Source organism: Mesocricetus auratus, unplaced genomic scaffold, assembly GCF_017639785.1.
Source record: "Mesocricetus auratus isolate SY011 unplaced genomic scaffold, BCM_Maur_2.0 Super-Scaffold_4256, whole genome shotgun sequence".
Taxonomy (NCBI): domain Eukaryota; kingdom Metazoa; phylum Chordata; class Mammalia; order Rodentia; family Cricetidae; genus Mesocricetus; species Mesocricetus auratus.
In genome coordinates, this window is record NW_024429182.1 from 93,165,960 (window position 1) to 93,310,138 (window position 144,179).

At 39.8% G+C, this 144,179-nt stretch overlaps 7 protein-coding genes and 2 pseudogenes across 7 annotated transcripts in view; 2 read left to right on the top strand and 7 right to left on the bottom strand.

Annotated features, from left to right (window-relative positions):
• Nucleotides 1-827, bottom strand: part of LOC121135102 (olfactory receptor 56A3-like) — a 948-nt gene extending 121 nt beyond the window's left edge. Inside the window, exon 1 of the mRNA XM_040733407.1 lies at nt 1-827. This exon is cut by the window's left edge and continues 121 nt beyond it. Within this exon, the coding sequence (XP_040589341.1) occupies nt 1-827 (827 nt within the window).
• Nucleotides 828-13,846: 13,019 nt separating this feature from the next.
• LOC101832866 (olfactory receptor 52E5) lies at nt 13,847-15,888 on the top strand. The gene is given in 8 exon segments (XM_013126238.2): nt 13,847-13,900; nt 14,998-15,116; nt 15,118-15,201; nt 15,203-15,351; nt 15,354-15,656; nt 15,659-15,712; nt 15,715-15,760; nt 15,762-15,888. Coding segments are annotated over 8 exon segments (936 nt in total).
• A 22,910-nt stretch (nt 15,889-38,798) lies between these two features.
• On the bottom strand, nt 38,799-39,746 carry LOC101830220 (olfactory receptor 56A3). The gene has a single exon (XM_005087462.1). The coding sequence runs from the start codon at nt 39,744-39,746 to the stop codon at nt 38,799-38,801; it is 948 nt and encodes a 315-aa protein (XP_005087519.1).
• A 9,427-nt stretch (nt 39,747-49,173) lies between these two features.
• On the bottom strand, nt 49,174-50,012 carry LOC110339579 (annotated as a pseudogene).
• A 3,674-nt stretch (nt 50,013-53,686) lies between these two features.
• On the bottom strand, nt 53,687-54,634 carry LOC101830496 (olfactory receptor 52E5). Its single transcript, XM_005087463.2, has one exon. The coding sequence runs from the start codon at nt 54,626-54,628 to the stop codon at nt 53,687-53,689; it is 942 nt and encodes a 313-aa protein (XP_005087520.1). The 5' UTR covers nt 54,629-54,634.
• A 13,636-nt stretch (nt 54,635-68,270) lies between these two features.
• On the bottom strand, nt 68,271-69,220 carry LOC101833132 (olfactory receptor 52E4-like). The gene is given in 2 exon segments (XM_013126240.2): nt 68,271-68,353; nt 68,356-69,220. Coding segments are annotated over 2 exon segments (948 nt in total).
• A 7,235-nt stretch (nt 69,221-76,455) lies between these two features.
• Nucleotides 76,456-77,431, bottom strand: LOC101833391 (olfactory receptor 52E8-like). Its single transcript, XM_005087468.3, is given in 2 exon segments — nt 76,456-77,400; nt 77,402-77,431. Coding segments are annotated over 2 exon segments (975 nt in total).
• Nucleotides 77,432-86,592: 9,161 nt separating this feature from the next.
• Nucleotides 86,593-87,546, top strand: LOC101830757 (olfactory receptor 52E8). Its single transcript, XM_005087464.1, has one exon. It carries the CDS (start codon nt 86,593-86,595, stop codon nt 87,544-87,546), a length of 954 nt encoding a protein of 317 aa, XP_005087521.1.
• A 41,105-nt stretch (nt 87,547-128,651) lies between these two features.
• Nucleotides 128,652-129,845, bottom strand: LOC121133992 (annotated as a pseudogene).
• Nucleotides 129,846-144,179: the final 14,334 nt, after the last annotated feature.

Here is a 144,179-nt window from a genome sequence, read left to right on the forward strand (position 1 = left end):
ACATCGGGAGAGACTTTCCTCTTAGCTACATGTGTGAGGATAAAGACCAAAAGAATGGTGCTGAAGAATAGGATAAGGATGAAGTGGGAACCACAGGTGCTCAGGGCTTTGGCTACAGCTCCCTCTGCCTTGAGTCTTAGCACAGCTCTCAGTATGAAGGTATAGGAGAGGAAGATGAGGATGAGGTCAGAGCCGAGCAGTGTCCAGCCTCCAGCAAACTGATAAAGGCGATTGACAGTGACATCATCACAAGAGAGTCTAGAGACAGACATGTTGGCACAGATGCAGTTCTCAATGACATTTTTCCAACAGTAATGGAGTCGTGCTGAGAGAATGGGGATGGGCAAAGGAATCAGGGCATTCCTGACCAAAATAAATGTGGCAGCCTTGACCACAAATTGGTCAGTGATGATAGATGGATATCTCAGTAGGTGACAGGTGGCTATATAGCGATCAAAGGCCATGATCATAAATGTGCAGGATTCCATAGCAAGAAAGCTGTTCATGATATACATCTGGAGGAAACAGGCAGGAAAGCTAATGGGCCTGAGGTCAAACCAGAAGATAGCTAGTACCTTGGGGATGACCGTGAGGCAGAGTAAGATGTCCAGCATGGACAGTAGGCTGAGCAAGTAGTACACAGGCTCATGCAGACTGGCCTCCATCCGGATGGTAACCAGAAGAATAGCATTAGCCCCCATGGCTAGGAGGAAGAGAAGGCTGAGTGGCAGGGAGAGCCAGAGTTGCCAGCTGGGAGACCTGATGAAACAATTTAGGAGGAACTCTGAAACTCCAGTAGAGATGGTGTCATTCTTGTATGCTGTCATACTCTGTCATACAGTCATATAGCTTTGTTTAGGTGAGCTGCAAAGTTAGGAATTAAATAATCAGGTTCTAACTACAGATGTATGAAGGTAGAGCAAGTTGCTTTAGTCAGATAAAATTGCAGCCGGTTACCCAGGTCAACTGAATTTATCAGTTTGTGTCTGCTGCCTCATCACTTGGATACTACTGCCACTTTACCTATGCAGAGGACTAAAGGAAGAGCATTTATCTATACATTTGATTTTATTTTCAAAAGAGTTGGTAAATCTTTACAGAAACTAAAAATGACAAAAATACTTAGGATATTATGTACACATGCAGGTGAAACTGAGTGTTTTTTATATATTTTCTTCTCACCTTCTTTTTAATGCTCTTATTAAATATCATTCAATTTAATACTATAATGCTACCAAAGTGTGGCATAAAAAGGACTCAGATAAATGTCTCCAGTTTCCATAGCATTCTAGCCTTTTTTTTTTTTTTCGAGACAGGGTTCCTCTCTATTGTTTTGGAGTCATTCTAGCTTTTCAATTGTATTTATTTTGCTTTAATTAGGTATTTTTATCTACTCTACATTGAAAATAGTCTATTCTTTTGTCTCAAAAATAATTTTTATTTGTTGAGAATTTACCTTATAAAATAGTTAGTTCCTGCTCTGTTACGTAGATCATCATGGTTTTAGGAGTCCTACTTTCTACACTAAAGAACAGTTGATTGCAGTGGTGTGATAATGGGTGAGTTCACTTGTTAACCCTTTAATCCCTGTTCACACGTATTTCCACCTTGAATGATCCAGAGACATATTTTCACTCTCCATACATTTTGCTGTGAGTTTGTTCTAACTTAGGTTTTTCCTTTAGAATTCTTTTAGGCTCTAAGGTCACAAAATGGAAAACAAGAGTTTACTTGTAAAGTTTTTTTATCTTTACTTGTAAGGTAGGAAAACTATTTACCCTGTGGGATGATGGTGACAACAAAAGAGTAAGCCATGGTAAGAATGTGCATATAGAGTGAGGTAGGGGCACCATGGTGCCTCCCAAGAATTACGTGGCACAAATAATAAAAGCGCAGAGACAGAGATTGGGGCTCAAGCTGAAGATCAGAGAAGCGAAGCAGCTGAACACTAGAGAGTCTCACTGAAACTCAGACTGCTCCCAACTGCATTCCTCCTCTCATTGCCTAAAGGTGGGTGCCACCACTGTGGTTAGCGAGTGTGGCTAGCTTTCAACTATGATGCTCAGGAAGCTTTGTTTGTTATATCATAAAAATATCATCATAGAATGAGCAGAAATTATTTGGAGAGGGCTAAATCTCATATTGGGGAAAAGCAGGAGAAAGAAATGTAAATAACGTGAAACAGCACTGTCATAGACATCAAAAATTCTAATGTGTACCCCCACGCCCTTTCCCAGACTGTGAGTGACCTCAAAGAGCTCTGTGGCTTGGCAAGTTGGGGTATTTCAGGATCTTTCAAATCAGCCAGTTGCACCTAAGTCAGTGTAGGAAGCAGTAGTCCCTGATGAGTTGTGGGTGTTCCTATGACAATGCAGTTGGTTCATTGATCTTAGAAAGTCATTCAGTGCCATGTGCAGTGGCACACACCTGCAATCCCAGCTCTCAGGAGGCTGAGGTAGGAAGGATCCCCAGTTCAAGGCCAGCCTGGGCTACAGATACAGACACCCTTATATGCACACCAGCAGGTTTCAATTAGTATATAACTAACAGTTTTAAAAATGGAATATGTTAGAAAACAAGTAGTTCTGGGGTTGGTGTACAGTAGTAATGCAGACCACGCAAGGCCAGCTTCCAAAATCTGTTCCAGGGTTATAAAAAGAAGGCCTCAGCATAGTTGGTTTAGGAAAAAATTCTATTCACCTAAAAAGGCCTTCAGGATAAAACAGGCTCACACGATCTGAAAGTGCCTTTCTTTTTACTGCTTCTTCAGAACTTCTCTCTGAAAGATGCCTCTTTGCTCTCTGCAGAGCTGTTGCTGCCCTGACCTCTCTACCCTTAACTCTCTGCTTTCCTAGATTGTTGCCCTCTCCTCTCTCACTCTGCCTCTGTCTTTCCACCCTCTGCCTCACTGTTCCCTGCCTCTTGCTTGTCTCCCTGCTTTCTTCCCTGTCTGCCTTCTCTGTGTTTCTCTTATTTCTCATAGCCAAACTCTGGACAATTACAGGTTGTTTTACAGGATGTTACCCAAACTCAGAAAATAAGCTAAGTCACATAGCTTTTCTCAGGCTAGGAACATCACAATGACCTATGCATGCTAAAGGTGTTAAGGGTTTCCAGACAAAAAATGACACTGTAAATCAAGACTGAACAATAACAGTTAGTTAGCTGGACACTGAGCCTGAGCCTGAGACTATGTGCAGGTTAATGTTGTTTGAAGCTTTCCATTGTTCAATTTCCACGAGTTTGTAGGGTTTCTGCAATTTGTGTTGTTGTTGAATTCTAATTTTAACGCATGGTGGTCTGATAAGATGAATGGAGTTATTCCAATTTTTTTGCACCTGTTGAGGTTTGATATGTTGCTGTTCTTTGATAAGGTTCCATGTGTCGCTGAGAAGAAGGTGTATTCTTTTTCATTTGGATGGAATGTTCTATAGATATCTGTTAAACCCAATTGGGTCATAACTTTTATTAGTTCCTTTGCTTCTTTGTTAAGTTTCTGTCTGGTATTCCTGTCTAGTGGTGAGAGTGGGGTGTTGAAGTCTCCCACTGTAAGTGTGTGGTGCTTTATGTTATTTGAGTCTTAGTAATGTTTCTTTTATGAACGTGGATGCCTTTGTATTTGGGGCATAGGTGTTAAGAATTGAAACTTCATCTTGTTGGAGTTCTCCTGTGATGAATATGAAATGACCCCCTTTATCTCTTTTGATTGATTTTATTTTAAGGTCTAATTTATTAGATATTCGGATTGCTACACCCACTTGTTTCTTGGGTCCATTTGATTGGAAAATCTTTTACAACCTTTAACTCTCAGGTAATGTCTGTTTTTGAGGCGGAGGTGTGTTTCTTGTATGCAGCAGAAAGACGGATTCTGTCTTCGAATCCATTCTGCCAGCCTGTGTCTTTTTATGGGTGAGTTAAGACCATTAATATTGAGGGATACTAATGACCATTGATTGCTCTTGCTTCTTTGATTTGGAATGGTTTTGTTGGTGGAATTATATATGGAATTCCACCCTTTTTTCTTATGGCTGTTGGTAAGGTGGGATTATTTAATGCCTGGGTTTTCTGGTTGTAACTAACTTCCTTGGGTTGGAGTTTTCCTTCCAGAACTTTCTGTAGGGCTGGGTTAGTGGATATGTATTTTTTTTGAATTTAGTTTTGTCATGGAATATCTTGTTTTCTCCATCTATAGTGATTAAAAGCTTTGCTGAGTATAGTAGTCTGGGCTTACATCCGTGGTTTCTTAATGTTGGACCTTCCGGCTTTCAGAGTTTCCTTGGTGAAGTCAGGTGTAATTCTGATAGGTTTGCCTTTATATGTTACTTGACCTTTTTCCTTAGGTTCTCTTTTTTTTTTGCTGTTTAGGTTTTCTTTTTTTGTTTTGTTTTTTAATTTTATTTTCCAGTTTAAATTGAGATAAGAAACAAGGTTGCTTCACAAGTCAGTTCCAGGTCCCTCTCCCATTCCTTCCCTTCCTCCCAAGCCCTCCCCCAACTCCCCCCCCCCCCCCGTTATCCCCTCATTTCCCCAGGGAGGGTGAGGCCCTCCATGGGGGTGTGCATAGTCTGTCATTTCATATAGGGCAGGGCCTAGACCCTTCCCCAAGAGTTCAGGGTGAGAGTGCACCTCACATTGATCTATGGGAGTCCAGAGTCCGTGTGTATACTTGGGATGGGTACTGATCTGCTGCCCAAGGCTCAATAGATTCCCTAGGCCTCCTCACTGACACCCAGATTCAGGGGGTCTTGATCAGTCCCATGCTGGATTCCCAGGCTGATGCCTGGGATTCAAGAGTTAACCTTTGTCTGGTCAGCTGTTTCTGGGGGTTAAACCAGCCCAGTCTTAATCCCTTTGATCATCAGTCCTCCCTCTCTGTTACTGGCTTTCTTGAGTTCAGCTCAGTACTTAACCAAGAGAGTCTGCCTCTTCTTCGATCAGCCACTAAATAAAGTTTCTGTTTCCCAGACTCTCTGGCCATAGGATTGTAGGCTGGCACTCCCCAGATCTATGTCTAAAATCCATATATGAGAGAGTACATGCCATGTTTCTCTTTTTGTGACTGGGTTACCTCACTCAGGATGGTTTCTTCTAGTGTCATCCATTTGCCTGCGAATCTCATGATTCCATTATTTTTTTTTGTGCTGAGTAGTACTCCATTGTGTAGATGTACCACATTTTCTCTATCCACTCTTCAGGTGAGGGACATCTAGGTTGCTTCCAAGTTCTGGCTATTACAAATAAAGCTGCTATGAACATAGTGGAACAGACATTTTTGTTGTATGAATGGGCATCTTTTGGATATATGCCTAAGAGTGGAGTTGCTGGGTCTTGTGGTAGGTTTATTCCCATTTTTCTGAGGAATCTCCATACTGCTTTCCAAAGTGGCTGAACCAGTTGGCACTCCCACCGGCAATGGAGGAGTGTCCCCCTTTCACCACATCCTCTCCAGCATAAATTGTCATTGGTGTTTTTGATTTTAGCCATTCTGACAGGAGTGAGATGGTATCTCAGAGTTGTTTTGATTTGCATTTCCCGGATGGCTAAGGATGTTGAGCACTTTCTCAAGTGCCTCTCAGCCATTTTAGACTCCTCTATTGAAAACTCTCTATTTAGTTCTGCAGCTTACTTTTTAATTGGGTCCTTTGGTGTTTTGGAGACTTGCTTCTTGAGTTCTTTGTAAATTTTGGAGATCAACCCTCTGTCAGATGTGGGATTAGTGAATATTTTTTCCCATTCTGTGGGCTGCCCTTTTGTCTTGCTGACTGTGTCCTTTGCCTTACAGAAGCTTCTCAGTTTCAGTAGGTCCCATTTATTAATTGTTGATCTCACTGTCTGTGCTACTGGTGTTATGTTCAGGAAGCTGTCTCCTGTACCAATTCGTTCAAGGGTACCACCCACTTTCTCTTGTAAGAGGTTCAGTGTGGCTGGATTTATGTTGAGGTCTGTGATCCATTTGGACTTAAGTTTTGTGCATGGCGATAAACATGGATCGATCTGCATTCTTCTACATGCCAGTCTCCAATTATGCCAGCACCATTTGTTGAAGATGCTTTATTTATTCCATTGTATATTTTTAGCTTCTTTGTCAAAGATCAGATGTTCGTACGTGTGTGGGTTAATACCCGGATTTTCAATTCGATTCCATTGGCCTACCTGTCTATTTTTGTGCCAATACCAAGCTGTTTTCAGGACTATAGCTCTATAATAGAGCTTGAGTTCAGGGATGGTGATGCCTCCGGACGTTGCCTTGTTGAACAGGGTTGTTTTGGCTATCCTGGGTCTTTTGTTTTTCCATACAAAATTGATTATTGTTCTTTCAAGGTCTGTGAAGAATTGTGCTGGGATTTTAATGGGGATTGCATTGAATCTGTAGATTGCTTTTGGCAGGATTGCCATTTTTACTACATTGATCCTACCTATCCAAGAGCATGGGAGATCTTTCCATTTTCTGAGGGCTTCTTTAATTTCTTTCTTTAAAGATTCAAAGTTCTTACGATACAGGTCTTTCACTTGTTTGGTTAGCATTACCCCAAGGTATTTTATGTTGTTTGTGACAATTTTAAAGGGTGATGTTTCTCTGATATCTCTTTCAGCCCTTTTATCATCTGTATATAGTAGGGCTACTGATTTTCTTGAGTTGATCTTGTAGCCTGCCACTTTGCTGAAGGTGTTAATCTGCTGTAAGAGTTCCCTGGTAGAGTTCTTTGGGTCATTGATGTAAACTATCATATCATCTGCAAACAGTGAAAGTTTGACCTCTTCCTTCCCAATTTGTATCCCCTTGATCCCCCTTTGTTGTCGTATGGCAATAGCTAGAACTTCAAGTACCATGTTGAAAAGGTATGGAAAGAGTGGACAGCCTTGTTTTGTTCCTGATTTTAGAGGAATTGCATTGAAGTTTCTGTCCATTTAGTTTGATGTTGGCTGTTGGTTTACTGTATATAGCTTTCATTATGTTTAAGTATGTCCCTGTTATCCCAGATGTCTCCAAGACCTTTATCATGAAGGGGTGTTGGATTTTGTCTAAGGCTTTTTCAGCATCTAGTGAGATGATTATGTGATTTTTGTTTTTCAGCTTGTTTATATGGTGGATTACGTTGATGGATTTTCGTATGTTGAACCATCCCTGCATCCCTGGGATGAAACCTACTTGATCGTGGTGAATGATTGCTTTGATGTGTTCTTGGATCCGATTTGCCAGTATTTTATTGAGTATTTTTGCATCAATGTTCATGAGGGATATTGGTCTGAAGTTCTCTTTCTTAGTTGTATCTTTGTGTGGCTTGGAGATCAAGGTTAATGAAGCCTCATAGAATGAGTTTGGCAAAGACCCTTCTGCTTCTATTTTGTGGAACACTTTGAGAAGAATTGGTATAAGCTGTTCTTTGAATTTCTGATAGAATTCTGCACTGAGGCCATCTGGACCTGGACTATTTTTGGTTGGGAGACTTTTGATGACAGCTTCTATTTCCATAGGGGTTATAGGTCTATTTAAGTTGCTTATCTGTTCTTGATTTAGTTTTGGCAAATGATAGCTGTCCAGGAAGTCATCCATTTCCTTTAAATTTTCGAATTTTGTGGAGTACAGGTTTTCAAAGTATGACCTAATGATTCTCTGGATTTCCTCAGAGTCTGTTGTTATGTCCCCCTTTTCATTTCTGATTGTTAATTTGCGTGTTCACTCTCCGCTGTTTGGTAAGTTTGGACAAAGGTTTGTCTATCTTGTTGATTTTCTCAAAGAACCAACTCTTCGTTGCATTGATTCTTTGTATTGTTTTCCTGGTTTCTACTTTATTGATTTCAGCCCTCAATATGATTATTTCCTGGCGTCTACTCCTCCTGGGGTAGCTTCTTTGTGTTCTAGAGCTTTTAGCTGTGATGTTAATTCTCTGGTATAACTGTTCTCCTGTTTCTTCCTGTGAGCACTTAGTTCTATGAACTTCCCCCCGTAGCACTGCTTTCAAAGTGTCCCATAGGTTTGGTTATGTTGTGTCTTCATTCTCATTGAATTCGAGGAAGTTTTTAATTTCTTTTTTTATTTCCCCTTTGACCCAGGGATGGTGCAGTTGAGCATTATTCAATTTCCATGAGTTTGTAGGTTTTCTGCAATTTGTGTTGTTGTTGAATTCTAATTTTAAGGCATGGTGGTCTGATAAGATGCATGGAGTTATTCCAATTTTTTTGTAGCTGCTGAGGTTTGATATGTTGCCAAGTATGTGGTCGATTTTTGAGAAGGTTCCATGTGGTGCTGAGAAGAAGATATATTCTTTTTTATGTGGATGAAATGTTCTATAGATGTCTGTTAATCCCATTTGGGTCATTACTTCTATTAGCCCTTTTGCTTCTTTGTTGAGTTTCTGTTTGGTATTCCTGTCTAGTGGTGAGAGTGGTGTGTTGAAATCTCCCAATATAACTGTGTGGGGCTTTAGATGAGATTTAAGTTCTAATAATGTTTCTTTAATGAATGTGGATGCCTTTGTATTTGGGGCATAGATGTTCAGGATAGACACTTCATCTTGGTGGGTTTCACCTGTGATGAGTATGTAATGTCCTCCTTCATGTCTTTTGATTGATTTTATTTTAAAGTGTAGTTTGTTAGATATTAGGATTGCTATCCCTGCTTGTTTCTTGGATCCATTTGATTGAAAAATTTTTCCCAACCTTTAACTCTCAGGTAATGTCTGTCTTTGAGGGTGAGGTGTGTTTCTTGTATGCAGCAGAAGGAAGGGTTCTGTCTTCGAATCCATTCTGCTAGTCTGTGTCTTTTTATGGGTGAGTTAAGGCCATTAATATTGAGGGATATTAATGACCATTGATTGCTCATCCTTCTTCGATTTGCGATGGTTGGTGGTGGTGGAATTATGTGTGGAATTTCACCCCTTTGTTCTTTTGGCTGTTGGTAGAGAGGGATTCTCTAATGCTTATGTTTTTCTGGTTGTAGTTAGCTTCCTTGGGTTGGAGTTTTCCTTCTAAAATTTTCTGTAGGGCTGGGTTAGTGGACACATATTGCTTGAATCTAGTTTTGTCATGGAATATCTTGTTTTTTCCCGTCTATAGTGATTGAGAGCTTTGCTGGGTATAGTAGTCTGGGCTGGCATCCATGGTCTCTTAGTGTAGGTAGAATATCTTTCCAGGACCTTCTGGCTTTCAGCGTTTCCATGGAGAAATCATGTGTAATTCTGATAGGTCTGCCTTTATATGTTACTTGACCTTTTTCCTTAGCTGCTCTTAATATTCTTTCTTTATTCTGTATGTTTGGGGTCTTGATTATTATGTTGTGAAGGGATTTTTTTTGTGGTCCACTCTATTTGGTGTTCTGTAGGCTTCTTGTACCTCCATTGGCATGTCTTTCTTAAGGTTGGGAAAGTTTTCTTCTATGATTTTGTTGAATATGCCTTCTGCCCCTTTGAGGTGGATTTCTTCTCCTTCTTCTATACCTATTATTCTTAGGTTTGGTCTTTTCATGGTGTCCCATATTTCCTGGATGTTTTGTGTTTAGGATTTGTTGGATTTAAGGTTTTCTTTGGTTGATAAATCCATTTCTCCTAGCGTATCTTCAACACTTGAGATTCTCTCTTCCATCTCTTCTATTCTGTTGGTAATGCTTGTATTGGTAGTGCCTGAGTGTTTGTCCAGCTTTTCTATTTTCTGCCTTTCTTCAGATTGTGTTTTTTTTAATGACTCTATTTCAGTTTTCAACCCTTGCAGTGTTTGCATTGCTTCTTGCAATTTTATGTTTATCTGTTCGTCCGTTTGTTGCCTTTTATGAATTTTTTGGTTTGTTCTTTCTTCCATTACTTGCATTTTTTGGTTTGCTTTTTGTTCCATTTCTCACATTTTGTGCTTTGTTTCTTCTTCCGTTTCCTGCCTTTTTTGGTTTGTTTCTTCTTCCATTTTTTTCATTTTTTGCTTTGTTTTTTCTACCATTTCTTGCATTTTTTTGCTTCATTTCTTCTTCCATTTCCTGCCTTTTTTGTTATGATTCTTCTTCCAATTCTTGCATTTTTTGCTTTGTTTTTTCTTCCATTTCTTGCATTTTTTGCTTTGTTTTTTCTTCCATTTCTTGCATTTTTTGCTTCATTTCTTCTTCCATTTCCTGCCTTTTCTGGTTTGTTTTTTCTTCCATTTCTTGCATTTTTTGGTTTGTTTTTTCTTCCATTTCTTGCCATTTTTTGGTTTTTTTTCTTCCAATTCTTGCATTTTTTGGTTTGCTTTTTTTCCATTTCTTGCAGTTTTTGGTTTGTTTTTTCTTCCATTTCTTTGAGGGATTTTCCTATATCCTCTTTTAGGGCCTCTATCATTTTCATGAAAGTGCTTTTAAGGTCGTTCTCTTCTGCTTCCTTTGCATTGGAATGTTGGGGTCTTGCTGGTGTGGAGTCTCTAGAATCTGGAGGTGTCATATTTGTTTTTCTGTTGCTGACTGTGTTTTTGTATTGTCTCTTTCCCATCTCTTCTTCTAGTGGGTGCAGAAAGAGCCCCTTACTGGTCTGGGGACCAGAGTTCCCTTTTGGTGGGTGCTAGCAAGTACAATAATCTGGTGGTTCTTCTATTCCTTGTCCAAATGCTGGTCCCGTGGGTGGAGAAGAAGAACAGGAATCTGGGGCGCTTATCCTCTTACCTGGTCCCCTGGACCCTATGCTGGGTCCTGTTGTACTTGATCAAGAACAGCTACTCCCCTGGTCTCCCTGGGTCCTCTGGTTTCCTGGTCTCATTGGTGGGAGAGAAGACCTGGAGTCTGGGGTGCTTGGCTCCCGCCGGGATTGGGAGCTCTGTTCAGTTCCCAGGCGATCTGGAGGCACTGGAACACAGGGCGGGAAGCCGGCCTGTTTACCTGATGCTGCCCGAGGAACAGCTGCTTCCCTGGACTCCCAGCCTCCTCTCCTTTCCTGGTCTCGTTGGTGGGAGCGATGATCTGGAGTCTGGGGTGCTTGGCTCCCGCCGGGATTGGGAGCTCTGTGCAGGTCCCAGGCGATCTGCAGGCACTGGAGCACAGGGCGGGAAGCCGGCCTGTTTACCTGATGCTGCCCAAGGAACAGCTGCTTCCCTGGACTCCCAGCCTCCTCTCCTTTCCTGGTCTCGTTGGTGGGAGCAAAGATCTGGAGTCTGGGGTGCTTGGCTCCCGCCGGGATTGGGAGCTCTGTGCAGTTCCCAGGCGATCTGCAGGCACTGGAGCACAGGCTGGGAAGCTGGCCTTTTTACCTGATGCTGCTGGCGGAACAGCTCCTTAGGTGCTCTTAATATTCTTTCTTTATTCTGTACGTTTGGGGTCTTGATTATTATGTGGCGATGGGACGTTTTTGTGGTCCACTTTATTTGGTGTTCTGTAAGTTTCTTGTACTTTTATTTGCATGTCTTTCTTTAGGTTGGGAAAGTTTTCTTCTGTGATTTTGTTGAATATATTTTCTGCCCCTTCCACATAGGGGATATCTAGAGTCTGTCATTTCACTCTGGGTAGGGTCCAGGCACTCCCCTAAGAGTCCAGGCTGAGAGAGCATCCCTCTTTGTGCTATAGGCACACGATGACTGTTTGTATTCCAGGGATAGACACTGATCCACAGCTCAGGGCCCCATGGGTTGCCCAGGCCTTCTTGCTGACACTCACATTTAGGGGGTCCAGATCCGTCCCATGCTAGCCTCCCCACTGTAAGTCTGGGATCCAAGAGCTCTCCCCTGTTCAGATCAGCTGTCTCTGCTGGTTTTTCCAGCCCAATCTTTGCCAATTTGCTCATCACTCCTCTCTCTCTGTCACTGGGTTCCTTGGGTTCAGTTCAGTGATTGTGTGTTTGCCTCTGCTTCCATCAGTCACAGGATGACTGTGTCTTTTTTTTAATTGTCTCTATTTCAGTTTTCAACTCTTGCACTGTTTGAATTGTTTCTTGCAATTTTTACTTTGTCTTTTTGTCCATTTGTTGCATTTTTCGTTTGTTTTTTCTTCCATTTCTTGCAATTTTTGGTTTGCTTTTTCTTCCATTTCTTTGATGGATTTTCCCATATCCTCTTTGAGGGCCTCTATTATTTTCATGAAGTTGTCTTTAAGGTCATTCTCTTCTGCTTCATTCACATTGGAATGTTGGAGTCTAGCTGGTGTGGAGTCTCTAGAATCTGGCAGTATCATATTTGTTTTTCTGTTACTGAGTGTTCTTTTGTATTGTGTCCTTCTCATCCCTTCTTCTAGTGGGTACAGAAAGAGCCTCTTTCTGGCCTGGTGGTTAGGGGACCAGAGTTCCCTTTCAGTGGGTGCAAGCAAATCCAATATTCTAGTAGTTCTCCTCTTCCTGGTCCTAGGCCTGGTCCCATGGTTGGAAAAGAAGACCTGGAATCTGGGTTGCATAGGCTCCCTCCTGGAGGGGAGGCTCAGTGGCAGTCCCCAGGCACTGGAAGGCAGGCCCGGATATACAGCCAGGTTTACCTGGTCCTGTTGGTGGAAAAGAAGACCAGGAATCTGGGGTGCACAGGCTCCTGCCGTGAGGGAGGACTCAGTGGCAGTCCCCAGGCACTGGAAGCCCCCATATCTTCTAGAGGACTGATTTTCAAAATATACAAAGGACTCATGAAGCTAGTCACCAAATCACCAAACAATCCAGTTAAAAAGTGGGGTACAGAACTAAATAGAGAATTTTCAATAGAGGAATCTGAAATGACTGAAATAAACTAAAGAAATTGTGAAACATCCTTAGCCATCAGGAAATGCAAATCAAAACAACTCTGAGATACCATCTTACTCCTGTCAGAATGGGTAAAATCAAAAACACCAACAACAGTTAATGCTAGAGAGGATGTGGAGAAAGGAGAACACTCCTGCACTGCTGGAGGGATTGCAAACTTGTACAGCCACTTTGGAAATCAGTATGGAGATTCCTCAGGAAAATGGGAATCAGTCTACCTTAAGATCCAGCATTTCCACTTTAGGCATATATCCAAAGGATGTGCATTCATACAACAAGGACGTCTATTCAATTATTTTCATAGCAACATTATTTGTAATAGCCAGAATCTGGAAGCAACCTAGATGACCCTCAATTGAAGAATGGATACAACAAATGTGGTACATTCACAAAATGGTATACTACTCAGCTGAAAAAAAAGTGGCATCTTGAAATTCGCAGGTAAACGGATGGAACTATAAGAAACCATTCTGAGTGAGGTAACTGAGGCACAGAAAGAAAAACATGGTATGTACTCACTCATAAGTGGATATTAGACATAGAGCAAAGGATAACCAGCCTATAATCCACAACCACACAGAAGCTAGGAAACAAGGAAGACCCAAATAGACATATTCATGGTCCCCTGGAGAAGGGGAAAGGGACAAGATCTCCTGAGCGAATTAGGAGCACAGGGGGAGTGGGGATGGAGGTAGAAAAAAGAGGAGGGGAGAAAGGAATGAAGGAGGACAACATGAGGGATCAGGAAGATTGAATTGGAGGAAGAATATAGAAGGAGAGCAAGACAAGAGATACCTTAACAGAGGGAGCCATTATAGGTTTAAAGACAAATCTGGCACTAAGGAAATGTCCAGGGATCCACAAGGAGGGCCCCAACTAAGAATCTAAGCAATAGCAGAGAGTATACATTAAATGCCTTTCCACTATGAGATTGATGACTACCTTATATGCCATCCTAGAGCCTTTATCCAGTAGCTGATGGAAGCAGAAACAGAGATTCACAACAAAGCACTGAGTCAAACTCCTGGAATCCAGTTGTAGAGAGGGAGGAATGATGAGCAAAGGGGTCAAGGCCATCCTGGGGAAACCCAAAGAAACAGTTGACCTGAGCAAGTGGGAGCTCACAGACTCCTGATTGACAGCTTGGGAACCATCATAGGACAGAACCAGGCCCCCTGAACATGGTGTCAGTTTTGAGGCCTGGGAACTCTACAGGGCCTGTGGCAGTGGAACCAGTATTTATTCTTAGTGCACAAATGGGCTTTGGGAGCCCATTCCCTATGGAAGGATACTCTCTCAGCCTAGATACAAGAGGGAAGGCCTAGGTCCTGCACCAAATAATGTGACAGACTTTGATGATTCACCCATTGGAGAAATCACTCTCCCTGGGAGTCAGTGGGGGATAGGATAGGGGGTTGGTGGGTGGCATGGGAGGATGGCAAGAAGAAGGAACTGAGATTGGTATGTAAAATAAGATTGTTTTAATTTAAATTAAAATGTATTTTAAAATCCAAGTAGGACAATTCTGTAACAGTCCAAATTAACAATGTTGGTTAGTAAATTTCATTAACAATATAATGTAAAACAGCAAAATATAAAAATACGGAGAAACATACATTGAGATACAGATAAAAATATAAATATATAGAGCATTTAAAAATCAGATTCAAAATGCCATGGTAGTTAAACAAGACGATATTTTAAATGAAGGAAAATTTGTTCAATATCTACACATCTTAGAACCTGAAAATGTACTGCATATTAATAGAGAACAAACTGCATTACATAAAAAATGTATCATTACACTCCACAACCTGTTGAATCATCATCTCCTAAATCAAGACTAATGATATACTGCACACTTCACAAACACATATACACACCGACATTAGGGAAAGAGAGAGAAAGGGAGGGACGGAGAGAGAGATGGAAAAGAAAGAAACTCTATGTGGGTTATATACTTTATGTTCTAATTAGCTAGTGTGATTATCAACAAATAGTTGCTAAATTAAAATATATAAGCTCTTCCTTAAAGACTGGAGGAATAATGAATGAAGTGTGTGCTTGTTCTAAGTGTGAAAGTCTTCTGCGTGTTTTTTCTATAAATACTAAGCAAATTTTTCAAAGTTAATGTATCTGCTATTACCCCTTCAGGTCTCATGCGCTATGTTATGGAACTGAAGAATAGGTTTTCCACTTCTGCAAGAATTACACAACATACTATGAAAGAAGTTAGGGTCTCTCAGTGGAAGCCAGAAAACTACAAGAAATGCATCTGCAATTAGTTCACACTAATATACTTCATTCTACCCTTCCTTCTTCCTCCTTATAGGCATCCCAGACAGGAAGATGTACACCTGTAATCAGCTTGCCCTTCTTTGCAGTGTATCTAATAGCTGTCCCGGAGAACACCATCATCTTATTTGTGATCCAAACTGAATGCAGCCTCTACCATGGTCTACTTCCTTGCCATGTTGACTTGCACTGATTTGGGCTTATCCATAGCCACCATTCCCAAGATGCTGGGCATTTTCTGGTGAGGCCTGCATCACACAGATGTATACCATACACATATGCACTGGCCTGGAATATGTGGTGCTGACAGTTATGATCATATATTGATATGTTGCTATATGCAACCCACTGAAGTATAACATGATCCTCACCAACAAGGTACTAGCTGCTATTGTGTAGTCATCATAGTTAGGACTTTGGTGTTTGTGACTCCATTTATATTTCTCATCTTGAGGTTGCCATTCTGTGGTGTCCAGATTGTCCCCCATACCTACTGTGAACACATGGGTTTGGCAAAGCTAGCATGTACCAGTATCAGGGTCAATGTCATTTATGGATTAGTTGCTTTCTCAGAGGGATACATCAACCTATCTGTGATTGGATTTTCCTACATCCGTATTCTCCAAACAGTCTTTCACCTTCCATCCTGGGATGCTCGGCTCAAGGCCCTTAGCACATGTGGCTCCCATGTGTGTGTCATTTGGCCATTAACCTACCAGCCCTCTTCTCCTTCATGACACATTGATTTAGCCACATATCCCTCATTACATACACATACTTCTAGCCAACCTGTATGTGGTTTCCCCCTGCCCTGAACCCTGTTATCTATGGAGTCAGAACAAAGCAGATAAGGGAAAGAGTACTAAGAATGCTTAGCCCTAAATCCAGTGAAATTTATCTCCACAATCTTCATAACAGTTCAATATAAAAAACTATAATATCCAGTCAGAAGTAAACATTCAAATAGTTTTTGTTAAGTTTCCATAAGAAGTTAAGTGATCTCAATAACAATAAATTCTGGGGGGGGGAATGCTCACCTCCTTTCACTGTACCTCAAGGGTCAATCCCATTACATGACCCTCCATATCTCATAAGTTAGTACGCATCATTAAAATACATTACACAAAGATTTCAAAATTTTATCTCTGCTCTAACGTATGGAAGGTACAACAGAACCCTTTTATTTAAGCATGTGACAGCATAAAATTCCTAGAGGGAGGAAAGGTCTTGAAAACAGTTGGTATCCAATAACTACTTTGAATGACATATTCTCACATAGAGATTCTATCCAGTCACATGCCAGTACTAAAATTATACTGATAAAAAGACATTGAGTACTATGAAAATCAAGAATAGTAGTTGGAGGTGAACTAAATGTCATAAAATGTGCACTTAATCTCAGGTTCACGTCTTTTTTGGAAATTTGACCTGAAAACTACAATAAACTCTTTGAAGGTAGGTATGGCTAATTGACATCCCAGATCCAATGAAGCTGAGACAAGAGGATTGGGACACATGTGAGTCATTTTGAGCTACACAAGATGAGTAACTTTTCCAGGCCAGTCTGGGCTACATAATGAAATCCTGGCTCATAGAATCTAAGAAAGGGAAAGAAAAAATAGAATTCAGGGTATATTAAATACTACATAATGAAAAGCATGGCCTTTTACTTCATGAAAATGGAATCTTTCCATTTAGTAATCAGCAGATTCCACTTAAATCTTCTCAGTGGGCTCGGTTTTTGTTTATTTGTTTTTACTATTTCCACTTACATTTTTATAACAGTTTCATAACAAGGGTTATGATAGGTTAAGTTTTGTTCATTAAATTTTAGGGAATGTATCTATCTGATAGGTGTGTCCAGGATGCTGATATAAACTTATTTTGTGAACTCCATGGAAGGCACTGAGTGAGCATGTGCAGCTAAGCCTGAGCACATACAGATGTGTGTGAACAAACACTGTGCCCAGGAGAGTACTTAGTCCTTCCAGGACAGACAGCCAATATAGGGCTAGATTACCAAGCAAGATTCCTTTCAGAAAGAAAGAAAACAATTTTATTCTGTCTGTCTGCCTGTTTCTCCCAGAGAGATCTTTTGAAATAGAGAGAAGACAAATTGAGATCACTGGGGTTAAGATCCCAGAGGTTCCAGATGTATAACTACCCTGTCCAATTCTGGAACTAGCCAGAACTCTAGCATCCATGGATCAAGAAACCTTGCTTCTACAAGAAACACACCTCAGCCTCAAAGACAGACATTACCTGAGAGTTAAAGGTTGGGAAAATTTTTTTCAATCAAATGGATCCAAGAAACAAGCAGGGGTAGCAATCCTAATATCTAACAAACTAGACTTTAAAATAAAATCAATCAAAAGAGATGAAGGAGGTCATTACATATTCATCACAGGTGAAACCCACCAAGATGAAGTGTCTATCCTGAACATCTATGCCCCAAATACAAAGGCATCCACATTCGTAAAAGAAACATTATTAGAACTTAAATCACATCTAAAGCCCCACACAATTTAGTGGGTGATTTCAACACACCACTCTCACCACTAGACAGGAATACCAGACAGAAACTCAACAAAGAAGCAAAGGGTCTAATAGAAGTAATGACCCAACTGGGATTAACAGACATCTATAGAACATTTCATCCACATAAAAAAGAATATACCTTCTTCTCAGCACCACATGGAACCTTCTCAAAAATCGACCACATACTTGGCAATATATCAAACCTCAGCAGCTACAAAAAATTGGAATAACTCCATGCATCTTATCAGACCACCATGCTTTAAAATTCGAATTCAACAACAACACAAATTGCAGAAAACCTACAAACTCATGGAAATTGAATAATGCTCAACTGCACCATCCCTGGGTCAAAGAAGTAATAAAAGAAGAAATTAAAGACTTCCTAGAATTCACTGAGAATGAAGACACAACATACCCAAACCTATGGGACACTTTGAAAGCAGTGCTATGAGGATAATTCAACATAAATTCAGCCACACTGAGCCTCTTAGAAGAGAAAGTGGGTGGTACCTTTGAACAAATTGGTAAAGGAGACCACTTCCTGAACATAACACCAGTAGCAGTGACACTGAGGTCAACAATTAATACATGGGACCTCCTGAAACTGAGAAGCTTCTGTAAGGCAAAGGACACAGTCAACAGGACAAAAAAGGCAGCATACAGAATGGGTAAAGATATTCACTAACCCCAAATATGACAGAGGGCTGATCTCTAAAATTTACAAAGAACTCAAGAAGCAAGTCTCCAAAATGCCAAAGGATCCTACTGGGCAGTAGATCAGTTTTATCCCTGGCATACAAATGGACTTCGTGTGTCCATAACACAAAGAGGGATGCTCTCTCAGCCTGGGCTCTTAGGGGAGTGCCTGGACCTTGCCCTGAGTAAAATGATGGACTATAAATATCCCCTATGTGGAAGGAAGTGGGGATAGGGTGGGAGACTGGGGGGATGTGGGAGGAGGGGAGGGAAAGGGAACTGGGATTGACATGTGAAGCAAGCTATTTAAAATTAAAGTAATAAAAAAAGAAAAAAGTGAGCTACAGAACTAAATACAGAATTCTCAATAGAGGAGTCTAAAATGGCTGAGAGACACTTGAGAAAGGGCTCAACATCCCTAGCCATCAGGAAAATGCAATCAAAACAACTCTGAGATGTCATGCTACTCTTGTCAGAATGGCTAAAATCAAAAACTCCAATGACAGTTTATGCTGGAGAGGTTGTGGGGAAAGGGGACACTCCTCCACTGCTGGTGGGAGTGCCAACTTGTACAGCCACTTTGGAAATCAGTATGGAGATTCCTCAGAAAAATGGGAATCAGCCTACCACAAGATGCAGCAATTCTACTCTTAGGCATATATCCAAAAGATTCATACAACAAGGACACCTGTTACACTATGTTCATAGCAGCATTATTTGTAATACCCAGAACCTGGAAGCAACCTAGATGCCCCACAACTGAAGAGTGGATAGAGAAAATGTGGTACATTTACACAATTAAGTTCTATTCAGCAGAAAATAACAATGAAATCTTGAAATCTGCAGGCAAATGTATGGCACTAGAAAAAAAAAACATCCCAAGTAAGGTAACCTAGTCACAAAAAGAGAAACATGGCATGTACTCTCTCATATATGGTTTTTAGACATAGATCTGGGGAGTACCAGCCTACAATCCCATGGCCAGAGAGTCTGGGAAATAATACCTTCAACCAATGTTTGATGGAAGCAGAGGCAGATAGCCACAGATAAACACTGATCTGAACTCAAGAAACCCAGTGACAGAGAGGGAGGACTGATGAGCAAAGGGGTTAAGACTGGGCTGGTTTAACCCCCCAGAAACAGCTAACCTGAACAAGGGTTAGCTCATGAATCACAGACTGATGACTAGGAATCTAGCATGGGACTGATCAAGACCCCCGATTGTGGGTATCTGTGAGGACGCCTAGGCATTCTATGGGGCCTTGGGTAGTAGATCAGTATTTATTCCTGGCATACAAATGGACTTTGGGTGCCCATCCCACAGTGAGAGATGCACTCTCACCTGGACTCTTGGGCAAGGGTCTAAGCCCTGCCCTGGATGAAATGACAGACTGTGGATACCCCCATGTAGGACCTCACCTCTCTGGGGAAAGGAGGGCATATTCGGGGGGGTTGTTGGTGGGAGGGCATGGTAGGAGGGGAGGGAAAGAGAGAGGGACCTGGGAGTGACATGTGAAGCAACCTTGTTTCTAATATAAATTTAAAAATAAATTAATTTAAAAAAGATATGGGGTTAGTGAAGATCTTTTCCCATTCTGTACCCTGCTTTTTATTGCTGACTGTGTCCTTTGCCTTACAGAAGCTTCTTAGTTTCAGGAGGTCCCAATTATTAATTGTGGATCTCAATGTCTGTGCTACTGGTGTTATGTTCAGGAAGCGGTCTCCTGTACCAATTTATTCTAGGGTACCACCCATTTTCTCTTCTAAGAGGCTCAGTGTGGGTGGATTTATGTTGAGGTCTTTGATCCATTTGAACTTAAGCTTTCTGTATGGGGATAGATATAGATCTATCTGCAATCTTCTACATGTCAGCATCCAGTTATGCCAGCCCCATTTGTTGAAAATGCTTTCTTTTTTCCATTGTATAGTTTTAGCTTCTTTGTCAAAAATCAGGTGTTTGGATCTGTGTGAATTAACATCCGGTTCTTCAGTTTTATTCCATTGTTCTACATGTCTGTTTTTGTGCCAATACCAACCTGTTTTGATTGCTATAGCTCTATAGTATGGCTTGAAGTCAGGGATGGTGATGTTTCTGTAAGTTGCTTGATGTGTAGGGTTGTTTTGACTATCCTAGGTTTTTGTTTTTCCATATAAAGTTGATTATTGTTCTTTCAAGGTCTGTGAAGATTTGTTCTGGGATTTTGATGGAGATTGCAATGAATCTGTAGATTGCCATTTTTACTATGTTGATCCTACCTATCCAAGAACATGGGAAAGCTTTCCATTTTTTGATATCTCCTTTAATTTATTTCTTTAAAGATTGAAAGTTCTTGTCATATAGGTCTTTAACTTGTTTGGTTATGTTGTTTGTGGCTATTGTGAAAGGTGATGTTTCTCTGATTTCTTTCTCAGCCCATTTATCATTTATATATAGGAGGACTACTGATTTTCTTGAATTAATCTTGTATCCATCCCACTGGAGCTGTTTGTCAGCTAAAGGAGTTCTCTGGTAGAATTTTTCGGGTCACTTATATAAACTGTCATGTATTTGCAAATAGTGAAAGTTTGACTTCTTCCTTTCAAATTTGTATCCCCTTGATCTTCTTTTGTTGTCTTATTGCTCCAGCTAGAACTTCTAGTACAATATTGAAGAGATATGGAGAGAGTTGCTGTTGGCTTGCTGTATACTGCTTTTATCACCTTTAGGTATTTCCTGTAATCCTTGATCGTTCCAAAATCTTCATAATAAGGGGGTGCTGGATTTTGTCAAAGGCTTTATGGCATCTAGTGAAATGATCATGTGGTTTTTCTTTTTCTGTTTGTTTATATGGTGGATTACATTGACAAAGTTTTGTATGTTGAACCATCCTTGCATCTCTGGAATGAAGCCTGCTTGATCACGGTGGATGATTTTTTAAATGTGTTCTTGGATTTGATTTACCAGTGTTTTATGGAGGATTTTTGCATCAATGTTCATAAGGGATATTGGACTATAGTTCTCTTTCTTTGTTTTGTCTTTCTGTGGTTTGGGTACCACGGTAACTGCAGCCTTGTAAAAATAGTTTGTTAATTACCATTCTGCTTCTATTGAGTAGTATTGGCATTAACTCTTCTTTTAATTTCTGCTAGAATTCTGCACTGAAACCATCTGGACCAGGTTTTTTTATAGTTAGGAGACCTTTGATGACTGCTTCTGTTTCATTATGGGCTATAGGTCTATTTAAATTGTTCATCTGTCCTTGATTTAATTTTGGTAAGTGGTATATATCCAGAAAATTGTCCATTTCCTTTACATTTTCAAATTTTGCAGAGTACAAGTTTTCAAAGTATGACCTGATGATTCTAGATTTTCTCAGTGCCCATTGTTATGTCTCCCTTTTCAATTCTGATTTTGTTCATTTGCATGCGCTCTCTCTGCCTTTTGGTAAGTTTGGATAAAGGTTTGTCTATCTTGTTGATTTTCTCAAAGAACAAACTCTTTGATACATTGATTCTTTGTTACCTTTTAATTTGTTTGTTTGTTTGTTTTTGGTCTTTTTTGTTATTTCATCTTTTTTTTTCTTGTGACATGAGGACCAAAATTAGGGCCTTGTGCTTGCTAGGCAGGTACTCTACCACTGAGCTAAATCCCCAACCACATTGTTTCTTTGTATTGTTTTCCTAGTTTCTACTTTATTGATTTCAGCCCTCAATTTGATTATTTCATGGCATCTACTCCTTCAGGATGAGTTTGCCTCTTTTTGTTCTAGAGCTTTCAGTTGTAATTTTAATTCTATAGTGTGACTGTTCTCTTAGTTTGTTCATGTGGGAACTTAGTGCTACGAATTACCCTCGGAGCACTGCTTTCAAGTTTGTGTATGTTGTGTCTTCATCCTCATTCAATTCTATGAAACCTTTAATTTCTTTTTTTTTATTTCTTCCTTGACCCAGGAATGGTGCAATTGTGCATTGTTCAATTTCCACAAATTTGTAGGGTTTCTGCAGTTTGTGTTGTTGCTGAATTCTAACTTTAAAGCATGGTTGTCTGATAGGATACAGGGGGTTATTTCAATTTTTTGTACTTATTGCCGAGTATGTTCGGTTTAGAGAAAGCTCCATATCGCACTGAGAAGAAAGTATATTCTTTTGTGTTTAGATGGAATGTTCTGTAGATGTCTGTTAAACCCAATTGGGTCATAACTTCTATTAGTTCCTTTGCTTCTTTGTTAAGTTTCTGTCTTGCAGTGAAAATGGAGTGTTGAAGTCTCCCACTATATGTGTGTGGAATTTTATATGTGATTTGAGTTTTAGTAATATTTCTTTGGATGCCTTTGTATTTGGGACATAGATATTCATAACTGAGACTATATCCTAATTGATTTTTCCTGTGGCAAATATGAACTGACCTTCTTCATCTTTTTTGATTAATTTTAGTTTGAAGTCTAATTTGTTAGATATTAGGATAGCTATACCCAATTGTTTCTTGGGTCCATTTGATTGGAAAATCTTTTCCCAACCATTACTTCTGATGTATTATCTGTCTTTGATGTTGAGGTGTGTTTCTTGTATGTAACAGAAGGATGGATTCTGTCTTCGAATCCATTCTGTTAGCCTGTGTCTTTTTATAGATGAGTTAAAACCATTAATATTGAGGGATACTAATGACCATTGATTGTTCATTCTTGTTTGCTTTGGATTTGTTGTTGTTGTTGGTATTGTGTGTAGATTTCCATTCCTTTTTTTCTTTTGGCTGTTGGTAAAGTGGGATCATCTAATGCCTATGTTTTTCTGGTTGTAGTTAACTTCCTTGTGTTGGAGTTTTCCTTCCAGAACTTTTTGTAAGGCTGAATTAGTCTATACATATTGCTTGAATTTAGTTTTGTCATGGAATACCTTGTTTTCTCCATCTATAGTTATTTAAAGCTTTGCTGGCTATACTAGTCTGGGCTGGCATCCGTGGTCTCTTAGTATTGGTATAATATCTATCCAGGACCTTTTGGCTTTCAAAGTTTCCACGAAGAAGACAGGTGTAATTCGGATAGATTTGCTTTTATATGTTACTTGGCCTTTTTCCTTTGCTGCTCTTAATATTCTTTCTTTATTCTTTATGTTTGATGTTTTGATGAGTATGTGAGGAGAGGTCCACTCTATTTAGTGTTCTGTCAGTTTCTTGTACTTTTATTAACAAGTCTTTCTTTAGGCTGGGAAAGTTTTCTTCTATGATTTTGTTGAATACGTTTTCTGCAGCTTTGAGGCGGGTTTCTTCACCTTCTTTTATATTTATTATTCTTAGTTTTATTTAGTTTGTTTTCATGGTGTCCCATGTTTTCTGGATATTTTGTGTTAGGGATTTGTTGAACTTAAGATTTTCTTTCTTTGATGAATCTATTTCTCCTAGTGTATCTTCAATGCCTGAGAGTCTCTCTTCCATTTCTTGTAGTCTGTTGGTTATGCTTACATCTGTAGTTCCTGATAGTTTACCCAGCTTTTCTATTTCCAGCATTCCCTCAATTTGTGTTTTCTTTATTGTCTCTGTTTCAGGTTTCTGATCTTGAACTGTTTGCACTGCTTCCTTCATCTGTTTGATTGTTTTTTCTTAGCTTTCTTTAAGAGATTTTGTTGATTTCTTGTAATTTTTTGGTTTGCTTTTTTCTTGCATTTCTTTAAGGGATTTTCTCATAGCCTCTTTGAAGGCCTCTATCATTTTCATGAAGTTGTTTTTTAGGTCGTTCTCTTCTGCTTCATCTGCATTGGAATGTTCAGGTCTTGCTGGTGTAGAGTCCCTAGACTTTGGTGGTCTCATATTGGTTTTTCTGTTGTTGAATATGCTTTTGTGTTGTCTTCTTCCTCTCCCTACCATTTGATACAGGTGGAGTCTCTTCCTCTCCTGGTGGGTGCAAATAGGTCCAATACTCTGATGGCTCTCTTCTTCTCCAATGGGATGGGGTGAAACTAGGATGTTGTCCATCTCTTGATGGGCTATTCCACCAGGGTGGGTTCCCAGTGAGCATTTCCCAGGCATTAGGAGGCTCTGAACAGGGCACCGGAAGGCAGGCTGGAAACAGGCCCATGCTTATCTTCTCCTATGGGTGGAGGCAGGACTAGGATGCTGGAAGATTCTGGATGGGCTGGTCTGCCAGGATGGGTCCCCCAGTGTGCAGTCCCAAGGCCTCAGGAGGATCCTGCAGGGCACCAAAACCAAAGTATTCATTACTATACCATAATCTCCTTTTTACCTTTAAAAAGAGATTGTTTGTGATCATTAGCCGTTTATAACCAACCCCATTTAAGTGAAAACAAAAATTTGTAAATAATATTTGTGAATTTGGATATCATTCATTCCAAACTGCTTTCTGCTGGTTGGGGACACTGTCCATAATGTGGGAATCATGGCAAAACACTGAAACCTGTGTTTTTGTATTCTGGAAGGCTGCATCGTCTCAGATGTTTCAGATGTTGGATCACCTGGAACACTGTTTCAGTGGGCCTTGCTTCATCAAATCATATTAGACTGGAAGGAATCCATAGCTTTGCATTTTCTATGGAAACACAAGCAAAAATTCTTTTTCCAAGTAACCTGCCCTTATTCTTAAATTTAGAAGTCAAAGCATTTCTAAAATATATGTTTCATTAATTAATTTAATTAATTATTTTATAATTTATAATTTAATTATAAAATATATTTTAGCAGCTTTCCTCAGTCATCAAACAACTTATTTTTTTCACTTCTTTTTTTTTAATTTAAGTTAGAAACAAGCTTGTTTCACATGTCAATCTCAACTCTCTCTCCCTCCCCTTCTTTCCCACCTTCCCCATCAGGCCCCCTATTCCCCCACCCAATCTCCACTACGATCCCCAGGGTTGGTGAGCCCTCCATGGTGGATCTCCAGAGTCTGTCATTTCATCCAGGGCGGGGCCTAGGCATCAAATAATTTAATGATCATATTATAGCATATAGTATCCAGACTCTGTGTATTTTCCATCTTTATGTGGCTTTTTTATTACTCTTTTTTTCCTTTTATTTTTTTCATTTCTCTGTAAACTTTTGTCTGTCCTGGAATTCAGTCTGTACACCAGGATCACCTTGATTGCCTCTGCCTCCTGAATTTTGGGATTAAAGGTATGTGCTACCACATCCAGATACTTTATTTTTTCTTTACGTTCCAAAGCCTATGTATATTTTTCTTTACTGTGAATCTTTATCTTTTTCTAACCACATGAATCTTATCTGCTTGCTAGCTGCCATGGTTTTGGTCACTTATTCAAATCAAGGAGCTGCTCTTAAAAAAGTCACAAGCATCTGCTTGCCTTGGAAAATGCCTGGCAAACATATGAGCTCATCTGAGAAAAATACTGCTAAAAAGAAGCTGTGATTGACTTTTCTGTTCTTTTGTTTCTAAAATGCATTTTTAAGTTTTTGTCAAGTTTTTCTGTGGAAGTTTGTAGAAACCACCTTGCATAGCTAATTTGTTGTGGTGTTCAAGCCCGGTTCTATAACTGCCATAGAGCCTCCAAATAACACTCGAGACACTATGTTAATTATAAGCTGTTGGCTGGTGACTAGGATTTCTTATAGGCTAGCTCTGTCTTAAGTATTAACCCATGACTACTAATACATGTATTTATACATGTTCTTATCTTACCAAGAACTCCACACTCATGAGTCCTCTTCCAGGATCATATAGCTGATTCTCTCTTACTACACTTCCCAGAATCCTCCTTCTAGTCCTGCATATCTTGCATATATTGGCTAACAATGTTTTATTCATTAACCAATAAGAGAAACTTATGTACAGAATACTTCCCCCATCAAGAAACAGTACAAAGAGAGAGGGGAAGATATGGGTCTGAGGAAGAATAGCTTATACAAAATTCCTTCAAATGAAAAATTCACATGATTTAGACTGCTATATTTTGAAGCTTTTATAAAGCTATGATAATTGTAACAGTGTTTAGTGGCTCAAAAGTGAAAAATTAGAAATAAGAGTCTACAAACTGACACACATATCTCATAGGATCAGGGTGTTTAATAGAAAGCTAGTCACATGTAAGAATTTAAGACAGGTTAAGAAAAGGAAATGGTGAACCATCAAGCATCTTCCTCATGTGAAATTGTCTTATGAGAACCTGCTGACTTCTAGTTGAATATATGTAGCATGAAATTTAATCATCAGCCTTGACCTTAAGTGCAGTTTTAGAGCACAAATCTCATGTCTACCTTCACTTCTGACATCTTCAGTTCCAGATCTTCCAAACTAACCTCTTCTCAAGAACTTACTAGAAGGACTCATAAGAATCATTCACAGCTATTATCTTCCTCCATACAGTTCCTTACTGGAAAATTGTTGGGGACTGCTAGAACCTTGAACAAAATGGAGTCTGTCAACCATTCCTTGGCCTTCTGACTACGTGACTGCGAGCACACATGCCCTTGAGACAAAGGAAAAGGCTAACCATAAAAGTTAAATTTACACAGGGCAGCCCACCTGCCTAGCCAGGGGGGAAGTACCCTTACAGAGTAATTGTCTTTGTTAACAAAAGATTAAAGTGTTCCGTTGAATACTTCCTACCCCTCCCTAATTCCTGCACCTGACTTACACTGACAAGCATTTGTGGAATGCAACTGATGACTGATGGAAAATTACAGCTTTGTCTTTACCGTATTTGGTGTATATTTGAATTGAGACTTGATTGATATGCTTGTACCACCCCCTGAGGTCCTTCCTCTATAAGTTCCAGCGCGCCCCCAAAAATAAAGGCTCTTGATCAGCGAATGTTGTCTTGAGCCTGCTTCCATTAACCTCTTGAAGTTCACTTTCCAGATCGGATCTGCTCGTGAAGGCCCACCAAATTAGTAGTGACCCTCATCACCTCACCCCCGCGGGTCGGGGGGTCCCTTCCCGGGGGTCGCAGAAAATGATGCTGATTACAATTAGATCCAGAAAGATAGTCTTAGGAAAGCCTGTGAGCTTTACAAACATGAGGTACACACTGTCCTCTCATGGAGGTGGGGTGTACTATCCTCTTGACATTGTGTGATGGCATGCATGGAGTATATTACTATCTAGGGAAAGTCACCAAGGCATTTTTATTGGGGTTTCATTACATAAACATGACTGCTTGATTACTTCATGGCTGACATAGCATTGTATTTGCTACTTTTCATATTGACTGATATCAGTTGATCAAAATAATCTCCAAACAAGTTCATGCTTTTGGTCAGTTTCCTTATTGATTCTTTGAAAGGTTCATTCAATGTATTTTGATTTTATGGCCTGGCTGCATCCTACAGTTACACATGTCATTCCCAGTCTTCACTTTGAACAAATTCATGGGGGTTAGCTGCTGGGAGCCCAGACAAATAAAGAGCTTGTACTCTCTGTACAAGAAGAAATTCTTTATTATACATTTGCAATCTTCCCAAAGTACTTGTTGCTGTTGCTGTATCTGAGCTTTTTGACCTCATGCCTCATCTTTCCATCTTGTACTGAACTGTAAATTCTATTAACCAGTTTTGAATTCAACTTAATCCCCTGAAATATGAAAATGAAGAGGAGTCAAACTTCTAATCTTTATATTCTGTCCATTCCTTTTCAAATTGTCATGAACTCAATGTAAAGAGTTAAAGTGTATTGCTCTGTGCTTTACTTATTATGTTTTTTCTTTGTATATTACTTATTATGTCACTATAAAGATAGCAAATATAGGAAAACTGATACAATTGCAAAATATTTAGTGCTATTAGACTGTGACACAGGATTAGATACTGACTCTGCAATTTTTGTTTCATGTAAAAAGCAAAGTAGTGTTGGTTATTGAGTTGAATAAGTGAAATTATGTATGTTTGAAATATGCCAAATAATTCTTTCCAATGTTTCCATTGTATTTCCCATTAACCTTGCCCTTTTATGTTATAGCATTGATTTGTGATATTGTGTTCACTGCTCACACATTACGCATTTTATGTATTTTCAGCCATTAATAGACACTTTTTGCTTGTGTAGTCTTTTTAATTATACTTTTATTCTTCAAAAGTTCCATAATTTTTTAAGATCTTAACTCAATTTCTGAGAATTTAAATTGTAAGCATATTGCAAAGACTTACCAACATTCCTTCCTTTCTCTGAGGATCATGTAACAACTGTGTACTCAGTTTTAAAATACAGACACATTACTTAAATAAGCCTAAACTATACATTGAGTAATATCAATGAAGTGTAAGTGTGTGTGTGTGTGTGTGTGTGTGTGTGTGTGTGTGTATACTCAAACTCTGGTTAGACCTTTCATCTTTTATCTACTGTCTCACATATCCCTCCTCACTTGTCCATTTCCCAGATTTATGACCTTTGGATTTATTGTGTGACACATTTAATCACGGTCATCTGAGTGACTGTTGGGTTAGAGCTGTCCATTGGAAGCCAGTCAACAGTGGAGTCATAACTGCAGGCAGTGCATCTCCTTGATATCTATTCCTCTTGTTTTGAGTCTACCCTGAGTAAATAGTCCAGCAATTAGGAATAACATCCCCTAGGCATCTCTTCCATCCACTCCTAGGTGTTGATGGTCCCCTTCTTATGCAGATCCAGTGTGTCATCTGTGCTTGCAATGACTGTTTATTATCCAGAAGACATCTTTTAGCAACCCTTTTCTTTATATTCTGGCTTATACCTTTGGTTTCCTGCAACTTCTTCTACAATGTTCCCCGAGCCTTGTAAGAGATTGTATTAAAGTCTTGTTTAAGGTTGAACACTAACCCACTACCATTTATTCTCTGCACCATATGCAGCTGCAGGTTTGTTCCTCATCAGAGGTCATTAGAAAGAAGGCTTCTCTGATTAAGGTTGACAGTGGTAAGTGTCTACAGATATAAGCATGCATTTTAAAAGGTAATTCTGGGGGAGTCCAGGGAAGCAGCTGTTCCTGCAGCAGCATCAGGTAAACAGGCCAGCTTCCAGGCCTGTGTTCCAGTGCCTGCGGATCGCCTGGGAACTGCACAGAGTTTCCAATCCGACAGGAGCCAAGCACCCCAGACTCCAGGTCCTCTCTCCCACCAACAAGACCAGGAAACCAGAGGAGCCAGGGAGACCAGGGGAGTAGCTGTTCCGGATCAGGTACAACAGGACCCATCATAGGGTCCAGGGGACCAGGTAAGAGGCTAAGTGCCCCAGATTCCTGTTCTTCTTCTCCACCCATGGGACCAGAACGAGGACAAGGAATAGAAGAACCACCAGATTATTGGACTTGCTAGCACCCACTAAAAGGGAACTCTGGTACCCAGACCAGTAAGGGGCTCTTTCTGCACCCACTAGAAGAAGAGATGGGAAAGAGACAATACAAAAACACACTCAGCAACAGAAAAACTAATATGACACCGCCAGATTCTAGAGACTCCACACCAGCAAGACCCCAACATTCCAATGCGAACGAAGCAGAAGAGAACGACCTTAAAACCACTTTCATGAAAATGATAGAGGCCCTAAAAGAGGATATAGGAAAGTCCCTCAAAGAAATTGAAGAAAAAACAAACCAAAAAATGCAAGAAATGGAAGAAAAAACAAACCAAAAAATGCAAGAAATGGAAGAAAAAACAAACCAAAAAAGGCAGGAAATGGGAGAAGAAACAGCAAAAAATGCAAGAAATGGTAGAAAAAAAAACAAAGCAAAAAATGAAAGAAATGGAAGAAGAAACAAACCAAAAAAGGCAGGAAATGGAAGAAGAAACAAAGGAAAAAATGCAAGAAATGGAACAAAAAGCAAACCAAAAAATGCAAGAAATGGAAGAAAGAACAAACCAAAAATTTCATAAAAGGCAACAAATGGATGAAAAGATAAACTGAAAATTGCAAGAAGCAATGCAAACACTGCAAGGGTTGAAATCTGAAATAGAGACAATAAAAAAAACACAATCTGAAGAAAGGCAGAAAATAGAAAAGCTGGGCAAACAGTCAGGTACTACCGATACAAGCATTACCAACAGAATAGAAGAGATGGAAGAGAGAATCTCAAGTGTTGAAGATACACTAGGAGAAATGGATTCATCAACCAAAGAAAACCTTAAGTCCAGCAAATCCTTAACACAAAACATCCAGGAAATATGGGACACCATGAAAAGACCAAACCTAAGAATAATAGGTATAGAAGAAGGAGAAGAAATCCACCTCAAAGGGGCAGAAGACGTATTCAACAAAATCATAGAAGAAAACTTTCCCAACCTAAAGAAAGACATGCCAATGAAGGTACAAGAAGCCTACAGAACACCAAATAGAGTGGACCACACAAAAAATCCCCTTGCCACATAATAATCAAGACCCCAAATATACAGAATAAAGAAAGACTATTAAGAGCAGCTAAGGAAAAAGGTCAAGTAACATATAAAGGCAGACCTATCAGAATTACACCTGATTTCTCATGGAAACTCTGAAAGCCAGAAGGTCCTGGATAGATACTCTACCAACACTAAGAGACCATGATTGCCAGCCCAGACTACTATACCCGGCAAACCTCTCAATCACTATAGATGGAAAAAACAAGATATTCCATGACAAAACTAGATTCAAGCAATATGTATCCACTAACCCATCCCTACAGAAAATTTTGGAAGGAAAACTCCAACCCAAGGAAGCTAACTACAACAAGAAAAACATAGGCATTAGAGAATCCCTCTCTACCAACAGCCAAAAGAACAAAGGGGTGAAAATCCACACATAATTCCACCACCAACAACCATTGCATATCGAAGAAGGATGAGCAATCAATGGTCATTAATATCCCTCAATATTAATGGCCTTAACTCACCTATAAAAAGACACAGACTAGCAGAATGGATTCGAAGACAGAACCCTTCCTTCTGCTGCATACAAGAAACACACCTCACCCTCAAAGACAGACATTACCTGAGAGTTAAAGGTTGGGAAAATTTTTTCATTCAAATGGACCCAAGAAACAAGCAGGGGTAGCAATCCTAATATCTAACAAACTAGACTTTAAAATAAAATCAATCAAAAGAGATGAAGGAGGACATTACATACTCATCACAGGTGAAACCCACCAAGATGAAGTGTCTATCCTGAACATCTATGCCCCAAATACAAAGGCATCCTCATTCGTTAAAGAAACATTATTAGAACTTAAATCTCATCTAAAGCCCCACACAGTTGTAGTGGGAGATTTCAACACCACTCTCATCACTAGACAGGAATACCAGACAGAAACTCAACAAAGAAGCAATGGGTCTAATAGAAGTAATGACCCAACTGGGATTAACAGACATCTATAGAACATTTCATCCACATAAAAAAGAATATACCTTCTTCTCAGCACCACATGGAACCTTCTCAAAAATCGACCACATACTTGGCAACATATCAAACCTCAGCAGCTACAAAAAAATTGGAATAACTCCATGCATCTTATCAGACCACCATGCTTTAAAATTAGAATTCAACAACAACACAAATTGCAGAAAACCTACAAACTCATGGAAATTGAATAATGCTCAACTGCACCATCCCTGGGTCAAAGGGGAAATAGAAAAAGAAATTAAAGACTTCCTTGAATTCAATTAGAATGAAGACACAACATACCCAAACCTATGGGACACTTTGAAAGCAGTGCTACGGGGGAAGTTCATAGCACTAAGTGCTCACATGAAGAAACTGGAGAACAGTTATATTAGAGAATTAACAGCACAGCTGAAAGCTCTAGAACACAAAGAAGCAGACTCACCCAGGAAGAGTAGACGCCAGGAAATAATCAAATTGAGGGCTGAAATCAATAAAGTAGAAACTAGGAAAACAATACAAAGAATCAATGCAACGAAGAGTTGGTTCTTTGAGAAAATCAACAAGATAGACACACCTTTGTCCAAACTTACCAAACAGCAGAGAGTGAACATGCAAATTAACAAAATCAGAAATGAAAAGGGGGACATAACAACAGACTCTGAGGAAATCCAGAGAATCATTAGGTCATACTTTGAAAACCTGTACTCCACAAAATTAGAAAATTTAAAGGAAATGGATAACTTCCTGGATAGCTATCACTTGCCAAAACTAAATCAAGAACAGATAAGCAATTTAAATAGACCTATAACCCCTATGGAAATAGAACCAGTCATCAAAAGTCTCCCAGCCAAAAAAAGTCCAGGTTCAGATGGCCTTAGTGCAGAATTCTACCAGAAATTCAAAGAAGAGCTTATACCAATTCTTCTCAAAGTATTCCACACAATAGAAGCAGAAGGGTCTTTGCCAAACTCTTTCTATGAGGCTTCAATAACATTGATCCCCAAGCCACACAAAGACCCAACTAAGAAAGAGAACTTCAGACCAATATCCCTCATGAACATTGATGCAAAAATACTCAATAAAATAATGGCAAATAGGATCCAAGAACACATCAAAACAATCATTCACTACGATCAAGTAGGTTTCATCCCAGGGATGCAGGGATGGTTCAACATATGAAAATCCATCAATGTAATCCACCATGTAAACAAGCTGAAAAACAAAAATCACATGATCATCTCACTGGATGCTGAAAAAGCCTTTGACAAAATCCAACACCCCTTCATGACAAAGGCCTTGGAGAGATCTGGGATAACAGGGACATACTTAAACATAATAAAAGCTATATACAGTAAACCAACAGCCAACATCAAACTAAATGGACAGAAACTCAATGCAATTCCTCTAAAAACAAGGCTGTCCACTCTCTCCAAACCTTTTCAACATGGTACTTGAAGTTTTAGCTAGAGCCATAGGACAACAAAGGAGTTCAATGGGATACAAATTGGAAAGGAAGAGGTCAAACTTTCACTACATGCAGATGATATGATAGTTTAAATAAATGACCGAAAGAACCCTACTAGGGAACTCTTACAGCTGATTAACACCTTCAGCAATGTGGCAGGCTATAAGATCAAGTAGCCCTATTATATACAGATGATAAAAGGGCTGAAAAAGAAATCAGGGAAACATCACCCTTTCAATTGCCACAAACAACATAAAATACCTTGGGGTAATGCTAACCAAACAAGTGAAAGACCTATATAGCAAGAACTTTGAATCTTTAAAGAAAGAAATTAAAGAAGCCCTCAGAAAGTGGAACGATCTCCCATGCTCTTGGATAGGTAGGATCAATGTAGTAAAAGTGGCAATCCTGCCAAAAGCAATCTACAGATTCAATGCAATCCCCATTAAAATCCCAGCACAATTCTTCACAGACCTTGAAATAACAGTAATCAATTTTATGTGGAAAAACAAAAGACCCAGAATAGCCAAAACAACCCTGTTCAACAAGGCAACATCCAGAGACATCACCATCCCTGAACTCAAGCTCTATTATAGAGCTTTAGTCCTGAAAACAGCTTGGTATTGGCACAAAAATAGACAGGTAGACCAATGGAATCGAATTGAAAACCCGGATATTAACCCACACATGTATGAACACCTGATCTTTGACAAAGAAGATAAAAATATACAATGGAATAAATAAAGCATCTTCAACAAATGGTGCTGGCATAACTCGAGGCTGGCATGTAGAAGAATGCAGATCGATCCATGTTTATCGCCATGCACAAAACCTAAGTCCAAATGGATCAAAGATCTCAACATAAATCCAGCCACACTAAACCTCTTAGAAGAGAAAGTGGGTGGTACCCTTGAACGAATTGGTACAGGAGACAGCTTCCTGAACATAACACCACTAGCACAGACAGTGAGATCAACAATTAATAAATGGGACCTCCTGAAACTGAGAAGCTTCTGTAAGGCAAAGGACACAGTCAGCAAGACAAAAAGGCAGCCCACAGAATGGGAAAAAATATTCACTAATCCCACATCTGACATAAGGTTAATCTCCAAAATTTACAAAGAACTCAAAAAGCACGTCTCCAAAACATCAAAGGACCCAATTAAAAAGTGGGCTGCAGAACTAAATAGAGAGCTTTCAATAGAGGAGTCTAAAATGGCTGAGAGTCACTTGAGAAAGTGCTCAACATCCTTAGCCATCCGGGAAATGCAAATCAAAACAACTCTGAGATACCACCTCACTCCTGTCAGAATGGCTAAAATCAAAAACACCAATGACAATTTATGCTGGAGAGGATGTGGTAAAAGGGGGACACTCCTCCATTGCTGGTGGGAGTGCCAACTGGTTCAGCCACTTTGGAAATCAGTATGGAGATTCTTCAGAAAAATGGGAATAAACCTACCACAAGACCCAGCAACTCCACTCTTAGGCATATATCCAAAAGATGCCCATTCATACAACAAAGATGTCTGTTCCACTATGTTCATAGCAGCATTATTTGTAATAGCCAGAACTGGGAAGCAACCTAGATGTCCCTCAACCAAAGAGTGGATAGAGAAAATGTGGTACATTTACACAATGGAGTACCATTCAGCAGAAAAAAACAATGGAATCCTGAGATTCGCAGGCAAATGGATGACACTAGAAGAAACCATCCTGAGTGAGGTAACCCAGTCACAAAAAGAGAAACATGGCATGTACTCTCTCATATATGGTTTTTAGGCATAGATTTGGGGAGTGCCAGCCTACAATCCCATGGCCAGAGAGTCTGGGAAACTTCATTTAGTGGCTGATCAAAGAAGAGGCAGACTCCCTCGATTAAATACTGAGCTGAGCTCAAGAAAGCCAGTAACAGAGAGGGAGGACTGATGACCAAAGGGATTAAGAGTGGGCTGGTGTAACCCCCAGAAACAGCTGACCTGACAAAGGTTAACTCTTGAATCCCAGGCTTCAGCCTGGGAATCCAGCATGGGACTGATCAAGACCCCCTGAATGTGAGTATCAGTGAGGGGGTCTAGGTAATCTATTGAGCCTTGGGCAGCAGATCAGTACCCATTCCAAGTATACACATGGACTATGGGCTCCCATAGAACAATGTGAGGTGCACTCTCACCCTGAACACTTGGGGGAGGGTCTAGGCCCTGCCCTATATGAAATGACAGACTATGGACACCCCCATGGAGGGCCTCACCCTCCCTGGGGAAATGAGGGGATAATGGGGGGGGGATGGAGGTTGGGCACGGGAGGAGGAGAGGGAAAGGGAGAGGGACCTGGAACTGACTTGTGAAGCAACCTTGCTTCTTATCTAAATTTAAACTGAAAATAAATAAATAAAAAAAATGAAAAAAGGTAATTCAGTGCTATGTCAGTTTATTCAAACAACCAGATTAAGTCTCCTCCTCATCCTATGGCCTCCCACATCATGGGCTTTTCAGTGGTTTTATAATGCCAGACACAGGTCTCTCCTGTGGAGTGGGACTCAAATGCAGAGAATGGTGAGTTATCCCAATAGCAGTAATGCCACTATTGTACAGGTTGTTACATCTTGTTTGTCAGGTTGGTAAAATCATTTGTAGAGTTCACAATGACACTCTTTCTCCCCAGCAGTCTGCATTGCATGTTCTGGTACTATCAATGGTAGCATGTTGGGAAGAAATTTCCATCCCAGTCACTGATTATGTTTTTGTATCATGGAGCTAAGGATGTTTCACCATTAAATGATGTTTTACTCTCTGCTTCATCCACATTTTGTTAATGAGTGTTATAATTGCAGCAGTTACAGTAGTCTTTAGTAGAGCAACATATGAAGATAGTAAATAAGACAGTGTATTTGTCACAGACGTGGTGCTTTCAATAATGTATCAGGCCTATACATCTGCAGGGGGATTATTGTGTGCTTATTTTCCACCAGTTGGCTAATGTTTCTCTGTGTTATAATAAAATGATAAGATTCCACCCATAACATTTTGCAAAACAAATTGAAAATGTAAGGGTGACTGGGGAATTTTGATTAATATTTTATTAGTAATATGCCTGACCATTTTAAGACCACAAGGTTGCAAAGAAAAGACATTAGTTTAAACAAGAAATCTCTTTTACAAGAAGTGCAACTTTTGGTACAAACAAGAATGGAGCCAGATGGGGTTCAGTATATAGGGACAAAAGGATTGATTCTAAGGGAAATAAATGATACATGTGAAGCTCAGTGTGTTCTACAAAAAGCAAAACATATCCTATAAGTGTGGCTACATCAAGGTAAAACTATGAAGTCTACCTTGACTTTGGTTTATATTTGCAACTCAATACCAAAGAAGATTCACAAAATAGAAGTCACATCATTTCACGTAAGAGAAAATGAGATTTTTTTCAGATTCCTTCTTATTCCAGTCAGGGTGACCATCATAAAGAAGGATAGCACCAAAGCTTTTAGCAAACAGAAACTGAAATATTCCCTAATATCTGCTCAATTTTTCCATCAACCAGGAATACATGATTGCCTTCAGTAGTAGGATACAAGTGGGTCCATAAATGATGTAGATATATAAATACTCCTTAAGTACACTTGAATTTGATCTTTGAGTATTTGGAAATATTCACATTTCCTCTTTCAGGTGTCATTGAGGAAATAGTACAGGAACTACCCACACCTGTGCTTAAAGGGAAATGCAGAGGAGACTCTTCTGTGTGAACGATGCCTGTTACACAAAGGTCAATCATTTTGTAGATTCATAAAACTACAAACCTATCTATCTATCTATCTATCTATCTATCTATCTATCTATCTATCTATCTATCTATCTATCTGTCTATCTATCTGTCTATCTATTTGTTCATTTATGTATTTTTTATTTGGTTTTGTGAGACAGGGTTATTCTATGTAGCCCTGGTTGTCCTGGAACTAGCTCTGCAGACCATGCTAGCCTTGAACTCATGGAGATTCACCTGCCTCTGCCTCCCAAGTGCTGGGATTAAAGGCATTCATCACCACCACTACCACCTGACTTACAAATGTATTTTGAAACAACTAATTTACTTCAGTTTTAATCAAACAAAGATCCTGAAACTGACTCTCATTATTTCTTCCAAGGTGCACATGTCATTCATAGTCTGGCAAAGCCTAGAATGAAGAGCTTGAAGCTCAATCATCTTAGATTTTTTTCCTTTTTCAAGTTATTCCTTGCACGAATGAATAACTTACTTCTTCTAGTTGCTTGTATGTAGGAGGAAAGAAAAGAAACCTCTCAAGATCCCTTGAATCTAGGTAAATAATCCTCCAATATAACTGAGATCATGATTTGTTTTTTTAGTTTGCCTAACTATCATCTATGTTTCTCATAAATTGTGAATGTCCATACATCTTTATACTCCTAATCTCTAATAAGACTTCAGAATTAAAAAAAAAAAGCTCATTGGAAAATTTCCACCTAACTAGTAATGGGCCGTTGTATATTTAAAAGTCATTATGGAGTGTCTTCTGATATAGTTATACACATAAACGGAACCCTGTCCACAGAACTCGGGTACCTGTTAATTCCAGACATTAAGTTTCAAGTACAGCAATAGTGTGGAGAAACGAAGAAGAAGCGGGATGTGATGGTTCCTTTCCTAAACCAAGTAAGACAAAGTGCTTTACATGTAGGTTCTTCAAGGAGCTCTAGCTTTTGAGAATACTGGCTAACAATAATGAATTTTGACATGCAAATATGGAGGAAATGGCAGAAAGATGGCAGCTGTGTGGACACAAACTTGTTACTGGGCTCCAGTTGCATTCCATCATTAAGAGCTGACTCTTAAAACACTGTGCTCTGTTCTTAACTCATTATACAACTGGGTTAATATCTGTGATAATGAGGTTTAGTTGATGCCACTAATGCCTACAGTCACAATAAAATACATGTGCAGAGAAACCAGTGAAGAAGTAACTGGAGTTTTTGTTTTTTGTTTTTGTTTTTGTATAGTATTCACCCTTTTGGACTCTCCTATTTTAGACAAAATATAATAATGAATATTGGAAAAAATAAGAAGTCACAGAGATATGGTATTTTGTCTGTGTTTGACTTTAAGTTTTTTTTGAAAAAGGGTTCACTGTGTAGCTTTGCCTGTCCTGGAACTCACTATGTAGATTAGGCTGACCTGAAGTGCTTGGGTGAAAGGCAGGCACCACTTTACCTGGCTGAGATATGGACTTTTTGTGGAGGGAGCATTGAGTTTTTTAAAGGAAGAGTATAGACAGATAGCTGTTTTAGACTTAAATTCTATAACAGATTAAAGACCCAGGGAATGGTATTGGGGTTCAAACTTCAAGCTGAAGGTCAGAAGAGCAAAGCAGTAGGCCACTAGCTCTTACTCTACCTCAGGCTGAAAGGGCTGACCCATGTGTTCTCCTCAGAGTGGCTGGAAACTGAATACTCCTGTCTTCAGTGTGGCTGGGGAATGAATGTTCCTATTGAATACTGAAGACCCTGCTTCTATCTTTTATACCCCTCTATGGATGGGATTAAGGATGTGTGATCTGTTACTCTTTTAGACTGATTAAATCTCGTGTATTTCTTGGTGGCTTTGAACTTAGAGTGATCCATCTACTTCCTAATCCTGAGTCCTAGGGTTAAAGGTGTGTACCACCACCTCCTAGTTTATGGCTGCTGGGATTAAAGGTGTGTGTTCCTGACTTGCTGAATCCTCAGGCAGCTTTAATAAATCATAAATAAGTCACCACAAATTTCTTCATTGTAATTTCCTGAGTAAACATTTCAGCCAACTTTTCTGTCAACATAGAAAGTCATCCTGCATTATGAACACAGAGATGCATTGGCCTGTTTACCACCCCTTCTTCAGTAGTCTCTTGATTCCTTGCTTGATCTCCTGGGTTCTCACCCCATACACTATGGGATTAAGGGCTGCAGGGATGACATGGTGGAGGACATTCAGCAAGACTGGCACATCGGGAGAGACTTTCCTCTTAGCTACATGTGTGAGGATAAAGACCAAAAGAATGGTGCTGAAGAATAGGATAAGGATGAAGTGGGAACCACAGGTGCTCAGGGCTTTGGCTACAGCTCCCTCTGCCTTGAGTCTTAGCACAGCTCTCAGTATGAAGGTATAGGAGAGGAAGATGAGGATGAGGTCAGAGCCGAGCAGTGTCCAGCCTCCAGCAAACTGATAAAGGCGATTGACAGTGACATCATCACAAGAGAGTCTAGAGACAGACATGTTGGCACAGATGCAGTTCTCAATGACATTTTTCCAACAGTAATGGAGTTGTGCTGAGAGAATGGGGATGGGCAAAGGAATCAGGGCATTCCTGACCAAAATAAATGTGGCAGCCTTGACCACAAATTGGTCAGTGATGATAGATGGATATCTCAGTGGGTGACAGATGGCTATATAGCGATCAAAGGCCATGATCATAAATGTGCAGGATTCCATAGCAAGAAAGCTGTTCATGATATACATCTGGAGGAAACAGGCAGGAAAGCTAATGGGCCTGAGGTCAAACCAGAAGATAGCTAGTACCTTGGGGATGACTGTGAGGCAGAGTAAGATGTCCAGCATGGACAGTAGGCTGAGCAAGTAGTACACAGGCTCATGCAGACTGGCCTCCATCCGGATGGTAACCAGAAGAATAGCATTAGCCCCCATGGCTAGGAGGAAGAGAAGGCTGAGTGGCAGGGAGAGCCAGAGTTGCCAGCTGGGAGACCTGATGAAACAATTTAGGAGGAACTCTGAAACTCCAGTAGAGATGGTGTCATTCTTGTATGCTGTCATACTCTGTCATACAGTCATATAGCTTTGTTTTAGTGAGCTGCAAAATTAGGAATTAAATAATCAGGTTCTAACTACAGATATATGAAGGTAGAGCAAGTTGCTTTATACTCAACTGTAGCAGGCTACCCAGGTCAGTTGAATTTATCTGTTTATGTCTGCTGCCTTGTCATTTGGATACTATGGTCACTTTATGTACACAGAGGACTAATGTAAGAGGATTTATCTATACATTTGATTTTTATCCTCAAAAGAGTTGGTATATCTTTACTAAAAATGAGAAAATTACTTAGGATATTATTTACACATGCAGGTAAAATTGTGTGTTTTAAAATATATTTTCTCCTCAATTTCTTTTTAATACTCACATAAACTATAATTCCATTTAATAGTGCATTGCAACCAAAGCTTGGCACAATAAAAGGACTTAGATAAATGTCTCTTGTTTCCATAGGATTCTAGCCTTTCAATTGTATTTATTTTGCTTTAATTCTATATTTTTATCTACTCTATAGTGAAAATAGTCTATTCTTTTTTCTCAAAATGATTTTTTTATTTGCTGAGAATGTACCTTATAAAATAGTTGGTTCCTGATGATCTCCATAGATCATCATGGTTTTACAAGTCCTACTTTCTACACTAAAGAACAGTTGATTGCAGTGGTGTGATAATGGGTGAGTTCACTTGTTAACCCTTTAATCCCTGTTCACACGTATTTCCACATTGAATAATCCAGAGACATATTTTCACTCTCCATACATTTTGCTGTGAGTTTGTTCTAACTTAGGTTTTTCCTTTAGAATTCTTTTAGGCTCTAAGGTCACAAAATGGAAAACAAGAGTTTACTTGTAAAGTTTTTTATCTTTACTTGTAAGGTAGGAAAACTATTTACCCTGTGGGATGATGGTGACAACAAAAGAGTAAGCCATGGTAAGAATGTGCATATAGAGTGAGGTAGGGGCACCATGGTGCCTCCCAAGAATTACGTGGCACAAATAATAAAAGCGCAGAGACAGAGATTGGGGCTCAAGCTGAAGATCAGAGAAGCGAAGCAGCTGAACACTAGAGAGTCTCACTGAAACTCAGACTGCTCCCAACTGCATTCCTCCTCACATTGCCTTGAGTTCCTGTGTCCTCCCACCTTGTATTCCTCTCTAGTGCTGGGATTAAAGACATGGGATCCCAAGTGCTCCAATCACCTTTGTGTGGCTAGCTTCAAATCTGATGCTTGAGAAGTTTTATTTGCTGTATCATAAACAAAATATCTTCATAGAACGAGCAGAGATTATTTGGAGAGGCTTAATCTCATATTGGGGAAAAGTGGGAGAAAGAAATGTAAATAACGTGAAATAGCACTGTCATAGACATCAAAAATTCTAATGTGTACCCCCACTCCCTTTCCCAAACTGTGAGTGACCTCAAAGAGCTCTGTGGCTAGGCAATTTGGGGATCTTTCAAATCAGCCAGTTGCACCTAAGTCAGTGTAGGAAGCAGTAGTCCCTGATGAGTTGTGGGTGTTCCTATGACAATGCACTTGGTTCATTGATCTTAGAAAGTCATTCAGTGCCATGTGCAGTGGCACACACCTGCAGTCCCAGCTCTCAGGAGGCTGAGGTAGGTAGGATCCCCAGTTCAAGGCCAGCCTGGGCTACAGATAGAGACACCCTTATATGCAAACCAGGATGTTTCAATTAGTATATAACTAACAGTTTTAAAAATGGAATATGTTAGAAAACAAGTAGTTCTGGGGTTGGTGTACAGTAGTAATGCAGACCACGCAAGGCCAGCTTCCAAAATCTGTTCCAGGGTTATAAAAAGAAGGCCTCAGCATAGTTGGTTTAGGAAAAAATTCTATTTACCTAAAAAGGCCTTCAGGATAAAACAGGCTCACACGATCTGAAAGTGCCTTTCTTTTTACTGCTTCTTCAGAACTTCTCTCTGAAGGATGCCTCTTTGCTCTCTGCAGAGCTGTTGCTGCCCTGACCTCTCTACCCTTAACTCTCTGCCTTCCTAGATTGTTGCCCTCTCCTCTCTCACTCTGCCTCTGTCTTTCCACCCTCTGCCTCACTGTTCTTTGCCTCTTGCTTGTCTCCCTGCTTTCTTCCCTGTCTGCCTTCTCTCTGTTTCTCTTATTTCTCACAGCCAAACTCTGGACAATTACAGGTTGTTTTATAAGGCACTGCCAAGACTCAACTCATAAGCTAAGTCACATAGTTTTTCTTAGGTTAGGAATGTCATAATGAGCCATGTATGTAACTCTAAGTTGGTAAGGGTTCCAAGGAAGATAAATGACATTGTATATCAAGACTTAACAATAACAATTACTTAGCTGGACATTAAGCCTGAGACTGGAATTATGCACAGATTAAAGTTGTTTGAAGCTCTGGCTTTGAATCAACATAACAACACCCGGAATAATGACCCTGTGTATTTGTCTCTAGGGGCATTCAAGGGCAACCAACTTGCTTTGAATTTACTCTGAAATCTAAAGTTAGCTTGTCAGTGTGAAAGGCTGTCTTTGTGGTGAGAATTATTATTTCTGTTCATCAATATTACACAACTGAAGCAGAAAATCATCTTACGGCCATTCACAGCTATATGTGTGCCCAGAAGTATAAAACACACCACCAAAGGGCTGTGGAAAGAACCACACAGCTTCTCTTATTAGAGAGGCACAGCAATGGTAACCAAGAAAGTTATAGACAGAAAACAATCAGTTATTTATAGTTAATAAATCCAAGGCTTTACCAAGTATGGTTCCCAATAATACCTGGTGAGTTGGCTTTGCCAAGTAGGACTCTCCAACAAAGTCTAGTTGGTTGGCTTGCTAAATATTAGCTGTCTCTGTTATTCAGTCCCATTGTACTCTGCACAGTAGAAAGGAATTTAAGTTGAGGTGAAACTGGAGACCCAAAACTCTGATACACACATACATGCATATATACATACAAATATGTATCTACTATCTATCTATCTCTCTGTCTGTCTGTCTATCTACTTCTCAAATTATCTGAGTTTTTCTATGATGTTCTGCCCCATTTATAAGGATTGTTTACTAGCATCTGCATTGTTCCTGTTCTCATTGTTCATAAGTCTCAATTTCTTCCTTCATCCACATTTTTGTATTGGTTTTCATTGTTTTTCCTTGGTTCCAGGTGCTAAATCCAAACGTTTGATTAAAATCAACAAAGCTATTTCTATAGCTATTTCCCTCTACTTGTCTTTTCATTTCATAACTCCATACCCTCAAGTTCATTCTTAGGCCCTCATTTTTATTAGTTTTAAACTGTGTATAAGGAGTAGATGCTGGAAAACAATGGAGGGTGGCTGTAAGATAGCCTATAGTGTATACCTTCTAGTTTGTACCTAAGGAGCTTTCCCTTGTGACACAGAGATTAAAAACTCCACTCTCCTTTTCTATTTCAATGCATCTGCTTGTGAATTTGAGGTATAGATCAAGTACCTGCTAAGCCCATAATGTGCAGCAATTGACATAATTCTTGTTTGCTTTTCCTGTATGCACAGTACATACAACCTCAATCTAATTACAAATTTCAGAATTATCACTATAGTCATTTTTAACTTTTTATTATTAATTGCTTCCTTGTCTTCTGAGTAATTCCTTGTAAAAGTTAAATTTATGCCTTACAAAGCACAGCCTTATATCTCGCTGTGACCAAGAAACTTTCCTTGTGGATCACAGAGAATTCTTGAAAAGAAGGAAGAATGAAGGACTTTCATATTGGAAACAGGAATGATTTTGAGTGTACCTCTGGAGGCTACCGTCAAGTAGAATATCTGCTGATTGAAGCATGAAGGAAGAAGTATGTTTTGTGTCTTATAGAGCTAATTGTAGCTATTTTTATCATTAGAATTTTGGAGGATGACATGTGATCATTTTATCTCTTTCCCTCTCATTAGGGCTTCCATTTTCCCTCTCCCTTCCCTGCACTGTCTTCAGGTGTAATTCCCATTCAACAAGTATGCAACTGCTTACTCAGCCAAGAAGTTATGCACCAAGGAACACATCTCTCTCTCTCTCTCTCTCTCTCTCTCTCTCTCTCTCTCTCTCTCTCTCTCTCTCTCTCTCTCATTTTGGTTTGTGACTACAGCTTGCAAATGATAACAATAGGGTTGATTCGGAGAACTAATGCCTCTGGTTCTGGCCAGGGACATGATAAGGAATCCTAGGAGCTTAAGTCAAAATCTCAAAACAAAGACCTTGTAGCCAGAGCATTTCTCTAGGCTGATAAGGCCAGAGATTTGCACTGGAGAAGTGCAGTTCTAAGCAGTGACAGTATTGCTATATTTCCCCTGGCTTCCTGAAGTTCAGACAGGAATGCAAGAAATCTGCTCTCATGTTAGTTTAGGTGTTGCTGAGTGCACAGAATAGAAGGTAGTTTTTGCTTCTTCATGCATAATTTTCTATTTCTGTAGCCCTTGATTTTTAGCAATCCATTAACTTTTGTTAAAAAATGCTGAGTTATCTTTCTGCTACCTACTGTAGCTTTTGCCCCTTCCTCTGATGTTACCCCTACCAGAATTACTCAAAATTACTCAATAATCCACTTAAAATATATTATTGTCTGAGACCTCTGAATTTCTTTACTCATAGCTGTAAATTACCATCATTTTACCTATGTTCTACTTGATGAATGTACTGTATAGGCTTTCCATTTTTGAGTCCACTAAATATTTTGATGAAGAGAAGGAGCAGTTGGTGAGGAAGGGAGAGAAAGAGAGGGATATATCAGAAGCCAGTTCCTCATATTTGCCTCCTAACTCCACAAAGATGGTCTCTGCTCTTCTGGTATACTGACTCAGGAAAAAAGAACACAAGTTCAGGTCTAAGAGTTAGGTCTCTGATCTTCTGTTAAGGCCTCTCTACTCAGAATCACTTACCAAGAACTCGAAGCATGGTTTCTTGATTCATGAATGTTAGAGTTCTGGTTAATTCCAGGAGTAGCCAGGGTAGTTATACATCTGGAGCCTCTGGAATCTTAACCCCAGTGATCTCAATTTATCTTCTCTCAATTGCAAAAGATCCCTCTGGGAGAAACAGGCAGACAGGCAGAATAAATTTGTTTTCTTTCTTTCTGAAAGGAATCTTCCTTGGTAATCTAGCCCTATATTGGCTGTCTGTCCTGGAAGGACTAAGTACTCTCCTGGGCACAGTGTTTGTTCACACAACATCTGTATGTGCTCAGGCTTAGCTGCACATGCTCACTCAGTGCCTTCCATGGAGTCCACAAACTTAGTTTGTGTCAGCTTCCTATACACACCTGTCAGACAGATACATTCCCTAAAACTTAATGAAGAAAGTTACTCTATCACAACTCTTGTCATGGAATTAAAATCATAAAAATGCAAGTGGAAAAAAAGAAAATCTCACGGAGTTTTTAGAGTAGTCTGCTTATTACTCAACAGAATGATTTCAATTTAATGAAGTAAAAGGCATGCTTTTCTTTATGTAGTGTTCAATATACCCTGAATTACATTTTGTCATTTCAGACCACACTTTTCAGCTATGGCAGGTAAGCTTAAATCCTCAAAATATTGTCCATATCTTAATTCTTTGGAGTATATGAATGAAATTCTAGTAATTATCTTAAACTGCTTATCATCTAATTCTAACATCATTGATAATTTCAACTAACCAGGTACTTTACTCATTCTGTTTTGGGTTCTATTTCGTAATTATTTCTTTATTTACGATTCTTATTAGCTATCATATCAGACAGTTTTGAGACACTGTTTTTTTGGTACTAGATCTTATAAAAGTTAACTTTGAGAAGTTTTCTTAAGACTCATTATGAAATATGAGTAAGTTATTTGAGGTTAATTTTCTTTGTAGGACATGATTTTGTTGCTAAGATTAGTTAGGAAGCAACTAGACCTATTCCTTATGACTAATTTTGATTTATTACTGAGGAATGACTTTTTTGAACATCTCCCAAGTGCACTGGGAATTGTCTTCCTTTTAGTATGCAGTCAACAGCTATTAGAACCGAGTACTCCTATCCATAACCCTCTGGCACCATCCTCTCTTCTCTTAGCTCATGCAGTTTCCTGACATACATACATCCACTAGAGGTAGGTTCTCTGCAGATCTTCACAGTTCCTTCAACTTGCCATCCTTTTTCTTCCAAAGTTCCGGTCTGGCAAATGCCACAAATTTCATCTCTCTAAACTTTTTAGTGCCCTCCTCAACTCAGAGACACCACTGAGGAGCTTTTCCTGAAAAACCATTCTTCTTCTCTGTTCATCAAACTAGAAACTTTCAAGGCAGCCCACATATCTCTAGAGCTTCTCTCATTTGTTATCCATATTTCATATTGCCTTTACTTGCCTGACATCTGCTATCTTCAAACTCATTGCTTAACACAATTCATATAGATATATTGACATATTTGGACAGCAGACTTTACTCTTCTGTTTCTTCTTGACTTGAACCTGAAGCCTGTGGGGGAGATTAACTTTAATTTAATTGTTCTTCAGAATTTGATGTAGCTGTTTTGGAAGAATGATCATCAAAGTAGCATGGTGTTTAGGATTCAATATCTTTTATGATCTCCTTATTTCAAGCATAAAATGTCTATTGTTCATCAAAATATATTTGCTTGAATCCATGGTCATTATTTGGCAATAAATGCTGTGTAGGACAATTTAATGGGGACTATAACAGGTTTGATTTATGTTTGGGAGCAAAGTAATTGGATATCATTCCAAATATTGTGATCAAGTAGAGTCAGTGGACAAAGAAAGAACTACTTGCTGAGAAGGAAAAATGAATGGCAAGTTGTAGAAGAAAAAAATGAAGTTGCTTTTGTCAAATGGCTAATGAGGTGTTCAGACAGTGGTTTGAGAAGGCACTTAGATAGGTCACTCAGGGTCAGACTGTGTTTGGTCCTGTCAGCCATTGTTAGCATGTTTTTTCCTATGATGAGTGAATTATGAAGTTATGCATAGTAGAGATGTAAATGGCCTGGCATGGTTTGAAAAGATTGCTCTGGTAACTATATTGGACTACACTACAGGAAAAAGGAGCTAAAGCAAAAAACTTCCTCTCTAACTAGGTCATCTCAGTATTTAAATAAAGATGGTGATGTGGCTTGGGCTTGTACAGAGGTGACAGAGAAAGCAAACCAGAAGACAATAGTGGGATTCCAAGGTTGAGAGGATATGGTGAAGTGTCAGGTGTCATTATGAGAGAAAGAAAGAGTCACAGTACCTTCAAAGTTTGTGCTTGTGGGATTGAAGTGTAGAGTGTCATTAGCAAGGACAATGAAGCCTTTGGGGATCATACTTTCTGTTCCACAAATGAGCAGAATGATCTCATGCTTCTATGCCCTGGTCCATGGTCATACAGTTTTCTGATATACTCTCTTGCACTTTCTAATCTATCTATCATGCCACTCTTTGTGGTCTCTTTTCTGGTACTTCACTTTTTAAATTTTTAAATGATTTTTTATTTAAATTAGAAACAAACTTGCTTCACATGTCAATCCCAGCTCCCTCTCCTTCCCCTCCTCCCTCACCCTCCAGCCTCCCCAGCCTCCCACCCAATCCCCACTCCATTCTCCAGGGAGGGTGAGGCCCTCCATGGAGGTTCGCCAGAGTATGTCATTTAGTTCAGGGCAGGGCCGAGACCCTCTCTCAAGTGTCCAGGCTTAGAGAGCATCCCTCATTGTGGGATGGGCATCCAAAGTCCATTTGTATGCCAGGGGTAAATACTGATCTACTGCCCAAAGACCCATAGATTTCCTAGGCCTCCTCACTGTCACCCACATTCTGTGGATCTGGATCAGTCCCATGCTGGCCTTTCAGTATTCAGTCTGGGGTTCATGAGCTCTTCCTTGTTCAGTTCAGCTGTTTCACCAGTCCAGTCTTGACCTCTTTGCTCATCACTCCTCCTCTCTGTCACTGGGTTCCAGGAGTTCAGTTCAGTGTTTAGCTGTGGGTGTCTGTCTCTGCTTCCATCAGTCACTGGATAAAGGTTCTAGGATGGCATATAAGGTAGTCATCAAACTCATTATCAGGGAGTGGCATTTAAGGTAGTCTCTCCACTATTGCTTAGTTTGCCAGTTGGTGTCATCCTTGTAGATCTCTAGAAATCTCACTAGTGCCAGATTTCTCCTCAAACCTATAATGACTCCTTCTATTATGGTATCTCTCATCCTGCTCTCCTCTATTCTTCCCACCATCTAACTCCTGTCAGAATGACTAAAATAAAAAACGCCAATGATAGTTTATGCTGAAGAGGATATGGAGAAAGGGGAACACTCCTCCACTGCTAATGGGAGTGCCAACTCATACATCCACTATGGAAATCAGTATGGAGATTCCTCAGGAAAATGGGAATCAGTCTACCACAAGACCCACCAATTTCACTCTTAGGCATATACCCAAAAGATGCACATTCACACAAGGATGCCTGTTCCACTATGTTGATAGCAGCAGTATTTATAATAGCCAGAACCTGGAAGCAACCTAGATGCCCCTCAACTGAAGAGTGGATAGAGAAAATGTGATACATTTATACAATGGAGTATTATTCAGTGGGAAAAAATCGAATCTTGAAATTTACAGGCAAGTGGATGGCAGTAGAAGAAACCATTCTAAGTGAGGTAACCCAGTCACAAAAAGACAAACATGGTATGTACTCACTCATATATAAATTTTATACATGGATCAGGGGAGTGCCAGCCTACAATCCCACTGCCAGAGAGTCTTGGAAACAGGAAGGATTCTAAGAGATATATGCATGGTACCCCAGAGAAGGGGAATGAGGCAAAATCTCCTGAGCAGATTGGGAGCATGGGGGTGGGGAGGGGAGAGGAAGCCAGGAAAAAGAGAGGGGGAGAAGAGGAGGGGAGAGGAGGACATGGGGGAGCAAGAAGGTTTTCTGGTACTTTCTAGAGAAACAACATCCCTTTGTCTTTAGGGCCTTCAACATGTCTTATTTATGTGTTCTAATCTAATTTTTATTGCACTGTAATATACTTGATTTCTCAAGTTTCTGCTTTAGCCACTAGACTGTGCTCTTGAGCAAGGGGACAAAAATTGGTTTATCTTAGAGTTTCATTTTCTAGTAATACTCCTGTCACAAAATGACTTTCAATACATGTTTGAATGTTTGAAAGGAAATGTTTTTAAAAATGAATTAAATTTTAAAATTCTTTTAACATTATGTTTTTCTTACAAAGCCTGTGTACTACTCCAATCTTCCTTCCTTCCTTCCTTCCTTCCTTTCTTCCTTCCCTCCTTCCTTCCTTCCTTCCTTCCTTCCTTCCTTCCTTCCTTCCTTCCTTCCTTTCTTCCTTCCTTCTTTCCTTCTTTTTTTGGAAGACTGTATGTAAGATTCATTACTGAACATGGTTTGATGGGGTATAGGAGAGGACAATGGAAGCCCTTAGGAATGCTGGGCTGGTTATTTGTCCATAAGACCACAGTTAGGTATATATTTGACCTCACATCCATCAGGGATAAGGTGTATCTCACCACCATGTTTTCAAATTCACCTGCATTAACCATAATGAAGTTCCAAGTCTTTGAGGTGTATATCTTCTGGCAACCAGGGAACTGGAACTTGTTTCTACACAGGGTTTCTGATAACATTTCTTATTCTGTAGCTTGGTACAAGATGGACATGATAACCTGGCCAATGTGAAGGCTGTGCCCAGAGATTTGCAATCATCACATACTTATTTGTCTGGAGCAAGTCATCCTTAGCAAAAGACAATGTTTTGTTGATGCAGATGAGGTGGGGTCTCACACAAATATGAAAGCTGCCTCACCACAACTCTGTTATTTTTGGGTATAAATACAGTCAGCTTCTAGGACTTTGGAGGAGAGTTGCTCATATTCACCTGACATCATGTGGCTATAAAATGGGAATTTGCCAACTTTTGCAGTCTTCCATCCTAAGTCAAAGATGCAAATCTTGGCCCCAGGGATGTATTGAAAGAAAGACATTGGGTATGACTTATAAATGTTAATACCAGGATGGGGAACAATGATAACAAGAGTATAAAAAGAAAGGAACTCATCCACATTTCTTTGGGTGAATATTTATTTTCTACTGCCACTAGTTTTCCTTGTGACTTAATGTGGTTTAATTTGGTTTTTATGTTTGACTTTGAAAAAATTCACAGTCCTTAATCTCTGGAGGAGATTGAAATATTATACATCAATTTCTTTAGTGCTTTCTGGAGAAGTGTGCAACAGAAACCACTGGAAGGAAAGTGTGTAGCTCACATTGTCAACCATTTTCAGGGAAGAAACCAGGACTGCATTTGTGTCTTTTTAATTTATGCCTTCTAATTGTGATTTTTGAACACTCTGCATGGGAAAAATCAGTAAGGGGTCTGATCCCTAGGAGAAGCTAATTTCCTCCCCTAAGTCATTAGTTTCCTATAGTTCTTTGTCTAGGGGTGGAACACTGTGAAAATTTCCCCTTTAAACATTAACATGTCCATTGACATTGATGTTGATGTGTTTTTGTTTGTGCCATTTGAACTTGTATTTCAGGTTAAGAGCTGTGTGTTTGTTCCAGGACACTTGGATTCCATTAGGAAGAATATTCAAAAAATCCCCTCATGTTTTTTCCTCCCAAGCCCTGTATTCATGTTGCTTTTAATTCTTTGTCCCAATGTCAATAACCTCTCTTTCTTTCTTTTCCTATGTCAATAAACTCTCTTTGCCTATCTCCTTCCCATGAACATTCAGACCAACTTCTCAGGGCATCATTGGCATCTTTAAAGAACCTTCACACAGGTGACCTTTCAGAGTGATCTGAAGGTCATTGCTCTTGGTGTGTAGAGTAGATGCACCAGGCACAGAGGAGGCTTGATCATAATCCTTCATATTAGAATATAAAGAAGGTGACATGAATTTCTCTTAATTTAATGTATTCACTCTAACGTCAAACCTGTTTAGCAGGAACTGGAAAAAAAGAGAGGTATTTAAGATGATGGATGATGGGTGATTCTGGGAAGAGAAAGTCATCCGGTGGAAAAGGGTGCTATAGTTTTCCTCCCTTCTGGGAGCTTGCTTATTAGGGTTAAACATTATAAGAATGGCTCTGGGCTGAATGGCATGGAGTAGAGAGAACAAAACTAATAAGGAGAATGCAAGCATATGTATTCCCAAGACAAAAGACAATGAGAAGATGGAAAAAGAATTCCTGAGATCAGAGGAAAAATAAACTGTAATGAGAGTAGAAAGGACAGAGGGCCATGTGTGTGTGTGAGAACTGAAGATCAGAAAGAGGAGTTGATACTTTTAGAAAACGAGTAAGGAAGTAAGAGGTAGACTACTAACATTTCTAATTAATGATGACTACCTGAACAAAAGTGGGGCAGAGACAATTCTTTCTCCTTCAAATCTACATTTGGCTTCACATTCTTATGAGAACTCGATGAAGGCTGCTCACGATATGCTCTGTCGAAATCTGGCACCAGCAAAATATCCAGAGATCTACAAGGATGACCCCAACTAAGAATTTAAGCAATAATGGAGAGGCTACCCTAAATGCCCTTCCCCAATAATGAGAGTCATGACTACCTTATATTCCATCCTAGTGCCTTCATCCAGTAGCTGATGGAAGCAGAAACAGATACCCACAGCTAAACATTGAGCCGAACTCCTGGAATCCAGTTGCAGAGAGGGAGGAGTGATGAGCAAAGGGGTCAAAACCAGCCTGGAGAAACCAACAGAAACAGCTGACCTGAACAGGGGGAGCTCATGGACCCCAGACTGAGAGCTGGGAAATCAGAAGAGGACCAGACCCCCTGAATGTAGGTGTCAGTTAGGATGACTGGGCAGTCTATGGGGCCTCTGGTAGTGGATCAGTATTTACCCATAGTGTACGAATGGACTTTGGGAGCCCACTCCTCACAGAGGTATAGTATCTCAGTCTAGACAAATGGGGGAGGGCCTAGGCCCTGCTCCAAATGATGTGACAGACTTTGAAGATCCCCTATGAAAGGCCTCACCCTCCCTGGGGAGCAGAAAGGGAATGGCATAGTCAATGCATGGGGGGAAGGGGAGGAGGAGAGGGAGAGGGAGAGAGAACTGGGATTGACTTGTAAAATAGGATTGTTTCTAATTTAATAAAAAACCATAGCTAATTTAAAAAGATATGCTGTGTTAAGTTTCTTCAGATCCTTGAGCCCTTCTGTATGGTACAGGTCCTTGCAAAGTGTATGAGTTGAGCTTTGGTTGGTACTGTCTCTACCTTGCCTTGTAGCAGTTCTTTATCCTGTGATTTTCTTTAATTTCCCTTCAATATCTACTCTCATATGCCATCATCACAGCATTTCTAGGTATAAGCCTAGCTTTAATTCCCCAATACCATGGAGATGACTTGATGCCTTCATTTTATAATGAAGTAGTGCCCTTTAGATGGACATAGTGCTTTCTAACAGGCAGGAATAGTTCTATACTCTGTTTCTTAGGAAGGAAAATTTATATTAGAATTCAGATCTATTTCTTTCCCTGGAGAAATGCAACCTTACTGGGCCTGAGGAAGTTGGTGAATCAGGAGCACAGAAAGGTTTTAAATTCTTGAATGTTCATCTTTGGTCTTTATATCCTATGATTCCCAAATTGAGGTCACTATTTTCCTTGAAGGTAGTTTTCAGTTTTGGTTTTAACAAATGTATTAATTACTGTCATTTTCCACCCATTCCCTTTCCTATTCCTCCCATCTTATAGCCAGCTACATACTTTTATGTCATGTATATTTATTTATACATAAATCTAGGCTGTATCTGTAATAAGAGCAGGAAGTATTTATTTTTCTTGGTCTGGTTTATTTTACTTAAACCAATAATCACCAGGGCTGATGGTGTTGTTAAATTGGTAAGCTTTTTATTACAGTCGATTATGACTAAGGTCACAAGCACCCATGACTATTCAAAGTGCTGAAAATAAGTGATTGTGAATACTAAGTATGGGTTGGATGTCTATGTCAACCTGCAGTTCTCCCTGTAATAGCTGGAGGACAGGGGATACTGCTTACAGCAGCTATGGTTGCCAGTGTAAAACTTACCCAAGATTAAGCCATTTAAAATTTTCAGCAAGGATGTGGGAGGGGATACTGAAGTCCTACCTCTAGTTGAAGTGTTTTTGTCAACTTATGATTGCTAGGGGAGGGAGAGTCATACATGTACAAATAGTTTCATTAATTAAAGTGTAGGAAATTTGAACACAAATGAGCATAATGTTACAGAGGAACTTCAGATGATTGTCTAGGCAGCGTGATGTGTCTGTCAAACTTAGTGTTTATAAATTATCCTTCTGTGGTCTTTGATGGAGTTGAAGGCAGACAGTTATAATCAGTTTTCCCTAATTATGATAAGACACAAGTTACATATAAGACTTTAGACTTACAAAGATAGGATAGATGATATTTTCTTTAAATCTTACTAAATGTTAAAGGGCTAACTATTGTAACTATAGTTCTTACTTGATAACTGTTCTGTTACATATAATTTGACTATGTTAAAGTTAAAACCTTTCTTTTTATTTAGACAGAAAAGAGGAGATGATGGGAGATGTCATTCTGTAAATCTGTTTCTTATTGGTTGTTGAATAAAGCACTGTTGGCCAATAGTGAAGCAAGATAGGTATGACTAGGAGTCAAGGAGGATTCTGGGAAAAAGAGGCAGAGAGAGACACTATGTAGACAGCTAGAGTAAGAGGTCCAGACCCTTTTCTCTGGTAAGAGAAATAATTAGATTAACAATTATGGGTTAAATACTTAAAGTCAGAGATAGCCAGTAAGAAATCAAACAAACGGCCAACAGCTTCATAATTAATATAGTGTCTTGTGTATTATTTGGGAGCTGAAACTGTAGCAGGGTCCAGGCAACTGGCAAGGAAGACTACACTCTACAGTTTCCTTATTGTATTGTTCTGGAAGATTGTGGAGGCAAATTTCAGTGGATTTTAGGGTTAAGCATTCTTAGTACTCTCTCCCTTATCTGTTTTGTCCTGACTCCATAGATAACAGGGTTTAGGGCAGGAGGAACAACCACATACAGGTTGGCTAGAAGTATGTGTATGCATTGAGGGACATTGTGGCCAAATCGATGTGTCATGAAGGAGAAGAGGGCTGGTAGATAAAAGGCCAACATGACACACACATGGGAGCCACATGTGCTAAGGGCCTTGAGCCGAGCATCCCAGGATGGAAGGTGAAAGACTGTTTGGAGAATACGGATGTAGGAAAATCCAATCACAGATAGGTCGATGTATCCCACTGAGAAAGCAACTAATCCATAAATGACATTAACCCTGATACTGGCACATGCTAGCTTTGCCAAACCCATGTGTTCACAGTAGGTATGGGGGACAATCCGGACACCACAAAATGGCAACCTCAAGATGAGAAATATAAATGGAGTCACAAACAACAAAGTCCTGACTATAATGACTACACCAAGAACAGCTATCACCTTATTGGTGAGGATAATGTTATACCTCAGTGGGTTACATATGGCAACATAGCGATCTATGGCCATAACTGTCAGCACCACAGATTCCAGGCCAGTGCATATGTGTATGGTATACATCTGTGTGATGCAGGCCTCAAACACAATCTCCCTGAGATTGAACCAGAAAATGCCCAGCATCTTGGGAATGGTGGCTGTGGATAAGCCCAAATCAGTGCAAGCCAACATGGCAAGGAAATAGAACATGGGCTGGTGGAGGCTGCGTTCGGCTTTGATCACAAATAAGATGATGCTGTTCCCCAGGACAGCTATTAGATACACTGCAAAGAAGGGTAAGCCAATCCACAGGTGTACATCTTCCAACCCTGGAATCCCTATCAGGAGGAAGGAGGAAGGGTGAAACTGTGTCTTGTTGGACTGAAGCATGTTGGTGGGAACTTATCACAGACACATTTATTGTAGTTTTCTGGCTTCCACTGAGAGACGCTAGCTTCTTTCATAGTATGTTGTGCAATTCCTGCAGAAGTGGAAAACCCATTCTTTAATTCCATAATATAGCACATGAGACCTACAGAGGGAATAGGAGATACTTTAACTTTAGAAAATTTTCCTTGTATTTATAGAAAAAAATGCAAAAACCTTTCAAACTTAGAACAAGCACATCTTCATTCATTATTCCTCCAGTCTTTAAGGAAGAACTTATATACTTTAATTTAGCAATTATCTTTTGATAATCACACCAGTCAATTAGATCAGAAAGTATATAACCAATACAGAGTCTCTCTCTCTCTCTCTCTCTCTCTCTCTCTCTCTCTCTCTCTCTCTCTGTGTGTGTGTGTATGTGTGTATGTATGTACACCATGCAATATATCACTGGACTGGGTTTAGGAGATGATGATTCAACAGGTTTGTTTTGTGTAAAGATACATTTCTTTTGTAATGCATTTGATCTCTATTAATATGTAGTACATTTTCAGTTCCTAAGATGTGAAAATACTGAATGAATTTTCTTTCATTTAAATTATTTTGTCTTGTTTAACTACCATGGCATGTTGAATCTATTTTTTAAATATTCTATATATTTATATTTTATTTATATCCCAATGTATATATTTTCTTATTTTTAGACTTTGCTGCTTTACATTTTATTGTTAATGTAATTTACTGATGAACATTGTTAATCTGAACTATTATAGAATTGTCCCACTTGTATTTTCATTTTCCTGTTTCTATAGGTCTAAGGCTTCTAGAAAGACCAACACAAAACTAGCGTATTAATTGCTTCTTAATGGTAGAGTGCAATTGTTAGTATCCTAAAATGTCTAACATATGTTAAATATTTCAAAGCATGAGAAATAGAGGTCATAACAATATTAATTGTGTTAATGAGAGAGCTACAGAAAGAATTTTGCAAAGCTAAAAAATAGAGATAACTCATTTATTATGTCAGAAAAAAATAAAAATAGGGAGGGTCCAAAGTTGATGAGATTAAAACTGCCAAAGGATTAAGGGTCTGGTACTAAACAAACCTCAATACTTGTGAGGCTTATGTCAGAGCACCATGAGTTTGAGGTCTGCCTTGTACTACACAGTAAGATACTGTTCAGTCAACAAAGTTAGCTTAGAATCTCACATCAGATCTACAACTAAAGAAATTCACATGTACAGGTTATGTCACAAAACACAAACAATAGGAAAGTGTGTGATATTATTTTGCCTTCTAAATCTGACAGTACTTCAGAAATGGTGTCCAACAAGTATTACCTATTTGAATACTAGTACACAGAGTTTAAACAGCAATGATAAACATCACCAAAATTCAAAGCATTTAAAGAAGACAGAAACAGCTCAATGAACATAGAAAAAAGCAGTATATATCTGATTGATGTACAATAAAACAAAAATAAACATTCAATGAAGTAACTAAGACAATCAAGTATTTGATAAGTAAATTCAGTAAATGGTAATACTGAAGAAAATTCACATCAAAATGATGGGATTGAAAACCTCAATAAATGAATTAGAAAACTCAGAGGAAAGTCTTTTAAATAGAATGGATTGAGTAGAAGACAGAATATCAAGACTCAAAAATAACCTAGAGAAATTGAACTGCCACAGGAAAGATGAAAAATTTGAAAGAGCGCACAAAAGTGTTAATGGAATTCTTAATTGGTCTAATTAATAAAAACCTGGAGTCAGTTTGGAGGAAAATGCTGAGAGATCAGAGAGAAGATCTTTAGAAGACATTTTTAGAGGTTCCTGGAGTAAGGCATTTAAAATTCTAAGTGACTACTGGTATCAACCTAGTTTACTGACCTGCAAAATTTTCTACGATATAAGCAGCCTACTAAAATAATAAAAGCAAAATGGGCAAACCAAAAACCCAACAACTAAATAAAGAATAAAATTAAACAAAAAGCACAGTTGGAAAAAGCAAGTAAAGAAGTTAAGGTTTATGGTTAAGTTTGTCTTTATATTGTTGTGGTTTCTTGTGACTTTAATCCCCATTTTCCTTGGAGAGTAATTTTCAACTCAATGATTATTTTTAAACTTCATACTGTGTTTCTTATTATATGACTTGATTTTCCTAAACATTAGTTTTGGGAAATTTTATGATTTAGTTAATGCTTTAAAATATTTTGATATACTTAAAATAACTATTAATTTGACAGTAACATCACTTAACCCTCTATTTTGCTCGTGAAATTACTTTCTCCTGCACCATAACTAATTGGCCATTTGATCTCATCTAAAAAGACAAATAGAAATGTATGAGAAGAAAAAGACACCATCTATGCCAGCTGACCTGCTTCCATGAACATTTCCCTATGTATACTACATACCATTCTTTATTCATGTGCTCCTGACTGCACACATGCTCCTACATGTGTTGAAACTAGTTTGATTTCTTATCACTGTGGGTGCTGGTATCTGATTTTTAGCAAAGAATACGAGTTATTTCTAGTTGACCCTCCACGATGTACCTGGGTATCTGTCTGCTGAGTTACTGGTTGACCCGCTGGTACTCATTTACTCTTTGGAGGCCCTTCTATCAGCATTATCAGAACTTACTCACCCACCTCCGTCCAACATCTGAGACATCATTTGTGAAGAACTGGATGCCACAGACTGTAACCTGTGTGGGACCAAGTTCTCAATAACCAGAGCAGTGGAATTTAACAAGACCTCTAGTCCTCTGGGGACAGCCTCCTCCCAGTGAACTATATCTGAGGACTGGATAAAGAATAGACAATTCCAACATATTTCAGGGTAGACCCCTTTCTACTTGTGGTTGCCAATGACCATTTATCTGTACAGCACCTAGAGAATACTCTCCCCTTAACATGTCCCAGGAGGGTAGCTACTCAGAGGCATAATGGCTTCAAACTAATACTTTATATCTCAGCATGATAGTAGGTGAAGTTGCTTGTCAGAGAAGCAGTAAAGGCAGGAAAAGAGCAGCACTGTAGGAAACCCCAGCATTTCCTCAAAGTCATCTCTGAAACAATTGTAAGTTAATATGTAAAAAAGAAAGATGATGCTAATTCATTTCCAAACCTTGATACTTCCCCCCCACACTTTTTGTGAGCAATTTAGTGTCTCCAATTCTATTAATTAATAAAACAAAATAAATATAACTTTAAAGGAAGAAGTATAGTTTAAGGATATGATTTTTATTATAATTTTATCATATTCATTCTTTGAAATTGTCACACATGTGTGCAGTGCATTCTGTTGACCCTCATCCCCAACTCTCTCTTATCTCCCTCACTTCCCTTGTCAAACTGCTCCTCTTCCCCACAAATCTGTTTCTTGCATTTATGTCTTTTTTAATTGGTTTTGTGACCTGCTGAGTTTTTTCAGGCCATTTATGTAACTATGGGTTTGGAACTATCCTTTGGAGCCTGATGACAACGGAAGACAATGCATGTCCCTTTGCAAACCCATCAGCAGTTAATAATTTGCCAGGGAGTGGTCGGTACCCATGAGCTACTCCCTCACCCACGATTGACTAATGACAGGCCCATTGCAGTCAGGTTTAGTTGCTGTGGGATCCTAACTGCCATGGCTGTGTTGTGTCCCTCCTGTGATACTCCCTGAACCCTCCCACCCTCAGTAAGCAGTGTCATCCTTAGCAAGTGGTGCCACCCTCAGTGGACAGTGCCAGTCTCATGGAATGGTGCAGGCCTCAGTGGTCAATGCTGGCCTCATGGCCACTACAATATGAATTTGCAGCAAGAGAAAAAAAAAGGAAGGAACTCTTTTTTTTTTGGTTTTTCAAGACAGGGTTTCTCTGTATTGTTTTGGAGGTTGTCCTGGAACTCTGTACACCAGGCTGGCCTCAAACTCACAAAGATCTGCTTGCCTCTGCCTCCCAAGTGCTGAGATTAAAGGCATGAGCCATCAATGCCCAGCTAAGAAAAGGCACAGTAATTAACAAACACCTTCCAAGACTGCTTCTCCCAAAAAGTTATTTTATTCATGTTTTTCTTTTTTATTAACTTTTTTATTTAAAAATTATCTTTCATTTTATTTTTTCCTTTTTTATTATTTAATATAGAAACAAGTTTGCTTCGTATGTCAATCCCAGCTCCCTCTTCTTCCCCTCCTCCCCTGCCCAAAGCCCCCAAGTCCCCCAGCCCATTCCTCCTCCACTCCCCAGGGAGGGTGAGGTCCTCTATGGGGAATCTCCTAAGTCTGTCACATCATCCTGGGCAGGGCCTAGACCCTCTCCCATGTGTCCAGGCTGAGAGAGCATCCCTTCATGTGGAATGGATAAATGCTGATCTACTACCTGAGGCCTCATAGATTGTTGAGACCTCCTCATTGACACCCATGTTAGGGGGTCTGGATCATTCCCATGCTGGCCTCTCAGCATTCAGTCTGGGGTTCATGAGCTCCCCCTTGTTCAGGTCAGCTGTTTCTGTGTGTTTCACCAGCCCAGTCTTGACCCCTTTGCTCATCACTCCTCCCTGTCTGCAACTGGGTTCCATGAGTTCAGTTCAATGTTTAGCTGTGGTTGTCTGCCTCTGCTTCCATCAGCCACTGGATGAAGGCTCTAGGATGGTATACAATGTAGTCATCAGTCTCATTATTGGGGAAGTGTATTTAAGGTAACCTCTCCACTATTGCTTAGATTGCCAGTTGGTGTTATCCTGGCAGATCTCTGGAAATCTCACTAGTGCCAGGTCTCTCCTCAAACCTATGATGGCTCCCTCCATTATTGTATCTCTCAACCTGCTATCCTCTATTCTTCCCGCAACTCAAACTTCTTGCTCCCTCATGTCCTTCTCTCCCCTCCTTTTCTCCCCCCTTTTTTCCCAGTTACCTCTCCCCTCTCCCCATGCTCCCAATCTGCTAAGCAAATCCTGTCCCATTTCCCTTCTCTGGGGTGCCATGCATGTCTCCCTTAGGGTCTTACCTGTTTACCAAATCTCTGGTGGCAGGATTGTAGGCTGGCAATCCCGTGCTCCATGTCTAAAATCCATATATGAGTGAGTATATATCATGTTTGTCTTTTTGAGACTGGGTTACCTCATTCAGGATGGTTTCTTCTAGTGCCATCCATTTGTTTGGTGTTGACACTAAAATAGACAGGTAGACAAATGGAATTGAATTGAAGAACATAACATTAACCCACACAACTATGAACACCTGATCTTTGACAAAGAAGCTAAAACTATACAATGGAAAAATGAGAGCATCTTCAACAAATGCTGCTATGAACATAGTGGAACAGACATCCTTGTTGTATGAATGGGCATCTTTTGGATATATGCCTAAGAGTGGAGTTGCTGGGTCTTGTGGCAGGTTTATTCCCATTTTTCTGAGGAATCTCCATACTGATTTCCAAAGTGCCTGTACAAGTTGGCACCCCGACCAGCAGTGGAGGAGTGTTCCCCTTTCACCACATCCTTTCCAGAATAAATTGTCATTGGTGTTTTTGATTTTAGCCATTCTGACAGGAGTGAGATGGTATTTCAGAGCTGTTTTGATTTGCAATTCCCGGATTGCTAAGGATGATGAGCACTTTCTCAAGTGCCTCTCAGCCATTTTAGACTCCTCTATTGAAAATTCTTTATTTAGTTCTGTGGCCCACTTTTTAATTGGATCCTTTGGAGTTTTGGAGACTTGCTTCTTGAATTCTTTGTAAATTTTGGAGATCAGCCCTCTGTCAGATGTGGGGTTAGTGAATATTTTTCCCATTCTGTGGACTGCCTTTTTGTCTTGCTGACTGTGTCCTTTGCCTTACAGAAGCTTCTCAGTTTCAGGAGGTCCCATTTATTAATTGTTGATATTGCTGTCTGTGCTACTGGTGTTATGTTCAGGAAGCTGTCTCCTGTACCAATTCGTTCAAGGGTGCCACCCACTTTCTCTTCTTTTTCTTCTAAGAGGTTCAGTGTGGCTGTATTTATGTTGAGGTCTTTGATCCATTTGGACTTAAGTTTTGTGCATGGCAACAGACATGGATCGATCTGCATTCTTCTACATGCCAGCATCCAGTTATGCCAGCACCATTTATTGAAGATGCTTTCTGTTTTCCATTGTATATTTTTAGATTCTTTGTCAAAGATCAGATGTTCATACATGTGTGGGATAATATCAGGGTTTTCAATTCGATTCCATTGGTCTACTTGTCTATTTTTGTGCCAATACCAAGCTGTTTTCAGGACTATAGCTCTATAATAGAGCTTGAAGTCAGGGATAGTGATGCATCCAGACGTTGCCTTATTGAACAGGATTGTTTTGGCTATCCTGGGTCTTTTGTTTTTCCATACAAAATTGATTATTGTTCTTTCAAGGTCTGTGAAGAACTGTGCTGGTATTTTAATGGGGACTGCATTGAATCTGTAGATTGCTTTTTGGCAGGATTGCCACTTTTACTACATTGATCCTACCCATCCAAGAGCATAGGAGATCTTTCCATTTTTTGAGGGCTTCTTTAATTTCTTTCTTTAAACACTCAAAGTTCTTGCAATACAGGTCTTTCATTTGTTTGGTTAGCATTACCGCAAGGTATTTTATGTTGTTTGTGGCAATTGTAAAGGGTGGTGTTTCTCTGATTTCTTTCTCAGCCCTTTTATCATCTGTATATAATAGGGCTACTTATTTTCTTTAGTTGATCTTGTAGCCTGCCACTTGGCTGAAGGTGTTAATCAGCTGTAATAGTTCCCTGGTAGAGTTCTTCAGGTCATTTATGTAAACTATCATATCATCTGCAAATAGTGAAAGTTTGACCTCTTCCTTTCCATTTTGTATCCCCTTGAACTCCTTTTGTTGTCATATGGCTCTAGCGAGAACTTCACATACAAAATTGAAAAGGTATGGAGAGAGTGGACAGCGTTGTCTTGTTCCTGATTTTAGCGGAATTGCGTTGAGTTTCTGTCCATTTCATTTGATGTTGGCTGTTGGTTCTCTGTATATAGCTTTTATTATTTTTAAGTATGATCCTGTTATCCCAGATCTCTCCAAGTCCTTTATCATGAAGGGGTGTTGGATTTTGTCAAAGGCTTTTTCAGCATCTAGTGAGATGATCATGTGATTTTTGTTTTTCAGTTTGTTTATATGGTGGATTACATTGATGGATTTGCATATGTTGAACCATCCCTGTATCCCTGGAATGAAACCTACATGATGGTGGTGAATGATTGTTTTGATGTGTTCTTGGATCCGTTTTGCCAGTATTTTATTGAGTATTTTTGCATCAATGTTCATGAGGGATATTGGTCTGAAGTTCTCTTTCTTAGTTATATCTTTGTGTGGCTTGGGGATCAATGTTATTGAAGCCTCTTAGAAAGGGTTTGGGAAAGACCATTCTGCTTTTATTGTGTGGAATACATTGAGAAGAATTGGTATAAGCTCTTGTTTGAATTTCTGGTAGAATTCTGCACTGAGGCCATCTGGACATGGGTTTCTTTGGTTGGGAGACTTTTGATGACTGCTTCTATTTCCATAGGGGCTATAGGTCTATTTAAATTGTTTATCTGTTCTTGATTTAATTTTGGCAAGTGATAGCTATCCAGGAAGTTATCCATTTCCTTTAAATTTTCGAATTTTGTGGAGTACAGGTTTTCAAATTATGACCTGATGATTCTCTGAATTTCCCCAGAGATCGTTGTTATGTCCCCCTTTTCATTTCTGATTTTGTTAATTTGCATGTTCACATTCTGCTGTTTGGTAAGCTTGGACAAAGGTTTGTCTATCTTGTTGATTTTCTCAAAGAACCAACTGTTGGTTGCATTGTTTCTTTGTATTGTTTAACTAGTTTCTACTTTATTGATTTCAGCCCTCAATGTGATTATTTCCTCGTATTTACTCCTCCTGGGGGAGTCTGCTTCTGTGTGTTCTAGAGCTTTCAGCTGTGCTGTTAATTCTTTAGTATAACTATTCTCCAGTTTCTTCAGGTGAGCACTTAGTGCTATGAACTTCCCCTGTAGCACTGCTTTCAAAGTTCCCATAGGTTTGGGTATGTTGTGTCTTCATTCTCATTGAATTCTAGGAAGTCATTAATTTCTTTTTTATTTCTTCTTTGACCCAGGGATGGTGCAGTTGTGCATTAGTCAATTTCCATGAGTTTTTAGGGTTTCTGCAATTCATGTTTTTGTTGAATGCATTGTGGTCTGATAAGATGCATGGAGTTATTCCAATTTTTTTTTGTAGCTGCTGAGGTTTGATATGTTGCCAAGTATGTGGTCGATTTTTGAGAAGGTTCCATGTTGTGGTGAGAAGAAAGTATATTCTTTTTTATGTGGATGAAATGTTCTATAGATATCTGGTAATCCCAGTTGGGTCATTACTTCTATTAGACCCTTTGCTTCTTTGTTGAGTTGCTGTCTGGTGGTGAGAGTGGGGTGTTGAAATCTCCCACTATAAGTCTGTGTGGCTTTATATGTGATTTAAATTTTAGTAATATTTCTTTTACGAACGTGGATGCCTTTGTATTTGGGGCATAGATATTCACGATAGAAACTTCATCTTTGTGGAATTCGCCTGTGATGAGTAAGTAATGGCCTCCTTCATCTCTTTTGATTGATTTTATTTTGAAGTCTAATTTGTTAGATGTTAGGATTGCTACTCCTGCTTGTTTCTTGGGTCCATTTGATTGGAAAATCTTTTACAACCTTTAACTCTCAGATAATGTCTGTCTTTGAGGGTGAGGTGTGTTTCTTGTATGCAGCAGAAGGATGGGTTCTGTTTTCGAATCCATTCTGTTAGCCTGTGTCTTTTTATGGGTGAATTAAGGCCATTAATATTGAGGGATACTAATGACCATTGATTGCTCTTGCTTCTTTGATTTGGAATGGTTGTTGTTGGTGGAATTATGTGTGGAATTCCACCCCTTTGTTCTTTTGGCTGTTGGTAAAGTGGGATTATCTAATGCCTATGTCTTTCTGGTTGTAGTTAACTTCCTTGGCTTGGAGTTTTCCTTCCAGATCTTTCTGTAGGGCTGGGTTAGTGGATACATATTGCTTAAATCTAGTTTTGTCATGGAATATCTTATTTTCTCCATCTATAGTGATTGAGAGCTTTGCTGGGTATAGTAGTCTGGGCTGGCATCCTTGGTCTCTTAGTGTTGGTAGAATATGTGTCCAGGACCTTCTGGCTTTCAGAGTTTCCTGGGAGAAGTCAGGTGTAATTCTGATAGGTTTGCCTTAAATGTTACTTGGCCTTTTTCCTTAGCTGCTCTTAATATTCTTTCTTTATTCTGTATATTTGGGGTCTTGATTATTATGTGATGAGGGGACTTTTTTGTGATCCACTCTATTTGGTGTTCTGTAAGCTTCTTGTACCTTTATTGGCATGTCTTTCTTTAGGTGGGAAAGTTTTCTTCTATGATTTTGTTGAATATGTTTTCTGCCCCTTTGAGGTGATTTTTTTCTCCTTCTTCTATACCTATTATTCTTAGGTTTGGTCTTTTCATGGTGTCCCATATTTCCTGGATGTGTTGTGTTAAGAATTTGTTGGACTTAAGATTTTCTTTGGTTGGTGAATCCATTTCTCCTAGTATATCTTCAACACCTGAGATTCTCTCTTCCATCTCTTTTATTCTGTTGGTTATGCTTGTATCGGTAGTACCTACCATTTGCCCAGCTTTTCTAATTTCCAGCCTTTCTTCAGATTGTGGTTTTTTTTATTGTCTCTATTTCAGTTTTCAACTCTTGCACTGTTTGAATTGTTTCTTGCAATTTTTGGTTTATCTTTTCATCCATTTGTTGCATTTTATGAATGTTTTGTTTTGTTCTTTCTTCCATTTCTTGCATTTTTTTTAGTTTTTTTTCTTCCATTTCTTTCATTTTATGGATTGTTTTTTCTTCCATTTCTTTGAGGGATTTTTCTATATCCTCTTTTAGGTCCTCTATCATTTTCATGAAGTTGTTTTTAAGGTCATTCTCTTCTGTTTCATTTGCATTTGAATGTTGCAGTCTTGCTGGTATAGAGTCTCTAGAAGCTGGAGGTGTCATATTACTTTTTCTGTTGCTGAGTGTGTTTTTGTATTGTCTCTTTCCCATCTCTTCTTCTAGTGGGTGCAGAATGAGCCCCTTACTGGTCTGGTGGTTAGGGGACCAGAGTTCCCTTTTGGTGTGTGCTAGCAAGTCCAATACTCTGGTAGTTCTTCTATTCCTCATCCTAGTTCTGGTCCTGTGTGTGGAGAAGACCAGGAATCTGGGGTGCTTAGCCTCCCACCTGGCCCCCTGGTTCCTTTGGTGGAAGAGAAGTCTTGGGATCTGGGGTGCATAACTCCAGCTGGGATAGGAAGCTTTTTGGCAGTTCCCAGGCAATCCCTAGGCATTGGAATGCAGGCTGGGATGCAGGACCTGTTTTACCTGGTCCTGCGGGAACAGCTGGTCCCCTGGTCTCTTTGGTGGAAGAGAAGACCTGGGATCTGGGTGCTTGGCTCCCACTGGGATGGGAAGCTCTGTGCAGTTCCCAGGCAATCCCTAGGCACTGGAATTCAGGCCTGGATGCAGGGCCTGTTTTACCTGGTCTCCCTGGATCTGATGGTCCCCTGGTCTGGTTGGTGGAAGAGAAGACCTGGGATCTGGGGTGCTTGGCTCCTGCCGGGATGGGCTACTTATTTATTTTTGTCTTGTTTGATGAACATATGAAACAAAGCCCAGCAGAAACCTGAAGTTTTGTTTTACTTAGCTGTATTCTAACAATAAGGTTAATTGGTAAATAAATAATAGTTATAATTATTACTATTTAAACACCTTCTAGCTTATTGGAGCCCATTCCTTATCGTGGGATGCCATGCTCAGTCTAAATGTACGGGAGAGGAGTTAGGCCCCTCCCCAACCTATTGTGCCAGAGTAAGTTGACTCCTCATGGGAACACTTATCTGTGAGGAGTGGACTGGGGGTAGGCTAGGAGGTAGGTGAGGGAGGGTGAGAGGAGGTGTGGGGGGCCAAGGAAGGGGTAGAAGAGAAAACTGTGGTTGGAATGTAAAATCAAATAAAAAAACTAAAAACTGGAAAAAATTTTAAACATTTTATTTCTATAGTTAATATTTTAGAGTCAGACAATTTACTGTTAAATTCACTTCCTATAATTCATTAACTAAAGGCCTTCTCACATCTCTGAGCCTTATCATTTTTCTTATGGGTGATAAAAATTACAATATATAGTCCACATGGCTTTTCTCAGGGTGAAGTGAGTTAATGCGTTCAGGTAGAGTAATAGATTCTTTCATAAGAGTTCCATCAATACTATTGTTAAAATTTACTCATGCTCAATAACTAAATAAGTAATTCAGTAGAAAAATAACTGCAGTTACCTTTCTTCATGCTGTAGGAAGCCCATGAAAAACTCACTGTTCATTTGATCAAGACATGTATTCCCTTTGACCAGTAGATGTCAGCAGTGTGCATGTGCCAAGGCAAAGATCATAGATGTAATCTCTTTTTTTATGGAGCTCATAAATTTGACTCTGATAAATATACATTAAATAAACAAAAACTTGCTTGCCATTTGAACTGTATGGATACTTAATTGTTAAATCAACTACAGTTTTGCAAAAATAGCAAAAGATCCTCATACTATCATCCTACTTTCAATATTAGAATATACTTTAGACATATATGTGTATTTTCATAGCTGCAAGGCTGAGAACATCTCTTCAGAGATCCTTGATTCCTTTTAGGATGAAAAGCAGAAATCAGAATGTTGGTGACCTTTTATAAATGACACACAGTTTAATAACAAATTGTCAGATTACAGAGGTAAAGTGTTTATTTTTATAGTTTATTTTTATGACTAGAAAAGGATAATTTACCACAGGGGTAGGTCTCATTTCATATATAATGCATTGCTAACATTTACCCCTCCATTACCTTAATATAGTTCCTCTTGCCCTATCCACCTTTTCCCCATATAATCTTCCCTCTATCTTCACAATGACCACCCTTCATATTTTACATGTGAGAAACACTTAATACTTGTCTTTCTGAGCCTCAACATTTTCAAGTTAAGATAATCTGTTGAATGATCTTCCTTTTCTAGCTACATGAAAGTCATGCTAAAAATGTGTCTATTTGATACACTCTGTAGAAACAAATGTCTGTGTTTATTTAGACTCCAGTCATTTTTCTTGCAAGACTAAGGTGGGTAGATTAAATTTTCCCACTGGAAATTTGTAGTAAATAACCTATAGGTGTATGTGGCATCAGCTGTAAAAACTGAAGCCAGATTCACCCACACAAACCAGCAAACCCTGCAGGTTGCAGACTCCTAAAACTTTTTCCTTTGCCTTCAGGAGAGTACCAAGGCCTGTCATTAACTTTGTTATCAAGAATCTTTGCCTTGTTCATGCTAGTTTTGTGTTTTGACTAAAAAAACAAAATCCTAATGAGTCAGTCATAGCTTACCAGAGTTTAGAGTTTGCCTAAGTTTTTCTTTGTAAATAATTTGTTCCATATCCTATATCTCATGCTCATTAGTACCACTTAACTAATATTTTCTATAGAAGACTCAATTTCTTATACAACTAATTATTCCAGGGAATCACCATTAGTTTTATCCTTAACATCAGCTTTCACAAGAATTGTTACACTGTCCCAATACTAGCCTCCTTAGCCTTTAACAGCAAGGATTTCAAACATCAAACATGTCAAAGATATAAGCAAGAGTTGTGCAGCAAATTCCAGCAAGGGCAGTGAAGAGTCAGTCCAAGTAATCAGAGCACTGTAATCTTTGTCAATCAGCAGCTCCAGGATGCTTGACCTCACCAACCCATATTGGGAATTTCATAATATGAACAAATATTCAAAGTCCATAGCATTAAGAAATTTTGCTGAGATTTTTTTTGGCTTATGCCATAAAAATGATCTTATTTCCTATTCTAAATGTTATGAAATACTATATAGATGAAGGTAAATTATGTATAGAATCAGATTGGATTAAGACAAAAGACACTTACAGTTACTCACATCTACAAGGACTTGCACAAAATTGGAAAAAGAGTATCACATTTCATTAATGTTCATATGATAGTCTATCAAATCATTTAAGACACTGAAAACTAGTTTATTGGAGAAAGAATAAAGAAGGAGCCGGGAGGAGTGAGAACACAAAAGGGAACAATAAATGACTGGGAGATTAAGATGTAGACAATTACTCAAAGTGAATTTAGAGACTTTAGAGGTGCAAGAAAAGTCTGGACTTATTGTAAAAAATAGAATTATGTGAGTCAGTTCAAATGCCACTAAGTACTAAGTTTAGAACTAAACCTTGCATCTATAACATTGTTAGGTCACAGTGTCCTTCAGTATTCAAACTTACTTAAAGAAAAGATGTGTGGAGAATGGAAAGATTTAACCACTCTTGCAGGTAATTCCATTCAAAGGCCACTGCCAACTTCAGCATCATCTCTATGACTTTCTAAACTTAGTGTTCAGATATGTGAAGGGGGCTGGGGAGGCTGGGCAGAATTGTAGTTTTCTTAGTTAGCAACACTAAAGCACTTTTAATAAAAATAGAAGGCACAGCAATCAAATCTAAAATTATAAAGACTTTCAAGAAACCAAGATTGTTATACCTTGAGCAATATGTGGATATATTTACCCAAACTTTACATAGAATTATTCTTTATATACAAATATTTTTTATTATTTTTCTCTTGGATCTGCTTAGTCCTTACCCCATAAATGCAGGGTTTAGACCAGGTGGGACAATTACATATAGATTAGCTAAAAGAATATGGATATAGTGGGGAACATTATGGCCAAAGCAGTGTGTCAGAAAAGAAAACAATGCTGGTATGTAGAAACACAGCATGATATAGACATGGGAGCCACAAGTGTTGAGAGCCTTCAGTCGGGCATCTTGAGAGGGAAATTGGAAAACAGCTCGGAGGACAAGCACATAGGAACAGGCAATCAGGATCATGTTCACAAGGATATGGGAAATCACCACAAGACCATAAATGATATTGATCTTGATGGGTGCACAGGCTAATCAAGCAAGACCCATGTGCTCACAGTCTGTGTGATGCATGATGTGGTGCTCAAAGAAGGGCAGTCTCATAATGAGAAACACAAATGGAGTCACAAGAATTAAATTTCTTCCAATAACAACTGAGATTAGAAGGCTGATGGTTTTATTGGTGAGGATCATGGCGTACTGGAGAGGATTGCAGATGGCAACATAGCAGTCATAAGCCATGACCACAAGCAGAACAGTTTCCATGCCTGTAAACATGTGAATAAAGAACATCTGAGCAAGGCAGTCCCTGAAACTGATCTCATGGAGATTGAACCAGAAGATACCCAGCATTTTGGGGATGGTGGATGTGGATAGACACAGATCAATCATAGACAATGTGGTCAGAAAGTAGAACATGGGCCGATGGAGGCTGTGTTCAGTCTTGATTACAAAGAGAATGGTGATGTTTCCCACAAGAGGAGTCAGATACACAAGACAGAATGGGAAAGGAATCCATACATGAAAAACTTCCAGACCTGGAATCCCCAGTAGGATAAAGGAGGAAGGATGGAAGTGGGTGCTATTGACAGAAGACATTCTCCTAGAAAGTGTTTGAGAATTCTGGCCATATTCAAGGTTCTGGGAGATGGGGAAACACCTATTAGTGTGCTAAATAAAATAGTATAAGTACTTATGAAAATAAGATATTTTCTTTCAGAGTAATTGAGCAATTCACTCAACACATATATTACTTCTGAGACCTATTGCAGCCCAAATTACTCAATATTGACCTTTTTCCTAGCACATGAGGTCTCTGAAAAAATGGAATGTTTCATCTTGTGATATATGCTCACATATCTTAAGTGTTCGTTTTCACTCATCACATTGGGTACATTACCATGTATGTCCAATGTCTCTCAAAGTGTGGTCTGCTATTAAAAAGTCATAAATTCTATGCGGTGAATTATACTTTCATTAGTGTTTGATTTCATAAAATTCTAGGGATTTGTTTGTTCGTTCAGTATAGTCAACACAACATAATTAAGGCCAATGAGATGTTCTGTCTTAAAATTTTTCTCATTCTAATTATGTTGCTCTGAGCAACATCATTAATTTTTAATAGTTTTGGGGGGCTGTGTTAATTGCAAAAATATTTCTAGCTTTCATAGTTATTTGTCAGTAGTCATGTATCTGTCTTAGAGTTTTAATTGCTGTGATAAAACACCATGATTAAAAGCAACTTAAGCAGGAAAGTTTTATTCCAATTTACAACTCTCAGGTCATACTCTATCACTGAAAAAAGTCAGGGCAGGAACTCACAGCAGGAATCTGGGGCAGAAACTGTAGTAAAGGCTATGGCAGAATTCTGCTTACTGGCTTGTTCCCCATGGCTTGCACTGCCTGCTTTCTTATACAGTCCAGGACCTCTAGATCAGGGATGGCATCATCCTCAGTGACCTGGGTTCAACCACATTTATCACTAATCAACACAATACCACACAGGCTTGCTGACAGGGAAATTCATGTAGACATTTCTTAATATGAATTTGAAAAAGAGCAAAGGGATGGTCTAAAGGAAGGTTTGAGGGAGGAAGGGGAGGAGGTAATGATTTAAATATTATAATCTTAAAAATAAAAGAAATATTTCAATAAGATTTCTTCTTTCCTCATACAGCCTGATTTATATCATGTTGACAATAAGAAACCACTATGCATATCTTTCTAAAAATTTCTTCTTGTTAGAAGATAAATAATGTAAACTGGCAATATAATATATAAAGTAAACATCCTATAAATATAAAAGAAGACATAGAAGACCCTACAGAAATTGAGGCAGAAGGAACAGGACAACTGTTGCCAGTGTTGAGGGGAAGATGGCAGTTTGAGAAATTGAAAGCTATTTATGGAATTTGATTAATTTATAGTCAATAATATCTTCAGGGTGGTTGTTTAATAACAGGACACTTTACTGGCACAGGTGAGGTACCAGGAGAGTGAGAGATGGGGACCAGTCTTGCGTAGTGTCACATAGAGCTACCAAGACTAAGAAACCTACTTCTGTACAAATTTAACCAGAATTCTTGTTCTTGTTTTTGTGCTCCAGTGAGGTGTTACCCAAAGTGGCTGACACATGCATCTAACAACCTGATCAGTTTTGGAAGCCATCTTGGTTTAGACAGATTCACTGATAAAGACATCAATCCCACAGCACCCTTTAAAACCTGAGTTTATGGTAATTAGGGTATTTTCTCTTATAGTACCCACAAACACTGTGGCCACTGATCTTGTGATTCCTTTTCACAATTGTTTCTTTCTCATTGGCTCTTTCAGATCATTAAGAGGATTTGGTGAGACCTGAAGCTACTTAGACTTCAAATGACTGAAAATTTTGTTGTGCCATTTACTTGCTGAAGAACTTTGGCTAATTGCTCTATTTTATAAATCAGGCTTTTTTTCCTTGTAAAATTGAGGGAGTAAATGTAACTAATGTTCATTATTTTCAGAATGAACAAAATTAATGGATGTGAGTGAAGCATCTCAGAAGGGAGCAAAAGAATCACCGATGCTCCCTAGTGTTATATTTTAATCCAAGGTGGTAAGAAAAGACCATTATTTAAAATGAGGTCATTGTAGCCTGGAAGATGAGTGGGTTGTTACAGAAGAATGAGGGGCTGCTACCAGACCAGACATTTGCCGTTCTCTAGATATCCACTTATACTAATATAATCCAGTACTGCTCAGCTTGAAGAAAACCTGGCTCTCTTTGTATTCTTACTCCTCCCGCTTCAGCTTTCCATAGCTTCATCAAGATGTGAAGGAGGACAGAATAACTGTCTAAATTTGGCTATTCCAGTAGGGGTATTATATCAAAGGTTTGGATACACTTCCCAAAGATAGTGGGACTAGGTGATCAAAATAGATGGTATGGCTCTTAAATAACAAGGGATACAAGAGAGACAGGAGCAGGCAATAGCAAAGATGAAACTACCAATGAAATTCTATCTGGATACTGACATCAGTCATATCTCAACTGCTAATCCACATACAAAGTTGATCTGGAAGTGTTCTTCTTTCATAGAAGAAGAGGGCAAATGTCACTGCTGGCTTTTCTACCGTGTGCCAGCTTTCAAGCCTTTGTAATTTTCATTATCATTGAAGTATGTGTGTGCCCATGGTTTTATAAGCAATAAAGGTATGTGGTTGTATCAAAGGGAGGTTGATAGAGGGGAGAAGGGAAGAGTAAGGGAAGGGAGAGAGAGAGAGAGAGAGGAAGGAACAGAAAAGAAAGGCACAGAAGCAAAGCATACAAAGTCTTCATGTATACCACAGTCTTTACCTTATATGACCAGTTCCCCTGAGCTGCATTTTTCTGTGTAGAGAATGATTCTCAGAACAATCTTAAGAAAAGGGAGGCTTCTGCATATTTGAGCCCTCTTCCTCCTCTTGGCTGTCTCCTCTGTACCCTGACTGAATTCTGATGTCTCTTAATATTTTTTCCCAGTCCTTATGTAGAGTCGATAGCCTTGTGGTCTAGGTTCTTAAAGGCAGCCCTTTCAAACTTATGGGCTTCTGATCTCACTGATCCCATGTAGAGAAGTTTTAATAAGTCTAGACATGTCCCAGGATCCCTGAACATGTTTTTCAGAACCCTCTGTGCATAAACATGTACCCAAGAGTCTTACATTATAATCCTCTCCACAGCATAGTAGAAAAACACTGTACTGGATATTATGCCTTAGATCAGAGGAGCAGATGTGGTGTGGAAGGTGAAGAAGGGAAATATGAAGATGAGTGGCTTTCCTAGGGTAAAGGAGAACATGGAGAACATTAAATTTATGCTGGCGAACTCTCCAAAATTTGACTTCCCTCATCAACTCTTGTGCTTTGTTTTATTTAAAATGCTGTCTTAGGTTGGACATGGAAACAGATAAGTTTTTTAAAGATGAAAAAAGAGTAGGTTCAATATACATTCATCGCTGTAGCAGTGTAGAGAACTCCAGATAAGCCCATCAGTGCCTTCAACCCAGAAAGAGTCCTCATTCCAGCATGTACCTGATGTTCAAGAGATGGAGTCTGTAAGAAAGTGAATCATCAGCTCTTTTTAGATTGTGGTGAAAGTTCTATTTCCCCTAAGAAAGCTTATCCTAATGTCTTTTATGCTGGGGAACAAGTAGAGTTTTCTAATTGTCTCTTCCTTTGTGGTGGAACAGGCCTAATAGTCCTCCCAGGACATCCTATTGGCTCTGATCTCCTGGATGTAGGTACAAAAGTCTGAGGGGCACTGGAATATGTGAATCAGTTTTCATATTATAGGTCCAGACTGTTTTGAGTTGTTATCACAGAGAGAGTAATGTTTCTGATTTAAAGTGTGTTTGGTTTGGTCTGCTCTCATGTTCATTCTTTTTCAATAGACAAGGTCATTACTTCCTAGTCTGTCTTTCCCTCACAGAATACATGTTTGCTATTGTATCTATACCTATTTTTCACATATTAAGACTAACTCTATCCAATCTCTCCTTAATATTTCTTCCTATAACATCCACTTTCTCTATTGTACACTATAAACTTCAGTTGGTAAATTATAAAAAGCACTGTGAACAATTGCCTTCATTCAATAACCAATTTTCTTTTAGACATTTAGTTGGAATTTGTGAATTTTGTACCTATATCTCTGTCTTTTGGGACTAAAGATCTTTCATATAAAATCATCATTGCTCATTTCTGCTTTCCTTCATTTCTTCCCCAGTGACATTCCTCTATGACAGTCTTCTGTATGACCTCTGTGCTTTGTGTAATTTCATGCCACTACTACCGCATGCACACTTTCCTTTGGTTTCATTTAAGGTTGCCTGACATTTTCTCTCTCTTTATGTGTGGATACTAAAGTAACATTTCATTCAACTCTACTCCAGTTCACCTAGCACAGTGTCTTGGATGGAGTAAATGCTCAGATATTGCTGGGTTATATGGGCTCCAGAATTTTTAAAAATGGCAGTTCTGTGAGGAGACCAATGCCGTATGATCTTGTATCTCCTATTCTAAACTTATTATAAAAGGTGTGAGTGTTTTCTTCCAGGTTATCACAAACAGCATTATTATCTTCTCTTTAAACCATTATTGATGCTTGTTCGTTTTCCTTTTAAGATAGAAACCTGTTCTTAAAGACACATTTATTTTAAAGATTTTATGGATTGGGTGTATTTTTATACTGTAAATCCTCTAACCAAAAAGCCTAAGATAGAGTATTCTCACTCATCTCCATTGATACGTCTTAAAGAGTATCCACCCTCTTACTTTACCTTGATGCTCATGACATAATATGGTCAATGGCTCTAATGTCTAGAAGATTTTGGAGTTTGCATCAAATTCCTTTTTTTATGGTTTTTTTGAGACAGGCTTTCTCTGTGTAGCCTTGGCTATCAAAAGCTAACAGTTGCCAGCAGCTCCTCAGTTAAATAGGGAACTTCAGACCCACTTCCCCTCTATACGCTGTGATATTGTCTGACTTGATCATGCTCAGGTCTTGTGCATACTATTATAATCTCTCTGAATTTGTATGTGGAACTTCCCTGTTATGTCTCAAAAACACGATCCCTGGATGTCACATGAAAAGCAATATTTCAGGGGTAAACCCAGTTTGGTTTTATGCACACAAATTATGTAAATTGTTATTCATTTCATTCTGTGTCACTTATCAAAAAGTATACATATTCACAAATTGTTTGCAATTTTATATCTTGAACCCTACACTTTTTGCAAATGTTTTCTTTCTGTACTTGTTCTGTGCTCATTTGTGTATAAATTTCCTACACTTTAATTAATGAAACTATTTTTACATGTATGTGCTTTCATAGGTATAATAGTATAAATTCTAAAGTGTTTTCCTCAAAATTATCTGGTCTCTTACTCTGGTGGTTTGAAATTGAAATGTATCTGTTCTCTTGACCCTTAACTGGTGACACTTCATAAATGTTGTGTAACATTCAGTAGCTAGAGCCTTCCTCAAAGAAATATGTTATAGGGTGAATACCTTGGCTTTTATAGTCTACTGTTTGCTCTCTGACTTCTTACTACTGAGACAATGTGACCAGCCAGCACCCAGCTCCTGTCCCTCATGCCTTCTCCTCAATGATGGACCTATTTTTCTCAATATCAAACCTAAATAAACTCTTCCGTTTTTAAGTTGATTATTCATGTATTTTGTTGTAGCAATGTATAAACAAATTACCCTTTAAGAATATATATTCCAATATGAAAGAAAAAATGGACAAATGATGACAAAAGAATATGCATAATGAGTCAAGAAGAAACACATTAATGAGAATTGTAAAAATAACTCATACTTAGGAATTATTTCCTATACATGCTCATGTGGGCATTGGAATCAAATTTAATGTGTCACAATGCATGTGCACACACACACACACACACACACACACACGTACATACATAAATGTGTTCACAGATGCTTCCCCCCACAGAGACTTGAAAATTGGGGGGGAACTTCTTGGGATGAATAAAGATTTTTGCCGAAGAGGGAGGGGTATGAGAAAGGCTAATGGAAATGAACATGAGTAGAACTTATGACAAACATACTCAACTCATTTTTGTATTTTGAGTTTCCTTCTGATAATGTATATTTAATACTTTATTTCTAACTTATCTTCAATTTCATTGTATATCTAGAGGAGATTAGAATAAAATCCTGGTCCTCAAATATAATCTTAAAAGTGACTTTTCGGGAGACTTTTGTCTCAATTATTCAGTCATCAAGTGGATGTAGTGATAGTTTCAGGGTTGAAGAATGCTAAAGCAGACAGTATATGTACAAACAAATTGTGGCCTATACAAACTTTGGGGAATACTAAGGCAATTCCTACAGCAACTTCAAAAATCATATTTGACTTTATTTTGCTTGACAATATTTTACTTAAGATTTTTATAGTAAGTTGTCATTCTGTCTTTTTTGACTTCTAGTTTTGAAAACTAAGGATATATTGCTTATCCACTTTGTTATTTCTTGTTTTTACCTTTTCATAGTGGAAAAAGTTGATGATTTTTCCCACAAACTATATTATGCTACTTTCTCCTTTTATCTTTTGAAGTTCATGAATACTTTCTTTATTTTTACACATTTCTCTGTATAAAGTCATCCAGTTCAAGTCCCAGTACACAAGCATGCATTCTTTCTGTCATGCGGCCAAATTGTACCTGACTTCCTAGTTCAGAGTTAGTGTGCTTCCTCTTTACTTACATGACCATGACTTAAATCTACTTCTATCATAACCATATGCCTTGTATTTAAACATGTCTGTGAAAGAAATAATATTACCAGTAAGAGTTCTAGAACTTGACAGTTCTCACAGTCAGTTCTCCCTTCAGCAAATTAAAGTATGATTATTTGAAACTTGCTATTGAAAGACATACTCTGCCATGATTCAATAAAGGATACAACATGTCCTCAATAGGCACCACCAACATTCATATATATATGTATGTGTGTTATACATATTACACATACATATTCTACCAGGTTTAAGTAGAGGGTACAGTATACCTTCAACAGCTGCTATAACATATATGTATATATGTGTACATACAAATGTATATATGTATATTTAGATCTATAAAATAAATTATAATATATACATTATATGGTTTATAAATATGTATTTGTAGCATACCAGTTACTAGGGAAGTTGAGGCATAAAGATTTCAGGCTAGTAGTCAGCCTGGGCTACACAGTGAGACCCAAATATTTAATAAAAATTATTACTTTTTATTATTAATTTAAGTACATGCAGACCTTATCATCCCATTACTTGAACGAATTACCTCTCACTCAATCTTTTTTTAGCTAAAAGATGTTTCACCCGCTGCTGGATCTGCTTGGTCCTGATCCCATAAATTACTGGGTTGAGGGCAGGCGGGATGACCACATAGAGATTAGCCAGGAGGATATGAATATATTGAGGGATGTTATGACCAAAGCGATGAGTAAGGAAGGAAAAAAGAGCAGGGCCAAAGAAGACTAAGATTACACAGATATGGGAACTACACGTATTAAGGGCTTTCAGGCGAGCATCTTGCGAAGGAAGGTGGAAGACAGCATATAAGATCCTAGAATAGGACACTATAATAAGAAATACATCCAGAAACAAAATTGAAATATTCCCAAGGCCATAGTAGACATTGGCTCTGATGCTGGCACAGGCCAGTCGTGCCACACCCATGTGCTCACAGTAGGTATGTGGAATGATTCTATGACCACAGTAAGGCAGCCTCAGGAGAAGAAAAATGATGGGAACAATCATGCATAGGCTTCTTATAACCACTACCATAGCAATCACTGTGATGATTCTGTTGGTGAGGATCATGGTGTATCTGAGAGGGTTGCAAATAGCCACATAACGATCAAAGCCCATGGCAAGGAGTACGATGCTCTCCATGACAGTGAAGAAGTGGATAAAAAAGACTTGAGCAATACAACATCCAAAGTAGAGCTCCTGGAGGCTGAACCAGAAGATGCCCAACATCTTAGGGATGGTAGCAGTAGAAAGACTTAAGTCAATCATAGACAGCATAGCCAGAAAGTAGAACATGGGTTGGTGAAGGTTTCTGTCAGTCCATATGACAAAAAGAATAATAAGGTTTCCAACAAGGGCGATCAGATACACAACACAGAAGGGAAATCCCAGCCAGAACTGTGCAGCTTCCAGTCCTGGAATCCCCAACAACAGGAAGGAAAGCGGATAGGCCTCAGTGACATTGAGCATGGGCATTCTTTTGCAGACTGATTTTGGGCATGGGCTAAAGGCTGTTGTCAGTTTCCATTGGACAGTTCATGCGGACTTAATCGAAATCTACAAAAATATGAAGAGTCTTCAAACAGTGTGTTGATATTAAAAAGACATTTCCACCAAGCCATTGAGTTTTTCCCAATACCTTGGCTCTGTATAAATAATCCCAGTAACACTGCTCACTTTCACTAAAAGTGTGAGAAGGTGAGATTCCAGATGTGTGCTATGCTATGTTCTTAAAATTAGTGTTTGCTGCAAGGAAGGATGTGAACTCCCTCTTTTCAAGAGCTAGATATTAGGAGGATATAATAAAACTGATACGTACCACAATAGGTATCATTAGTTTGATATCTACTATTGAAAAACATTGCATCTATCACTATTACTTATGCTGTTTCATACAGTTTTAATTTGATGAAATAAATTTTACTGCATCTGGTTTTATGGAGAAGAGATGTTTTAGTAAGTTAAACTACTTCTCAGAACTTCTGTTTATATTCATTAACAGATGGGTCAAGATTTTAAAACACGTGGAAATTAATCACATGGCCCACTCTAGATCTGTCTTTGTAAATTTGTTAGTAGAAACAGTACAAAGAGAGAGGGGAAGATATGGGTCTGAGTAAGAATAGCTTATAAAATTTTGCTCAAAGGAAAATTCTGCATGATTTAGATGACTATATTTTAAAGTTTTTATAAAGCCATGGTAATTTTAACATTGAATAAATTTAAAAAGTGATTATGACAGTGGATAAATTAAAAATCAGAAAAAGACAATGAATGGAACTGAATCAAGAGTATATAAGCACACACACATATCTCATAGGATATGAGTGTTTAAAAGAAAGATATACTCAAGTTAAGAATTTAACATGGGTTAGCAAAAGGAAATGGGGACCCATGAAGCATCTTCCCCATGTGAAATTGTCTTATGAGAACATGTTGACTTCTAGTTGAATATATGTAGCATCAAATTTGACCATCAGCTTGGAGCTAAAGAGAAGTTTTAGAGCACAAATCTCATGTCTACCTTCATTTCTGACATCTTCAGTCTCAGGTCTCCCAAACTATCCTCTTCTCAAGAACTTACTAGAGGGACTCATAAGAATCCTTCACAGTTATTATGTTCAGTTATACAGTTTCTTACTGGAAAAGGATGCTGATTACAATTAGACACAGAAAGATGGTCTTAGGAAATCCTGTGAGCTTTACAAATGTGAGGCACCCACTGTCCTCTCATGGAGGTGGGATGCATTATCCTCTTGACATTGTGTGACAACATGTTTGGAGCATATTGCTATCTAAGAAAAGCTACTGAGACATTTTTATTGGGGTTCCATTACATAAACATGACTGCTTGATTACTTCATGGCTGACATAGCATTGTATTTGCTACTTTTCATGTTGACTGATATCAGTTGATCAAAATAATCTCCAAGCAAGTTCATGCTCTTGGTCAACTTCCTTTAAGTATGCATTTTTTATTGATTCTTTGAAAAGTTCATTCAATGTATTTTGATTCTATGGCATGGCTGCATCCTACAGTTAGGCATGTCATTTCCAGTCTTTACTTTGAACAAATTCATGGATATTAGCTCCTGGGAGCCCAGACATATAAAGAGCTTGTACTCTCTGTGCAAATAGAAATTCTTTATTATATGTTTGCAACCTTCCCAAAGTACTTGTTGCTGTTGCTGTATCTGAGCTTTTTACCTCATGCCTCATCTTCTTATCTTGTACTTAACTCTAAATTCTAATAACCAGCATTGAATTTGACTTATTGCCCTCAATATATGAAAATCAAGAGAAGCCAAACGGCTAATTTTATATTGTGTTCCTTCTTTGTCAAAGTATGATGAACTCATTATAAAGAATTAAAATGCATTTCCATGTGCTTTACTTATTAGGGTCTTTTTCTTTGTTTATCACTTATGTCACTAAAAAGACAAGAAGATGTAGGAAAATTAATGCAATTACAGAACATTTAGTGCTATTAGACTATGACACAGGATTAAATACTGATTCTGCTCTCAGTTTACTGAGTGAATGTAGGCATATTATATCATGCCCCGAGTTTCTGTTTCATGTAGATAAATGCACAGTAGTGTTTAATCCTGACTTGAATAACTTACATTATGTATGTTTGAAATATCATAGATGTCAAATTATTTTCTTTCCAATGTTTTCCAATATATTTCCCATTAATCTCTCCATAGAGAATTAATATGTGACATCATGTTCACTGCTCTGGCATTATACATCTCATGTATTTTCATGCATAAACAGTTGTTTCTTTGCTCATGTACTCTTTTTTAATTATATTTTTATTCTTCAAAAGCTCCATGAATTTCCTAAATCTTAACTCAATTTTTAAGAAACTAAATTCTAAGCATATTGCAAAGACTTACCAAGATTCCTTTATTTCTCTGAGAGTCATGTGATAGTTGTGTATTCAGTTTTAAAATACAGATGCATGACTTAAAAGGAGCCCGTAATATACCTTTATAGATATTAATGAAGTGTGTGTGTGTGTGTGTGTGTGTGTGTGTGTGTGTGTGTGTGTGTGTGTGTACACAAACTCTGGAGCAGATGGTTACTAATAACGTCTCCTGATGCCAGAGTCCTTTTAATAAACTGAACATTAATTCCCTTTAGTCATTGCAACAGATGAAGGCTCACTCTTGCTAATCTCAGTAAACAATTAAGCAATTTCCCAGTATTTGGTTTTATTTCCTGGATTTTTGTTATTTAATATATCAGGGTTTTTTTTTGGCAAGTCCCATCCATTTTATCTTTTGTTTTCTTTCTTCTTTCCCAGCCCTCTCTCCTCCAGCCTATTTATTGATTGCTCTCCTCACTTTGGAATCTATTGGGAATTTATAATTGTGGTAGCATTTTCATTGTTAGAAAATATGTATTTCATAAAACTTACCATTTTAAAGTTTGCAGTTCCGTGGTGCATTGTACCGTCACAATGCTGTGCTATTATCATTTCTATCTGGTTCCAACATTTCTTGTCTTTCCAAAAGTAAATACTGATGTCATTAAGCAGTCACTTCCCTACTCATCCCTCCTTCCAGTTCATGGGAAACATTACTTTCTGTCTTTATGAATTTTCTTAAAAGTACTCTGGACAGTTCATATAATATAACCATGATATGTAGCTTGCTCAACTATAAATACTATTTCATGGATTGGTATGCTTTTCTTTGTATCAGCATTACACTCTATACTACAGCTTTTGTCTTGATGATTTGTTATTTCCTTTTATGTATATCTTTATTTTCAATATTTATTGTCTTTCATAAAAGCTTCTTTCAAGTATTTCGTGCCTTTGACCGAAATTAATCCTTCAAAGCTTCTTAATTCTGCTAGTTTACCTTCTATAGTCTCACACTTTCATCACACACACACACACACACAATTTGGGGTCCACAACTGAGAGGAAAATAATTAATTTTTCTTTCTGCGTCTGGTTTATTTAACATAATATGATGATCTCAAGGCTCGTCCCCTTTCTAGCAAGTGATGTAGCTGTATTCTTCCTTATTACTGAATACTACATACTACATACTACATTTTCTTTATCTATTTAATGGATGATGACTACCTAGTAACCATTACATGAGTATTGTGAATACTATTGCCTTTTCTCCAATATGTACTTGTATTATTCTACTAGATCAGGTAGATATGCTATAGACACATGGCTAATATGTTCCCTTTACTCATTTTTCCCAGAAAATACCAACAGAACATGGAAGTGAGCTGGTCCTTTGTAGCAGAAGTGTCCAGATTTATTTTGTTTCTGTTGTTGCAGTAAAGAGGCTGACCAGGAACAGCTTTCCAATCCTTTCTTAGTTGTGCCTACTTGGATCCTTGTTCTAGTCTGGAGATTTTTAATAGTCCCTATTCTTTGTGTTAAAGGGATTGCTGGAGACTGTAGAGCTACAGTTTGTATGTTGAGAAATATAAACTGACCCTTGATGGGCTGGAATTATGACTCAGAGCTGTGGTTCAGGTGGCTATGGGCTGCTATGTGAGTGCTTGGAAGCAAACTCAAGGTACTCTGTAAGAGTTATGACTGTGCAGCAATCTTTCCCACCTTATAAGATTATTGTCACTGATTTTGACAATGAAGATTTTTTAAAAATTTGATCTCAGAAGCATAGGTGACAAAGCAAAACAGACAAAAGGCTTTGTGAAAGGAATAACAGAGGGACCTTTTGTAGATAAAAATGTTAATATATAAAAGAGATAAGATGTTGCTAAGATATTAGATAGCCTGATGAAAACTATGCAAGAAACATTGGGACGTTTCTCCAGGAAGATATTTATTATACCAGTGGGTATAATAAACTTCTCTTTTCTCATTCTCTGTTAGTTTTTTTTGAGACAGGTTTTCTCTGTATTGCTTTGGCACCTTTCCTGGCACTCACTCTGTAGACCAGGCTGACTTTAGACTCACAGAGATCCACCTGCCTCTGCCTCCCGAGTGCTGGGATTAAAGGTGTGTGCCACCAGCGCTCGGCTTCTATTACTTCTTTGAGAATCTCATAAAATGTACTTTGATCACATTCACCCTTCTCCCGACTTCTCCAAATCCACCCCATTCCCTACCCCAAACTCATCAAGAACAGTTGGTGATGTCCATATATTCCCGGATCTGTGGCCTTCCACTGGAGCTTGCCAACCACCAGAAGCATATCTGTCAAATGTGGGAGCATAGATAGACCGAAAGAAACTCTCTTCAATAAGATGAACCATGCACAGAAAGCCAGCATAAGGTCTCAACGATGTAATTCCTGTAAGCAGAAAATATAATGCTAGTGATCAGAGGCCATGCTGTGAGTGAGGTTAGGAAACGAAGATAAAGAGGTATAAAGCTTTGGACACAGGGGATGGATATGTTTTGGAGATCGTTTGAATAGAGCTGTATCTGTCATAAAATGATGTGGTTTACTTGAAAGAGTGCATCGTAGTACTCTCTTGACAAATCTAAGATAAGTGACTTGTTAATTACTTCACATTTTATAATATACACTGCTATCAAAACATTGTTTATTACTATAAACATGTAGAATCCTTAATTGTTATTATACTTCATTGAGCCTGGCAAAATTAAAACAAAGTATGTTCTCTTAATAAGTTAGAGCCACTAAGCTTTATTACTGTTTATAACATTTAACATTGGTAATTTCTTGATAAGAGTTCACCATGGAGGACCTCACCCTCCTTGGTGATAGCAGTGGAGATTGGGGCGGGGCAGGGGAGGAGGGAAGGAGAGTGAACTGGGATTGACATGTGAAACAAGATTGTTTCTAACCTAAATAAAAAAAAGAGTTCAGTTTTGATGCCTTTCAGAGCCCATTTTTCATTTGCTGTGTTGCTATGTTTATGTTATAATTCACTAATTTCTACTTTTCTTTGCTATTACTCCCTTTTCATTTTTGTTTTGCTTGTTCTTGCTTTTTTCAGATTACTTTAAATAGCTATTTAACCCACTATCAGTGTTCCTGTGCTGATGTAAAGGCTGTCCTCTTGACACAGCTGTCGGTGCACCACAGCAGTTTTCACGGAACAATATCTAGTGTGTAAATGCCTGTTATCAGTGAGATACATGACATAAACCAGGATTTATAACATAAGCATAATTTTGGAAAGTTTATTCATCTATCCATAAGCAAAAAAATGACACAGAAGGAGTAAAAGGGCTCTGTGAAAGGGGGTGCAACAGAGGGTGGATAGGAAGATAAGACAACAGCAAGAATCCCAGAAATGTACTAAGAGCTTAAAAGCTGAATTTGAAATCATAAGTCAAACACATTCTATTGGTGCAAATAAAGGAATAGGCAGTTAGGAAGAATCAAAGGAGTAGCAACATGCCCTTGCCCTCACATCCTGTATATACAAAATGACTGAGAGGAAGAATTCTCTAGAGTCCACACACTGCACTCTATCAAGATACCCATGATACTGTGGTTGTATTCTTAGGGGAATCAGGCCTATGAAAAAAATTCATTCTGCTCAGCAAACAAATATCGTGCCCCAGGATTATCCCAACTGATGTTTCAGAGACTTAGAAACCAAGGTAAGTCATGTCATGTTTAGACTGTGAAAAAAATATCAAGGGGGACAGGGAAAGAGCTAGTGCCTGGCTAGAGTGAAGTGACAGAGGAAAGGTGAATGCGTAAGCATCAGATGCAGAGGAATTACACACTCATGCAACCTCCAAGGCTGTGCCTTCCCTACATACACTTTTTGTGTGACCATACAGATTCTTACATGTAAAACTAAGGAGAAAAATTTGAAGATGACATTGTACCAGTATGTTCATTTTTTTTATTTTTATTTGTGATCCAGTGTAAATTTACACATGTCTGAGCTGCAAAAATAGACAGACTGTACTTCTCTGTTTTCAAGACCTATTAAGGGGTTCTAAAACCATGCTTTTGAATTAGTGAATTTATGAATAAGTGAATCATGAAGAATGGCTCTTTAGACATTTATGAAATAGGATCCAAAAATGGAGGGGAAACTCTGATAAAGGACATGGATTCTATGTTAGACAGTTGGCCATGGGGTTTCAGAATTAGGTACAGAAGAGAAAGTCAATGTGCTTATTTTTCCTATGCTTCTGAGTGGATATGTGGATGTCTGAGAACATGATGGTCTCCTGAGAGTTCCACAGACATAAAGTTCTTTCTATGGTAGGTAGCCTCAATGTTGTTCTCATTTTCTGCTCTATGGAGCCACTGCTGATGAGCTGGACACTGGCTGGTCAGTCTAAGAATCTTACTGAGATTACTGAAAGGACCACAGATCCCTCTTTTACATAATGATTAGTCAGTGTGCTTCCATTTCCCCCACTTTGGTCTTAATCTTTGTCTAGAACAAAACGCCTTTTCTTCTTCACCCTTGCTGTTTTGATATGGGAAATACTTTAGAGGAGACAGGTAGTTGGCAAAGAGCTTGTCTTGTAAGCATAAGGAACTGAATTTAATCCTCCACAGCCAACATAAGCAGCTGGACATGCTTGGCATATAACTGTAGTACTAGACAGAGCTGGGGACGTGGAGACAGGTAGACCTCTGAGGCTTGCTGGCCAACCAGCTTAGCCTGCTAGATGGGCTCTGGGTCAATGAGAGAATTTGTATTAAAATAAAATAAATGAATATAAGATAAAATAAAGAATGTAGGTGGCACCTGAGGAAGACATCTGAAATCTACATATGCATATCATGCTCACCCTCACACATATTTGGGTGTGTATCCACAGCTATGCAATCCCACTCCCAAAGTTCCAGTCTCCTTGTTGGACTTTTCCTTAACCCCTTCTGTTCTTCACAGTACTTTGTGCATACATCTACCATAATTTTTTCAGGCCAAGTTAAAAATGTCCCTTTTAGAGTTTTACTTTTCTTGCTACTAAAACGGTATGTCCAAAGGGAGTGTATGGCCAGTTTTACCTAAATTGGTGTTCCTATCATCTGATTGACACTGGTATTTGTAGAATACCTGTAAATACATGATGGAATTAATTGTGAAAATGCTTCCAAAATTGTAATACCATGTATGCATTCAGAGATGTAACCTTATGTCAGATACCTTCACATACCAAATTTAAGGACTTCAGTTTTGTTTGCCTTAGTATCAGCATCCTAGAACACACACACACACACACACACACACACACACACACACACAGAGAGAGAGAGAGAGAGAGAGATGCTCATACACATAAACACAGGGTTCCTCAAACCATTTCTAAAATTGTCAAATTATTTTTCATCTCAGCTATGTTTCATGGGCATTGCTATGAAGGCATATGGGTCACAAAGTTTAAACTAAGAGGCACTAGTATCCTTAAACATTTTTATAAGTATAAGGTAGAACTCTATTTTTTATTTATTTTAGAATTTTTTCATACAATATTTTTGGCCACATTCTTTCCCTTCTCCCACCCACCTCCAAAACTCCCCCTACCTTCCCACATCAATCCCACCCCAAGACAGGTTACATTCATAAACATCTCTGATAGACACCTTGCATTCTTGCGACAGTCAAGTGTTGTTAAATTTGAATATATTCTATGTATCATACATAACACAATTACTTCCACATTATTAGTCCAAAAGTTTTTATAACTAAATGTGCAGTAATGAGCTTCATGCTTCTTTTTTCAGATGTTTAATGTATTACTTGTTAAGAATTTACTATACTAGCAGTATCCATTAAACATGGCATTGGAATAGAATCAGAGAAAGAACTAAATGGAAGTATCTTGAGTACTTTAGTCTCTTCTAATGTATACAAGGTAGAAATATATTGAGAAATTACGTAGCTCTCTCTTCCAATAGCTGGTCCATATCTGGACAGTTTCTTTAATGGATGCATTTACTTATCCACTGACTAAATGAAAGCCTTGTCTATATTAATACAATCTTTTGGTTCATACTTTTATCATAGCTACAAAAGAACAAAATGATCTTTGTCAAGTATTATTCTTCCCATTGTCTTTATCAGCTTTCCAAACCTGGTGAGTCTTGTAATAGAGTTATAATATACATGAATGATATATTTTCCATACTATAAATTAAAGTACCTACAGTTTCATCTCTTCATCTACCTATCAAAATATTTAGAGCTTCTACATGATACGGCTTTTTCATGCAACAGAACAAAAGAAGGTAAGTTTTTTTATGACACTCTTAGAACCAGACCACCTTATTACATAATATACACCACATTTTGTAGTTTTTGCTTCCAAGATAGGGAAAGGTCAAGATTACAAATGCATGAGTGATTCTTAGGATTATTAAGCAAATAGACCTGTAACACTACCTTGTACATCTGCTTTGGCCCTTCATCCTCCCCACGCATTCCTGGCCACACTGCAGTTTGCATTTCTTCTCCCCTTTTTTCTTTGTATTCTTCTTCTATTACATGAATTCAGTGCAGTATTGGTGGCTCTATACCTGATGCTTTGTAAAATTCAGGAGACTTACACATAAAGCAAAAAGCATTTTTATCTCTTTCTATAAATATGAATAGAGATTAAAACATTATTCTTATGTTTGACCAGGAATGAAGATAAAGGACTAAGCTGGCAAGGAGTCATACTAGCCACACACCAAAATTTAGCTGTATCAAGCGTAGCATCCATCCATGACTGAGAGAATGTCCCTGTCTAATGATTCACAAGTCTATCCTTCTTCATTCCTCCTGCTGGGCATCCCAGGGCTAGAAGATGCACACATCTGGATTGGATTACCCTTTTGTTTTCTCTATCTCATTGCACTACTGGGGAATACTGCTGTTTTATTTGTGATCCAAACTGAACATAGTCTTCATGAGCCCATGTACTACTTCCTAGCCATATTGGATTCCATTGATCTGAGTCTGACCACTGCCACCATCCCCAAAATGCTGGGAATTTTCTGGTTTGGTCTCAGGGAAATATCTTTTGGAGGCTGCCTTTCTCAGATGTTCTTCATCCACTTCTTCACTGTCATGGAAAGCATTATGTTGTTGGCTATGGGTTTTGACCGCTATATTGCCATTTGCAAGCCCCTTCAATATACTGTCATCGTCACCAACAAAGTCATTGGTGTCATCGCAGGTATTGCTGTCCTGCGAAGCCTATACATGGTTGTTCCACTGGTGTTTCTCCTTCTGAGGCTGCCCTACTGTGGGCACCACATCATCCCTCATACCTACTGTGAGCATATGGGCATTGCCCGCCTAGCTTGTGCCAGCATCAAAGTCAACATCATATTTGGTCTTAGCAACATTGTTCTCTTGTTGCTAGATGTAGTTCTTATTATTCTCTCCTATGTCAGGATCATCTACGCGGTGTTCTGCCTGCCCTCCCGAGAGGCCAGGCTCAAGGCTCTCAATACTTGTGGCTCTCATATAGGTGTTATCTTAACCTTTTTTACACCAGCATTTTTCTCTTTCTTGACACATCGTTTTGGCCATAATGTGCCCCAGTATATCCACATTTTCTTGGCCAATCTTTATGTGGTTGTCCCACCAGCCCTTAATCCTGTGATCTATGGGGTAAGGACCAAGCAGATTCGGGAGCGAGTGTTGAGGATTTTCTTCCGGAAAGATCACTAACCATTGCACTTAGGAGAGTTTGTTTCAGAATTTGTCTAATGTTGGTGAAAGTTATTTTGTTTCTAATCCTTTAAAAATTGGAAAAGAGACAGAAATAATGTGACCAAAATTTCATTTGAGTGTGAACCAAATATGTTGTATTTCAAGGTAGTACTGGAAATATTGGTGTCCTTATGAAAATATTTTTGTAAGCATTTTATTAATATTGCTGGATAATGTAGATGGTTTTGTATGTAGGACAGTTTTCTCTTTTGCAGTCAATATATTTATGTTCAGCAAAGCTAAGTGATCTATTTGAATTTCAAGAAGTACTAGTTTAGGCCAAATGAGATTCCTCCAGCTATGACCATTTACTTTTTCCAGAATTTTCCAGAATTTAATACAATGCAGAATATGTTTGCTTACTAAAAACCATTATGAATAAATAAAGTGGCTTCCAGGATGGTGATATAATGATGATAAATGATGATAACAACTTATCCAAATATAGCATGGCATCAGCTTACTACAAATATGCCATATACACAAAGACATTGATAAGAATACTCATTCATGTATTCTATCTACTGGGAACTTACTTACTGTTAATGTCATTCTCTCATGCACATAGAGAAGCAAGCAGAGAAAGGACATTAGAAATTAATACAGTGGAAAATGGTGACAATGTAACTTTGATATAACATGAAATACATACTCATAAATAAGTATTTAGTTTTATTTGTTGAAGGGGTAGTATTTATGATTCATTTGATACAAATTATATGATGCATATTAATAATACATATATAGTGTACAATATTTATATTATACATATACTATGTGTACACGAATATTTAAACAGTTTTCAAGTTCCACATGTGATATTTCTTTGAGCAGAAGAATGATGAAGACAGTATGTTTTGTAATTACTTTCATAGGAAAATAAGAAATGGCAAGTTTAAAAGTTGTGCTTATAAATGTTTATTTCTGAAGATTTAGAAGGTCTCAGAATGGATAAGGCAATGGCTCATGAAGTCCCACCCGAAGCTAGAGATACAAATGATTGCTTCTAGAGGAGGGAGAGTAAGTTTTCTTCAGGGATGTGGTCTTAAAATACTACACCCATGCACATGTAGGCAACACTTAGTGAACTAAATGTGCTCAGAGAGACAGAGACAGGCAGACAGACAGAAAGAGAACATGAAGCTGGGAGTGACATGGAGGGGGATAGAGAAGGAACTGGATGGGATGAAATGGGGCATGGTTTGACCAAAAGAGGTTATATGCATGTATGAAATTCTCATTGAGCCTTGGGTAGTAGATCAGTGTTTATCCTGGGTATACAAATGGACTTTAGGCTCCCATCCAACAATGAGAGATGCACTCTTACCCTGGACTCTTGGGGGAGGGTCTAGACCCTGCCCTGGATGAAATGACAGACTATGGACAGCCCCATGGAGAGCCTCACCATCCCTTGGGAAATGAGGGGATATTGGGGGAGTTGGTGGGAGGGCGCAGGAGGAGGGGAAGGAAAGGGAGAGAGACCTGGAATTGACATGTGAAGCAACTGGGTTTCTAATTTAAATTTAAATTTAAAAATAAAATGTAAAAAAACTACAAAAAATTGTAGAAAAAACACAAGGAAGAAAAAATTTTTAAAGCTACTTCTATAATTCTATACTTGTGCACACACAAATGTTTAGAAACTACAATTTAGAAACACAAATGAGGATTTAAAATTATTTTGTAGAAAGCTGTTTTTAGGAAAAAGGCCTTGAAAATGCATTGTTATTATAATTAGGACAGAATTACTCAGCAGACACATTCTTGATCTCACAGCAGTTTGTGTCATTTACACAAGATCTGCACAAAACAGCCTGTCAACATCCTGCCATGAATAAGTGGCATGAGATCCCACTTTTCTCTGAGAACTTACAGACAGATAATGGTATCCAGTAGGAACCAGGTGTCTAAGACTCATGAGACTTGACTCCTCCTTGAGTATCAAGAAGCAGTCACTGGTCACTAGGAGAGGGAGGCATGTAACTACTGGTAAGGAGTCCAGGCTTTTGTGAGTTATCTCTAACTCTGGATCCTGTGACAAATGTTAATAAAATGTTGTGGGTCACAAAAGAAAATGGAAAGAAAAGGAAGAAAAACATGAAAATCCTAAGGAAAAAAACCTGAAAGCTGAGAAGGGAATCAGAGAGAGTGGAAAGGGGGTGGAAAGGCAATAGGAAGGGAAAATGATACAAATTCATTTTATTCAGGAGATCCTGTCCCATTCCCCTTCTCAGGGGTACCATGCATATCTCTCTTAGGGTCCTCCCTGTTTCCCAGACTCTCTCATGGTAGAATTGTAAGCTAGCAATCTCCTGCTCCATGTTTAAAATCCATATATGAGTGAGTGAATACATAAATGTTTGTCTTTTTGTGACTGGATTACCTCACTCAGAATGGTTTCTCCTAGTGCCATCTATTTGCCTCCAAATTTCAAGATTCTATTGTTTTTTTTCCACTGAATAGTACTCCATTGTGTAAATGTGCCACATTTTCTCTATCCAATCTTCAGCTGGGGGCATCTAGGTTGCTTCCAGGTTCTGGCTATTAAAAATAATGCTGCTATGAACATAGTTGCACATGTGTCCTTCTTGTATTAATGTGCATCTTTTAGGTATATGCCTAAGAATGGAATTGCTGGATCTTGTGATAGACTGATTCCCATTTTCCTGAGGAATCTCCTGAATGGATTGGAAGTCTGGGGTGAGGAGAGAAGGAGCTGGGAGAAAGAAAGGGGGAGAAGAGGAGGGAGGAGGACATGGGGAGCAGAAGGTTGAGTCAGGGGAAGAATAGAGGAGAGCAGAATGAGAGATACCATAGAAGAGGGAGCCATTATAGGTTTGAGGAGAGATCTGGCACTAGTGAGATTTTTAGAGATCTGCAAGGATGACACCAACTGTCAATCTAAGCAATAGAGGAGAGGCTATCTTAAATGCCCTTCCCTGATAATGAGATTGATGATTACCATGTATGCCATCCTAGAGCCTTCATCTAGTAGTTGATGGAAGCATAGGCAGACACCCACAGCTAAACACTGAACTAAACTCCTGGAACCCAGTTGAAGAGAGGGAGGAGTGGTCAGCTAAAGGATCAAGACAGGGTTGGTGAAATTCACAGAAACAGCTGACCTGAACAAGGGGGAGCTCATGGACTCCAGACTGATGGCTGATAGGCCAGCATGGGATTGATCTAGATTCCCTGAATGTGGATGTCAGTGAGGAGGCCTCAGCAATCAATGTATAGGGCCTCAGGTAGTAGAATGGACTTTGGGGACCCATTCCACATGGAGGGATGCTCTCTCAGACTGGACACATGGGGGAGGGCCTAGGCCCTGCCCAGGATGATATGACAGACTTTGGGGATTCCTCCATTGAGGGCTTCACCCCTCCTTGGGGAGCAGAGGGGGCATGGGGTGGGGGGCTGGAGGGATTGGTGGGGTCGTGGGAGGAGGGGAGGGAGAGGGAGCTGGGATTAACATGTGAAGCAAGCTTGTTTCTAATTTAAATAAAAAAGTAAAATTTGAAAAAATTCATTATATTCATAAATGAATGTGTCATGATGAAACCTATTATCATTTATAATTAATATATGCTGTTAAAAGAAGATAGCTGAAAAATAAATAACTGTAAAAGGCCAAAAATGATGCTTCAGAATCCACTAGCATGTCAAAGGAAGAATAAAGCAATACTAATGGGTTCCACATTGAACTTAGCTGTCCTCTTCCTGTTTCTTTACTAATTTCTTCATTATTTCATTTTAAAATGTTTAGTACATAAACAAAGATCACATGCAGTAAAGATATACGGAGTGATCATTCCACGTATGTATACATCATTGAATTGATGTGTGAATCTTGCAAGATTTATACTGTTCATTGATTCCTAGAATATGTTCATATCATAAATGAAGGTTGTGTCCTCTGATCAGTATCTTCATATTGGCTCTCTTCTCAGTTGTAGGTAAACACTGTTCTGCTTTTTGCTTAATGAGGTCAATGGTCTTACAGACTACAGGCAATCAACACACTGAAATCTGTAGCAACATTTGTCACTCAGCATAATCTAGCCAGTGCTGACTGATAACATCTGAATAGACTGATACCATACCCATAGGCTCATAGCTGCCTGAATCCCCTCCTTCTATTGCCTCTCTTCTTTCTCCTCTCTCTTTCTGTATGCATATGTATGTATATATGAATGCATGTATGGGTTGTATGTATATTTCTGCTATACATATTCAGTATCTGTAGATAAGACGTCATTTTTTGAGAGAATTATTGTTTTTGCCATTGCTCAGATGTGATTGTAGAAGCAGTTATTGTTTTTATTGTACTTCATTGCCGCGTCCACTGCGCAGCTTGTGTCTGAGAATGTGCGGAGGGTGTTGGGGATTGACAACACAGAGACTCGTTCAATGGTGTAAAGAAAACTTTAAGCAGGCCCCAAAAAGGCTCAAGAAAACTTCCCAAGAAAGGCTCCCTCCAGAAAGGCTTCTGCTCTCTCTCTACCCCTGGCTGGTTCTGCTCTGACACCAGAAACTGATTTGGGTGTGCCAGAAGAGGTGGTTAGTCTTTGGACAAGGTCGATGTCAGGGCAGTTCCTGTGGGCCAGCCTTTTTCAGGAACTTATTGCCCCCGGCATTGCATTGTTTTTAGTAAACATGTTTTTAGTAAACATTGTCTTACAGCTGCCTACTCCCAGGCTGATGGGGGAAGTGGGTCTCTGCTCAAGGTCTGGTGTCCCCACACTTCATCATTGTTGAGATGTCAGTGAAGGTCCTATAACTGACAGCCACTGAAATTGCTTTTTTGCTCATAAGAAAATCAGGCCCAGGGCAGAGGAGATGGATCTGTTTGTGGAGTGCTTACCTTGAAATGTGAAGACTTGGGTTAAACCCATGTAAAAAGCAGGGATTGTGGTACATGCTTGTAATCCCAGTGTTATGGAGGCATCAACAGGAAGGTTCCTAGAAATCCTAGCCTACTTGGTGAGCTGTATTCCAGTGAGAACCTGTTTCAAAAAATGTTTACACACATTTTCCCACACATACAAATACACAATAGAGAAGAAAGTCAGACTTCATGACTCTGTACATCTCCAGTTAAGTACAGGATATATTATTCTGGTGACAGTTCGAATAGTGTATTTTTATCCGAATTTGTAGTTTTTATTGTGAATTTCCTTAGAAGGGCAATTGAGGTGGAATTATTACAAAATTTACTGTTTCTTTTTTATTTAAAAGGTTTTTTTTCCATTTTACATACCAACCATAGTTCCCCCTCCCTCTCCTCCTTCCTTGGTAGAGGGAGCCATTATGGTGTTAGGGAGAAACCTGGTGCTAGGGAAATCTGCAGCAATCCACAAGGATGACCCCAATTAAGACTCCTAGTAATAGTAGAGGGTGTCTGAGCTGACCTTCCCCTGTAACAGACTGTAATGTATTTACATGACTTCCCTCCTCCCTGTAACCTATCTAGAGACTCCCTTGCTCCCTGTCAATACACATTTTTCTTTAGTTATTATTTATATATATATATGTTATATACATATAAATATATAAATACAAGCTGTTGAACCCATTTAATGTTTCTACGGAGTTCTGATATCTTGTCATCAATTTTAAGTATGAGTGAAGATCTCTTAGGAAGAAGTTCTCAACAGGTGACATATAGAATGAGACTGTTAGCAGCAATACTTTCCTACTTCTTTTCTGGGTCCATTTCTCTCCTGCCCAGATGCTTCCTGTATTTTCTAGCAAGTATGTTTCTGTGATGGTAGATTTTGCAAGTCTCTGGCATCATCTTTTTTTCCTTGTGCAATCCTGTTGGATTTTGACATCATAATGTGAAGAGTCATGTATGTTCCAAATAAGTCAACATTATAAAGTATGAATTGTCTTAGATTTCAGAAAATGCACCACTAAGAAACCTTTTCATTGGTATCATATTGATACATCTAGCACAATAGTAGAACATACATAACTTTTTATGAAGATAAGTTGTAAATAAATTAGTTCAATTATGTTTGACTTTCTATTTCTGGTTAATTGCCATGGTCAACTGTTTCCTATACTCTACCTAGTATAGTTTCAATAATCTCTCTGGGTTATATCAGGCTTACTGATAGCTCTATTGTCATAAAAGTTTCTGATGAGAACTATCTCTTCATATATGAAGAGTCCTCTTAGAAGAATTCATTTACTTTCTTGTTTCTCCATTGTCAGATACCAGATATATTGTGTGATCATGTTCTTATCCTTATAATATATAAGGACTTTTAACCAAGAATTAAGATTAATAATTTACTATATATTCAATATTTTATTGACAAATATATTTTGGGTAGCAACTATGTTCCAGATGTAATTTTCCACCTCTGCATGTCATAATTAGTTGGGAATTCTGGGATGATTAAATAGTTACAGAAAATATTCTGCAGCATATAGTTACAGAAAATGTTCTGGGGGAATAGTAAAAGCAAATGCTCCAAGATCAGTAAAGGCCTTTCTGAGAATGAGTCCTATAGTTCAGTCTGAAGGATTGCCAGGAGACTCATGCTGGCTCCTCGCTCTATATACCTATGTTGGATCCCTCCAACAGTCACATTTCAATGTTTAGAAATTGTATTTTCTCTTTCCTCCAACAAGACCATTCCTCTATTATTCTTATTAATTTTGACTTTGATTTTCTATGTTCTCAACTTTGTGTGTATGATAAAATGTCCTGATTCTCTTGACTTAGATAAACATGTTCTGTATTTACTATTAATACTATTTTAGCACAATCAAGGGTCTACTAATGGATGATTACCAGAAAGCTACTTACCGTTGGGTTTTCTCTTATTGAAAATGTGTCTTCATGTTAAAAGTTTTGAGGAATAGGGTTGGAGGGAATATACCTCAGGTGAATTTAAATCCATTACAAAATGGCTTTATGTTAAGAATGGAGATATTCCTCTCTGCTCCCAACATAAGGGAATTTCATTTTCATGAACTATACTATTTCCTGCATTCCTTTTTGGGCTGCAAGTTATATGCTGTCTTAAACTTCAAATAATCTTATAGGATCCTTGTTTTAACAGTTGTTAAATTCTAATGGTAATGATGATGGCAGCAATAATAGCATCACCCACTATTTTTCACATGAGAACCAAATTTAATATAATATAGATTATTTTTTAAATGAGCATATGGCATTGTTTTTTTGTAAGGAAGTTTGACTGTGAGCCACTGACTTGTAGTTTTCTGATTTTTTGCTTCATATTCGTAAAAGAGAATTTATGTGCAAGTGAGTTGAGACAGAGAAAATGCTTTATAGAATATTATGTTAAATATACAATGTTTATTTATACTTATAGACAGTAAACAAGATAAATATTATAGTAAATATTTGTTCCAAGTCTGAATAAAATAATTGCTTCACAAACAGGATTTATTTTTACAATGGACTTCAGGATCATGTTTCAAGGATAACGTAACTCCAGTAGGATTTCACAACACTCCTATACAGAATCCATTTACTACAGTGAAGGGGTTTGATGATGCCAACATCTATCATAGATGCACAAGGGTTGACAACACAATGTTTAAGATGTGAGATCCAGGAGTCCTGGGGCATGGACAGTATTGTGGTGTCATTTCTACAATTCCCCTTTTAGTCTAAATAGAAGATTTAAACTTGATACAAAGCTCAAACATATACAACATATATACATAGAAGGTGATAAGCAAGATATAATCTATTTATATCCTAAAGTAAACATATCTACCCCATTTAATTCCTAAACTTATATGAAAGAGATGCCCAAGTCTGAATACCTCCTTCCAATCCCAACCCTAAAATAATTGAAAACTAACACTAACAGGTGTAAACAATCCTGTAATATCAACAGTAGGGAAAGGGGGGAGTAGTATTCTTAAAATTACCTCATGCTGAAATGGGATGATGATAATCAAATGGGAACCTGTGGGAAGAAAGTGTTAGTATAACAAGAGTCTTAAATAGATTAGTCTCTGTTCTGCAATAGATGCTTGATTGAAGTTCTTGACTGAAGCTCTGACCAGATTGTAGAAGTTAGACCATATCAATTTGAAAGACACCTACCCAGGACCCCCTAGGAAAAGAAAAGCAAGGCCAGGCCGTTGCCTAATGAAAAAACCCAGACCAGGTGCCTCGCCCAGCTGGCAGGATGTCAAACAGGATCTGTGGTCACCAGAGCAGTCATGGGACCCGGATAATTGCTGAAGCGTGCCAGGGTCTTTTATGTGGCAATACCAGGACACCTAGTCCTTGGCAACTACCCTTGCCCCCAGTTGTGTCTATGATCACCATAGTAGTCATGGGACCCGGATAATAATTGCTGAAGCGTGCCGGGGTCTTTCATAAAGTAATACCAGGAAACTTAGTCCGTGGGAACTACCCCTGCCCCCAAGATGAGCCAATGAAATGCCTGTTACTTATGTAACCATTAAAACTCTATAAATATTGTGCTCCCTGCAAGCCTGGTATGCTCTGCACCCGAGTTGCAGTAGCATCCGCAGGCGGCTGTGTACTCAATAAATCACCTCTTGCATTTGCAGCCAGTGGTCTGGCCCCGGTTCTTGGGCAGAGGGTTCGGTTCAGTGCCCGGCGCTTTGATGCCGAGGTCTTTCAAATTCATTGGTCTGGAGTTGTGTCAAGGGATGTAGTTCCAATCCGGTTTCAGAATAGTACTGGTCAGATGAAGTCAATGATGTGGGGTAGTTCAGATACATCAAGTCGAATCAGGTGGAGTCGATGAAGTGGGGCCACATTTTCTTTCCTAAGTGTTTGAAGATTGTTGTCAAGAAATTCCTTGTTCTCTGGAAAACTCAAACATTAATGTTAACAGAGAAATTTTCAACTTTTATATGTATGCACACTGGGAAAGGCAACAATAAGGAAAATAGTAAACATGAAGGAGATTAGACTTTCACAAAAGGAACCGAGTATAAACAGATGACAGTCCCTAGTATTGTTTTCTTCTGTCTTATATCAATGGCTCTTTGGCATAACACAGAAATTTTGCATTTTATTTTAACAGCATGCTTGGATTTAGAGTAGGAGAGCCAATCCAACTCCAAAACCAGCTTCAGTTAAATGAATTTGGACTAAAAAATATTAAGCAAGGAGAAATGGATATTATAAGAACAAGATAGAAGCTGGGCGTTGGTGGTGCACGCCTTTAATCCCAGCACTTGGGAGGCAGAGGCAGGCGGATCTCTGTGAGTTCGAGGCCAGGCTGGACTGACAGCCTCCAAAACAGAGAAACTCTGTCTCATGAAACAAACAAACAAACAGAGAACAAGATAGAGTTAGACATTGATACCACACGGTGGATTATTGTTTGTTTGATGGTCTTCTGGGTAGCTATCCTTTCTTCTTCATGTATCCATACATCCAATATTTTTTGCTGTTTGGGGATGAGTTTTCCTGTGAAGACAAAAACAAAACACTTCTCTTTCCTTTTATGAGGTCTCCTTACACATAGTAGAACATGACCTTATAGATGAGCTGTCATCTTTCCTCCTCCTAAGGTTTCTTCTGTTTGGATCAAATCTTAATTAATTTTGATGGAATCCAAAGTTTTTCTTCTCCTGTGGAAAGAAAGGCAAAACCCCTTCCCCAATGTAACACATATCCTAGTTTCCAAACGGAGGTCATAACATCCTTGGAATACACCAGTTGGTTTAGTTCAGAAAATTTTTCTGTAGTCCAGTGTCTTTCCAAAGCTGTTTGTCCTTTCTCATTAGAATTAAGAAAGTTTAATGTTAATAAAGCATTATGTAATCTGTGTTTGGGGCCCTTTGTTCCCCCTGGCTATTTATGGAGCATTTCTTTTAAGGTGCAGTAAGATCTCTCAACCACTGCTTGTCCTGTAGGATTGTAGGGTATACCAGTTACATGTTTTATATTACAATATTTGAGAAACTGTTCCAATTTGCTGGAGACATATGCTGGAGCAGTGTAAGTTTTTATTTGTGCAGATATACCCATAACAGCCATGACCTCTAAGAAGTGTGTTATAACAGAATTAGCCTTTTCAAAGCTGAGTACACTCTCCCATTGGAAGCCTGAGAATGTGTCTATGGCATGGTGTACATATTTCAAATTTCCAAATTCTGGAAGGAAAGTGAAATGCATCCATTTGCCAAATTTCATTTCTGTGAATACCTTTGGGATTACTGCCTGCTGGTAATGGAGTTTGATTATGGAATGAACAAGTGGGGCAGTTTTTTTACTATTTCCTGGGCTTATTGCCAAGTGATAGAAAAATCCTTCTTTAAGCATTTGCTTTTGACATGGTGCTTCTTATGAAACTCTGAAGCTTCCAAAACACTTCCTATTAATAAACAGTCAATATCATCATTACCTTGTGCTAGAGGACCTGGCAGACCCATATGAGATCTGATGTGTGTTTTATATATATATGATTAGTTCTATTTCTGATGGTTTCCTGTAATTGTAAAAACAATGAGGTTAATTCTGTATCATCAGGAACAAATTCTGCAGTCTCAATGTGTAAAACGACTCTTTCTGCATACTGAGAATCCGTAACTATATTGAGAGGCTCTGTAAATTGTTCAAGTACCATGAGAGTGGCACACAACTCTGCCTGTTTTATTCCTTCCAGGTCTTTCATTGGTATAGATTCCCACTGGTAAGTGATGGACCCATTTTGATGCCTCCATGATGCTGGCCTTTCGGTCATAGTTACTGGAAAAGCCACCTTAGGAAGATCTCCTAGGTGTCTTGTAGGTACACTGCTTTCATTGCCTGGTGGCCTACTGGCTAGTGCCTCAGAGTATGATGCTTGAAGTGGTGAATCCTCTAAAGATAGCAATCTTGTGACCATATCATCTCTAAGGGCTTGGTTTTCCTGAATCAGTGACCTGATAGAATCTGTATGTTCCTTGGACTCATCAGTCAAGCATGATCCCAAGCATTTCATATTGTTGTCATTGGAGGCTCGAGAGGCATAGGATTCTAGAAATCCTATGTGCTAAATGGCCATTGCCTTCAGACACAGAGTGAATTGTCCCTGCTAGTTTGATAACTTCCTCCTTGCTAGAGTCTATTTTGGCCATAAATGCAGTGGACATTGAATTAAATGTGTCTTGAATGTTGTTCTGATTAAGTTACAAATTATCCGCTCTGAAGGCTAAGTCCTCTTTTCCCAGAAGGACCTGTATCTTTGACTCTAATTTTTGAATCATTTTTACAATTTGCCTATAATCTGTCTGTTTACTCACTTTCTTCCGTGTGATTATATATATTAGAACACTAACCGCGAGCATTAGACACAAATACATTTGAAATATATTATACTTGTCTTCTAATACCTAATCCATGACATTGGCAAAGAGATCTTTAACGTTCTGCTGTGTTAAATTATCTGCCATAATATAATTGGATATTCTTACCACCAATTACAAAGTACTGATTTGTGTTGAGAGGAATCTTACCTGTAATTACCATGCTTGGCCAGCAGATGGCACATGTGTACCGCCAAACAGGGCTTCTCCACGGAAGCTCGATTTTCACCGAAAAGAACCTGAAAATTCTAACAGCTTGTACAGAAATTAGTGAATAGATTCGGGGAAGGAAAGGCCTGCAGACATACAGCTATAAGTAGCCATGAAATCCTATGGACAGAATTGATAAAATCATGCTGCACAGCCCAGATGAGATGTCCAACTCTGGGAGGCCAGGCGGTCATGTGGGGAGCAAGCTCCTCAGGCAGCTGGGAAGCCTGAGTGGGTCAGTGGGGCTCAGGGCATGCAGGAGTCGCTCCATGCGGTCTTGTGTGCACAAGAGTGGTGGGTGTCTTGTGGCCATTTGGATGCGGTTGGCGGTTTGGTGGGCAAAGTGGGCCTGGTAAGCAAGATGGGCAGCAGGGTCATGCAGAGCACGGAGCCAAGGGGCAGTGTCTCTGGTAGCAGTGCTAGGACCTGGCAGCATTGAACACATGCTGCCTAGCGCTCGGTGATGGGCAGCAGCGGTGCTGCGATGCTACCTGGGTGGCAGTTTGGGAGCTCCTGGGCACAGTCTTCCGGGCCGGGTGGCTAGGGAGAGGCGGCCACCACAGAAGGGAAGCTGCCAATGGATGGCCAGGCAGTGCAGAGTCCCTTTCCGGAAGCTGCTGCTTTAACACAGTGGGCAGGGGCTGGGACCTGCAGGTGCCCAGTGAGCACTCACCTCGGGGTTGGGCGGGTAGAGGGGAAGGTCGAACTGTGCAAGGAAGCCTGGACCTGGTGTTACTGAACACAGCACAGCCTGTGGGCAGTTCTTTTGGCAGTGCGAGCTGTGAGCAGCAGTGTACATGCAGTTACTCTGTAGCCAAGGACAAAGCAGTGTGGCCCCAAGCCACCTGGCTGGCGGGTTAGGGCAGATGCTCCTGACACCTGGGTGCTGACTCCAGCTGAAGGTGGAAATAATGCTATCTGGAAAAGGAGGTATAACATATTTATTAAATATACTTACAAGATAAATAGAGGAATAGGAACTCTGGGAACGTGGCTAGCTTCCAAGAGAGAGGGCTTTGGCTTTCTCTTGCCCCTATATCCTCATCTGTCCTACATACCCCTGTCCACTTCCCTTTGGGGCGTGGACAGTATTGTGAGCTCACCCCTACAATGGAGAAATAAGGACACTAAAGTACAGAGAAATAAAAAAGAAAAAGAAGAAAAGAAATCCCTCTAAGTGTAACAATCGCAAAGCCTCCCATGCACAGAGTGAACTTCACCTTTGTTTCAGCTAAGCCAGGGCAAAAAGTTTACCAAAATCTTTTAATTTTACTTACTACATAACAAACTTCACATCTTTTGAAGATCCTATAGATAGACAAGAGTTGAAAGCCCCTCCAAGCTTGAAGGAATCCTTTCGCATGCCGTGTATATCTCCAGAAATGCACAGCAATCAGAGGATGGGTCAGAGACCCACTAACCCTTGGTGAAAGACAACTGAGCAAACTCTTCACTGGCCCTCTGACCTTAATAATCCCTACTCTGACAAACAAGTAATTAAAATAGTTATATTTTGCTTTTTACAATATGATACTAGGAAAATGAAAACAATAACCCAATATGGGAATAAGATGCTTGCAACTCTTATCAGACAGTATCTTTAAATCTCAACTATACAAAACCTTTTTATAAATGAACAATAAAAATCAAACATTTCAAATTTGAAAATTTTGACAAATTTCAAACAGAAGTTTCATAACGAGAGGAGTGACAAATACATGAAAAGTCACCAAGGATAATACAAATTGAAATTATACTTAAGTTACATTGCACATCTATTAAAATGGCTAAATTAAAAATGCTAGTCATACCAAATATAAGAAAATATAAAGAGAAATTGGAATTCTAGTATATTACAGGTAGGAAAAAGATCTTGAAAAAAACTGTATCATATTTTCACAAAGTTTTCCCAACTGACATGTGATATGACTAAACAAAACCATTATTGGTTATTTATAAGAAAATTTTAAAAAGCTATCATCCAAAATTGATATATGAATATTTATTGATGATATACCTATAATTGTTCCAAGTTAAAAATTTGTTCAAAGTGAATGATTAAACAAAAGCAATACATTAAGAAGACTGCATGGTGTTCAGCAACAAGGCATCAATGTATATGACAGGTATGATTTTCAAAATTATAATATGTAAAAGAAGCCAGACAGTCCCCTGGCAGCTGTACTGGAGACCAGAGTGGCCCTAGGGTACCCAGAGAAGATACCAGCCACCACCCACTAAACCCCTTTAAGTCTATCCAATAACCCCAGACTGCACCTCCAGCCTAGTGCCCCATATCCTGGCCTACTACTTTGGAACAAGTCTTTGGCTTTACTAGAAGCCAGACAGGACCAGAGAACCACAGGTAAGACAGGGCCCACTGCCAAGCTAACACTACTTAAAACCTGTCCCATAATTCCAGACTGTATCTTCTCCCCTGGGCTCCATACTAGGGCCCATAACCCTGGCAGCCTTAGAAGAGGTTAGGCTTTTTCTAGGAACCCCAGGTAAGACATTGTCCGCTGCTTACAAATCCCTTTAAAGCCTGCCCAATAGCTCCAAAGTGCATACCCACTCTCTAACCCACATCCCTGGCTCTATACTCTGGTCTATAAATTCAGAGGAAGACTTCTGTTTTACCTGGGGCCAAGCCATATCTAGGGATCCCAAGTCTATAACTTAAAAAGAATTCAACTTTAATGGAGCACAGGCCAGATCCAGGAACCCCAGTGCTGGTATGTGTACTGGAGGCCAGACTGGCCCTAGGGACTCCAGAGGCCATACCAGATCTAGGGAACACAGTCTGCATACCCTCCCTGGGTTTCATAATCTGGTCTACAGCTGCAGAAGAGGACTTATGGATATAGGGACCTATAGATCCCCCAACCCAGAGGGGACACCCAAGTGAGCCTAAAGACATGCTAGTCACCAGAACTTGTGGCCACTTAGGTCAGAAAACCAGAGAGAAAAAGAAACTAAGGGGCAAAAAGCACCCATCTAACAAAGACAAATGCAGGAATCAACACCTAGACCTAAAATCATCAAAAATCCAGATGCGAGAATGCCAGCTGAAGATCACAATCAATGACAGAAAAGGCAATATGGCATCACCAGAGGTCAGTTACCCCACAACAGCAAGACCTGAACAACCCAACACACAAGAAGCACAAGAAAACAACCTTAACAGTTACTTCATGAAGATGATAGAGGTCTTTAAAGAGGATATGAACAAATCCCTTAAAGATATTGAGGATGAGACAAACAAAAAAGTTGAAAGAAATCAACAAATCTCTGAAAGAAAACTAAGAACAACAAGCAAACATATAGAGGACACTGTTCAAGACCTGAAAATGGAACTAGAAGCAGTAAAGAAAGCACAAGTGAGGGAATCCTGGAAATGGAAAATCTGGGTAAGTCTATAGGAGCTACAGATGCAAGCATCACCAACAGAATACAAGAGATGGAAGAGAGAGTCTCAGGCATTGAAGACACAGTAGAGGAAACAGATTCTTTAGTCAAAGAAAATGTTGAATCTAAAACAATTCCTAATGCTAACTATCAAGGAAATCTGTGACACTATGAAAAGACAATACATAAGAATAACGGGAATGGAAAAATGAGAAGAAATCCAGCTCAAAAATGCAGAGAATATATTTAACAAAAATATAAAAGAAAAATTTCCTAAGTAAATAAGTATATGTCTGTAAAGGTACAAGAAGCTTACAGAACACCAAATAGATTGAATCAGAAAAGAAAATCCCTTGCTACATAATAATCAAAACAGTATAAACATACTGAACAAAGAAAGAATATTAAAAGCAGTAAGGGAAAATGGCCAAGTAAAATATAAAGACAGACCCATTAGAATCACACTGGAAGCTGGGAGGTAGTGGAACACACCTTTATACCCAGCACTTTGGAAGTAGAGACAAGCAGATCTCTGTGAGTTCAAGGCCAGGCTGGTCTACATAAGTGAGTACCAGGACATCTAGGACTGTTACACAGAAACCGTGTCTTGAAAAATCAAAACAAACAAACAAAAAACCACAACGTGGAATCACACCCGAGTTCTCAACAGAGACCTTAAAATCCAGAAGAGCCTGAAGTGATGTCTTGTAGACTACAAGAGACCATGGTTTCAGCCCAGACTACTAAACTCAGCAAAAGTATCAATTCCCATAGATGGAAAAAATAAGATATTTTATGACAAAGTCAAATTTAAACAGTATTCATCCACAAAACCAGTTATACAAAAGTACTATAAAAAACTCCAACTCAAGGAAGTTAACTACACCCATAAAAACAGAAGCAATAGGTAATCTCATACCAGCAAAATTCAAAGAAGAAACACACACACACACACACACACACACACACACACACACACACACATTACCACAACCTATGGTTATGAATATCCCTCAGTATCAATGGACTCAATTCACCAATAAAGAGATGCAGGCTAATGGATTGGATACAAAAACAGGATCCAACATTTTGCTGCAAACAAGTAACACACTTCAACATCAAAGATAGACATTACCTCAAAGTAAAGGGTTGGACAAAGATTTTTCAATCAAATGGACCTAAGAAGCAAGGTGGTATAGCTATCCTAATTTAAAAAAAAGACTTCCAACCAAAATTAATCAAAATAGATAGAGAAGGGCATTTCATATTCATCAAAGGAAAAATCCACCAAGATGATGTCTCAATTCTGAACATCTAAGCCCCAAATATAAGGGCATCCAGATTTGTAAAGGAAACATTACTAAGACTTAAGTTACACATAGAACCCCACACAATAAGTGGCAGACCTCTTACTTCTACTGAATCTTGAGACCAAAGGGGAGATCTTATCCCTTTGAATCCTCAGACGGAAGACAATGCATTCCTGTCTCCTCCTGCCTTATATTCCTCTCTTCACCAAGTCATGTGACTAGCAAGAGCTGGGATTAAGCTCTGTAAGGAAAAGGGTCCAGCCAAAGAATCACCCTGAGCAGAGCCAAAGAAACACTTTGGCCCTGCAACCAGAACCAGAGAAATGCACCCTGGTCCTGAAACCAGTGCCAAAGGAACACACTTCATCCCTGGGATCAGAGTCAGTGAAATAAATGCATCCTGGCCCTAAAACTAGAGCCAAAAGGCTAAAAAGGACCAGTGCAAGAAACACACTTTGGCCCTGAAACCAGAGCCAAATCTGACCCTAAGCCTGTACAGAAAACTAACCAATCCCTGAGCAGGAGATCTAGCCATCCTAAGCTCAGGGATTGAAATTCCACAAATCCCCACCCTGGAAAGAAATCCCCCACCCACCAAGTATCCCTATATAACCCTGTGTCTATTCAGCTTGTGGCTGTCCGACTACCTCCTTCTATCCTGACAGAGGCAGCCACTCTCTTGGATTCTTCTCTCCCAATAAATCTTTTGGATGAGCTTTGGGTGAAAACCTTCTTATAGTGCCCGAGCAGAGACGACCCTGGGCAGAGCAGAGTGAGCAGAGCTCAAACACTGTTGTCAGGGAACCCTTCCCCTGGCAGAGCAGAGTTGTTACACTCTGTTCTCCACTCTCCCCAGAGGAGAGATGAACTGTAACATCTTTGCCCCAGAAACACTTTCCTGCCAGAGCCCAGCTGATATGCTGAGTTCCTTCCCTGAAACAGCCTGTAAGCTGCTACCACTACTGCTGTTTACTACTGCTGTGGTAGTCCTTGGCTCCCAAGCTTCAGGATACCTTCCAATCTGAGCTGTGTAACACTCAGTAGTCTGTGACTCCTGAGTTCCAGAATACCTGCCCCATCTGATCCACCCAAATGCTTACAGGGTGTTTCTTTTTTAGACTGGATCAATCTTGTGTAACCCATAGTGGCTTTGAACTCACAGAGATCCACCTGCTTCTGCCTCCCAGGTGTTAGGATTTAAGTTATGTGCCACCACTGCCTGGCCTCTATGGTTAGCAAGTGTAGTTGCTGGGATTAAAGGTGTGTGCCACCACTGCCTAGTGTCTATGGCTAACTAGTGTGGCTAGCTCTGAACTCTGATCTTCAGGCAAGCTTTATTTGTCAGATCACAAACCAAATTTCACCAAAGGTGGCAAACTGTCAATCTATCCTATAGACACAAAAGCTCTCTCAATAATCTGACACTTGCTTCCAAGTAGTCTCTATTCTTCCATGTATTTTGAAATTCTATGTGAATAAATGATTCATGTCTTATGACTGGTATTATTAATAAAATACAATTTGGATATAATGTGTTCACAAATTTGTGAACTATTTTAGTAATGTCTGTTTCTGTTTCTGTAAATTAGTAACCCAGATATTGAGGGGTATATTAAAGTAGAGAGAAAGGAATCTGTCTCCTGGGCATATCTTGCATTAAACAACACTCTAGAAACTTTAGATAAATCCTGACAAAATGAGAATAGAAATTGATTGTGGGTACATGACAGAGGTAAAGGACTCACCCAAAATGTGCAAGGCCTCAGATTACATCACTGACACACAGACTCATCCAAAGCCACAAAATCAATATGAAGGTACTAGATAAACAACTAAAGCAGTGAACTGGTCCACCAGATAGCAAGGACAATACGATGAAACAATAAGTAAGATGGTATTGTTGATGTTGTTTACTCTGCTTAGGAACTGAAAAACAGGAATCTGGTTTCATTGTTTCAAAAGGGGATGAAATCCAGTGGACTGTGTCAACATGATGGGATTAAAGACTTGATTTAATCACTTGCCAAGTTGTTACACAGCAAATGGCTGATGGTACTTTAAAAATGTTACTGTAAGTAACTAGATTTTTGTTGAGGATAACACTCCTACAATAATATATTTCTTACAGTTGAACAAATGCTAGGTCCCCTCCTTACTGATATTCACTAAAGAAACAGACTGGTAGTTTCAAGGTCATTTTTTTTTCCTGTGAGGACATCCTAATTGCAGACAATAGGGATTATATTATATAATTGATCATGTGACCTTTCCTGGACCACATCAAAAAGGCTATGAAGCAATGTGATACCTGTACCCTTTACAAAGAATCTCCTTGACAGACAGTGTAAGACAACTAGACCTCAGGGGTGATTTTTTCATATGATATTTCTTGAAAAGCTTGGTTAGAAAGGAGATGGTGCACAAGTTTAATTCCCAGGACTATCAAGAGGTAAAGGCAGTCAGATCTGTGAATCTATGAGTTTGAGAACAGAATGATCTACAGACTGAGTTCTAGGACAGCAGAAGGCTACAAAGAACAACCATGTCTCAAAACAAAACAAAACAAAAACAAGATGAAGAAAGAGAGAAAGAAAGGAGTACTTTAGGATGACACTGGGTTCTGATAGATCAGCCTGATTTCATATTACAGTAAAAAGCCATTTGGTTATAAGGTCAGAATAAGTTGCTTCTATTTACTACAAAATTGAAGTTTAACTTATATGCCTTAGTTATATCAAGGAGGCTTAAGACCATTTGCCAAAATGATTTGTCAAATAATATAGTCTGTTATCTGCTTCTGTTGCTTCTGTAAAATTCTCTCACAAAAATGTTACAAAATCTCCATTTTATATTTTTCCCTACAAAAGGAGACCTGAGAAGTTAATCAACTTGTACTCTCAAATCCTGCTTTGTAGGATAGTAAATATATATGCTTAGTAAATAGAGCTTGTTTATTTGGCATTAGTTTGAGTGGTAGTTTTTGTTGTTGAACTACAGGGTCAACAGTTAGCTGCTGACATTTACTGTGAGGGTGATGACATTTATCTTAAATCATATTTGCTTTCTTTCTTTTTACTTATTCTTCTCTCATATGATACATCCCAACAGCAGTTTCCTCTCTCTGCCCTCCTTCTAGTACGCTCTCCCAATCCTCTTGAACTTATCCTCTCCCCCAGATCCACTCCTCCTCCATTTTTCTTCAGAAAAGGGAAATAGTTGATTTCCCAAGGATATCAACCTATCAGGGCATGACAAGACTGTTGGGGAAGTCTTTTGTCAAAAAAGCACTGTTGAGACAATAGGAATCTAGATAGGTGGGACTAGGAGTCCAGGAGGATTCTGGGAAGGAGAAACACAGAGGAGTCGACATGTAACCACCATGGGGTAGGAAGCCCGGAACTATTCTCCGGTAAGAGAAATACTTAGATTAACAAGTATGGGGTAATTACTTAAGTCAGAGCTAGCCAGTAAGAAACAAGCAAGGCCAACAGCTTCATAATTAATACAGCATCTTGTGTGTTTATTTGGGGACTACAATGAGGCAATGAGGCTGGCGGGGGATAAACCAAAGCGGCTAGCAAAGAAAAGCTTCCCTTTACACAAGACACAACAAGACAAGGCATAAAACCTTGTATCAAGGCTGCCTGAGGGAACACAGTATGAGGAAAAAGGTTCAAGAACAGGGAAAAGATTCAGAGACACCCCCACTCCCACTACTAATAGGAGGTCCACAAAACTACAACATCCATGCGGGGCAACTATCTCAGATCCATGAAGGCTCCTTGATTGCTGCCTCAATCTCTGTAAACCCCTTGGAGTCCTGTTTTTTCGATTCTGTGGGGCATTTTCTCCTGGTGTCCATGAACTCTCTGTGTCCTAATAGTTCTTCCACCTCTTCTGCAAGATTCTCTGTGCTCTGCCTAATGTCTGACTGTTGATCTCTACAACTGCTCCCATCAGTTGCTGGAAGAAGCCTCCCTGATGATGCTAGGCTAAGTAACAATTTATGAATATAGCACAATGACTGATCTGAAGTCATTTTATTAAATTTTTTTCTTTTTTGTTTGTTTGTTTTTTGATCAGGCTTATTTGATTCTACCCTACATCTCCAGCCTATCCAGCCTCTGGTTCCTGGCCATAGATGGAGTGTTGGGCTTGTGCTCTCCTGGAGGAAGTCCTTCCGTGTATATGTAAATAAAGCACTGTTGGCTAACAGGGAAGCAACATAGGTGGGACTAAAATTTTAAAAGAGTGAATAAATTCTATCCAAAAGACTAAGTAGGAAACAGGGAACCAAGAAAGGAAGAAAGGAAGGAAGAAAGGAAAGAAGGAAGGAAGGAAGCAAGGAAGGAAGGAAGCAAGGAAGGAAACATGATTTCAGTGAAATGCTGTCAGCTCCGAATCAGAATCTCTCTCAGTGAGCTGACCATCTGAATTTTAGTAATACAGACTACCATGACAGGTGAAGTGAATTAAGCAAGTTTCATTTACTCTGCACAGGAATGACTCCACAATATGAGATTTTAGAAAACACTGTGGGCTAACTTTTCAGGCCCCCTTCTAGAGCAAAGTACAAATGGGAATTCTGTAACATCAGGATTTTAAAAGAGATTTTTACAGAAGCAGACAGCATATTAGATTATTTGACAAATATTGTGGCAGAGTGTATCAAGATTCCTTGACAGAGCAGCTTATCGTGCTGGGGTAAGAGAGTACTTGTGAGTCAAACTTGAATTTTGTAGGAAAAGAGAAAACTTATTCTGGTTTTATAAAAATTAAGCTTTTTACATGAATATGGACTCAGTCTGGTCCATCAGGATGCCAGTTCATGCCAAAGAACTCCAAAATTGATTTCTTCCTTTTTTATCTTAAGTTTCATTTTCTTTGTGTAGACTTGGAAGTCTTAGAACTAGCCCTATAGGCCAGGCTGCCCTGGAACTTCTAGAGATCTGTCTGTCAGTGCCCATTGAGTGCTGAGTTGAAAGGTGGAGATTTTCAAGCAAACTCTGATACAGAAATCACACCCGAGCTCTCTTGAACTGGACTATCATGGAAGGTCTTTAAGCCATGATGCCCAAATGTTGCTGGAGGCTGTCTGAAAATGTTCCACAGTCTGTTTTAGAGAGTCCACTCAAAGATACCTGATGGGAGATGCCATCTAATCTCTCAGGATTTAGAATGTCCTTACTGAAAAAACAAAATGTCCTTGAACCTGCAGTTGTTGTTTGCAGTGAAAATGTCCATCTGTAAATAAAGAAATAAATAAAAAGATATCTTTAATCTACAGTCATTTTCTAAGCATATAAGAGTGAAGAGGGGCACTAGCATTTCAGCAACCTTACAGTTCATGTTATTATAAGATTTATAGGCTCAACAAAATCTCTACTTAGTGGTAAAAACATTTTATGGAGCCGTGAGTCGTCTGCTGTGCAACTGTAGTCCAGGTGAATAAATGTCCCATCTTACTGTCTCCTCCTGGTGACACAAACACACTGGATTTCATCTCCTGTGTAATTAATGAAACCAAATTCCTATTTTCCCATTCTTAAGCAGAGTAGGCACTTCCAAGAATGCTCAATATTGATTTGCATTCATGCTGAGAAGAAAAGACTAACAAAGAGTGTGAAGTAACAGAATTGACTGGTTCCAAAGAATTTGCAGCTCAGGAACCATGAATGAGAAAGTCCCTACAGCAGGTTCTATATAGTAAAGGCAAAAGAAAGACTTTCCAGAAAACAGGTAAAGGAGTCCATTTGATCAGCACCTTGCTGGCTGAATAGAAATCTGGTATCCAAAGTCTGTGGGTGCTGAGGTGGTCTCTATCTCACAAAGGGTCCCTGAGTAAGAGTAGAAGAGGCTTCTGCAGAAATCTCCCAGGAACCCGGAAGCTTTCTGGAGTTTCACTCTTCCTAGGACCCTGGAAAGTTTTCTCCACATCCAAGCCATCTTTCTTGGGCACTCGGCAAGGGCAGGCAAGGACACAGAGGAAGGGTGAGACATCCGGACTTCCTGGGTTACAGGCCCAAATCTCTTGCTTCAAGGGCCTGGTCAGGTTGCCACTATGTCCACAGGAGCCCGGGTCGGGTCGGTGAGTGGGGTGAGCACTAGTAAAGAAGCAGAGGTCTCAACCTTGGCTTGTTCTTCTTGGATCTTGCCATTCCTTCCTGACTGCAGAGTAAAGAAGGTTTCCTGGCTCTCTGAGCAGGCAGGAGCCTGGCAGAATCGTGCCATGGCTCGTTCACCTTGTCAGGCTCATTCATGTACGGGTCTTCTCTGCGTCTGGGCTGGTCCTCTGTTGTGCGTTTTCTGCCAGCCTTTCCCAATGTGAGCCTTGTTTGCCATGCCTACTGGACTCCTGACACTGTCCTCTCTTGTGGAAACAACAGACCTTGGTCAGAAACCCACTTCTCCATCAGCCTGGGAGCAAGCAGCTGTGAGACAATGTTTACTGAAAACATGTTTACTGAAAACAATCTAGTGCCCTAAGAAATGTTTACCAGAGCTATAAGTTCCTGATAAGGGCTCGGTAAGGGCTTGCACCCTGACTTTGATCTTTCCAATGGCTAGCTACCTCTTCCTGTCCCCTGCTGCTGCCGATTCTGGTGTCAGGGATTTAACCACCAGCCAGGAGGAGGAAAGGGGATGTGTGTGTGTGTGTGTGTGTGGGTATGTATGGCAGAAGCTTTTTTTGGAGGGAAGGGTTTCTTGAGAAGTTCTCCTGAGCCTTCTTGGGGAGCATAAAGATTTCTTAATGCAACAGACTGGTCTCTGTGTCATCAATCCCGACACACTCACCATAATCTCAGATACAGACTGCGCAGCGGGGCGCGGCAATTGGAGGTTCCACCGAGATCGGGAAAGCGAGGTAAGTGGGCGGCTTCATCTCTTTTGCCGGCCAGGGACAGATTGTGAAAAATAAGAAAAGAAACAATGGGGAATAGTTCCAGGAATCTTGAATTACAGTATCAAGTAAAAAAGTTACTTGAAGGACAGGGGACCATGGTCAAGGCTATTACCCTATAAGGCTTTCTAAAATCGATCAAATGAGCAAGTCCATGGTTCATTACTGGAGGAAGCTTAAATATCCCAGATTGGGAGGAGGTTCACCATGATCTTCATCAACTTTTATGAAAAGAGGGACCTGAGTCCTTGCCCCCATCCACATTCTCCTTATGGAGATTAGTGAGGGGTGCACTTTTGCCAGATAAGGCTAGCCACCTCCAGGTAGTCCAGGCCACAAAAGAGGCTTTTTCAGAGTTACAAGAGACTGAGAGTCAAGCCTCTGAGTTCTGAGGCAGAGAGTGAAGATGACTCATCTGAAGAAACCCTGCCTGAAACTAGAGGCTCCATTGTTAGTGAGGATGAGGAGGAGTTTCTTAGCAACAACAAAATAATGGATAGAGATTTCGGGGCATGACCCAAAAAAGAAGGACTCTGGTCAGAATCGATTATATCCTTCTCTGTCAGACCTAGAAAATGAAAATAGCTCAGACTCAGAGTCTGAGAAGGAACGGTTACTTGCTGAGTTCAAGGCACTTAAAAAAGCACTAAAGAAGACTCTAATTTAAAAAAGACAGGACAGGGAGAGAAACCCTCCTCCATACTCTAAAATAAGGGACTCCTCCTTCTCGGACCTTGAGGGAAGACCCAGAGGAGGGGTCCAATGCTGCCCAGTGGTGGCCCCAGTAATGGAAATTTCAGACCCAAACAATCCTGAGCAGTTCATTCGGCGCCATGACCCTTTAAGTTTCAAAGACATAAAACAACTTAAAGAGGCAACTCTAAATTATGAAGCACAGGCTCCATTTACACTTTCCTTTATAGAATCTTTTGTGCCTCTTAATTTGACATCTGGTGATTTGCAACAGCTTTGCAGAGCGGCTCTATTTGGGGGAGATTATTTGATTTGGAGAGGTGAATTTCAAAAAAGATGCAGGCAGACAGCCCAAAGAAATGCACAGGACAGGCAGCCCCAGAGAAATGTGGAGATGCTTACTAGGAGTGGTCAGTATGCCACCGCTCAACAACAAATACAATATGACATCACTGTCTATGCCCAAGTGGCAGAAGTGGTCCAAGGTGCTTGGAAAGCATTGCCTTCCAGGGAAGGAGGGGATCACCTGTCCAAAGTCCTTCAATGACCCTCCGAACCTTTCCAAGACTTTGTAGACCACCTCAGTCAGGTAGCAGAGAGAATATTTGGGGGCATTGGGCCTGTGATGCCAGTCATCAAACAGATGGCTTTTGAAAATGCAAGTAAGTATTGTAAGGAGGCTCTTCGCCCCCACCGCAACAAAAGTCTAAATGACTACATCCGGATCTGTAGAGACATTGATGGTAATTTTGTCCAGAGCCAATTGTTAGCTGCTGCTATTCGACCCCAAGGGGGAAAAGGAAGATCTGGTACCAGGGAGGGAGAAAAACATGTTTCAGCTGCAGTAGGGAGGGACACTTCCATAGAGAGTGCCCTCAAAATAGTACTACCAGTCTCAAGAGACCTGGTTTATGTCCCCGTTGCCAAAGGGGATATCATGGGCCACTGACTGCTACTCTAGAACTGACCTAGGGGATAATTTCCTTCCTGCCAATAATAATCAGGGAAACTGGAAGAGGCCCTTGCCCCAGGTCCCCAAAACCAATATGTATGGGGCAATGACCCCTGCTGTGGCAGCAGCAAGATTTGTTTTCTCCCCTAGAGCAACCCCTTCATCTCTCAGACCTCCTCAGGGCCACTTCAGGGAGTGCAGGATTGGACATCAATCCCTCCACCTGGGCAGTCCTAACACCCGAGATGGGGATCCAGGCCCTCCCTACTGGGGTACATGGACCATTGCCCTCAGGCACAGTCAGACTACTCTTGGGACGGTCCAGTACTATCCTTTGAGGCATCCAGGTACACCCCGGGGTTATAGACAGGATAGCGAGGGAGAGATTAAAATAATGACATCAGTGGCCAGTGGGGTTGTTGCCATCCTAGCAGGAGAACGGATTGCTCAGTTACTCCTCCTCCCTACAGTTCCTTGCAAGGCTCGAAAAATTAAAGAGAAAAGGGATAACCAAGGTTTTGGAAGTACTGGCCCAGCAGTATTTTGGGTAGCCACCATGGAGAACTGCCCCCAGCTTATATTAAAGATAGAAGGCAAGTCCTTCAAAGGCATTTTAGATTCTGGTAGGACATTTCTGTCCTCTCAGACAAATTCTGGCTCCCTGCCTGGTCTAAGAAGGAAGGGACAGTGACCCTCCAGGGAATAGGACATGCTTTGCCACAAAAATACTCAGAATGCTAAAGTGGCAAGATTCTGAGGGCCACACAGGGTTTTTTCAACCATATATTTTGTCTGGCCTTCCTACCAACCTGTGGGGACGAGACCTCCTATGAGAAATGGGAGTTGTCCTCACCACCCAGGCACCCAAGTTCAAAAGTGGGGCCCCCAGATGATGCAAGGGATGGGCTGGTATCAGGGGAGGGGAGTAGATAAACTAGAGCAGGCAGAGGTTTGCCCGTTGGCATCCCACCCTTTGGATACCAGGACTCCAGGGGACAGGAAGGGTTTTGGCCATTTTTAATGAGGGTCACTGTTGCACTGCCAGCCCTCACACCCATCACATGGCTATCAGATGATCCTGTATGGGTGGAACAGTGGCCCTTTCCAGCAGAGAAACTCTGGGCAGCTCATCAGCTAGTTCAAGAACAATTGGAGGCAGGCCATTTGGTCCCCTCCACGTCCCCCTGGTTTACCCCCATATTTGTAATTAAAAAAACATCAAGAAAATGGAGGTTACTACAAGACCTGAGGGCCGTAAATGCGACCATGCAGCCCATGGGGGTGCTCCAGCCTGGCTTGCCCTCACCTGTGGCCATTCCTAAAGACTGACATTTGATTGTCATTGATTTGAAGGATTGCTTCTTTTCCATTCCCCTGCATTCTCAAGATAGTCCTCGGTTTGCCTTTAGCCTTCCTGCAATTAACTTTAGGGAGCCTGCACTTTGCTTCCAATGGGTGGTGCTCCCCCAAGGGATGGCTAACAGTACAACTATATGTCAGATTTATGTAGCTGCCTGTTTAGATCAGGTGCAAGTTCCCTGATCTTTACATTGTCCACTACATGGACACCATTCTTTTGGCCACAGCCGAGGAAAGACAATGTTACATAGCCTTTGCAGAACTACAAGAGCTCCTGGAGGCCCACGGATTTATTTTGACTCCTGAAAAGATCCAAAAGAGACCCCCTTATACTTACTTGGGTCATCAAATTCAACAAACTGGCCTCTGGCCCCAAAGACTCCAAATTGATTTTTCAACTTTAAAAATGCTTCATGACTGGCAGAGATTTTTGGGAGAGGTGCAGTGGATTCGCCCTTCTCTTTCTATTGAAATAGTGGCTCTTAAAGCCCTTTATGATATTCTTCCTGGGGATCCCGCTCCGACTTCCCCTAGACAGATTACACCAGAGGCCAGGGATGCACTACAATTGTTGTTAAAAAGTATAGAGCAAGCTCACCTTCGGCGTATACCTTATGGGCAGCCCCTTGTTCTGGTTGTACTTTCATCTAGCTTTTTGACCACTGCCGTGTTTTGGCAAACTGGTCCTATTTATTGGATACATTTGTCAGCCTCTCCTAAGAGGGTAGTGGCCCCATACTATAATCTGATTTTATAATTGTTGTGGAAGGCACACAAGTTTAGCATCCAAACCTTTGGAAAGAGTCCTGATAAAATTATTCTTCCTTATAAAGAGGAGGTGGAATATCTACAGACCTTCCATGATGGGTGGACCCTGCTTATTACATCTACAGGTGCCAAGTTTGATAACCATTATCCCAATAGCCCCTTGATGTCTTTTTTTAAACAACACCCTGTGATTTTTCCCAAGGTTTTAAAGGAGAACCCTCTAGTTGGAGCTCGCTCAGTCTTTACAGACTGTTCCTCCAGAGGTTTCATGGTGATGGTTTCTTCTCAGATGCAGAAGAGGGTACCCATAGGGCAGATGTCAGCACAGGCCACAGAGTTGTTTGTCTGTTTGATGGCCTTCCAAATGTTTGAGGAGGAGCCCTTTAATTTATATACTGATAGTATCTGCGTTGCCAAAATTGTCAGACCTTTAGAAACCTCTCCAAATGTTCTTCCAATCTCTCAGGTTCGTTCCTTATTAGTTCAGCTCCAACATCTTATTTGGCAGCGCATCTACTCTGCTTTTGTGGGATTTATTCGTGCACATACTAACCTTCCAGGACCCCGTGCCCAGGGCAATCAATTTGCTGACTCCTTGACCCGCCCTAGGGTCTTAAGCACTCAAGAGCAGCTTGTCCACCAGTTCCATGAGTGGTATCATCTAAATGCCTGCTCCATTAAATTTCATACTGGGTGCCCCCTATCCATGGCTATACAGATTACCTCTCAGTGCCCTGAGAGGTATCATAATTCTCCCAATGAGGGGGTAAATCCCCGGCACCTCAGGGCCAACCATCTTTGGCAAATGGATATCACTCACCTGCCACAGACAGGGAAATTAAAATACATGCATGTTTCTGTGGATACGTATTCTAAACTGATTTTTTGCCTCTCTCCACTCAGGAGAGAAGAATAAAGATGTTATACCTCATTGCCTGCAGGCCTTTGCCTACATGGGTGTTCCCGATGCCCTAAAAACAGACAATGGCCCTGCCTATGCCAGCAATCACTTTGCTGCCTTTTGCAGGGAACATCACTTTGTCCATTCTTTTGGCATTCCTCACAACCCCACTGGACAGGCCATTGTGGAGCACACCCATGCCACTCTCAAACAGTATTTTAAGAAAATAAAAAACGGGGAATATGTCACCTCCCCCAATATTCAGTTATCCACCATACGTTATATTTTAAATTTTTTGACCAAAGACAGTAATAGTTTGTCTGCTATGGAGAGACATTGCAATAAACCCTCCGAGTCTTTGGGATGGGTCTGATAGAAGGACTTGATTACGGGAAAATGGCAGCCATCCACTCCCCTACTAGCTAGCGTCCGAGGGGCTGTTTGTGTTTTTCCTCCAGGAAGTGAGAAGCCTATTTGGGTCCTGAACGGTGCATCAGGCATGTCGACCCCAACACTGCTCCCAATACCAGGAATGCTTGCCATGATAAAGATGATCCAACCATTGCCAAACACTCAGGTAAGGGAAGTATGGGCACTGGTGAGGAAAACCCCTCCCACCATTTTGATGCCAGTTAGTCATTGCAGCTCCCTGTTCATCGCCTTTATAGCACCAATAAATACATTGGGAGTGGCTGCTGCCAACAAGAGATTGAAAGTCAAAAACAAAACAATCTGAGTTTCCCCTTCTTAAAAGGGGAATCTCTACCTTATTAAAAATATTTAATATCTCCATGATTAAACCCTCAGCTGGAGGGTGGATTGGATTAAATCTCTAGGCCTTCGCCTGACACAAAGTCAGGAAAGCAAGGGGAACCTAAGAGGTTGCCCTCAGTTGGAGGGTGTATTTGATTAAATCTTCATACCCTTGTCTAAGGGATCATCCTCAATGGGAGGATGGATTAAAGATGGGTAAATTAAGAAAATTGGTAACAGTTAATAAATGAGGTATTAGTATTCAGTAAAGAAAAAGGCAAAGGTATGTAAAATAAAAAATATTTGCTTACATTTATATGGGGTAGGTTATTGATACAAATTTAAGGTCAATTTTGTGAGTCATCTCTAAAAACTTTTGGCAAAAGCCTGGCCTCTCCACTTTGCATCTACAGAATTACTAGGAGTGGGTACGGCTGTAGCCCCTGAGTGTAGCTCAGAACTTCTCAAATGGAAAAGTGATGAGGGACATACAGGACTTTTTCAACCTTTTGTTTTATTTCAAGGATTGATTGGAGTTGTTCTGTTAAAGAAGTTTCATTTCAACAAACTAATAACCTAGGCAAAAGGAGAGATATGTATGCATGGTCTGTATGTATAGGTGTGGCCATGCCAGTATGTATGAAGTGTGAAGTTTAAATGCATGAATGTTGACAAAAGCAACTGTTACAATTGCCTTGGATATGATTAAAGGGATACTTAAATCTCTTCAAATCGTTAAAAACTACCTAAATCGATTTAGATATAGCCAAAAAATTCATCCAGTCAGTCGGTTAATGTCTTAACAAAAAAGTTAAGGTTTAAGCCTTTAGAGCCAGTCAATTTAAAAAAAAAGGAGATTTTTCTCAGAACACTGCCCTGCCCCTTTGGCAAGCCCCATCCCCAAAGGTGTCTGTGTAGATGCAAATTAGGCCTTGTCAGCTCAGATGCAATCAGGCCTTGTCAGCTAGTGAGAGCTACTAGTTAGATTAAAAAAAGACTACTCACAGACTTCAGATAAATTTCAAAAATTATTTGGGACATAGTATAGTTTACAATCCTTACATGATTCTCAAAAGTACTTAATGGTTATGTCCCTTTTAAAGGACATCTATTAATAATTTAAATAGTGATCCCAATTCATGTAGATAGTTAACTAAGGAGGGTAGACAATTCCTTCTACTGTTATGGTCCAACTTCAACAGTTCAAACAAAATTTAAAAAAATAAAAAAGGGGGAGTAATGTCCCCAGTCCCCACATGACTCATAAATAATACACTCCTCATTTAAAAAATTTAAAAATGTAAATGCCAGTGAACAATTTGCTTCAGACAGTTTCTGGCATAATGGAACTTGAGCAACTATTGCTCAGGTCAAATGGAGACATCCATACACTAGACAGTGGAGAAGACCCTAATTTGGGGTCAAGGGCATGTTTGTATTTTCTTGCAGGAAAAGAATAAAGCTTCAGCAGCTGTCACATTTGGTGAGATGCATGGAACAGAGAAAAACTGGACCTGAGACTGTGGGAGCCTGCCCAAGCCAGTTCGAGATCTCCTAAATCGGTATTCTTTTTTTTTGTGACTGAATTGTTTTTTTTTTATTTTCCAGTTTAAATTTAGATAAGAAACGAGGTTGCTTCACAAGTCAGTTCCAGGTCCCTCTCCCATTCCTTCCCCTCCTCCCATGCCCTCCCCCTAACCCCCCTCCCCCGTTATCCCCTCATTCCCCCAGGGAGGGAGAGGCCCTCCATGGGGGTGTCCATAGTCTGTCATTTCATATAGGGCAGGGCCTAGACCCTTTCCCAAGAGTTCAGGGTGAGAGTGCACCTCACATTGTTCTATGGGAGTCCAAAGTCCGTGTGTATAATTGGGATGGGTACTGATCTGCTGCAAAAGGCTCAATAGATTCCCTAGGCCTCCTCACTGACACCCAAATTCAGGGGGTATTGATCAGTCCCATGCTGGATTCCCAGGCTGCTGCCTGGGTTTCAAGAGTTAACCTTTGTCTAGTCAGCTGTTTCTGGGGGTTAAACCAGCCCAGTCTTAATCCCTTTTATCACCAGTCCTCCCTCTCTGTTACTGGCTTTCTTGAGTTCAGCTCAGTACTTAACCAAGGGAGTCTGTCTCTTCTTCGATCAGCCACTAAATGAAGTTTCTGTTTCCCAGACTCTCTGGCCATAGGATTGTAGGCTGGCACTCCCCAGATCTATGTCTAAAATCCATATATGAGAGAGTACATGCCATGTTTCTCTTTTTGTGACTGGGTTACCTCACTCAGGATGGTTTCTTCTAGTGTCATCCATTTGCCTGCGAATCTCATGATTCCATTATTTTTTTCTGCTGAATAGTACTCCATTGTGTAGATGCACCACTTTTTCTCTATCCACTCTTCGGGTGAGGGACATCTAGGTTGCTTCCAAGTTCTGGCTATTACAAATAAAGCTGCTATGAACATAGTGGAACAGACATCTTTGTTGTATGAATGGGCATCTTTTGGATATATGCCTAAGAGTGGAGTTGCTGGGTCTTGTGGTAGGTTTATTCCCATTTTTCAGAGGAATCTCCATACTGATTTCCAAAGTGGCTGAACTAGTTGGCACTCCCACCAGCAATGGAGGAGTGTTCCCCTTTCACCACATCCTCTCCAGTATAAATTGTCATTGGTGTTTTTGATTTTAGCCATTCTGACAGGAGTGAGATGGTATCTCAGAGTTGTTTTGATTTGCATTTCCCTGATGGCTAAGGATGTTGAGCACTTTATCAAGTGCCTCTCAGCCATTTTAGACTCCTCTATTGAAAACTCTCTATTTACTTCTGCAGGCCACTTTTTAATTGGGTCCTTTGCTGTTTTGGAGACTTGCTTCTTGAGTCCTTTTAAATTTTGGAGATCAACCCTCTGTCAGATGTGGGTTTAGTGAATATTTTTTCCCATTCTGTGGGCTGCCTTTTTGTCTTGCTGATTGTGTCCTTTGCCTTACAGAAGCTTCTCAGTTTCAGTAGGTCCCATTTATTAATTGTTGATCTCACTGTCTGTGCTACTGGTGTTATGTTCAGGAAGCTGTCTCCTGTACCAATTCGTTCAAGGGTACCACCCACTTTCTCTTCTATGAGGTTCAGTGTGGCTGGATTTATGTTGAGGTCTTTGATCCATTTGGACTTAAGTTTTGTGCATGGTGATAAACATGGATCGATCCACATTCTTCTACATGCCAGTCTCCAATTATGCCAGCACCATTTGTTGAAGATGCTTTCTTTATTCCATTGTATATTTTTAGCTTCTTTGTCAAAGATCAGATGTTCGTACGTGTGTGAGTTAATACCCGGATTTTCAATTCGATTCCATTGGTCTACCTGTCTATTTTTGTGCCAATAACAAGCTGTTTTCAGGACTATAGCTCTATAATAGAGCTTGAGGTCAGGGATGGTGATGCCTCCGGACGTTGCCTTGTTGAACAGGGTTGTTTTGGCTATCCTGGGTCTTTTGTTTTTCCATTGATTATTGTTCTTTCAAGGTCTGTGAAGAATTGGTGTTCTTGGCCCTTGATGTCATCAAATCTACAGCCCGAGAAAGAAATAAAACAGTTTGTTCGAGATTTCCAGTTTTTCAACAGTCCTGCTACATCAACCTCCTGGACCCATGAGTTTTCATCCCGAAGCCAACAAAAAACTGGAAGATTAGCAGTTTGCCCTTGACACACCTTAAAACAACGAAATTCATTTTGCCAGTTTTTTCTTTTGGGGGAAAAAAGGACCCATTTAAAACATTTGGACACTGGTATGGACCATGATGAGTGGCAAAAGCCCCTTTTCAGTATTTAAACAGGATACAGCCACTTGAAATGTCAGCCTTGTTGGTTCCTGTTTCTGGAGTTGCGCCTATGCCAGTGTATTTTTCTGGAGAAATGCAACTTGTCCTAATACAACAAAAGGAGACTTTGGCTCAATTCGCACATTCAGCTGAGGCTACTGATGTTAAATCAACAAACTACATCACTACAGAAAGAAATAGTACAACAAGCCTCTTGTTCATACTTTTTCATACTATGCATGTGTAACATCAATGAGTATACCTAATGTATCTATGCAAGTGTGCCTTCTAAATGCTTTCTTAAGTGGATCTTAAAATGATTGTAAACTTTATCACTGTTTTGACCGTCAAATTATAACTGTAAATCACCCTTGTAGCAAAAAAAGGTTGATGGTGGCCCAGATCGGGGGATGGGTAGGTGACAGAGAGGCACTATGTCAGTGGGGGTTCTGGGAATGGTGACAGTGGCCAGTGGCAGTAGGCATTCTGGCTTTATGCTGAATTCAAACGTGCCTTAGCTGAGTAACACTAAGCTCATGGCAATCCCGATAGCCATGAAGTTTGGTTATAGATGATTTAATGATGAGGTTCTTCCGATGACGGGCAACCTGTGGGGAAGACACCTCCCACCTAAGACAGGGGTCACAAGGTCCCTCAAGGACAGGCAAGGGAGGGTGACCCTACTTGACCTAAGCCAGGAGTGCCTCATTAGAAAATAAAAAAGGAGGAATTGTGGGAACAACAGGCCTTGGCCAGAAACCCACTTCTCCATCAGCCTGGGAGCAAGCAGCTGTGAGACAATGTTTCCTGAAAACATGTTTGCTGAAAACAATCCAGTGTCCTAAGAAATGTTTACCAGAGCTATAAGTTCCTGATAAGGACTCGATAAGGGCTTGCTCACTGAAACACCCTGACTTTGATCTTTCCAATGGCTAGCTACCTCTTCCTGTCCCCTGCTGCTGCCGATTCTGGTGTCAGGGATTTAACCACCAGCCAGGAGGAGGAAGGGGGATGTGTGTGTGTGTGGGGGGGGTAGTGTATTTATGCCAGAAGCTTTTCTGGAGGGAAGCGTTTCTTGAGAAGTTCTCCTGAGCCTTCTTGGGGAGCATAAAGATTTCTTAACGCAACCGACTGTCTCTGTGTCATCAGTCCTGACACCCTCGCTGTAGGAGTGAACCCCACAAAGCTACCCGCCCAACAGGGTGGGGTCAAGGTAGAGATAAAAAGTAGTGAAAGGAAAAGGGGCCTCCCTCTTTTTCTCCTGGAAGCCAGCCACGCTTCTAACTCCTGGTATGTGCGACTCTCTCTCTCTCTGATAAATAAATATATTGTTTTTCCCTATATAGCCTCGGTTACCACGATACCTGGTGGCAGAAGTAGTTTGGAATTACAGCCCACGCCTGGGAAACCGCCTGAATTCGGCATCCCGAGGTGAGTGCTAGTTCGCTCCAGCCGTGGTGGCTACATCGCCCGCGGCCCAGCCGCCTGCCCCAGTCGGCCGCTGCGCGTACCGGCAGCTGGACCGCGAATAGAGCAATTGGCCTCTCCACGAGGAGCTGTTTTCCCTTCCCCACAAGCCCTGCTGCCCCACCGGCCGCTGCCGCCCAGCGCCCCCACGCTTGCTGTCCACAGCTGCCGCGTGCTGTTCGCCCGTTCGCGGACACCGCAGCAGTCTATCGCTGCGTGTACCCTGCGCGGACACAGTCAGCTGCTGCGCATGATCATTGGGCGTCCCCCGCCACCACCGCCGCCCGTGCGCCCGGAGCTGCCCCCCCCCCTCGGCGATCGTTCTGCGCTCCTGCCGCCCGCCAAGCGCGCAGAACCGGGGACTCAGACCCCTTTGCCGCCCGCCCGCCAACGCCACACGTGCTGCTCACAGCCCACTGCTGCAACTCCCAGTTGCTGACCGCCCGCGCGTTCCAGCCGCCAGCATCCCGGCCATCGGTTGCCCACTCCCTCCCCCCGCTGCCGCCCGCCAAGCAGAACCGGGGACTTTCGTGCCTGATTAATTCTACACTATACTGCCTCAGCAGCTACCAGAGCCTTTGCAAGCTCCACTGCTGTGCGGTGAATCTGCCTTCCCAAATCTGCCCATTAAGCTTTCACAGGTTCCTTGGGAGCATCCGATTTTCCGCGGAGAGGTAGCGTTTAGCAGTACACCTCCGCCATCTGCTGGCCAAGCACGGTAACTACAGGTATTTTAATTTGAGATAATAAAGGAGGTGAATTTTTCCAATTTAGGAATCACCGATTGATGGTAAGAACATCTAATTATAACATGGCAGGTAATTTAACACTGCAGGATTTTGGAGATTTCATTACCAATGTGATGGATTATGTGGTAAAAGACAATTATGATATTTTTCTTACGTATATGTGTGTCATGCTTGTGATTAGTGTATTAATACATATAATCACTTGGAAGAAACATGAGCTTATGTTTCAAAAATTAGAGTCAAAAATTCAGGAACAAGTGGATTTGGCTACATTTAATTCAATGTCCGCTAAGATTGACTCTAACCAGGTGGAACTTTCCAATTTAGCAGAGTCAATTAAAAAATTAGAGTTAAAAATTCAGGAACAAGGGGACTTGGTTAAATTTGACCAGGACAACCTTCGAGACACATTCAATTCGATGTCCACTACATTTATGGCTAAGATGGAATATAACCAGGAGGAATTTTCAAAATTAGCAGGGTCGATTCAATCTATGTCTGATAATAATGGCAACCTAGTGGATCGAATGTGTTTTCTGGAAGGCAAAATAGATGCCTTTGGAGTTTTTAGGGAGGATGGTATGAAAAGCTTGGAATTTCGTTTAACTGAACAATCCAAAGAGTTAAAACAATCTTTAATGCAGAAAATCCAAGACCTTAATGAACAATCTGAGGACTTGGGACAATTTTTAATGGAGGAAATAGAAGACCTCAATGAACAGTCCAAGGAATTGGAACAATTTTTAATGCAGGAAATACGAGACTTAAAGGATGACCTGGTTGCAAAATTTCAATCTTTAGAAGATACATCCTCTGAAATATCAGAAGTGGAGTCAATGGATGCTAGGCCACTAGGAAATAAACGAAATATGGCTACTAGACATCCTAAGGTGGCCTTTCCAGTAACTGTAGTAGAAAGGTCATCATCACGGAGGCACCAATCTGGTTCCACTACACAGAAATGGGAACCTATTCCCATAAAAGATATGAAAACAATTAAAAATGCGATCATGACTTTTGGGGTCCACAGTACTTATGTAAAACAGTTACTAAACACATGGGCAACTACTAATAAGATAACTCCCTCAGATTGGAATGATTTAATATCTGCAGTGTTGGACCAGTCTACACAAATACAGTGGAAAGCTTTGTGGAGACAGGAAGCCAAGGCCCTTGAACTTCAAGGTTTGAAGGATGGCTTTGATGCTTCTGAAAGTAAGATTATGGGAGAGAAGCAATTTTCTGACCCGCAGGTCCAAGCTGGTTATGATGAGCGTACATTTGATTTATGCAAAACAGCAGCACTAAATGCTTTGGATAAGGTTCGTGAACCAGGGGAAAGAGTTGAAGCATACTCGAAAGTGATACAGGGTCTGAGAGAAAGATTCTCTGAATTCTTACAAAGATTATCCAGAGCAGTAGATTTACAAATAACTGATCCTAATATTAGGCGACTTCTTACAGAATCGTTGGCTTATGAGAATGCAAACCCACATTACAAACAGATACTGTGGCCATTAAAGGTAAGATCAGCACCATTGGAGGAATGGGTCTTATATACAACTAATGTTGAGTATGACAATCCAGAGGCAGGAACTTGGATAGGAGAAGCCATTTCTAAAGGATTTAGGAGGAATCAGGATGAAATATGGCCTACCCAAGAGGAGATACCAAATTGGGTTGGGCAAGCAATCTCTAGAAATTTTAAAAGACATCAAAACTTTAGATGTTTTAATTGTGGTAAAATGGGACATCTGAGTAGGAACTGTAGACAACACATTCCTAGGAATAATTCTTCTACCAGGAATGTGTCAAACAGAAGGCCTCAACCTCCTGGTCTCTGCAGGAGGTGTGGAAAAGGCCGGCATTGGACAAATGAATGCAGATCCACAACAGATAGACAAGGTAGATCTTTAAAGCCAAAAAACGGATCTCAGGGGCTCAACCGAGCCCCAAAAGAGAGATTATCCGGTCATTCCCAGTGACAGTGGAGGACAGCCTCTCCCAGGACAATTAGAAGATCCACTGCCCATTGTAAATTATACGGCACTGGACAATACATTAGCTCCAGAGGATGAATCAATTACATCAGGAGGAGATACAAAACATATATTTTGGCAAACTTCTATACAATATCATAGACCCAAGCTGGCAGTTAAGGTAAATAATAAGGTAATTTACGGTCTACTGGACACAGGCAGTGATGTCACTATCCTTAATCAGCAGTCCTGGCCACACGACTGGGCTTTAAAAGAGGCTAATGTTCAATTCTTAGGGATTGGAACCCTATCTGAAGTTAAACAGAGCGTTAGATGGATTGACTTTATTGGGCCAGAAGGACAGAGAGGAAGGTTAAAGCCATACGTTGCAGATATTGCTATAAACCTCTGGGGTCGTGATCTACTCCAGCAATGGAATACACAGATTAACATTCCTCCTGTATCAGCTAGGAATCATAGACAAGCTTCTAGTGGTACAAAGAATAAAGTAAGGCAGTACAGAAAACAGATGCCAAATGTACAGGCTGTACAGATGCAAGATGCTAGTGCCAAACCAACAGAGCAACCAAAAGCTCTACCCTTAAAATGGCTGACAGATGAACCCGTCTGGGTGGGTCAATGGCCTATGACATCTGAGAAGTTAGAGGCTTTGGAGAAGTTAGTTCAGGAACAGTTAGATGCTGGACATATTGAGGAATCAACTAGTGCATGGAATTCACCTGTTTTTGTTGTCAAGAAGAAGTCTGGTAAGTGGAGAATGGTTACTGATCTTAGAGCCATCAACAAGGTAATTCAGCCTATGGGGTCTCTACAACCTGGGATGCCATTACCTTCTCTAATTCCTAAGGATTGGCCAATTATAGTTATAGACTTAAAAGATTGTTTCTTCACCATACCGTTACAAGAAAACGACAGAGAAAAGTTCGCCTTCACGGTACCTACCTATAATAATTCCCGTCCGGTACAGAGATTCCAGTGGAAGGTACTACCTCAAGGTATGTTAAACAGTCCAACTTTGTGTCAATATTTTGTGAATAAACCTCTAGAAATAATTCGTAAAAAATTTCCACATTCGTTAATATATCATTATATGGATGACATATTATTGTCTGATTCAAATAAGGATACATTGGAAAAGATGTTTGAAGCAGTAAAAGAAACTTTGCCTCGCTGGGGATTACAAATTTCCCCAGAAAAAATACAAAGAGGAGATTCTATTAACTATTTAGGTTATAAAATAGATGCTCAGAAAATTAGACCACAGAAAGTACAGATTAGAAGAGATCGTTACCGGACTCTTAATGATCTTCAAAAACTATTAGGTGAAATCTCTCAATTACAGACAATTATCGGTGTAGAAGGGCATGATTTGAAACATTTGAAAATGGCTTTAAAAGGAGATAAAGATCTAAACAGCCCACGAGTACTATCAGCTGAGGCTGAAAAAGAATTAGAATGGGTAGAAAAGAGAATATTAGAAGCACATGTGGACCGTGTGGATCCAAACCTGGATTGTATTCTAGTTATTTTACCATCTAGAGAATACCCCTCAGGAATATTAATGCAGAGGGAAGACATCATACTAGAATGGGTATTTCTGCCACATAAACAGAATAAAAAATTGAAAACATATATAGAAAAGATCTCTGATTTGATATTAAAAGGTAAGTTAAGGCTTCGTCAATTGACTGGGAAAGATCCAGCTGAAATTATTGTACCTTTAACAAATGATGAAATTTCCTCCTTATGGAAAGATAATGAGTATTGGCAAATAGCTTGCAGTGACTTTTTGGGAACTATTAGTAATAACTATCCCAAAACAGAGAGAATAAAATTCATAAAGAAAACAATTTGGATTCTTCCACGTATCGTGAGACAAACACCTATTTCTGGAGTTCTTACCTTCTACACGGATGCAAACAAATCAGGTAAGGCAGGGTATAAATCAGGAAATATAAGTAAAGTAGTTCAAAGCCCTTACAACTCCGTACAAAAGGCAGAGTTATATGCCATTCTCATGGTACTTAAAGACTTTACAGAGCCTCTAAATATAGTCACGGATTCTCAGTATGCGGAAAGAGTTGTCTTGCATATTGAGACTGCAGAATTTGTTCCTGATAGTACAGAATTAACCTCATTATTTTTACAATTACAGGAAACCATCAGAAACAGGACTCATCCTATATATATAACACACATCAGGTCCCATACAGGTTTGCCAGGTCCTCTGGCACAAGGCAATGATGAAATTGATCGTTTGTTAGTAGGTAATGTGTTGGAAGCTTCAGAATTTCATAAGAAACACCATGTCAACAGCAAAGGTTTAAAGAAGGATTTTTCTATCACCTGGCAACAAGCCAAAGAAATAGTAAAAAATTGCCCCAGTTGCTCCTTCTACAATCAAAATCCATTACCAGCAGGTTGTAATCCTAAAGGTATTCATAGAAATGAACTTTGGCAAATGGATGTATTTCACTTCCCAGAATTTGGCAGTTTAAAATATGTACACCATACCATAGACACGTTCTCAGGATTCCAATGGGCTACTGCCCTCAGCTCTGAAAAGGCTGACTCTGTTATTACACACCTCTTAGAGGTGATGGCTGTTATGGGTATACCTAAAACGATAAAAACTGACAATGCTCCAGCATATGTCTCCAGTAAATTGGAACAATTCTTCAAATATTATAATATAAAACATGTAACTGGTATACCTTACAATCCCACAGGACAAGCAGTGATTGAAAGATCTAACCGAACCTTAAAAGAAATGCTTCATAAGCAGCCGGGGAGAACAAAGACCCCTAAACACAGGTTACACAATGCTTTACTAACATTGAATTTTCTTAATGCTGATGAAAAAGGACAAACTGCAGCAGAAAGACACTGGACTACAGAGAAGACTTCTGAATTGAACCAACCAGTGTATTTTAAGGATGTTATGACCTCAGTCTGGAAACCAGGATATGTGTTACGTTGGGGAAGGGGCTATGCTTTTGTTTCCACAGGAGAAGAAAAGCTTTGGATCCCATCTAAATTAATTAAGATTCGATCAGAACAGAAAACGTCTCAGGAGGAGGAAGGATGACAGCTCATCTACAAGGTCTGCTAAGCATAAGGAGACCTCATAAAAGGAAAGAGAAGTATTCTGTTTGTGTCTTTACAGGACAATTAGAAAACCCTAGGTATATGGATACCTAAAGAAGAAAGGATAGCTACTCAGAGGACCACCAAACATGAAATAATGTGATGTGTTATCAATGTCTACATCTCTGTATTGTGTTATTATAATTTCTATTTCTTCCACTTCTTAATATGCCTGAGTCCCAATTCATTTAATTATTGCTGGCTTTGGAGTTGGATTGGCTCTCCTACTTTAAACCCAAGCATATTGTTAAAATGTAATTCAGACTTTCTGTATTATATCAAAGAGCCATTGATATAAGACAGAAACAACATCAAAAAAAGACATACATATATGGGGACTGTCATCTGTGTATATTTGATTTTTCTAAAACTCTAATCTCCTTCATGTGTATTATCTTCCTCAGGGTTGCCTTTTCCAGTATTCATACACATAGAAGTTAAGAATTTCTGTGCTAACATTAATATTTCAGTTTTCTAGAGACAAAGGGATTTCTTGACAGTGATCTTCAACTGCTTCAGAAAGACAATGTGGATTCACTTTCCCAACTCTGCCTGATTCGACTGGATACATCTGAACTGCCCCACATCATCGACCCCACCTGACAGGCACCATCCTGAAACCAGCTTGGAACTACATCACCCGACACATCGTCAGGCCAAGAAACTGATACAGTGCATCTTCTACAATCTGATCAGAGCTTCAGACAAGAGCTTCAATCAAAATCAGAAATCTAATCCAGAACTTCAGTCAAGCCTCTCCTGCAAAACGACCTATTTAAGACTCTTGTTATACTAACAATTTTTCCCACAGGTCCCCATGATTGTCATCGTCCCACGTCAGCAGGAAGTAACTTTGAGAATTCCACGTCCCCTCTCCCTACTATTGACATAAAAGGATAGTTTACCCCTGTTAGTGTAATTTGCAATTATTTAGGGTTGGAACCGGAAGGAGGTGTTCAGACTTAGGCATCCCTTTCAGATAAGTTTAGAATTTAGGTGAAATGGATATGTTTAGTTTAGGATAAGTAGATTATAACTTAATTATCACCCTCTATGTATATATGTTGTATATGTTTGAGTTTGTATCAAATTTAAATCTTCTATTTAGACTAAAAGGGGAATTGTAGGAGTGAACCCCACAAAGCTACCCGCCCAACAGGGCGGGGTCAAGGTAGAGATAAAAGGTAGTGAAAGGAAAAGGGGCCTCCCTCTTTTTCTCCTGGAAGCCAGCCACGCTTCTAACTCCTGGTATGTGCGACTCTCTCTCTCCCTGATAAATAAATATATTGTTTTTCCCTATATAGCCTCAGTTACCGCGATACCTCGCCACATTCTCTGATACAGGCTGTGCAGCGGGCACGGCACTCTCTGCTATCAGTCTGCTGGACACAGAAGAGCAGACCAGCTGCTCACTCAGGACACAAGTCACGTCGAACCTGGTGACCTTAGAATCATCCATATAGTACCACTTGCTGTCACCAGCTCTGACATAGCAGAAGCAATGTCCACTGTGGCAAGTCATACCAGTGTGGACCAGCACAGCATACAGGGCATACACCAACTGTCCTTTATTGGACTGAGACATGTATGGCCGCAGGTCCAGGGACTCCAGGTACCTTACTTTCCTGTTCGTTTTGCCACCCGTGCAGTCTGAGAAGCGGCTCAACACTAGCACGAGAACCTTGGAGGCTCTTTGAACTGTCAGGCTCTTCAAAGTTGGCATCTCCCCCTGGCAATGGTCACAGTGGTTGGCGTTTTCCCCCACACATCTCTTCGGCCTTCACTAGACTCTCCAAGGCTTGGTTCACACTCTGGGCCGCATGGATATCCAGGGTGATGTCCAGGAACGGGCTAAAGGCATCTGAGGTGCCCTGGCACTGGAGACACTTGACCTGAGATTTCCACGAGCCTCCACATATCTCGTAGATCAGGGTGCTATCCTCAGAGCGGTCTTCGGAGTGCTAGCTCCCTCCAAGGCAGGATTCGTGCATGGCATTCAAGGTGAACTTGAGAAACTCATGGGCATCTTCCTGCTTGTGCTTGTGGAAGGCACGAGTCAATTTGCTCAAGGGCTGCATAGTATCCGTGCAGTAGAGGAGACTCCGAGTCACGTGAGCTTCCAGAGCACACATTGCACAGCCATCCCGGAGGCAACAGCTCTGAAAGTGCTCCCGGGAGAGCAGGTAGTTGGCAAGGGGTGGCATGTGTGTCAGACACTGCAAAGCTGCATTCATGTAGCAGCTGTTGCCTGTGTTCACGAGACCCGCACCCACGCCAAGGGGCTTCTCGCAGTTCGCACTGTACTTGCCCCTGCCAGCCAGCTCTGCTGCCCCCTGAACTTTATCCTGGTGGAGGTCTGTGGCCACAGGAGCTGACAAGGCTGAATCTGCTGAAGGAAAAGAACACCAAGACACCTGAGGCTCAACAGTATGGCTTGAGGACTTGCAACCTGAAAACATCTTACAGTGAGACTCACCTTCTGAGAGCAACTGAGCTGCCTCCATATCTCTAGAAGCCACCTGCAAACACCTTGCTTCAGGCTTCTCTGGGAACAAGAGAATGCTTTTCCTTTTTTCAAAGTATTCCAAGAGAGACCCTGGGCCAAATGCACAAGCTTTTATAGCTCAATTTTGTGCTACATGCATAATCCCTGCCCCCTAATCCCCTACAAGCCACCAATTGCCTAGGGCAACTGTGGGTGTGGCTTATGCAAAACAGCACTAAAATCTGATCTGTTCAGTGGTGGGACATGCCCTTGGTGTCTTCAACTTGGCTTTTTCCGGTAAAAACAAATTTAAAAAAAATCACATCAACCGAAGAAAGCAGGAGTAGACCTGACATACAAGAGTCTCTTTCCTGTTCTTTTGTTTTTTTTTTTTTTCGGTTTTACGAGACAGAGTTTCTCCATATTGTTTTGGAGGCTATCCGTCCAGCCCGGCCTCGAACTCACAGAGATCCGCCTGCCTCTTCCTCCCGAGTGCTGTGATTAAAGGCGTGTGCCACCACCGCCCGGCTTCTTTCCTGTTCTTAATCCCACCACAGAAAATAAAGGCTACCCACCGGAACTGCGTTTGGTCCAAGCAAGCAGCCTTCACCTCTGTGCACCGCAGATCAGGTCCAGGGGCTGTGCCACCCACCTCCCACCACATTGTTGGAGTACACAGAGCATGGGCTGTAAGTCATTCTAATAAAATGCTAGTAAACTGTCTCTCTCTGTCTCTCTATCAGACTGCAAAACATCCAGTAACCATACATTCACACATACATCCTCATTCCCACATTCAAGAAGCTAATAGTGCTAGTAAACACCTTTATTCATAGTGCTCAGGATGGATAGGTAGACAGATCTTTCTGAGTTCAAGTTCACTCAGTGATATCTGACACTGGATCAATCTAAAAGAGAGACAGAACTCATGTTTTTGATCCCAGATTTAGGGAAGTACATAGGGCAGGAGCAAATTCCATATCAGGCATTCATACTGTCTCTCTGACAAAAGGAGCCCTTGATTCTCCAACCTCACAGGAGATAGCAAGGCTCAGTATCTGGGAGAACAGGGAGACATTCTAGTGTCACAATTCTCTATCCACAATGAGGAGAGGCAGCAGTTTTAGGACTGGTGAAGAGGTGGTGTGTAAATCAGTCTCTCAGTTTAAGTGAGAGCTAGTGGGAGGCTGTTTTGCTTTCCTTATTTTCAGTTTGAACAACAATATCAGTCACTGGGTCATTTATCTTTTGTGTTACAGCAAGGGTCCTTTGAGGAGTGTAATTTTTTTGTTTGTTTCTAAGATTCTTGGGGACATTATGGCTACATATGATTGTCAATTTGACTACATCTGAATTTCACTGAAAAGGAAAAGTGTAGGGCACACCTGTGAGGGGGTTTTGTAATTTTAATTGGGAAAATCAACCTGTGATCTGAATCTTTGAGGTAGGAAGACTCATCTTAAATGCAGATTTTTAATCCAGACCTAATCTGAACAACAGCTTCTGCTGGGAGGATATCTGGGGTCAGGGAAGAAGGCAGCTGTTTCCATTTTCGTCCTTGCTCTTGCATTCTTAGCAAGTTTTTTTAAATCACTGTCATGATAGCCTACTTCTTAGAGATTCCGGAATAGATTGAAGACCAGGTTAGACATTTACGCTTCTGTCCTGAGCAACTATTGAACCCTTGCACTTCCAATTATGTTCAGTCATTGTTGGATTAGTCAATAGCTGGTTTATCATGCAAGTCATTCTAATTAATCTCCCTTTTTTATATAGGGAAATATACTAGAAGTTATTTCACTCTAGAGAATCATGACTAAAACATGTTTTATATTGAAGTCCTGTATATATGTAAATAAAGCACTGTTGTCCATGACAGGAGTTTTGTCCCCATGGTATGGACAGCAACCCCTATCAGCAGGAAGGAATTTACAATGAGAAATGTCCAAATTCCCAAATATTGTTTAAAAATCTTTGTTTTCATTTAAATGGGGTTGCTAATAATTGGTTATTGATCACAACCAATGTCTTCATAAAGGTAAAAGGGGTTTATGGTATGGAAATGAATACTTTGTGTTGCTCTGGTTTTTCATTTATTGATACAAATTTAAGGTCAATTTTGTGATGTGTGTATTTCTCCTCTTGATTATGTATTGTGTTTATACTGATCTTTTAAAATGTAATACATAATTAAATACAGATTATAGATAGAACCTAAAACAGTCAGAAATTATAGCTAGGTTAGTTAGGTTTTCTAGATATAGAGATATATTTTAGATAGTCTTCAAACCTTTCAAAGACCTTCAGAAAATGGCATTTAAAATGGTTTATGGGTTTTCTTGACAAGGAGAAATGTCTGCTCCTGGCATATCAATTACATCTGAGAGGAAGATGGCCATTGAAGAAACTCGTTATGGAGTTTGTTTTCAACATGGTAAGATTAGCAATTTGGGCAAGAAACTGCTCTTCCTTAGACTGTTTGACTGTTGCTGTATAATCTGGATATGCAGGACCCACAGAAAAGTGACTACTGAATTTGGACAGTCCTTCAGGGCTCCTGCTTCATGGAAGAATCTGCTGGATTTTCTGCAGGACACAGAAAAATGACTAACAGACTGCCAATACACATAGACAGTTTGAAATTTTCCTGCTTTACTGAGAAGTCTTCCAGACACACTGTGGCCTATGGGCTTAAGATAGATGCCCCAACCTTACAGAGGAATGTTGGGTGTCTGTCTAGGAAATGAGATGTCTCTGTCAATTCTAGTATTTATATATTATCCTTCTGTGGTCTTTGATGGAGTTAAAGACAAAGAGTTGTTATAGTTTTCCTTAGTTATGATAAAAGGTAAGCTAAATGTTACTAAATGTTAATGAACAAAATTTTGTAACTATAGTTCTTGCTTGATAACTGTTCTGTTATATATAATTTGACTATGTTAAAGTTAAAAATTTTCTTTTTATTTAGACAGAAAAGAGGAGATGATGGGGAAGTCCTGTGTATATGTCAATAAAGCACTGTTGGCCAATAGGGAATCAAGATGGGTGGGACTAGGAGTCTAGGAGGATTCTGGGAAATGTACTGAAGGGAGTCATCACCATGTGATTCCCAGGAAGAGGGGATGTAAGTTTGTGTTCTTGGAATGATAAGTCCTTATAAAATATATATTAGTAATTTTGGGTCAATAGTTAAGTCAGATCCAGCCAATGAGAAACAATAGCAAATGGCCAACAACTTCATAGTTAATATAGTGTCCTGCATGTTATTTGGGGCTTCAGACAGCTCTACAAGACCCAGGTGGCTGGCAGGAAGACAACATGTTACACATGTTCATTCTTATTTTCATGTCTTCTACGTACTTAATTACCCTAGACTTGATCTTCTATACTCATGAGCATTTGACATATGCTTTTCATTTCCTAACATTTTTGTAGTTCAGATATGCATGTTTATTGATGAACACAACATTTTAAATAAAAATGTTTCTCACATTCATGATATATCATATTTATGCTATTGAAATTGTGGGCAAATGTGGTGAGAATATTTGCCCATGTGTTCCAAAATTTAATTCTACACCCTTTCCCAATGCATGCTCAGGAAGCAGAGATGAGAATTTCTGTGTGTTCAATGCCAGTCTGGTCTACATAAAGAACTCTATGTTAGTCTTGGATATGTAGTGAGACCCTATTTGTGACAGAGGAAGAATAATCTCGAGGGTGATGTTGAGGAGGGAGGAAAAGTGAGATGGAGGTAGTCAATTAGGGTGTGCAAAGACATAGAGGCGGGAGGGACAGAGCACATAAATAAAAGAACTGGTGAGGAATAAGCGGTGGTTGGGACACAGGGATGGAAATGAAGAGATATTGGAGTGGTAGTAGAGTGGGGGAGTATATGAAGGTAGACAGAGGGGGACAGGTAAGTAAGATCATAATCCCATATACAGTTAAGGTCCTTTGTGGGACAGTAGATGAATGGGCCATTCTACGCTGTGGATATTCAGGAGAAATAGATAATCATTATCCAAAGCACCCTTTAATGCCATTTGTTAAGAAACACCCGGTCATTTTTCCTAAGATGACTGTGACTGCTCCTATTCCTGGAGCCATAAACATTTTCACTGATGGGTCAAAGAAAGGCTGCGGGGCGTATATGATAGAACTTCAGGACCCAATAAAATTTCAGTATCCACCAGGTTCCCCCCAGATTATTGAGTGTACAATTATTCTTGAAGTATTTAGAAATTGCCCGTTTTCCTTCAATCTGATTTCTGTTTCAGCATATGTTGTGAATGCTGTTAGAGCCCTGGAGGTTGCAGGATCTATTAAACCAAACTGTACAGTTTGCAAGCTCATACAGGAGTTGCAGATGTTGATTTGTCATCGCGATCAGAAATTTTTTATACATTATATTAGGGCTCATACTAACTTGCCAGGACAATTATGTAAATGCAGTGAAGCTGTAGTTTTGTGCACTAGAAGAGAATATGCCTTTTTCGGTTCCCCAGCAGAGCAAACACAGCAATTTCATAAACAATTTCATGTATCTACAAAAACTTTACAGAAAAGATTTCAGCTATCCCGAGCAGAAGGTAGACAGATAGTATTGAACTGTCAACAATGTGTAACTTTCTTGCAAACCCCTGGTGTGGGAATTAACCCCAGAGGGTTATTACCCTTGAAGATATGGCAGATGGATGTCACTCATTTTTCTAGGTTTGGGAATCTTAAATACATTCCCGTGTCCGTGGACACATGTTCAGGCATTATTCACGCTATGCCTATGAGTGGCGAAAAGGCTCGCAATTTCATTGGGCATTGCCTTGAGGCGTGGGCTGCCTGGGGTAAACCTCAGAAATTGAAAACAGATAATGGACCAGCCTACGTGGCTCAATTTGTAAACAGATGAAGATTCATTGAAACCACAGCCTACCCTATAAACCCCAAGGACAAGGAATAGTTGAAAGAGCTCATCACACATTGAAAGAATGTTTATTAAAACAAAAAGGGGGAATAGGCCATGGTAGAACACCAAAGGAACAATTATCCTTAGCTCTGTTTACATTACATTTTTTAAATTTGGATGCTCAAGGTCTGTCTGCTGCAGATAGGCATCAGAATCAGAATCAGGGGTATGTCAAATGGAAAGATGTCATCACGGGACTATGGCATGGACCAGACCCAGTTTTAGCATGGGTGAGAGGTTCTGTTTGTGTTTTTCCCCAGGATCAACAAGATCCAGTGTGGATCCCAGAGAGACTGAAGTGATGGTGCAACAAGCAAGTTGAAGCCTCAATCATGTTTCTGTTGATGATGATGGCCCTGACGTCCCCGCTGCTGATACAGGCCAATGAACAAATTTTGTGGCCTATAGCAAGTGTGGCCAATTCCCTTACCTGTTCATTCTATGTCTAAGGTCTTGCCTGTCTTCTTTTCCACTAGTTGTGAATTAGGTTTGCCCTGCATGAATTTAGATCCCAGCAAGGCTATATGTAATGCAACTAATGTTTTTCTTCAGGGAGCCTTAATAATTCTAATCCATGCATATGGTTGAAAAATGGCTCGGCTGGCAATTGGCTTTATCCCCTGAGTCAGAATCATATTCCTGTTGCAATGCTCAATGAAGCGTTGAGTCAAGTAAGTGCAGGTGCTTTCTTGGGCTTGGGCAATGGCAATGGAGGTAGTAATGCTATGAACATTACTACCCTATGAATGCTGATGGAGGGGCTCCAACCCTCGCACTCACGCTTTGGACTAGGGAATTCCACTACCTGTCAAATATTACCCTATTTTGCCTAGGGTACCTTCTTCAATGGACACCCTGCCAAAGCCCAGACCATAAGGCTAGGCAGATCGCACCAGGGTTTGAGTTTTTCCCTCCTTTGGGAAAATATTATTTCAACCTTGCCAATCAGACTAATCAAAAGACAAGTAAGAAAAATACTTGGCCCTGGTTTCAATGGGTACTATCTAATGAATGTGGAGCCTTCACATCCCTAGAATCCTTTGCTGTTCTTCAAAATTTGTCTGTTTGGCTCCTTAACATCTCTGCTACTAGAGACCTGAAGGGTTTTCTTAAGAATGTTACTATAAATAAAATTATGAACAATTTTACTGTTCCTGCCAGTCCAGTGTGCTTAAAAGCACCATTCTTCTTTCTGCTGGTTAATGTCACCAATGCCACAGTAGACCCTGTCTCTTGTAATACATCTGAGGCAACCTGCATCGCAAGTTAGTTCTGGAATGGTACTTGTAATACAGTTGTGGTAATTACAGTTCCCACATGTGTTCCTATCCCAGTCAAAGTAGATACTCAGACTTTCCAAATCTCTCACCTGCTCAGAACGAAAAGAGATTTTGGGATAACAGTGGCTTTGGTCACGGCAATAGCTGTGTCTGCCACAACAGTGATGACAGCTGCCGTTGCCGTGATTGCAACAACTCAGACTGCTAAGACAGCTAATGAAATTGTGGAGAAGACGGCCTCCACATTGGCTACTTTGAAATCCATCGATGGTCATTTGAAAGCTGGCCTCTTGACTGTAAATCAAAGAGTGGATCTTCTTCAAGAACAGATTGATGACTTGGCAATATTGACCAAATTAGGATGTATTCTTTTCCTCTCTTATTTGTGTATTACCTCCAGGTTGGCTGAGAACTTCACAAAAAATAGTAACCTGATCCAGCAATTGAGTGAATACCTCTGGGGAAATTGGAGTAAGGAGTTCGAGACCCTGACGGATACCCTGACTAGTCAGATCATTTCTCTGAATGCTACGCCCCTGGAGATAACCACTGTCAATGCTGTTTTAAATACACTTAAACAAGCTTTTAGTTATGTTAAGGAATATGCTGGCGTGGGTGTTTTGCTTTCTATGATGTTGTTAGCCATATTTGTCTGCCTGTCTATGCAGGATTAGGAAGTCGCAAAAATCCCAAGCTGCCATGTTGGTACAGGCCTTTGCTGCGGTGGAAGCAGGACAATCCCCTCAAGCATGGTTATCCATGCTGACAGAAAACTAGGCGTCTGTCTTGCATTTGCTGAGTGAGTGATCCGTATCCGATTAAGTCATGCTCAATGGCGGGCACCTACACTTCCTACAAAATGAAAGTTTTCCCTTCAACCTAAGACATGAGCCAGTGAGGGCCACACAGAGACTCTATGACAGGTAAGATAGGCACACTGGGGTTGAACCTAAGACAGAGATAACTGAAATCTAATAACAGATAGACACGGCTACTCCTCTTATATAAAAACAAAAAAGGGGGCACTGTTGGGAGCAGCAGAGTACCGAGCCTACAAGATGGCACCAGTTTCCACATTCCGCCAGGCTGAGGGTGAGTGCTCTTAGTAAGTAAACAACTCCTTATTAGGAGTAAGGCCACGTACCCTTCTAAATCTGCTTGGTGACAACCTATTCTAGTGTGTCACCTGGGTGTAGTTGATTGGCTATCGCTGAGTATATTAAGTCCCAACTTCCTGGGCTCGGGGCCACTCCCTGTAAGCAAGGTTCCAGGATAACCTGTGAGAAGAAGATTCCTCGTTGCCAAGTCATTCTTTCTGGTCGAGTGTGGTCGCTACACAGAGGCACTGTAATCTTGTAGTAATACACTACCTCGGGTGCTTATATATTCCTTATGTACTCACTTTCAGTAATGAAACCTGATTTGTTGCAGAAAGGCGATGAACAATCTGCAGTCATTTATTCTTTAAACTTTGGTCAGTTGTGGATCTGTGTGTGAATTGTCATCTACTACAAAGAGAAGCTTCTCTGATATGGATTGAAATGTGCCTTAATCTATGGGAAAATGGTAAATAATTAGGGGTTTGTCTATTATTATGCATGTGTAGAAGAAAAATAATTATAGGTTATTGCCTAGTGTGGTAGTGTAAATGTAATAGGCACCCTAATCTCATAAATAATTGCCCTATTAGGGGGTATCACTTACCTGGAGAGGGCACATTGAAGTGTGTCATTTTGGGGGCACGCTTTGCTGTTTCCTATGTTGAGAATAGTGTTAACTTTAATGAAGATTTATAATGAAAATGAGCAAGGCAAACAGTAAAGTACATAATATAAATTATGAGGAGAAAAGGATCACAAGGGTGTATAATGGAGCTCTTGTGATCTACGAGATAAATGAATAAGAATGGAATTAAGGAAGTGGTGGCGTCAGGGAAAGATCCCTCATAGGTAAGATTCCACCAAGTTAATATTATTTGAACAAAATTTTAGAGGCAGGTGAGGTGTTGCATGCCTTAATCCTAGATCTGGAAAAGCAAAGATTTATGGATCTCTGAGTCTGAGGCCATTCTGGTATACAGAACAAGTACCAGAACAACTAAGCTTAGTAAGAGTCAGAAAGCTGGTAAAGATGTAATTGAACAAGGGGGGCACATTCCAGTCCCAACAAGAACCAGAAATTGTCAGCTTTAGAGTGAAGAACACAAGATGTGGCTTATGGAATTTGTCTCTGTGCTTATAAACAGCCACTGAGGTTAGGCCTGTGTCTGAGGTGTCCCTGAATGGTGGCCTGTTAAGACAAGCTTTTTCTTTTGCTAGCCGCTTTGGTTTATCCCCCGCCAGGCGCCTGGGCTCTGCCGCGCCAGCCTGGTTCTCGATCCGCATGAGTCCCAAATAAACACACAGGAGGCTATATTAATTATGAAGCTGTTGGCCTTGCTTGTTTCTAACTGGCTAGCTCTGACTTAAGTAATTACCCCATAATCGTTAATCTAAGTATGTTTCTTACCGGAGAATAGTTCCCGGCTTCCTACCCCATGCGGTTACATCTCGAACTCTCTTGTCTTTCTCTTTCCCAGAATCCTCCTCGACTCCTAGTCCCTCCTATCTAGGTTTTCTATAGGCTCAACAGTACTTTATTGACAAATAACAGGACTTCCCCAACATCTCCTCTTTTCTGTTTAAACAAAAGAAAGGTCTTAATTTTAACATAGTCAAATTGTATATAACAGAACAGTTATCAAATAAGAACATAGTTACAATATTTTAGCAAGATTTAAAGAAAATATCATCTACCTCTTTCTTGTGGATCCAAAGTCCTATATGTAGCTTATCTCTTATCATAACTAAGGTAAACTATAATTATAGCTATCTGTCTTCAACTCTATCAAAGACCACAGAAGGATAATATATAAACACTAGGATTGACAGAGACATCTTACTGCCTGGACAGTCACCCGAAGTTCCTCTGTAACGTTGGGGCATCCATCTTCAGCCCATAGGCCACAATGTGTCTGGAACACTTCTCAGCAAAGCAGGAAATTTCAAACTGTCCATCTGCGTTGGCAGTCTGTCAGTCATTTTTCTTTGTCCTGCAGAAAGTCTCGTAGACTCTTCATCAAGCAGGAACCCTGTAAGACTGAGTTCAGTAGTCACTTTCCTGTGGGTCCTGCATGTCCAGATGATACAACAACAGTCAAGAAGTACAGGCAAGAGCAGTTCTTGCCCAAATGGCTAATCTTGCCATGTTGAAAGCAAACTTTATAACGAGTTTCTTCGATGCCCATCTTCCTCTCAGACGTAATTGGTGCTGCCAGGAGCAGACATTTCTCATTGTCAAGACAAACCCTAAACCATTTTAAATGCCATGTTCTGAAGGTCTTTGAGAGGTTTGAAGACTGTCCATCTCAAATATATTTCTGTATATCTAGAAACCTAACTTATGTAACTAGAAATTCTATTATAAGTAACTATCTATAGTCTGTATTCAATTATGCATTACGTTGTAAAAGATCAGTATAAGCACAATACTTAATCAAGAGGAGAAATATAAGCATCACAAAATTGACCTTGATTTTGTCTCAATAAATGAAAAACAATACCCATACCATAATTCCCCTTTTTACTATTAAAAAAGATTGGCTGTGATCACTAGCCAATTATAAACAATCCCATTTAAATGAAAACAAAGTTTTATAAACAAGATGGGAATTGGGACGTCGCTCATTCCAAACTGCTTCCTGCTGGAAGGGGCCGCTGTTTATACCATGGGGATCATGACAAAACTCAGAAACCTGTATAAGTCCGTATTTTCAGGGTCTGTAAAGCTCCATCATCTTAACTGTCTCAGTCGTTGGAACACCTGGTCCACTGCTTCCGGGGGTCTTGGTTCGTGAAACCACAGAAGCCTGGAAGGAATTCTCAGCTTTTCATTTTCTGTAGCAACATAAGCAAAAACTCCTTTTCCGAGTAACATATCCTTATACTTAAATTTTGAAGTCAAGTCATTTTCAAAAGATAGAAGTTGGATTAATTTAGCAGCATTTATAATCAAGTGTACTTTAGCAGCTGTTCCTTCCTGAGCAATTAAAAAATTGAAAAACACAATAGCGTACAGTATCCAGACTCTCTGTGTATTTTCCATCTTTACGTGGCTTATTTATTTATTATTACTTAATTTCTTTCACTTTTATTTCTTTTTCTCTGAGACAGGGTGTCTCTTTGGAAATCCGCCTGCCTCTGCCTCTGGAGCAATTCCTACCGGCGTGTGCCACCACAACGCCAGCTTTTGTATTTATTTACCACTTTGCCGTTTCATTTTCTCTCTCAATCTCACGTATATTTTTAAACACACTGTAAACCTTTAAAGGTTTTGTTCATCCAAGTCTGACTTTACTGTAAATCGTTATGTTTTTCTGGCCACGTGTCTTATCTGTTAAAACCGTGGCAGTTTAAACTGCCTCTTTTTTTTTTTTTCCAAGATGGCAGGCGTAAGCATGATTCCAGCTTACCGCCTCAGTCCATGCTGACCTCCAGCAAAAGCTGCCACTTCCAGCTGTACGTACACACCTTTCAATCGTTAGCAGAGTCTCTTAAAACAACCTTGTTGGTTTTTTTTTCTTTTTCTTTTTATGCTGAGTCAGGAAGACTCCGGTAACCGAGCCACGTGAATCTCGGCTTGTCGCTAGCAAAACAGAGCACACCTGAGAAAAATGCTGCTACCAAAATCTGTGCTTCTCGCCGTTCTTCTGTTTCTAAAATTCCTTTAAAGCTTTTGTCATTTTATGTGGAAATTCATCATCCCACTTCTGATCACCATTATGTTAAGTGAATCTTTTTCTTTTGCTAGCCGCTTTGGTTTATCCCCCCGCCAGTCGCCTGGGCTCTGCCGCGCCAGCCTGGTTCTCGATCCGCATGAGTGGCCAAATAGAGAGGCCATTGTGCATGGTGAATGTGAAGCCTCGATTGCCTTGGAAATTCCAAGATATTAGAGATGCTAGAATCATGGGATACCTGTGGAGGACAGGTAGTAACAGGAAGAGGAGTTGATCCAAGAGCAAAATATGTATTACAGTCATCAAAGCTGATTGTGGTTGGAGATCTGAAGGTTGTTTCAATATCAGACAAGAACATGCAGAATTTGGAGATTGCCCAGCTGGTTTTTGGTCCTACTTTGGTCCACTATTTCCTCACTATATTCCCTTCCTATGATTTGAAATTGTAGTATATACCTGTGCCATTATACGTTGGAAGTATGTGATTTGATGTTAATTTTACAGGTAAGTACAATTAAGAGATTGCCATGCATTTCAGAAGAGACTTGGACTTTAAACCTTGTTGAGAATATGAAAGAATATGTGCACTTTTGAAGTTGAACAGAATTCATTTTGCATTATGATACTGTTAGAATTTATGGAGTTCAAGAAATACAATGTGGTCATTTGAAAGTTATTGACCACCATAATGTGGGTCTTTGCATCTGATTGTATCATTGACCAAATAATGTTTGTATGATAAAAATTAGATTACTTACCAATCTATGAGTATAGCAGAATATCATTCAGGAACATTTCATTGTTTTTTTTGTTATTGTTGTTATGGTTTTTGAAGCTTATATTGGGGCTATTCTTGATCTCTGGGCTCTCCTGCCTTTGATTCCTGACCACCCATGCAAATTCAGGAATGGGCTCTTTCTTGTGCATGGGCTATATGTCGGACAAGTTATGGGTTGGCCACACATACAAGTTCTAAACCACCATTACAACAACAGCTGGTCTTTCAGACATGACAGATAGTGATTTGAAGGTTTTTTGGCTGGGTTGATGATCCAGTCCCCCTGCTGGAAGCCTTGCCTGGCTATAGAAGACAGATAGTTTTGGCTCCATATCCCCCATTTCTAGGAAATGTTGCTAGAGTCACTTCCTAGGAGTACAGGGAGTTTTCATTACACTGCTTTGTTTCTATATTACCCCCCAATTGCCACCCACAACTCCAGTTGCGTCAAACCAGTACTCTATCCCTCTTTCACTCCACACTAACTGATCCCTCCTTTTCTTATCATCACCTTCCCACAGTCCAACAGGAAAATCTATTCTATTTTACCTTCCCAGAGAGAGATCCATATATAGCCCTCTTGAACCCTCCTTGTTACCTAGAATGGAAGGTCTCTTGATTTTAACATGATTGCCCTTTACTTAGCAACTAAATTGCAATTATAACTGAGTATATCCCCTATTTTTCTTTCTTGGCGTGGGTTACTTCACTCAATGATCTGTTGCTGTGGAATAATCCTCCTGCACACTGTGAACATGTGTTGCTCTCATTGTTACTAACAAGCTGATTGGTTGATATCTAGGCAGGATTTTAGGGGCAGAGAGAATTTTTGGAAGAAGAAAAGAGTCTGAGGTGTCTTGAGTCTGATGCAGAGGAAGCAGAAGTTGTACAAAGTAAGCCCTGTGTTAGAATTTAGATAAAATTTATGGGTTACGTTTAGTTGTACCAGCTAGGTATTAATAAGCCTGAGCTATTTACAGAAAATTTATAATTAACCTTAAGTGTCCATGTCAGTTATTTGGGAACAAGCATGCAGGAAAGAATATCTGCCTACAAATGTTGTTCCAACATAGTCCACCTACATCCACATAAGCCCTGGGAAAGCTTTAAAAATGTTATAAACATAAAAAATGGCCAGATGTCGCTTTTTGTTGTCACATGTCTCATTCAGAAACAAAGGATACAGATTCTCAGATAGGTCAAGAGGGGAAAAATCCTTCAAATGGTTTAATGTTTTTAAATTTGTGCAAAGCTTTGGGAGACAAAACAAAAGGAGTATCATATGGTCACAAAATAAAGAAAAGACACACAAAGAGATATTGCGTTTCATTCCACCTTCTGGTTGATGATCAGAAAAACAAAGTCGTAGGCCACTAGCTCTTAACCTTACCTAAGTCTAAAAGGTGATCCTGATTCCACCAAACCCCATAATTTTTCTTCTCCTCAATGTGGTTGGAGAATCATTAGACTGAGCCTTCCTATTCTCAATGTGACTGCAGAATGAACACTAGCTCTGAGACCTTGTTCCTGTCTTCAATTCCTCCCTAATACAGGCATTAAAAGAGGTGAACGCTGGTTCTAGGAATAAATGCATGAGCTCTCTTAGTATTCATTGTTGTGTAGGCCATGATGGCCTTGAAATAATACAGATGTGTCTCCGTGTTTGTACTTAGTCCTGTTATTGAACCTGTGTACCTCCACTGTTTGATCATCACTATAGCTTGAGGCTGTCTTGGCTTTGAGAATCCTCAGACAAGTTTCAATAATTTATAAATAATATATTACCCATATATATGTATAAATTTATATATGTGTGTGTGTGATGTATCTGTGTGTGTGTGAGTATCTTTGAAATAATAAAGTAACCTATATATTATAAAAATATGTATATTTCAAAAGGAAGTGGAAATGTATGTTGCTTTTGGGGAGAATTTATGCTTTTATTTCCACAGGAAATGAAATCCTGTGGATTCCTTCCAGATAATATATGTACAGGTTTGATTGGAGAAGATACCCTGAAACCCTGTCAACTGACTTAAAGAAATAAACCTAGAAAAACTCCATCCATAACATACATTTGTTCTTGCTTGAACATAAAAGAAAAAGTCATCTTTGACTGATACACACCACATATTCCTTCTTTGTGTGTTACTTTTACAAGTATGTATTTTTAGAGCAAGGAGAACAAACACCAATGAAAATGGATGACTCAGTTTGTCCAGAATTTCAGAATGTCTGAGATAAGTTCTTCCCAGAATTATAATAATAAATATTTCAAATTACATGGAAAGCAATCATACAATTGACAAAAAGACGTACACAAATAATATCAAAAGTTTCCATTCTATAGGAAAAAATCATAATTGATATGGACTAATTAGATTATCCTTTTGTTAAGAATATTTATAGGCCAGACCCTGTCAAAATAAAAGAATACTTTAGGCTAGATACTATAACACAGGGATAGAGTTTTAGTCCACTGTGTGAAAGACTATAGGTTAAATGCTAAACATAGCAACAAATATTAAAATAAAAATAGATATCTATCAGTAAAT

Excerpts from the sequence above, each read along its gene's own strand:
- LOC101830220 (XM_005087462.1), bottom strand. The coding sequence starts at position 39,746 with ATGACAGCATACAAGAATGACACCATCTCTACTGGAGTTTCAGAGTTC.
- LOC101830757 (XM_005087464.1), top strand. The coding sequence starts at position 86,593 with ATGACTGAGAGAATGTCCCTGTCTAATGATTCACAAGTCTATCCTTCT.
- LOC101830496 (XM_005087463.2), bottom strand. The coding sequence starts at position 54,628 with ATGCTTCAGTCCAACAAGACACAGTTTCACCCTTCCTCCTTCCTCCTG.